The sequence below is a fragment of the Scardinius erythrophthalmus genome (assembly GCF_964197995.2).
Source record: "Scardinius erythrophthalmus genome assembly, chromosome: 19".
Lineage (NCBI taxonomy): Eukaryota > Metazoa > Chordata > Actinopteri > Cypriniformes > Leuciscidae > Scardinius > Scardinius erythrophthalmus.
In genome coordinates, this window is record NC_138239.1 from 7915342 (window position 1) to 8043433 (window position 128092).

Here is a 128092-nt window from a genome sequence, read left to right on the forward strand (position 1 = left end):
GAGTGGTAAAGAAGTAAGAGGGCTTAGTGATGTCAGCGGAAAAGGAAGTTGTTTCAGAGTAAGCCGTTACATTCTGATAAGGTTTTTTTTTTTTTTTTTTTGGAAAATGCTGATGAATTGCTCCTAATAAGAACAGGAATGTGTATTAATAAAATAAAGATTTCATGCTGACTTTAAAGAAAATTATTACAAGAATTGAAGGAAAGAGAGACCAAAAGAGTCATTCATTTCCCATAGTAAAGTGCATTGGCTATCTCTGCCTCTACCGCTGAGGACATTCAAGGTCATGAGAAACGAGACAAACTCATCTGTATGTGCGCGTTTGTGTTCATATATTTATGCGTCATGGCACGTTAATACCTCAGACATCATCAATTTCCTCCCCAGACACAACTTGTCCGAGGCAAGCCGATTAAATCAAATTCAAATCAAATTATCTCCACCCCCAAAATGATCAAGTGCGTGAAAGTCCAAGCACTGAGTCAGCCGCTTCCCAGAGCTCCGGACAGGAAGACTTTGATCCAGCGCTTTCACACAGTCTAAGAGAAAAACCAGAGCAAACAATCTCTCTGAAATCAGACAATGACTGCTAATGCATTTAGGGAAACAAGCAAGGAAAGTCATGAGGATATTTAAATTCGTATTTAAAATGCAGCAGCTCCAGATAGATGGAGCTATGTGAATGAAGTTAAGAGGATTACAGGTTGTTTGGTGGAACTCGAGGCTGGCGAGGAGAGATAAAGCAAGAGAAGAGTGGACACAGGTGTTGCTGTTTGGCTCACCGCTCGGAAATCTGCTCATCCAGCACGGAATTTCACTTTACACTATGGTTATGGATTAGAAGTTTATTCTTTTTATCACTGTGAATTTTTTTTTTCATTCTGTCAGGTTAAGTTACAGAATGTTATTCAGAATAATATGTGTGGCGAGCAGGACGAGGCTGAGGCCCTTGGGAGAACGGCGCGAGGCCGGTGCCGTGATTACTGATGAGCGTTCTCCCACGGCCCTCAGCCTCGTCCTGCTCGCCACACGTATGTTATATAGAATGTTATGTTTCTAAGCATCCATTAAGACATCCAACCATTTGTCCATTAATTTGGTCATCCACATTTACATTTAGTCATTTAGCAGACGCTTTTATCCAAAGCGACTTAGAAATGAGGAATACAACAAGCGATTCATCGTAAAGAGACAGTAAACGAGAAGTTCTGGCAGTACAAAAGTTTCAGGAATAGTTTAGAATAGTACAAGCTAGAGCAGGGTTTGTCAGGGATTCTGCATTCCGGATAGGGTTGGGAAGATCATTCCTCCAGTAAGGAACAGTGAACAAAAACATTCTGGAAAGTGATTGTGTACCTCTCTGTAAAGGTGCCACGAGGCGTTGCTTACTGACCTCAGGCTTCTAGAGGAGACGAAGACTTGTTAGAGCGAGTTAGGAGTGTGCAGAGCCCGTGGATATTCTATATGCAAGCATCTAACCATTGATCCATCCATTTGTTCATTCTAGCTATCCATTCGTTTGTTCATTTATTCATCTAACCTCCATCTTCCAATTAATTCCAATCCTTCTATCCAATCATCCATCAATTCAACCATCCATATACACTTATTCCCTCCAGCTTCAGTTTAATCACTCACTCAAAGAATCAATCCAATCATCCATCCATCTAACTATCCATTCATATTCATTTATAAAATCACCTAAGTTTCATTCATTCATTCATTCATTCATTCAACTATCCATTTGTTTGTTTGTTTGCTTGTTTATTCATTCATTTATTCATCTACCCTCCAGCTATTCAGTCAGCTATTCAAAAAATCCATCTTCCAATTAATCAACCACTCAAAATCCATCCATCCATCCATCCATCCATCCATCCATCCATCCAGTGTGTCTGTGTGTGTGTGGTGTTTCTCCAATACTAACACTAGTGAGATGGGAATATGTGGCATCTTATTCCCTGGAAGCGAGATTGATTGATCTATTATTGATTTATTTACATGATTGATCTATTATCTAATTATTATGATTAGCATTCGTATGACATGATGTGAAACTGTATATGCTAATATTCACACTAGACATTGATCAAGATGTTACTGTGCAAAAATCAGGGAAAATATGTTGACATTTGGATAAAAAGTTTAATCTGCACAAAAAGTAAATACAAACTATTAAATGGACATAACAATATATATATATATATATATATATATATATATATATATATATATATATATATATATATATATATATATATATATACAATCTTGCTAACTTGCAGCTAAATGTCTCAAACAATACTTTTAGTATTATATTATATTATATTATATTATATTATATTATATTATATTATATTATATTATATTATATTATATTATATTATATTATATTATATTATATTATATTATATTATATTATAATCCAGAAAATGGTTCTAACACCAGTGGCGTGACTGAAATGTAGGAGTCTGATGCCTGTGGATCTTGTCTTGATGGTTAGATGGTTGTCTCCCCCTTGTGGTTCTCAGTATACAAGGGAAGCATATTTAGGATAATTGCAAAATATTTGAAGAATATCCTCTATTTTGACAGAGTTCAAAAATCCCTTAATTATGTTCTCTGTTTCTTCAGTCAGTGTCTGTTCTCTTATCACAAAATTTCCTCATTAATTTCAACTCATCTGTCTTGCCTTCTTACACAAATGTTCTTTCTCTCTCTTTCTCTCTCCAAGTTTGTCCTTTTTCTTCAAAGCTGCTGATGTACGCATAATGAATAACATTCATCAAAGTCATAATCGTTTTCATTTGAGTTCATTCACAGTGCCACACAGTCTCTCTTCCACCAAACTAGAAGACAGGGACGTACAGATCAAATCCAAACCCACCATGACCATACATTACTTCATTTTCACAAAGCAAAAGAACAAGTATTTCTGTCTGAGAGTATGTGGATACATTTGTATGATTTTAAAATAAATAGCATGTATTGTTTCAGAAATAGGACATAACATTTTATTTTATATATAGACTGAATGGAATATAGAATATTTGAATAATAATGGATATGTAATTTATAAAAACCTGTTTCCATCACAACCTATAAATAAATATATATATATATATATATATATATATATATATATATATATATATATATTTTTTTTTTTTTTTTTTTTTTTTTTTTTATAGGTTGTGTTAACACAAATATTTTTCGCCTTCCTGCCTGATTAAGTGTTCCCAGTTCCGGTTGACCTTATTTATGCAGCCTAACAATCTTTAAACGGATGTGAATTATAGAAAAGTGATAATGTGTTATGTGTATGCCAGGTTAAAGAGATGTGTTTTTAGTCTAGATTTAAACTGACAGAGTGTGTCTGCTTCCCAAACAATAGGAAGACTATAGGTTAGTGAGAAATAAAGTCCTTTATTTATTTGTTTGTTTGTTTGTTTAATATGTGAAAATGGGCTTCAACAGAAATTTATGAAAGTGTTCAACTAAAGCCTTATATTATCTCTGTTATTTATTTAGTTTGCTGTCAGAAGGAAGTATTTGAAGAGATTGTTTCACAACAATTTCACACCTATGGGTTTTTACCCGGGGCCTTCACTCCATTGTGCAAATTCATTTGTATACCACCGTTTTTAAATAGACATATTTTTCAGTTTCATTGATCTGACGCAAGAGAGTGGTGCTGAGACAGCACACAATTGCTTCATTTCCATGCATTATGTTATAAATGTAATATGGGAGTTGTAGACCATGATATGGTTTATCACACAATAACCATTTTGCAATTGTTGCCTGACCCGGCCTCATTCTTCGGATCTGTTTCGTCATTGGTGGAATCGAGCGCACTCAATAAAAAAATCTCCGCCATCTCAGCACAAAGCTTGGAAGACAATTCGGCAAACATGAATTTTTAATCAAGAGGAGTTCCTTCTCCCAGTTTCTGACCTTCAGCCTGAGCAAATTCTTTTCAATAATTCATAATTTTCAGTATCCCACCCTCAACTGAATACATAGGCACGCTTACACACATTCCGTTTTGGGATAATATAAACTGGGATAATATGTGTGTTGTTTCATGATTGGCAATTATATTTCTGGCTATTTACACCAACATGGTCATTTTTGCTTTGATCATTTTATACAGTGGATTGACTAAGTATTGCAACTTTTTAAAACTAAAACTAAAGTTATAGTATTTTTTACTTGATTTGCCTTCTACTATAATTGTGCATTAAACATATACAGTTGTCTAAGTAACCAAAATGCCACGCTGTACCTGGTGCTTATAACTGCATGTCTGTTTCATCTTCAATTTCACACCTGAGTGGATTCTTACCCGGGCACAGGAAAACGCTCTCTCTACCCATGCTGCATCTGTGTATTCTGCCTTTTTACAGATCTACAGAACCCCTTGAATGCTGTGAGCAAAAATAAAAGCTGTTCTTTAGTGTGTTTACTTATAAAAAGTCTGATGAGTCACTAAGGTCGAATAAATTTACTTCATTTTCTTTTGTAAGGTTTGCACACAGTTTTTTAAACCAGTTCAATGCATATACAAAAATAAGTCAAATCGGCTTATTTTAAGTTAAATAATCAAGAAGTATGAGTAAATGTAACATGTAAAAAGTAATTGTTATACTGATAATTTTACCAATTTTCCTCATTTTATGAGGATTGATTTCTTAGTGATAGAATGATATTCAGGTTGGTCCCTAAATGTAAGTGTCGTCCAACAATAATCATAAATCTGATTTGAAAAGTAAGAGCACAATTTCGCCTAACAAGGTGTGCGATTTGACATGTCATTTATATGCAGTATGAGCAAGAGTAACCTCTAATAACAGAGATTACATCTTCGATTCATAACCTAGACGATCAGAAAAACCTAACCCAGGAGGCTTCCCGGATCTCTGGATTAATGGCTCAGACATTGATAATGTCTCTGCATGCTGTGCCGTGTCAAATCTTCTCAGTCCTCACGGGGATCTGCTGTTTTTGCTCTTTGTTTGTTTAACTCATCTTAATGTGAAGCAAATGAATAATGTACTTTCCTTCAGAGTTCCAATGAATGACAAATGAACCCTTTTATAAAAGTTTTCCGCATTTAAGTCCCTTTTACCTTTACCTTATTCAAGGGGGAAAAGGTGGTTAGATGATGGAGATTTTTAAAATTGCATACAAGCCAATGTCAGACTGTTGTTGAGTGTCTGTCAGCCTGTTTTTTGTGCGGTGTGTTCTGCTCCATTGGCACTAGTCAGTCCCCCATCGGCGGCTTTTCGGCATATTGAGCATGTTGAATCGGCGGTGAAGCCCGTCCGTGAGAGAGACCCCTATGATTAGTGAACTAGTTCACGTCGAGAAGAAAAACTGTTATGAAAGAAAGCTACAAAGCGAGGAGGTAAGCAAATACTGCTTCGTTTAAAGTATGTATACAGTAGTTGCGTCCCAAATGACGCACAATACACTATGCAGTATGTACTTATGTACTCATACGTGTAGTGTATGAATTTTATAAGGTTATTTTGTAATTCAACATCTCAGTCTGATATCCCCTCTGATAAGTGCATCATCCAGATATTTAAAGTGTACTTTTTAATTTAGAATTTTCAGTGAACACACTACTTGCACTTTCTATACAACTAAACGTCATTGGATAGTGCATAAGTACGCAAATTGGGATGCACTGATCTTCCAGTTTCACTTTTTGAATGACAAATGCAGACTTCTACCACCTGCTGGTATGGAGAGTTATTTCCTCAACCATTCAGGTGCAAAACGTACATGCTAGTTAGCCGTTGACTGTGAGCAAGTCAAAGACTTGTTGTGTTCAAGCGCAACTTTTTTGCCCAGACACAGGGTAAACCACAGTTGGCTCTCGTTGCTGCTAATTCTTTGATGTCGGTTTGGTGTGTCTGGGCCTTAAAGGTACAATATGTAAGAATTTATATCAGAATATCCAAAAGCCACTTACACAGTGTTATATATTTCTTTCAATTGTGTACTTCCATTATCTTAAATGTTTGCAAGAATTTGTAAATTCAGAGAAATTCACAATTTTAAAAAGTACCCGTCCCTGTTCACTTGTCGCCTGTCAATGATGTAATATCCGCGTTATCCCTGGTTTCACTTGTACTGCCGTTGTAACCATGGTGACAGATGTGGACAACTGCGTAGTGCGTAACGTCTAGCGGCACGCTGTTGTTGTTTCGTTCAAACATTATGGACCATGGCAAGCAGACTTTGGGACAAAAGGAGAATTAAAACGAGGATCAATATCAGCGTGGCGTTTTCGAGATGCCGAGAGATTAACTTGGACTTGACAGAGCTTCACAAGTCACGACTTGACAGGGACTCCGCTCTTGCATGTACTTTATTAGACAGGTGAGTAAATGTACATAAAACTAATCAATGTTATATTGTTCAACATGATGAAATGTTAGAATATGATCTGTATGTTATTCTAATGTTGATCTAGCTTACTGCTAGTCTCATATAGCAAACAAACTAACACATAGAATAACATTATAACTTTCACACACCTCAAATGCTGTTTAGTATGATAGTGTAACGTTAGACCAAATGAAACAGCGCTGCGTTACCTCAGAATATGAATTCGTCAAATAAACTGACCTGTGTGAGTAGTAGTTCAGCACTTGAGGGTAGTGAGGTAGAATTAAATGTCCTCATTCCTTTATATCCGCGGGACTCGCGTGTGGCGCTGATGTCTGTCTCTCATTAGCAATCGCGCCCTGCTTCATACCACAGTCATGTTAAAAAACATCAATGTTTTCACTCATTCATAAACATTATTAGTTCCATCAGCATGACAGCAAGTCTCATCATTCCGCTTATCACTGCATCATCAACCTACGCCTTTGTTATTGTAAGAGGTTAGCGACCGCTAGCGGCGAAAATAAATTACATATTGTAGCTTTAAAGGTTGTATCAGCGATTGTGGGTGACGTTACTTCTGTTTGTGTTTGAAGCGAGATCCCAAACAAACCAAGTTAGCTCGCCCCTCCCTCCCGTTTCGTGCATCATGAAAAAAACGATTACACAGGTAGTTTTGCTGCTGCTTCACTGGAAGCAGCAGTATGATAAATCGTACCAGAATCAGCCATATAGCTACAGATCTATGGGGAAAACTCATGGTAACAACAGCTATCACTAGGCTAACGTTAGTCCTAAACATAGGCTAGTGTTTTTGCTAATAGCACAATGTGTTGGCTAGACATATCAAAGTAGGCCTATCTATGAAAGACGTCACGTCCGTCACCCCTTTCAGTTCAACTTCATACAAAACTACAGAACTACATGATCAACGAATTCCAATTCGTCAGAATCAGCTCGCTCACTAGCATGCCAATTGTGAGTTAGCGCCAGTTAACAAACGCAACTCACACACTAAATCCCTACAATCTGATATTCACTCTGTTCAGCATAATGTCGCCTATGTTAGCTAGAGCTACCCAAGTTTAGTTGAGCTTCGCTCATATTTTTTCAAGAAGGATATTTTCACACACAGTTCACATCCAAACAAGTCAGCACTAGCAGCTACTCACCTGTCCAGAAGAAACAGTGCAACCTCTGTGTCCGATTTAAAATTTTCCAGTTCTTTAAGTTCTCTCCACCTTTCAAAAGCCTTCCCGATAACTATTCGTGTCTTGGAATAAACACGATGGTATTCCCTCGCCCTAATTCTCCTCCTCCTCTTGGGGATTGACTCAGCCATGTTAAATTTCTCTTGTTCGTTGATAGACGCTGGCTTCTTCTTCAGCTCGCAGAGACAATAATACTGCCAGCAACGCACACACCAATGTACTCTTCACACAATCCATTATGAAGCAGCTTAGAAGCAGATACTTCTGATTTCCACTGATGGAACCCCTCATTTGTGATCTTTTCCAATGCTTTTTGTCACATAAGACCACTTGGCACTGGTTCCATTGAATGTGTTCAAAGATGCTTTACATCGATGAGTATTATGTATGCTCTTGTTATTGATGGGAAACAAGATCTTTCAATGGATCTAGCATAATCGCCTCTAAGAACATTTTGTGAATTGAAACAAAAGACTTGGCACACTTGTCTAAAGCAGGCTTATCCGTGAGCAAGATTCAGATTCAGGTCTGGATTTGTGAGGTTCATTAATATTGATAAAGAGCTATCAAACTCATGATTTCTCTTTGAGCAAAGGTTGTGCTCTATAAAATATAGTCTGTCAGTTATATTTACCTGGTATGTGGTTTATCCACTAAAGCACATTCATGTCACATGTATCTTGTGCTTGGGAAGACCTCAGGAGCAGTGGTGTGAATAGAATAGTATGGGCCCCAAAAATAAAAAATACATTTAAAAAAACGTGATGTTCCCACAGATCCTTGGCCGATGTCTACCTATAGTAGCTGACATTTGTAAAATGTATCATAAATGTATTCCTATTGCAAACTAATGCAAATTATGCTACCTTCTGTGATACTTAATTTGATTAAATTCTAAGTTGTGCACAATATTTTCTTCAAAATGATGGACAAAAAAAGGGAAATGTCCATTTTAATTGTCTCAGTCTAAGTAAAAACTATTAGCTTTTTCACTCAGTATTAATGTGTGCTGTGTATTAGCCAATTTGTGCTTATTGGAGTATTGGGCCGTTAGCTTAGCAACATGCTAATGTCAGTATTTATTTTAAAAGTGATTCCAATGGTATTGTTCCTCTGTGTCATTATTGTCATAGTTGTCGTGTGGACGTCACTATTCTCATAGAATTAGAACAATTATTAATAGTCATCATTTATATTTATAGATATCATTATTGTTAAAATCCTTGGTATGAATGGCCCTTTAGTCAAGTGTCTCGTGTGCTGTTTGTGTGGTGTGCGTTACACTGATGAGATTTTGTTTCCGTTAGGATTTTTTCTTAGAAAGTGGACAATAGCCTGAATTAATTAGAAACGACTTCAAGAGGCTTAATATATGTATTTCACATATACATGTATTTTATAAAAGGCCAAATATCAGAAATTACAAGCAATTTTAACATATATTTTAACTATTTTGATATTTATATTAGTATAATGCTTTCTGTGTCTTTGAGCTTTTGTCTTTTTTATCCTCTGCTCCTGTTTTCTGTTTTATGGTCCTGGTTGTTTTCACCTGTTTCTTGTTAGTCTGTTACCATGTGTGTGTGTTTAAAGCTAGGGTAGGCAATGTTTTTCATAAACCTTTTTTTTTTTCTTAAACATTTTTTGTTATACTGGTCAATAATAAGTGTAAACACTATATATACATAGTAATATGATGTAGAATAGATGTAGAATAGGGCTTGATTGGAATTGATTTTATTGAATTGATTGGATTGTCCCGCCCTCCAGTAATCACGTCATCAGAGGTGAGATGAGCTGCAAGATGGAAATGCAAATGCAAAGTCATTTAGATTAAAGATAATAAAAGCACATGAATTAAAAAAATAAATAATGATATGCACAGATAAATCATTTATCTTGAGCTCTGCACTATTCCATAAAAGATGGGAATTGTACAATTGTACATACATTGATTTCATGGTGACTTTAATGGATGTCATGCATAATGGTGTACGGCTTGTAAACTGATACTGTGTATACACTAGTGCTTTTATATTGTGTACCACGGTACAGCAGGACCACCGTTACAACTCTCTCCTTTAAGACTCGCTCCACACATCACTGTTCAACCATCTAAATCAAATCATTACGGAAATCTGTACCAGTGGGCAGGATGGCACTGAATAATTTAACAGGAGTGTTTTCATACACAAACACACAAGGGGATGTTGAACAGAGACAGAGGATGATGTCATCTCCCTCTCACCCGCCAAACAATATTGTCGTATCTGAAAGCCACCTCGATGCACACACACACTCTTCACAACCGTGGCCTCATTAGTGCTATCACAGGCTCTACTGACCAAAGAATAGAAATACTTCTAGGGAGAAAAAAAAATGCTGAATTAAATGTTACACGACACAATGTTATCTAAAATGAAGTGTGAGAATGTGTGGCAGAGATGAGTGAATACTCTTGAGAAGGAGGTAATGCCAATGGGAGAGCCCGAGATGGAGTTTGCCGCATTAGATAAATGACTGGTTCTAATAATGTCTTTTCTTTATCAGAGGCAGGCAGACAGGGGGTGGCACCATGCCATTTCTGTTACTTTGTCCTTGTCATTGGTGCTCAGAGGGCACAGGCCTCCAGGGAACGATACTGATAGTTTAGCACAATGAGGACACCAGACTGTAAACCTCCTCTTTTGTGCAAGAAGTGACACAGGGAAGGAGTGTAGGGACGTTCATGTGTTTTTAAATGAAAGCATTTGAATTAAATCTTAACATTCAAAACGTATGTGCAGACTTTTTGTCTTGGGTGGCCCAAGCTCAGATCATATTACATGTTATTATTTAATAATTAGTTTAAAAGTTTGGGGGGTGGTCCTTCCACTATCCCAGTTACACCACTGTTCCTATATATATTATTTAGTTTATTAAATAATTATTGAAATAGTTTGATGGGTTGATAATAATTTCCTCTGTGATGACTGGTCATCTGTCCAGAATATTTACCTATTTTTTCTTTTGAATTTGTGTGCTTGGAAAAACTAATTTTTCCCTTCATCAGGTACATACTACTTCTATGACATTTACAGTTATTTATTTGTTTATTTGTTAATTATGTTTTAATTTAATAATTAAATCATATAAGCATTAGTGCGAGGTGTAACAAAAAAGTAATTACATACAGAATTTTTGTCTCTTGATTTTTCCTCACTGCTGTCATCATTGTTAAAAACTTGTATATGGAAAGTAAAATAAAAAATAAAAAAAAAGGTCAAAATTCAAAGTTCATTTTTTTTTTGGTTCTTTTAAACATTTCAGTTTTGAGATGATATTGATAGCATCTTAGAACATTAATTAATGAGAATTTGACACACTTATTATCATCACTAGTGTTACAACCTTTTCTTTATTAATAAAATAAAATGAAAAAGTAAATTAACAATATAGCAAATGTCAACAGACTGATCATATGTGTAGTATTTTGTGCCACTGCTTAAGATAAAAAAAGGAAATTAAAAATATAAGTAAAATAAAATGCATGAATAAATTATGATGCAAAAGGTAATTTGAAAGACACAATTTTAACAAAAAAATGCAATGTTTATATGAAAAATTGAAAAGATAATAATATTTGATGATAACCCTGATATCAGTGTTATATATTCAATAAAACTTTCCTTCTTTAATAATATAGAAAGAAATCCAATGTGATTTCATTCCCAATATTGAATTGACAAAATAAGTAAATCAGTTTTAAAAGACAACTTAGACATTTAACATCCTTATTAAAATCTAAATATGTATAGCCTATGTGTGTGTTTCTCATCAACCAGATGTTTTTTTTTTTTTTTTTTTTTTTACTTTTAATCCAAAATAAAGAAATTTAAGGCCTGTTCACACAAAGGGCAATTAGCTATAATGAAAACGGTAAAGATATAGTTCTAAAAATCGTTGTAAATATAGATGAATAGTAGAGTCCACACCACAACTATAAAGAAAACAGTGGAACAATATTGTTGAAAGTGATCCCAAGTTGGGATCACTTTCAGAATGATTTTTTTTTTTTTCTAGCTGATGAACGATAAAAACTTTGAATGCCCAAGATCTTAAAGCAGGATGAAAAAGATCCTCTCCTTTACCTTTACCTTACCAGTATTAGTGATGTTTGGCTGCCTCAACCTTTACCTCACCCTCGCGGTGGTCTCCTAATCCTCAAATGAACACCCCCTTAAAACAACATACACCATTACGCTTACCCTGTGTCCCGTCATATCACAGAGGAGCAGACAGTGAGCATTCATCATCATCCTTGAGCTGATTCAAGCTGACAGGCCAACACTTACAGTAGCTTAAATATTCAGGCCAGCTTGCCATTAGTTGTGTCCAGAGACAAAGGGAAGCTCCCATCCAAGTCTGGCACATGTTCAAGGACTCTGCCCTATACTGGGTTGAGGTGACATCATCACACAGTTCACCTTGGTTTGGATAGAAGAACATACACAAATGCCCTGAGACCACACATCTCCTCTCCTAATGCATTCGGTGGAACTCGGGTTGAGTTTTGTAAGGATGCTTCAGTGGTGATGAAAACAGATGAAGAGAAATAATCAGTGAAGATCTGTTGCTTTCTTCATCTGATTGATGGAATTCCATTACTGGTGAAAGTACTTCCGTCGCACAGCCATTAGTGTTAGACCCAAAATGACTTTCTGCACAAGTGGTTTACTTGAAATAACCCTTTGGTCACTTACAACGAATGAGGCCGTGGTCATTTAAAACAAGGGCTCAGAGGAAAGGCACTTTAACATGTAATTCCCCTGTCGGTTCTTGAGGTTACCACGTCTGTCCTGATTATTTTCACTTGGCTGGTAATAGCTCACGGTTCCCCCACCTTTTCTTGATCGCCCATCGCCCTTAGGATCTTCTTCTCACAGCCTCTTTGTCACTCTCACTTGACTGGCTCTGACAGGACCCTCCACGTCTTGTTCGGCTGTCCCATAATGCTAAAAAAAATTCTGGCCGTTATCTCTAAGGTTCATGTGTGACTGGCCATCATTATTAAGCTCTTGAACTTATTAAATGTACTCATTTATGAAAATTTATTAAATGATTACAATCTATCAATACTTATTTAGCTCAAATAAAGGTTCCAAATGTTTTTTTTGTTTTTTTTTTGCATTGATGCCATATAAGAACCATTTTTGGTTTCCCCAAAGAACCTTTCAGTGGACATTTTCTAAAAGAACTATCTGTATGTAAAGAACATTTTAACTTTGTTCAGTATAAAAAAATAATAATTAAATGTTCAATGGATGTTAAAGGTTCTTCATGGAACCATATGCCAATAAAGAACCTTTATTTTTAGGAGTGAAAAAGTAATTGTAAAGAAAGTGACTGTAGCTATATTTAATATATAATAAATTAAGTATAATTTAGCTTCCTTTGTGACATTGAATAATGTCAATTTGCATTCCTAAAATGTACTTTACTATCATCAAATAAACTGTAAAGTAATCAAAGTTTGATCTCTCATTGTTTGTGTGGGGGAATAAGCAGTGCTAAATGGAACAATGTGTGCGCTTTATATATACAGTAGTGTTACTGTATATATTAATGCAATAGATGTTCGTAATTGCACAATTTTATCAGATTTTTGTTCAGTTAAAGAAAATAATTTCAAACTAAGGAAAATAGGATAGATTATCTTATTTTAAATGAGTTCTTACATTTATGACAATAGCTTTTTGAGCAATTTCTCATCTCATTTTCCAATCCTGTTTATTTATTTATTTTTCAGTTTGGTTTGTTTTTTTAATAATTCTTTTCTTCACAACTGCTCCCTATCCATACCATCAGGCATTTTTAATTAATGTTTATATTCTCATATGGAGTTACATACCTTTCTGAGTCCCTTCATGACAAGTGAATGAAACAGTGGCTAAAACAGACACTGTATCTCAAGTTCAAGGCAAAAAAAAAAAAACTTTTCATAATCTGCCCACAGATTGTCATGCTGTCATAGTGCCTCTGAGGTGATTTGCTATTTTATTAGAGAAAGTGTAGCTGGTATGATTTTTTAATGAGAGGGTTACTTTACTCAGGCAATGAGAGTCATTGAGCATCTGCGCTTGACTCTAGGGAGGGCTAATGGCCCACGGCTAAAGGTTAAATGCACGGAGAACAAGTTGTTTTATTGCTGTTTGTTTATTAAGATGCTCGCTTAGAAATTAAAACAGCAGTGTTAATTTTTATGGCTGCAATAAACCGTGAATTCATTTTGATTTCCTGGTGGTCTAGATTCCGATTGCTTTAAAGACGTGTTGTATGCTAATAAGTTCAACCAATTCCAGCTGTATTTCAGTTAGGACTATGCTGACATGTTTGAGATACTGCCATGTCTTTTTGAGAGAGTGTTGCAATACAACATAAAGGAGACACTGGCTCAGTCCCACAATTCTCTGATGTTGTTCTCCTTCGCTTCCACAGGGGCCAAATGCACGTTTCATTAATTCATGATGTTTGTGCAGGGAAAGAAATCCGAAAAATGTGTGTGCATGTTTGGCAGTCGCATGGATAGTGTCCTTCTCACATTAGATATTCTGCTACTGGATGAGAAAATAACATAAGTTGGACAGATAGGAGAGTTCATCAAACCATATGCTTATTTCTGACTGTGTAGCACCTGCTGCTCTGCATTAAAGCATCTCAGAGAATGGCTGAAAGTGATTTTTAACAATGTCAATGTTTTCTTATTCTGTCCCAATGTAATGCAGAGAGGCTGTTATTAAAAGATTGGGCAGTTAAAACTACTAGAACTACTAGGTTCTGAAAGGTGGAAAATGGTTAAAAAAAAATCAAATACAGTATGACCCCTTTAAATTCACTATCAATTTGTACTCTATGGGAAATGTACAATGTTTCATGAAGATGCTATTCTGACGATTTGTCTCTTAATAATAAATGTAGGATTTAATGACATATTGACTGGCTAAAGGTTAATGTGATGCATTCGTTGGTGAAAAGGTTAATGTATGATCTGAATATTTTGTTTGCAGGACAAGATGCGCAGGTTCGATTATCCGCAGCATACGCCTGTGACAAATTGCATGTCATTATTTACCGCAAAATCATGTGCACAGTTTTACCCCCAACTGGAAAATTAAATTTCCCTGTCTCGCATTTGTGTAAGTAATGTGATTATGTAAATATTCTCTTGCTAACTCCCACACAACTAGTGTCAGCATTTACCAATGTGAATATCATATTACTACAATAACCTTTTTGAACCATTGCTTTAACAGAAGAATATTTCACGTGGATGATGTCACCCTTATTCATCCCTTTCTTGCCAGTGTGTTCCTCATGTAGGGTTTGCGGAGACGAAGCACCCTGCGTGACAGGCCGGTGACATGAATAAGAAATGGCGAGCGTGGAGTGGAGTTTTGGCCCATCAAACGGTGATCACTCCTGGTTATGGACAGTGGGTAGAGCGTGAGGAGGTGTCAGAGCAATTGACATCTTCAACCCCCACCCTGCTCATGTGGGCTGTTTCTCCAATGCTCTATCAGAGTCGGTTTCTTCTCCTTCAGAGTTAGATGATCACTTATAAATATGATCTCTCAGCAACAGTTCAATCAGTTTCTCTGTCTCCATGTCATTTTTCTGCGCAGTGATCTTCTGCATGTCCAATCGTCTGTTGCTCCCTCTCTCCCTTAAAGGGGATGTTTAATGCTATTTCATGCATTCTGACCTGTTTACACTGTTAAAGAGTTGGATTCTCATGCTAAACATTGCCAAAGTTTCAAAAAAATGAGTTGGACGTATGAGAGAGTATTTCTGTGCCAAATACACTCCTTCAGAGAACATATAAATTTCGGAATGTTTTTTTCGAGTATGGCCCTGAATGATGTCATAAAGGGCGAGAGCAAGAGCAACGCCCATCAACGTGCTTCGTTCGGGTTACGGAAATTTTGTTTTTAGACCACGAAATCAACAATGTCACAAATAATAATAATAATAATTCATTACATTTATATAGCGCTTTTCTCGACACTCAAAGCGCTTTACATAGAAGGGGGAATCTCCTCAACCACCACCAATGTGCAGCATCCACCTGGATGATGCGACGGCAGCCATATTGCGCCAGAACGCCCACCACACACCAGCTTACTGGTGGAGAGGAGACAGTGATGAAGCCAATCAGTATATATGGGGAGGATTAGGAGGCCATGATGGACAGAGGCCACTGGGCAAATTTGGCCAGGATGCCGGGGTTACACCCCTACTCTTTCGAAAGACATCCTGGGATTTTTAATGACCACAGAGAGTCAGGACCTCGGTTTAACGTCTCATCCGAAGACGTTTTCTTCACAAAAGAAGTGAGTTTTTGGTTGTAAGGGAAAGAGAACCTTGTTCAGCTTCCCAAAGAACCTAGCGTTAAGGGAACAGTGGATGCAGTTTGTTTTCCATGTGCAAGTGTGTTTCTTGTTCCCGGCATTTCTGTGACGAATGTTTTATAAACAAGGCCCAGTTCGCTGGATTTGCAGATCGTTTGAAACTGAAAGATGGAGCGGTCCCAGCGATAAAAGATCCTGGTCATGAGTCGGAACCGCAAACAGCAAGTAAAACTGCATCAGATGTCTGTGTTTTGTTGGAATAAGTGCACATAATGTAAACAATGCGAACGTATAGTGAATCAAATCAATAATGAGATGACGTATTGTGTGTGTTTAGACCGTCTCGCAGCACTGTGAGGAATAATAATAATGGAAAATGTCCCTCAGAAGTGCGGGTATTTGTCCCTCAGAAGTGCGGGTAAAAAGACAGTTTAAATTTAAATCGCGTGTGTGAATGAATGATGATGTTTTAGCAAACTGTATTGCTATACTGAGATGGGTAAAAATCGACTGAAATATGTTGTAGGCTATTTGTAAAAGCAAATGTTTGAAATAAAATGTAGGCTATTTGTAAAAGCAACGTATTAAACTGCAAATTAACATTTTATATATGCCCTAATATTTCATAAAAACAATGTTACTATGGAAGTAAAATAATGTCAAATGTTTTTGAAACAAAAAGCCTGTTGAATTGCACTACTTGAAAAAAAAAATAGGCATTGCATTAACCATGCTTGCATTTTAATGCATTGTATTTTTAGGGCTTGCATTTTTATGGGCTGAAATTCAACATGGTTGAATATTTAAGCTGTGAATATTTCAATTAAAAACATTTCAAACACATTTTCATTATTAAAAATTCAATAATCCATGTTCACCTTTCATATTTTACTTCCAAAATATTCAAACTGTTTAAAAATACAACCTATAATATTCAACAGGCAATTTTCGTTCCATTTTATTTCACTTTGCAAAATTCGCTTCCACAAATTCAGTGGTTCAAATTCGACAGTAAATTCAACGGAACTGCAGGAAAAGCAATAGATTACCGAGATACTCTCCATCTGCTGTAGTCAACCTCACCAGCAGGAGGTGCAAAAGCGCTTGTTGTTTGACGAAGACAGAGCAACAGTTAGAGCAAGCCATTCATTCATAAAACTCATTTAACAGCAGTGCAAGTGTATTTGTGATTATTATGACGGCGGTTTTATGTTAAATTCAGTGTCTTCACGGTTACTCTCCCTGTGTAGCCTACAAGCATCTTTCTCTACCGTGAACAAGATTATAATGTTATTCCCCGATGCGGATATACAGATCCAATATTACATTTTTGAGGTTGACATATATTTCTCTTGGTTGTTTAGTTGCCTTAACTTTATATTGTGGCGATGTGCAGCATGCAAGCTATTAGGGTTTCCCTCAATACTTAAGGATTCCCCAGCTGGACATATAAAAACGCTTAACGTATAGCTTAATGGACTAATTACAGTGATATAAAAGACCAAACTCGCAGGCAAGCAGATTGACTCAGAATAACGCGCAAAGTTTAATGCTGAGCGTTTCCCCAGTGATAGACTGGCATTGACGTTGGACATTCGCACATTTAGGGACCGTCTCTAAAGTGTATACTACTTTGGTATACACGTTTCTAACTTCAATAGCATTTGAATAGAACGACTTACAGTCATAAAACCAGCTGTAAAGTGTTCATGTAGTGTCAGGCATAATGCGCACCCTTTGGTTTTTTTGCTATTTATTCAAATAAATTAAAGTTTGCTATTGAAGTTAGAAACGTAGGCTATGCAATGTTTTATGCAACTTTTGAGACGGTCCCTAAATGTGCGACTGTCCAATGTCAAGCCAATTTTACATTTTATTAGGCTACATTTAGTCATTTATTTATTTAGCAGACGCTTTTATCCAAAGCGATTTACAGTTAAACTAACAATAGGAGGACAACAATATGCAAGTGCTATGACTCTTCCCAGTTTAAGCTAATGCAATACACGTAGGCATAGCCTATACTATATATATATATATATATATATATATATATATATATATATATATATATATATATATACTGTAGAGAGAGAGAGAGATAAAAGAGAAGAGAAAGTGTTAGTATTGATCAAGTGTTGATTTTATGCCAGTATCACGAAACGCTCAGCATGAAACTTTGCGCGTTACGTTCATATTCTTAGTCCATCTAGCCTATATAGTAGCCTACAGCCTACATCCCCAATAAGGTGCGAGTTTGGTCTTTTATATCACTGTATTAGTCCATAAACTACGTTAAACGTTTTGTCCCGACAGAAGGGGAATCCTCGAGTGTGAGGTATTGAGGGAAACCGATTATAATCCTGTTCATGTAGAGAGAAAGCTGATGACATGCTACACAGGGAAAGTAACAATGAAGTTATTGAATGAAACATAAACACAGCTTTTGTGTCTTTATCATCTTTTCCGCATATATACTGACACAGCTCATTTTCATTTTATGAATGAATGGCTTGCTCTAACTGTTGCTCTGTCTTCGTCAACAACACGAGCTTTTGCACCCCCTGCTGGTGAGGTTGACTAACAGCAGATGGAGAGTATCTCGGTAATCTATTGCTTTTCCTGCAGTTCCGTTGAATTTACTGTCGAATTTGAACCACTGAATTTGTGGAAGCGAATTTTGCAAAGCGAAATAAAATGGACCGAAAATTGCCTGTTGAATATTATAGGTTGTATTTTTAAACAGTTTGAATATTTTGGAAGTGAAATATGAAAGGTGAATATGGATTATTGAATTTTTAATAATGAAAATGTGTTTGAAATGTTTTTAATTGAAATATTCACAGCTTAAATATTCAACCATGTTGAATTTCAGCCCATAAAAATGCAAGCCCTAAAAATACAATGCATTAAAATGCAAGCATGGTTAATGCAATGCCTATTTTTTTCAAGTAGTGCAATTCAACAGGCTTTTTGTTTCAAAAACATTTGACATTATTTTACTTCCATACGTTACAGTCAGGCGAAATATGAAAGACAACATTTTGTTGACTAGATTTGGGTACAGTTTTTACTGTAGAATATACTGCCACATCAAATAAGCTTTTGTTTAGCAATTTCTGCTCATATGTTCTATATATATATATATATATATATATATATATATATATATATATATATATATATATATATATATATATATTTCACGCGACACGCAAGCGTCTTGGAAGCGTTTCCATGCAAAATTGAATAGGAAAATCTGTTTATATGTAAAGATTACACTTGAATTGTTGTTGTAATTGTAACCTTTTTAATAAAAAATATATATTTACAAGGTAGATGTAAACAAACTATTAAAAGGTAAATATATTTTTTTTCTTTAAATAAGTTGTATTGTGTTTTATTGGTGACAAATTTCGGGAGAGGATAAATATTCCAAAACTGAAAATACAGTATGAGAATTAACTGCACAATTACTAGACATGTTTACCTTGGATATTATACAATTTGCAAGCACAATTTGTGGAAAAATAAAAAAATTATGATGCTTCCAACTGTGAACCAATTTGGTAGTGTGTGTGTATATATATATGTATGCCATCTGAAAATGACATCTGAAATTTTCTTCTAGAATGATCATTTTTATGAAGCTTGTATATTTAAGTTAGCTATAGGTGACACACCTGAATGAATGGCTCATTAAGTATGCAGGGACATTGTCTCATCAGGTGTGAACTACTAAATATGCATGATGCTGTTGGATCGTTTACGCCCCATCCGCATATTGGCTTTCCAAACTAAAAGTGTTTCACAAAACTTAAATCAATGTATCGTTTTATGTGAATCATTAGGCAGGATGATTTTCACATCATTTTGAAGAACTCTAGGTGACGACATCCATTAGTCAAAAGTCTTATTTACACATATTTAGTATGTGTTTTGTGGCCTTATTTCAGAAACTTTCATTTTTAGTTTTTTCAATAACCATGCATAAACATTATTCTCTCAAAAATGAAAACACATACATACATGTGGCTCACATATTATGGTAGTCCTGTTTGTGCTAAATAGAGTGAATTTACACCTTTGCCATTAATATGTTTATAAGCAACTGAAAAAAGCACAAATGTCAGGGCATGTCAGAACATCTCAAGGACCCCAAAAACACCCCAGACCCCAGAGGGTTAAATACACTTGTTTAGCTGACCACCATAAGTGTCCATTTGTTTATTCTAAAAACACTCGGTGCTCGTGCTCGCTCCGCCCACGGCACGCCTCCAGGAGCTCGACTGTTTTCGGAAAGAATCGGTACAACTGTATTTGTCTTTTATAAACCTGATAAAACTAAAGACTCTTTGGAGATATGAAGGATGCAATACTACAGGTACTCAAAATAGAAACTGTGTGTGTTATGTACCCTTTAAGAACAACAGAGTCCTCAGTTTGACATGGCCAGGGTCCACAAAGATTAGATTTGAATTTATGAAGATTGCTTCACCTAGGTCGGTGCTGTAATCTATGCTGTTGTAGTATTTCACGTGTGGCCCCCTCCTCACCAAGCCACCCAAGGGCCCCATATTTCACCATGACAACGTAATCACAGCTCCGCATTAAAAAGTCATTATTGTTTAGAATGGGGGCCTCATCCAGAAAACACTAGCTATAAAATCTCTTAGCCTTTGTGTCTCGGGCAGCACACATGTTTACTCTAGAACACAAGCTCAGGTGATTTAAATGACCAACTCAGAACTCCATTGATCTCACAGAGGTTTTTGCCTTCACAGAAATACACACTTGCCATTGCAGAGCCATATGCTTCACAATTTATTCATACACTAACAAAATAATGTTTTATTGCAAATATGCAGATTATTCATTTCTTGCTGCACTGATAGCACTTCTCTAAAATGATTTGCCGATATTCAGTCCACAATACAAATTTAAGGGTCATAACAATTAAATATATATTTGCAGCGTAGCCTATTCTAGGAATTTGAATAAACCTCAGTACTTGTACAATTTGTGTTATAGGCATCAACAATAGCTCAATCATAAGCTTGTTGAGGTAAGGTGGGCTGTTATTTTACTAAAGGATCAGACGTTCGTCTGCCAGACGATAAATTGGATGAAAAAATGTCAGTCCATTTATCTTACACTGAAGAAGGGACTCAAGCCAGTGTCATTTTAGTATTATTTATGCAGTATCATAGTATTTATTAATATTTTGAATGAGCTTTTATTTTTATATATAGTTTAAATTTCAATCTCTTTAAAAAACGTTTGTATTTTTTTTTTTATTCTACTTAGCTTTAATTTACTTTTATTTAAATTTGAGTAATTTATCACTTCAACTTCAACTTATTTTATTTCAGTTAATTGCCTAGGCAACATTTTTTCATTTTAATTAAAATCTTTAAATTTTATTTTTAAAATTAAAAAATATATATATTATTATTTTCATGTAATTTTATATTTTATTTTATTTCAGCTTTTTTTTTTTTTTTATAGTTTTACTTTCAGCTAACAGTAACAACACTGTTTCCAACAGTCTGGTTCCAGAAGTAAAAACTTCTTTGTATACTTCTTTCTCCTTAGGGAAATGTGTTTTAAATGCTAACTTACAAACCTTTAAAGACAGTCCTGCTGTGAGAGGCTGTTAATGGATAGTATTTGCTTCTGTTGAAGCCGTCAGCCGGTGTTATTTATTTTTCTAATTATTTTTATTTTATTTTTCAAAAAATCCACCAATCAGAGTTTCGACAAGCAAAATGTGTCAAAAGAGCTATTTAGCTCTGCCCTCTTCCGCCCTGCGAATGAGCAATCGAGTCTCTCTACACTCTCAAAATACTGTATATGGTCACACTTTAGATTAGGGTGGATAGATTACTATTAACTATCACCTTTGCCTCAATAAACTCCTAATTACTGCTTATTAATAGTTAATAAGGTAGTTGTTGAGTTTAGGTATTGGGTAGGATTTAGAGATGTAGAATATGGTCATGCAAAATAAGGCATTTATATGTGGTTTATTTTACATTAGAGATTGATTCAAAGCAGCTTTACAGAGATTACGGGAAAATAATGCAAAAAGTTTGTTTCAAGAAGAAAATAGAGTCACGGTCTAGCTTAAGTAAGTTCAGTGTTGTTTCATTTTTGTTTTAAAAAAGTTATTAATTTAGTTCATTATATATATATATATATATATATATATATATATATATATATATATATATATATATATATATATATATATAGCCGCTTTGGAGTAAACCATGATGTCATCGTCCAGCTCAGTTCAGTATAGTGTCAGTGCAGGCAGATCAATATTATTGTTGAATATTAAATTAAATGTTAAATTCAATGTCCCCAACTAAGCAAGCCAAGCCAATGGCAACAAAGGTGGGGGCAAGGAACCAAAAAACCTTGGGAGAACCCAGGCTCAGTCGGGGGGCCAGTTCTCCTCTGGCCAATGAATGAACAGTGTATGATTATGATTCAGGCAGCATTATAGGTCAGAAGTCAGACTGGTTTGGAACAATCAGAATATTATCCAGTTCCATCTGGTTTAAGATCAGAGTCATCACGCCGGGAAGGAGACGGGTTTGTTGAGGATCAGTGCTGATGCCTGTCGTGTCGATGAGGCCTTCGATTAGAGTCTAGTTGAAACAATCTCTGCTGACACTTCAGGGATGCGTTGTGGTCGTGTCTAGGTGCAGGTCCTCCATCTGGTCTGGATACGGCCTGGATCCGGTTGACTACATCATGCGTTGTGGTTGTGTCTAGGCGCATGTCCTCCATCTGGTCTGGATACGGCCTGGATCCAGCTGATTACAGTAAACCTCGGAATAAGCAGAAAGACTAACATTAGCGTAGATGCCATTCTTCTTGTGATGTAACGAGTACAATGGGTGTAATAGGAAGTGTTCCTGGTTCTGGCTGACCTAATTTATGCAGCCTAATAATCATTAAATTGATTTGAATAATAGGAATGTATCATTTTCTATGTGTATGCCAGGTTGAAGAGATGTGTTTTTAGTCTAGATTTAAACTGACAGAGTGTGTCTGCTTCCCGGACAATGTTAGGAAGACCGTTCCAAAGTTTAGGTCTTTAAATAGGAGAATAGGATCTACCGCCAGCAGTTGATTTTGATATTCTAGTTATTATTAACTGGCCAGAGTTTTGAGATTGCAAAAGACGTGAAGGACTATAATGTGCTAAGAGCTCGCTCAAGTACTGGGGAGCTAAACCATTTAGTACTTTGTAAGTAATCAGCAATATATTACAGTTTTTCTCGATTGCTTAAACACATTTCTTGAAACTATGCCTCGTATTCTCAAAACTATAAACACAAATCCATAACGTCTCACCCAATTCTCCAAACATCCTATTTTCAGGTCAAAATGAAGCTCTACACTCAAAACAATTCACTCTTGCTGAAAAACCAAACTTTGCCCTCAGACAGGACACACAAGCCCTCAAAATCACACACACTACAACATAGTCTAACACACTGGTGCAATAAATTCAAAACAACATTTCCAAAACTGGTAAGTTATGTTGCTTGTGGTTCCCCCCCTCACAAACCTTTTCACATGATGAACACAAAAGACACAACCAGTGGATACATTGGCACATTTTTATTCATACACAGAAAACACACACACACACACAAAAATATTTTTTTTTTCTGTTTTACTCTTTTTTTTTACTCTTTTTTTTTTACTCTCTCCTCTATTTTTTGTTTTTATATTTACTTACAGTAAGATGTGTGTGACCATCATATGACAGTAAAAGAGCACACACAAACCATATTCTAATATGGAATTCGAATTGTATTGGAATGGTAAAGAGTGTTGGGACGTCACAGAAGGGCCTCCACTCAAGGAGACAATATGATGGACACGTCTAAGAATGTTCCACATATGGTTGAAATACCACAATTTGCCTAGAAAGACAACATTCTGGGAGTCAAGACTATAAAGGAGAAAGGATGCCCTCCCTTCACTGTCACACTCTGCAGCCACACTGTACGACTGCTGGCCTTTTCTTGCAAGAAAATAAACCAGACTATTGGAAATGTCTGTCTCTTATTCAGTGATAGAATTTTGTTTGCCACCACACCTCCCTGAAGGTTCTCGAGGCGACGGTAAAGCAACTCAAATTTGGCCTTACTCGTAGCCCAGCCTCCCTCATAGTCAAACCATTGATAAAGACATGGGCAACTAGAGTGGCTTGAATTTCATCTGAGACTGCTTGTCTTCTTGTCCTTGCCCTTCCTCCTCCTCATTCTTATCCCTCTTCCTTCATGTCTTTCTGGATCCATTGTTCCAAAACGCAATAAACTGATCTGGGCCCTTTTATATATCTATTGAAGTTCTGATTGATGTGTGTTAAATTTTGACTCTTAGTGTTTCCACTTGGGTAATTGTGTGCTAACTGAGCTGAAGCTGTGCTGACTTGAGTGAACAATTTTGAATGCTAGTGCTTTATACATGACAACATGGTCTAAGCAATGAGAAATGAAGTGATTTGTGTGTAGAGTTTTGCAGTGAAAGTTCAACAAATCTGACTCATGTGTCAAAACAGGGAATAGTGTTTATAGTTTAGTGAAATGGGTGTGCTTTTTGATAAATGGCGTTATGGTTTTGAAATTTTAGTTCAAAAGCCTGGTTATAGTGTTTAAGCAATCGAGAAAAACTGTAAAATGTATACAATGTTTAATTGGGAGCCAATGCAGTTTTGACAGAACTGGGCTAATATGGTCATACTTCCTGGTTCTAGTAAGAGCTCTAGCTGCTGCTGCGTTTTGGACCAGCTTTAGTTTGTTTTTTTTATGTGTGCAGGGCAACCACCCAGTAGAGCATTACAATAATCTAGCCTTGACGTTAATGAATGCATGAAATAATTGTTCTGCATTTTTCATTGAAAGCATATGTCATAATTTAGATATATTTTTAAGATGGAAGAATGCGGTGTTACAGATGCTAGAATTGTGGCTTTCAAATGAAAGATTGATATCAAAGAGCACACCCAGGTTCCTAACCGACGACGAAGACTTGACAGAGCAGCCATCAAGTGTTAGACAGTATTCTAGGTTAGTGGTATGTGCGGTGGTTTTTGGTCTAATCATTCGAAAATCTGTTTTTTCAGAATTAAGTAATAGGAAATTACTAGTCTAATTTTTACATCAACTATGCATTCCGTTAATTTCTTGAATTGGTGCGTTTCGTCAGGGCGCGAAGAGATATAGAGCTGAGTATCATCAGCATAACAGTGAAAACTAATCCCATGCTTCCTAATGATATCTCCCAAGGGTAGCATGTACAGAGTGAACAGCAGCGGTCCTAGTACTGAGCCTTGTGGTACGCCATACTGAACTTGTGATCGATGAGACATCTCTTCATTTACTGCTACAAACTGATAACGGTCAGATAAGTATGATTTAAACCATGCTAAAGCATTTCCACTAATGCCAACATTATTTTCGAGTCTATTTAAAAGAATGTTCTGGTCAATGGTATCAAATTCAGCACTAAGATCGAGTAACACTAATAGAGAGACACAACCACGATCGGATGATAAGAGCAAATCATTTGTAACTCTAATGAGGGCAGTCTCAGTACTATGGTACGGTCTAAATCCTGACTGGAAATCCTTGCAGATATCTTTTTTTTTTCTAAAAAGGAACATAGACAAAAAGGGTAGATTTGAGATCGGCCTGTTATTGACTAATTCTCTAGGATCAAGTTGTGTTTTTTTTTTTTTAATTAGAGGTTTAGTAATAGCCAGCTTAAAAGTTCTCGGTACATATCCTAGTGACAAAGATGAATGAATGATATTAAGAAGAGGATCTATGATCTCTGGAAGCATTTCTATCAGTAGCTTAGTCGGTATATAGGGTCTAACATACATGTTGTTGATTTAGATGATTTAACGAGTTTAGACAATTCTTCCTCTCCTATTGCAACAAATGAATGGATTTTTTCCTCAGGGAGACTACAATGCATTCCCTGTTGCGATACTGTAGTAGACGTTTGCATAGTTATAATTTTCTTTCTAATATTATTAATCTTGAAAGTAAATAAGTTCATAAGGTCATTACTGCAATCCTCTTTGGAAACTTCAGAAGTAGAAGCTTTATTTCTTGTTAATTTAGCCACTGTGTCAAATAAATACCTAGGATTGTGTTTGTTTTCTTCTTAGAGTCGAAAAATAAGCAGATCTAGAAGTTTTTAAGGCTTTTCTGTACGCAATCGTGCTCTCTCTCTCCATGAAATTCGAAAAACGTCTGGTTCCCTTTCAAGGGAACTCGCGTTGCGTCGATTGACGCTATGGGAACGCTTTGCGTGATGACGTCTTGAAGCACATGTAAAATCAGTCCAATGGTGTGGCGGGACGTCAGAGGCGGGTGACGTCACGTACCAGGAAGCTATAAAAGCCGGCCTGAAGCAGGAAACAACAGTTTTCTGAGTCTTCAGTAGCGCTCTATGTGAAATCTGTCTTTGTCTATTTATTGTTGTCTGTCACTATATATATACAAATCCAGCGAGCATTTCAATATGTGTGTGTTTCCCTGCCCACGTTATATTACGGGTATGGACACTCACGTTCTGTTGTTTGGGAGAGGAGCATGCCCAGTCAGCACTCGAGGGTGCTGGCTGTGTGCATTGCGAGGCGCTGTCTATGCGCTCGCTCCGATCCCGGCTGAGTTTCTTCCGAGAGGCTCGCGCTCCCCAGGGCTCGGGTCCCGCTGCTGCCGAGGCACGGCGGCGATCTCAGTCCTGGGGTTCGCAAATGAATCTATCAGCGGGGTCTGACACGGGCTCTGCCTTATCTCAGCCTTTATCTGATAGACCCGGTGGCTGTCATCTGGGTTCGGAAGCACGCGATGCGGTTTCTTCCGCCCCGATGACGGCACAAACACTGCAATTGTCCAGTTCTGAGGAACTGGATGTTGTTAGTGTTGAGTCTGTGTCTGAGGTTCCCCACCTCAGTCTCATGCATTTGAAGTGTTGCTGGAAGTAGTGATAAGAGCAGTTGATAGACTATGTATTTAGTGGCCCTGATAAACAGGACGTTCGTTTATAAAGTAAACATGACGAACGTTTTCTGCCCTCACGTGCACACACACACAAAAAAAAAATTAAAAAAAAATAAAAAAATATATATATAAATAAAAAATATATATATATGTTGCTGTTATATATGATATGTATATATATATATATATATATATATATATTCAGTATGGCGAGCAAGCAGCAGTTTAGAGTGTGTTTCCATCCCTGCCCGCGTTATTTAACGGGAGGTGATACTCACACTCTTTGTGTTGTTTGTTTGGGTGAGGAGCATGCCTAGCCAGCACTCGAGGGTGCCGGCTGTGTGCATTGCGAGGCGCTGTCTATGCGCTCGCTCTGATCCCGGCTGAGTTTCTTCCGGGAAACTCGCGTTCCCCAGGGCGTGGGTCCCGCTGCTGCCGAGGCACAGCGGCAATCTCAGTCCTGGGGTTCGCAAATGGATCTATCAGCGGGGTCTGAGACGGGCTCTGCCTTATCTCAGCCTTTATCTGATAGACCCGGTGTCTGTCATCTGGGTTCGGAAGCACGCGATGCGGTTTCTTCCGCCCCGATGACGGCACAAACACTGCAATTGTCCAGTTCTGAGGAACTGGATGCTGTTAGTGTTGACGCTGAGTCTGAGGATTCGCTACCTCAGTCTCATGCGTTTGAGGAATTACTCGATGTCGTCAACGAGAGCTGTTGAGATTATCTATTGAGTGGCCAGAAGATAGGCAGGACGTTCGCTCGAAGAGTAAGCTCGATGAACGCTTCCTACCATCTCGTGTACAGCCTCAGCGCAGTAGCCTTCCGTTTTCCCCCGATCTCCACACCGAGGTGTCGGGATCGTGGGGGGAAACCTGTGTCATACAGTGTGTACAGTGCACAAATATAAACCTACTTCTCATCTTTTCCAATATAAAGAACATGGTTATGGTGAGATGCCGTAGGTAGAGGAGACGCTTGCGAGCTATCTCTCTCCAGCAACGGCATCTTCCCTGAAGGCTCCTGTATATGAGGCTGCTGAGCGGGAGCAGCCTCACTTATCTTAAAAGAGCGCTGAACATCGTGCCACTCAAATACCGAGTGTGTCCTCCCGTGCTCCCCCACAAAAATATCGGGGACACGGAGGACGCTCTCAAACCCAGCAGTCTTCAAGGGGTAGAACGGTTCTGCGGACCGTTATTACCACCAAGAAGGCTGCTGGGAAGAAATCCTGACGTCCGAGGGCTCAGGATTAATGAGGGTAGTCCCCCCCGAAGTAGAGCGGTTAACACCTCTTTTACGGTGCCCGCCTCTCTTCGGTACCCTCAGGGGACCGTTCTGCTAACCCTGCCGCCTCCGGTGTTACAGGGCGCAGCGGTCTCCGGCGAGCACATATCTCAAGGACCACCCGGAAACGTAGTGGCCTCGGGATGCCCGCCCCCTCCGAGGAGGGTGTTAGAGCAGTCTGTTCGATCGTTCCCTGCCGGTGCGCCGTTACAGGGCGACGAATTGACTGCTCAACAACAACAAAATCCAGAAACCAGTCTCGAGAGGCTGGTACCTCTAGTAGAATCTTTGACAGCGTGGAAGCTACTGTCAAATGTTTCTCGTTGGGTCCTGCAGACCGTGGAAAAAGGGTATCAGATTCAGTTCAAAAAACGCCCACCTCGGTTTATGGGGGTTCTGCCCTCTGTGGTGGCCCCCGAGCAGGTTCTGGTTATGGAACAGGAAGTAAACACTCTGTTAGAGAAGGGGGCCATAGAATATGTACCCCCCTCCAACAGGGAAACCGGGTTTTACAGCCGGTACTTCATAGTTCCGGAAAAGGACGGGGGATTGCGTCCCATTTTAGATCTTCGAGTTCTGAACGAGTCCATATTTCCATCCGTCCGTGTCATTGGAAGTTCCTGAGGTTTGCTTTCGGGGGCAAAGCATACCAATATCGTGTTCTTCCATTCGGCCTAGCTTTATCACCCCGCACTTTCACGAAATGCATGGATGCAGCTCTGGCGCCGCTGCGCCTCCAGGGTATTCGCATCATGAACTACATCGACGATTGGTTGATTTTAGCTCAGTCGCATCAGTTGGCGGTTCAACATCGAGATGTTGTTCTCGCCCACATGAAAGAGCTGGGGTTACGGCTGAACGCCAAGAAGAGTGTGCTTTCTCCACTCCAGAGAACCACTTTCTTAGGCGTGGTTTGGGACTCAGTGTCGATGCAGGCGCGCCTGTCACCGCCACGTATAGAGTCCATCCTTGCAGCTGTGAAAAGTGTAAAGCTAGGCCAGCTACTCACTGTCAAACAGTTCCAGAGACTGTTGGGTCTCATGGTGGCAGCTTCCAACGTGATACCTTTTGGACTGCTGCACATGAGGCCCCTGCAGTGGTGGCTCAGGACCAGGGGGTTTTCCCAGAGGGGCAACCCATTTCGCACGATCAAGGTCACGCGGCGATGCTTACGTGCCTTGGTTATGTGGAAGAAACCGTGGTTCCTGTCCCAGGGCCCAGTGTTGGGAGCTTCTTGTCGTCGCAGACTGCTAACGACGGATGCTTCCCTCACGGGTTGGGGAGCGATCCTGGAGGGTCGCTCAGCTCAAGGTCTGTGGGAAGACCATCATCGTTCCTGGCATATCATTCGCCTAGAGATGTTAGCTGTCTTCCGGGCTCTGAGGAGCTTTATCACAGATCTCAGGGCAGACACTCTGTCGAGACAGGGGCTGAGGCCCGGGGAATGGAGGCTCCACCCCGAGGTGGTGGAGCTGATATGGAGGGAGTTTTTGCCAAGCACAACTGGATCTGTTTGCGTCTCGAGAGACGTCTCACTGTCCACTTTGGTTCTCCCTCACGCATCCAGCTCCTCTCGGACTGGATGCTATGGTACAGGCGTGGCCGAGGCTACGTCTGTACGCCTTTCCCCCAGTTGCTCTGCTCCCGGGAGTTCTGGAGAGGGTTCGCAGGGACCGGGTTTGCCTGCTTCTTATAGCCCCGCGCTGGCCGGGCAGAGTATGGTTTCCCGACCTTGTGTCCCTCCTCGACGGGCCTCCTCTGGAGTTACCTGTCAGGAGGGACCTTCTGTCCCAAGCAGGGGGCTCGATACTTCACCCCCGCCCAGAACTGTGGAACTTGTGGGCTTGGCCTCTGAGGGGGCCCAGCTCATAGAGTCAGGTCTCTCAACTGAGGTTGTTGAGACCATTCTACAGTCCAGAGCTCCCTCCACGAGGAAACTTTATGCCCTGAAGTGGAGAGTATTCACTTCTTGGTGTAGTGACCGTCGGTTGGACCCAGTTCACTGCCCAATTGGTACAGTGCTGGAGTTCCTGCAGGACCGGTTCACTGCAGGTCTGACCCCGTCCACTTTAAAGGTTTATGTGGCGGCCATAGGTGCTTACCACATTCCTTTGGGTGGAATGTCTGTGGGGAAGGACCCTCTGGTATCTCGTTTCCTTCGTGGCACTTGGAGGCCTTTTGTCCTCCTCCCTTCCAGAATGCGGACCAGGAGGCTAATAATTTGCTTTGCCCAGTTCGGGCGTTAGACGCCTATGTCCACAGAGCTCCCTGTGGCGTAGAAGTGATCAGTTATTTGTTTGCTTTGGCTCCCCTAACAAGGGAGGTCCGGTGTCTAAGCAAAGAATGAGCAAGTGGGTGGTCGAGGCTATCTCACTTGCTCATGAGGCGGCTGGGCAGCCTTCTCCTTTGGCTGTCCGGTCGCACTCTACAAGGAGTATGGCGGCCTCTAAGGCCCTTATTTCAGGAGTTTCACTACAGGATGTCTGTGATGCGGCAGGCTGGTCCTCACCGCACACTTTCGTCAGGTTTTACTCTTTGGATCTAGACTCTGCTTCAGGGTCTCATGTTTTGTCATCCTAGTGCTGCTCTATTAGATTTCACACAGGACAGACATTTGTAGCTATGGAGGCGTTGGTATAGACGTTCCCATAGCGTCAATCGACGCAACGCGAGTTCCCTTGAAAGGGAACGCCTCGGTTACGACTGTAACCTCGGTTCCCTGAAGAGGGAACGAGCGTTGCGTCACCCTGCCATATCTCCTTCATGCCTGTCAGCACGACTTCAGACTTTACTAAGCTGTTGTTTCCTGCTTCAGGCCGGCTTTTATAGCTTCCTGGTACGTGACGTCACCCGCCTCTGACGTCCCGCCACACCATTGGACTGATTTTACATGTGCTTCAAGACGTCATCACGCAAAGCGTTCCCATAGCGTCAATCGACGCAACGCGAGTTCCCTTGAAAGGGAACCGAGGTTACAGTCGTAACCGAGGCGTTTTGCTTTCTTCCAGTTGCGCTCCATTTTTCTGGCTGCTCCTTTAAGGGCCTGAGTGTGCTCGTTGTACCACAGCGTTGGACTATTTACCATATGTTTACCATGTACATATGTTACCATATATATATAATGTCATTTTGCAGTTTGCATTGATGCCAAAGCAGACAAATCTTTTTGCACAACAACGACCTGTTCATAAATTCCATATTGACACAATCATTCTATAAGCTCCTTCCTTAATCAAAATGTAAAGCTTTTGGATGTTACAAAACTGTCAAAAACCAGGTTGTGCTTTGATCCACTGTTTACCTTGCTGACAGATGTCTGACATCCAGCCTTTGGGAACTCATCCTGACACCTAAGTAATCCTTCAACCAGTTCAATCAGGTATCTCCAGATGCCAGAAGATCTGCTGGGATGAATCACCTCATTGTAAGGCAGCACCATAGATGTTCACCTAGCTGTCATTTATTCTTCTCCAGGCGTCTCAGCTAAGAATTGCAAACTCTCTCCGAGCCCCAAGAGGTTATGGGTATCAGCTTATTGTGTTTTATAGCTTAGCATGATGCTTGGGGTGGCCGTGGAGCTTGACCTCAAAGGTCATTGTCCTTGACTCCCTGGCTTTATTCTAGACCCAACAGGCCCAGAAAATACCACTCTATGGACCCTGCAGTGAATAAAAGTAGATTTATGGGCTGTTTCTGCTGTGTTGACGCACAAGATGTAATTATGCATTAAGGAACGGCTACTGCACCCTGTTGAGGTTTAGCTGGATTGGTTAGAGACAAGCACTGAAATAAGGAGATGAAGTAGGAACATTGGGGAAAATAAGGACTGTGTATAGATGTGTCAATGTGAACAAAATACTGCTCTCCTCGGATTTAGATCTCTCTTTTTCTCTTCCTTTCAGTCTGTTGCTCCATGCACACTGTTTCTAAGTGGATCAATAAAGTCAATTCATGAGTCTGCCACCTTTCATGAATTAGATTTTTCTCCTAAATCAATATGTTCCCATCTGACTGCATCATCACTACTAAGTCTATTCTATCCAGCTTGTCGCAACAACCTTCTTTCTTAGAAAACATAATATAATATGCTATATCCCGTATATGCTATTGATTACAGTATTAGTCTTATTAACCCAGTAAGTTCACTGTCTGTCTGCAAATGGTTCATATCAGCTGCATTAGCAATGTCTTTTTCATATTGTGACTGTCTCAAGTCATAGAAATATTTACAATGGATTCGATTTCATGGGTTTTGAGTCATTCTGTTGATGAATGTCACCATTCAGATGGGGTAAGTTTGCTTTGTGAATTTTATGCTGTGAGATTTACCTTAAAGGGGTCTGTCAGGTGCTTCATATTTACAACATTTAGCATTTATCATGGAATATTTTTGTGGATTTAGTTTTAATTAATTACTTTTGTTTTAATTCATTTTCAATTTTCATTTAAAAAAATTATTAAGCAGCTCGTAAACATACTTATCAATAGAAAACAACGGCATAACCTGTTAAACATAAAAGTATTAGGCTATCATTTAAGGCATTTATCCTTGTATAGAACCTTTTTTGGTTTAAAGTGTTACCTAAGCCCATTGACCATTAAGTGTGCAATGGGTTAGATTTCATAGTCATTCTATACACTGTAAGTCCCAGTTCAAGTTCTTTTTAAGATATGCTTTGTGAATTTTATCTTGTCAGAATCAAACAATTGTGTTCTACATAGTGTACATCAAATATGGCAACACAAACCTTAAATGTAAGTCAACGTCAAACCTCACTGGTTCTCACACGCCATGAGAACCAATAAGGTTTAACGTTTTAAGGTTTGCATCACCAAGTCTGTGTATGTATGCTTTGATCAATTATTTTGAGAATGAATAAAGGCACTTTTTGAAGCTTGAAAGTTTTGGTCCCCCTTGACTTTCACAATGTTGACAAAAACAATTGAAATATTCTTCAAAAAAGCTTTTGTGGTCTTTTGGGATCAAATTAGCCACTTTAGTTCCCATAAAAATATAATGTTAGAATTATGTCACATACTGTATATAAACATTATCAGTACATCAAATCACAGGTGATCTATATGAATAATTGTAACTCAAATATATTTTTAAAAACTCATCCAAATGGCACTGCAGAACAGAAACATCAAACCAACAAGCCTATTTTCTGCTCAAGATGTGAGTTTTTGTTTTTCGGAACAAAGAAATTGTTTCAGTGCCATTAATGTTCACACTGAAATTACTGCCTGGCTTCATCTCCGGTGGGTTTGCTTATGTTATCCTCGCGCTCTAATTCACCGCTATATTTATGGCCTTTCAGGAGGGACCAAACAGGACGAGAAACTGAGCCTGTTTGATCACGGGTTAGATTCTGATTTACCATCCACAGCTTAATTAAGTTACATGGCACCAGCGTGTTGGCCAGCTGCTGGGAGACGGAGCGCTGTGAGCGGTGGAAAGGATATCTGGTTGCACAGCCTTCCCTGAGCGCTCCCTGGGGAGGTTTGCAGTTGGACAGAAGCCTTTCTGGTACCCATAAGGCCAAGCTTGACTGATGCATGTGTAATTCATATCTCTATGTAGACCTGACATGGCTTCCTAAACGTATATGAGGGTGGTGTCAAGTGAACATGAAACTTTAACTTCAGTCTGTCAGGGGAGCCATATATTATAGTGGATGTTTTGCTGTACTATGGATCATTTTCAGCCCTTTTGTAAATTGAGACAGTATGCAGTTTTATACTTTGGAACCCCTTTTCAGGATCACCAAATGATAATAAACAACACTTTACAATAAGGTTTCATGTGTTAGCATTAGTAAACATGAACTAAAAATAACCAATGCTTTTACAGCATTTATTAATCTCAGTTAATGTTAATATCAACATGTACTAATACATGATTGAATCAGAAGTTGTATTTGTTAACTTTAATGTGAACTAACATGAACAAACAAATAATGACTGTATTTTCATTAACTAACATTACCAAAGATTAAAAAATACTGTAACAAATGTGTTTCTCCTTGTTAGTTAATACATTAACTGACGTTAACAAATGAGATCTTATTGTAAAGTGTTATCTAAATAATAAACCATGATAGGCTGTGTGTTACAGTGATTTAAATACATTAAAAAGATGTTAATAACATAATATATGAATGGATTGTGTGAGTGAATGATTCAACGACTCATTCTTTGACAGTCACTTGTTTCATTCCTGAATGAATCAGTGTTTTTGAATGAATAATTTGAAAGGATTGTTCAATGACTCATTCATAAAGACTTTTATTTGGAATGAATCAGCATTTTAAACAATTTAGATGAGTGAATGATTCAGTGGCTCATTCATGAAGGCCTTTATTTGTTTTATTTTGGAATGAATCAGGATTTTTTAACAAATCTTTAGTCAATAATTCAATCTCTCATTAATATAGGCGTTCATGAATGAATCAGCATTATTGAACAAATCTGTTGAGTGAATGATTCAATGGCTCATTTACAAAGACAGTTATGTTTTTGTTAATTAATGAATCAGCATTTTTTAACAAATCTGTTTGAGTGAATGATTCAATGAATTACTCATAAAGAGAGTCACTTGTTGCCACCTACTGGCGTAACAATGTAACCTGCAGAAAAAGTAGGCAAAAAATCCCCACCATTAATGTAAGGACTACTAGATGGTCTGTCTGGAATGCACAGACACAAGCAGAGAGATACCTTCATTGAAAAGTGAAAATTTGATCAAATTTGAGGATTGAAACTAATGGTTAACATATGTCTTTTTAAAATGAACTGACTACATGAAGAAGTTCCGCATTTAAATCTTTAAATTTGTGCTTTGTTTTAATGGTACTAGAGGAATATTTTACTTAAAAATATATTTTGATGTTTATAAATTGCCATTTCAAATTTCATTTGTCTAATGAGGAGGGAATCCCATTTCAACAAGTGTGAAGGTTTATGAACTTTTAAATTAAAGTAGTGATTTATCGTGCAATTGAAATGCAATTTGCATTTAAGGGCTAGTTTATGGCCACTGATGCCCGTCAAGGCCATTAAATCTTGATAATGAGATTTGCATTATAAAATGAGGAGGATCGAATTCATGATGGCTGATCTAGGGAGAGATGTGAAATAAAGACCCTCACTCCTCTCTATCATTCCTAATCACATATTCAAGTTATTACAGGACCATTTCCAAAGTCAAAACTGTACAAAGTTAAGATTAAGGAGTCATTACACCAACAGCTACTCTGTGTATCTGCATGTGAAATTACAAAGATAAAAACATGATTTGTCTTGCTCAGCCATGGATTTTTTTTAATCTCCTGCTGGCATTTTAATACTCATCTATTCCGCTGTCCATTTTGGTTTCCTTTATATCATTTCTGCTCCTGCTTTATGAGAATACTGCATGACAGGCTCATGTTCATGACCTGAACCCATGTCATTTCTGGCCAGAGTGATCAGTGTTCTTTCATTAATGTAATTTCAGTAATGAATTCTGGGGGTGATCTCACAGTCAGAGCCAATCTAATGCAGATGGTTTTCATGTTCTTTCTCCTTCCTAGCTTTTTAAATCAATATTAGGCCTTAATTCCCCATGTCTCGTACTTTTTCCTTCATTAGTAGAATCCCATAGCGTGGATAGAATGAAATGGCCAATGCAAATGTCTCCACTGATAAATTATGTTCAGCATTTAAATATGAAAAACGTTCAACCAAATGCAAAATCAATTAATGGCATTGTAATGTCTGATGAATTTGTTGAATAAGTACCAAATGACATCTTATATATTAGAGAGCGTCACTAATGCCATTTCTCATGCTTAGGGCTGTGGATTTGAACAAACCCTGAAGTCTAAAGGTTTGCTAATAGATGACATATAAAAGTGTCCATGGTAGGAAAAAAGGTATACTTTGTATTCATGCTATTTCATTTGGTTTTGGAAAATGTAATTACTCTAAAAATGTCAGCAAGTATAAAGTATAACATAACTGTCTTTACACCTTGATAACAGTACATTAACGTCCAAACATTATGAGAAATATACCAATAAATTATTATGCTAAACTACTTTTTTTCCCATTATGATAGCAGGACAGTATTATTACCCAGACATTTTTCACTTATGTCTCCCAAAAAATGTCAAATATAAATAAAAAATGTATTCCTAAATTAATAGTTAGTACCAAAAAAAAAAAAATATATATATATATATATATATATATATACATATTCACCATTGGCCAACCAGCATTTGCTTAAAGGGACACTTCACCCATTTGCATTAAGCTTTGCATTGTTAGAAACCCAGTCATACTATTGAATGGTCGTGCAACACTCTCTCATTTTCCCCTGAGACGGGAGAAATCTGTTATTTACCTCTTACACTTCCTCCTACAATGACGCAAAAATCGTCATTTTGCGTCATTGTAGGAGGAAGTGTAAGAGGGGGGGATTTCTGTTAAGACTACAAGCACTCGTTCCTCATCTTTCCCAGGGGGCGGGACCCGCTCACGCTACAGGCCTATTACAGATCAGTGGGTGGGAATTTACGCTCTGAAACAGAAAGCAATATCCTCCATCTTGTTTGAAGCTAAGCTAACAGGCGCTGTGGAGACAGATGTAAAGTTATGACAATAGCGGAGGAGAGTGCTCAATATGATATAGACTAGAGGAAGAGGATTTCGGAAGTCTGATGCTTGAATAAAGTGTTTGTGGCTACCTTTACAAGCCGCATTATAGCGAAGAGCAGCCGAGGCAGAAGACCTGCCTGCCGCGGACGAGAAGCCCGGACTGGCTCGGGTTAGGGCGGACCGGTGGCGCCGGTGATCTCACTATGCAGCTACGAACCGCTACGAACACAGAGATAGAGTCCGTCTGCGGCAAAGAATTTCAACGATGACAATTTCTCCTGGACGAAATCTCTGAATCAGACGAGGACACGGACGTTTGTGTTGTGAACAAGTTTCCTAGTTTCGCACCGCATATGTTCTGACTGAACATCCAGGTACCATGCAATAATTCACCTTTTCGAAAGAAATACAAACGAGGAGTAATACACTAATGAGTTCGCCAACTAACTAGACATTTTGTGTGAATGTGAAATTAATTTCAAGCTCTGGTGGTAGCTAGACTTGTAGACGGAAAAGTGATTTCTCTTATAGGCAGATATGCGCTTTCTGGATTAGTGGGAGTGGCTTGCGGAGCTGTGCAATGTGGTGCATTGTGGGAGTTGTTGTCTTTCATACAAATGCGTCCTGAAGTTATTTTTTGTCTTTTCTCAGTCACAAAGGCACCAAATTCAAAATTTCTTTTACATTTCGACTACATATATGACCCACTTTAAATAAAAAGCAATGTTCAAATGGGTGAAATGCCCCTTTAAGGCACCATTGATGTTTTAAATGTATTAAATGAATAAAGCTTAGCTTTTGTTTTTGCTTACATATTTGAGGTCAGTTAATCACATTTGAGGTCACATAAAACAAATGCTAACATATTGTATCATCAACTCCTTTCTCTTTAGCCATAAGGTCAGCTGACCAGACTGTTGTATCTCTATATTTTATCCTGTAAATGAGCTGCTTACTGTTAGTCCTACAGAGGCCCAGAACCCTGTGGAGGAAAGGACAAGCTAAGTACTCATTTATAGAGGGGATTGCTTGTGTCCTAGATAATTATTTTTAATGTCACTCATTACAGCGTCGCTGCGGGGGGAGAGCGGTATCAACATTCTTGTTGCTTTGCTTGGACACAATACCATTACAACAATGTCTTTCAATTAACCTTTCCTCTCTTCTATAATCAGCTCTTTCTGCTGGCCAGGCAAGTGCTGGATTAGAGGAGAGTGAGTCGGCATTAATGGACTCTGACATGGAGACAGAAAGATGGTAAGACAGAGACGGAGATGGAGAGACAACACTTGCTGGCTGAGATGGCAAGATTCTCTTGTTCCAGGCTTGGCGCCGTCCAAAAACCTTATCCTCTATATCAACCAATTACAGATATCTTGTAGAATCATTTTAAAGAGGGCATAGGAATCTTAAAAACAATACAGTAAAGACACACCAATGATGCCAATACTTCTAACATTTTTACTTTCTGATATGAAAAGCCTATTAGAACGTGATAATTCCCCCTTTGCATAGAGCAATTGCTTACTTCCTCAGAAAATAGTGGTTTGGTGCAAACAATTCCATTTCATTTCAAAGCATTTTGCGATAAAATCCAAAAGTGTCCTTGGAGGGATATGAAACGAAAAGCGAGTGAAACAACGTTCTCCCAAATCAGACTAGTGCTGAATCTACTAAATCTGGGAGGGGTATTATTCATGGGATGGTTATGAGAATCATGGCTAGCACTGATGCGGTGACTGCCATAATCAATGCTTCAGAGTATGTCTCAGTTTTGTTTGCCTTGAATCCTGCCAGCGTTACAAACAATCACAGAGAACAGATGTCCAAAATGTGTCCACAAATAGTGGCACTGAATTTTAACTCAACTCGTGTTCTCTGGCAAACCTACGAATGTGCATGACTATACATTTTCTATACCAGTTAGATTGCCTGAATGACTAATCGAACTTAAGGGGATAGTTTACCTTTGTTTTTGTTTTTGCAAAAATTTTTTGTGAATTTTTATACAATGTCTATACAATGGAAGTCAATGGACATCAATACTGTTTGGTCACCAAAATTCTTCAAAATATCTCCTTTTGCTTTCCACAGAAGAAAGAAAGTACATGTTGACTATTAAAGTTGAAAATAACACTAAAGGAAAAGACAAAGAGTATCACTATATAAACTGACTGCTGCAAACCAGGCTCATTGCAAATATGTGACTCTTTTCTACATTTCTGCAAAATCTGAAATGCGTTGCTCAGATCCAGTTCACAAAAATGAGTTTTTACGTGCATATGATACACAGTTTTCATGTGCATATTTATGCCGTGTAATACGCACATACCCCACACCAATCCTACCCAAGGGGTTTACAGTGAGTATCATATGCACGTAAAAACTAATTTTCACATATAAATTGCACAATAAATACAATGCGTGCTATAGAGACGCATTTCATGAGATCGGGTCTTAATGACATTAATTAGGCGTCGTTTAAAAGGTGGAGATCTGAAACCATTCAGCTGCGCACAATTGCAAGATCATTTGCGATTTATACATTTTACATCTGGAAGAGAGGCGTATGCACTTTTTTTGTGCATATGTTCAATCTCTGAATCACATGTAGCCTTGCAAAAAATATGTATAGACTACTTCAAGTTTGTACTTTTGTACTAAACGTATTCTATTATGTTCCTATTTAGGTATTACTTTTTTCTATACTTGAAACAAACCTTAACTTTACTTTAACTCTTTCCATTAAAAAATACCTTGAATGTGGGCAAGTTTCATTTAAAAAACATTTTTGTCAAAGACTATGTCCGGATCGGATTCCAAACAATGATCAAAACATAGAATAGATCGAGTCCATCAACATTCGTTAACCCTTCCTGGGTCGACATTTCATTCTGTAACGTTAGGCAGTTTTACACTTATATGATGTTTAATGTTTGATGATCTTGCTATTTTACATTTGCATGAACAATCTTTTATCACTTGTTTCTGATTCTTCTTCACCTGTGTTTTGATCCGGAGATTCTGTACTATTTCAGAAGATGCGTAATAGCGCCCCCTACCGTATAACAGTTAAAACATGGATGCCGGGAAAAATCTGTCAATGGCAGGGAAAGAGTAAAGTAGATTTGAAGTGAATTCCTATGTACACTACCAGTGGACTAGACACAAAAGATACTTAGATACTATACATAAAGTATATTTCTGAGAAGTACATAAAAAGTAGACTGAAAGTATTATTTTAAAAGAAGTAATACTAAGAGTACACTTGAATAAACTTATTTTTAGTAAGGGTAAGCATTATTAGATGCATCAAAATCTATTCATTTACAAATCATGCATTTTGGTAAAAGTGTTTTGAGGTCATAACATAGTATTGTGTGAGGAACCACACAAAAAACAAGTCTTTCTTAATCGATAATCTGCCCTCTTGTTTGAAAAGGAACAACAGATGTGGTGTTTTACTGCCTCTAGTGTTCATCTCAGTTAGAAATTGCAGTCAAATGTATGTACAAGTATGTTTTTGCAGAATGTAGCCAGTCTCAAGTGAGTCTGGGTTGTAACAAGAGTAAAGTAATGGGATGTCTTATGTTACTTTACCCAACTGCAGTGAGCAGACTAAAGAAGATGTCCTTCCCACAGAGAGAAGTAGTCATAGATTTTCAAAAGTTTGCTGGTGTCCTTTTCCTAATCTGATCAGCATGACTCCAGGTCACGAAGGCAAAGACAGCTGGAATCAAATTATAGTCAGTTCCTATTACACAATGGCCCATCAACCTACTGCCTGTCACTCACACACACATACACAGAGAGAGAGAGAGAGATGCCCTCTCAAGCACCTAGCTGCCAACCAAGTATCGTACTTTAACTAGTTGGGCCTTCAATAATAATAATACTCCAGAACACTGTGTTGTTACAAGAGAAAATGACACAGAGGTGGTAGGCTGACAAGTCAGTTTTGTTTAAAATACCATATTGAACATGTGTGCATCTGAGCGAACGGTCACCGTGATTTTGCCAAGAAAGTTGTCCCTCAAATCTGATTGGCTGATTGGAATGTTTACAGTTTATGTCAAGTTTAGGCATACAGCCAGGGTTAGGTGCTTCCACATCAGTGTTATTCACCTATAAGCTATGGGTAGGGTTATGTTTAGGCGCAGGGATTTGGTTAGGACTAAATTTTCGGCCCAGAAAGTTGCTCCAGGTTTTACTCTGCATTTGCATCTGCATTTACACTGCATTGTATAGCTCAAACATTTTTCTTGAAACCTTAATATTTCTATGAGAAAAATTGTAAGTAATTGTTTTTTCCATCAACAGTGTAGCTCTAAGCTTAAATCCCACATTAAAGTGATGCAGATAAATTCAGCTGTTTACACTTTAGATTAGGGGATGTTCAACAGTTGTTCAGTGCAGATAAAGAAAACAAATGACAATTGTGGTAGTTTAACATTTTTTTGTTGTGTGTCAGGGAAAGTGGTTGAATAATCATCCCACGTTCTTTTCCTGGCCACTGTAATGTTGAGCCTGTTTTCTCCCAAGGTTTTTGTTGTTGTTGTTTCATTTCTGTCACCTGATGAGAGCACTTTTGCCTTTGGCTTACTCAGTTGGGGTTTAAAAGACCATTAATATTCAGTAATATTATCAACAAAACTTGAACTGAATTGAGCTGGATGTTGCAGAGCTGATCATAACTGATGAATTTTGCAACATCTGCACTGTTATTGAACTGAATCAACATTGAATGGACTCTATAGCTGAATTATGAGCATTGTCTTCTGTAGAGCCGCTTCTGAATTGATCTCATTTCATAATTGATGAACTTTACACATTTATTGAACTGAACTGAATCAACACTGATTTGAGCTCAATAATTACTCTATTGTCTTCTCTAGCAAGATTCTAGTTAACCTGAACTGAAACCATTGAAAAAAAAAAATTGAGAATGTACACTTTATGACAAAACAAAAGTTGGTTGTATTAATGTGAACATTGTCAGAAATCAACAAAATGATTGTCTGTTTTTGTGTGCATGGGTATGTGTGGGTTTGTCGAGGAGTTAATGATCAACCCGAGTCATCTACCTAATCTGTATTTGGCAACACTGGACAGCTGCCAGACTCTTATTAGCAAACTTCTAACAGAGCTGTCTTGTAAAACTGCTGTCTTATTTAGGCATGTAAAGCAATGGTTTATAAAGAATTGATTTCACGATTGGCTTCTGGCTGCATCTGTTGTTTGTGCTCATATGGCTCAGTCTCTGAGAGCCTGCTGAGACTCCAAAAGCATGTGTGTATCTGATGCAGACTGACACCCACTGACCTCCAGACCAGGGTTTAAAGCCTATCATTCTTATCTAAACTGGCCTGGATTAGTTTGGTTTAGAATAAATGAGCTTGGACAATCAGCAGCTTTGAAGTGTGATACTTTAATAAAGGCCTTTTACCAGATCTGTATCATGTTTAACACATCATAGGAGTTTTTCTCTCTGGACATATGTGTTTGGACACTTAATATACTCTTAAATGTAATAATATCACTTAAATATTCACGTGCAGTATGTTCTACTATTTGTGGAGTTATTTTGGCAAGTGCATTGTTTCAATTAGTGATAGGGAACATCAGATCATTTTCCTGACTTGGATCTTTTAATCGTGTTAACAAGTTATAAGAAATTAATGATTAATTCAAAACTTAACTTATCATCTTGTACAACCTGTCCTGTCCGCAAGGGCTCTGATAAGGACAAATCAATATATATATAATAGCTGACCTCCCTAGTCTGGGAACTTGTCTCAAAGCAGGACCTAAAATAGTTACCATTAGTATCATTTCATAGTCAGTCTCAATTCAGAAAAAAAAAAAATGTTGTTGCACTTTTGCACTTTATTTGTGGCCTCTGTTTAATTAAAGTGCACTATGTACGATTTTTTGCAGTAAAATATCCAAACACCACTATTTGTAAATCGTGAGAAAAATGCGATTTTAACCAAGGAACCGGGCCGTGTGAGCAGGTGTGAGGGAGTCGCCAGTCAATGGCGTCATATCCGCGTTACCCTCGGTTCCCCTCGTACTGCCATAGTAACCATGGCGACAGATGTGGACAACTGGGTTACGCCTAGCGGCACGCTCACGCTATTGTTGTTTTGTTCAAACATTATGGACCATGGCAAGCAGACTTTGGGACAAAAGGAGAACTAAACCGAGGATCAATATCAGCATGGCGTTTTCGAGATGCCGAGAGCTCCACGTCCGCAACCTACTTCGACTCGCGTCTCTGTCAAGAGTGTTGCATGTACTTTATTAGACAGGTTAGCAAATGTACATAAAACTAATCAATGTTATATAGTTTAACATGATGAAATGTTAGAATATGATCTGTATGTTATTCTAATCTTGATCTAGCTTACTGCTAGTCTCATACAGCCAACAAACTAACACATAGAATAACATTCAACACACTCAAATGCAGTTTAGTGTGATAGTGTAACTGTTTGACCAAGTGAAACAGCGCTGCATCACCTCACAAGTTTAATTCGTCTAATAAACTGACCTGTGTGAGTAGTAATAAAGCACTTGCGTGTAGTTCGGTAGAATTAAATGTCCTCATTCCTTTATATCCGCAGGACTTGCGGGTGGCGCTGATATCGATCTCTCATTAGCAATCGCGCCCTGCTTCATACCACAGTCATGTTAAAAACATCAATGTATTCACTCAGTCATAAACATTATTAGATCCATCAGCTTAACGACAAGATCCATAATTCCGCTTATTGCTAAATGCGTCATCAAACTACGCCTTTGTTATTGTAAGAGGTTAGCGCCCCCTAGCAGTGAAAAAATTACATACTGTAGCTTTAAATCTTGGGAGCTTTTTGGTCAATTTTCGTGAGCTGATCTTTTTTCTGATTTTTTTGTTTTTTGGATCTACGCACCGCAAGAAGTTATTTCATTCATCTGTTTGGGACTGGTGTTTGGCGCTACGTCTTTCCATCCCCTTGATAGTCAGTCACAATAAAATATCATTACCATTCGAATAATTTTCATCTGCTTTTAATACAATTCAACCCTGTATGTTGGTCTTTATTTTAAAAGAGTTGTTTGGATTCTTGACTTCTTAATAGAGAGAACGCAGAGAGTAGAGTGAGCGGGCGTTTGTCTGAGATGTCATCATCCGCAGGGTCTGGGTTTTCTCATCATTTCTTTACATTCTTTATACTGGCGATTGCTGTAGACAGCTTGACAACAGATATATTTTACATTTTGCTGATGACTCGGCTATTTTCCGTGTCCTCCACTGATGAAAATGATCACAGTCCTATCACTGATGACTTTGCATGCTGGTGTGACAGAGCATTCCTGCAACTAAATGTGGCAAATACAAAAGAAACAGATTTTAGACACAAGCCCTCTGTTCCTCAGAGTACTATTATCAAGGGGCAGGTGGTTGAAGTTGTGGAATCCAGTAAGAACCTTGGTAGCCTGATTGACAAAAAGTTTAAACTAACCTCTAATACTAAGATGATCTGTAAAAAAAATAAACCTTGATATTAACTGTAAACTTGTCCCTTAAATATGATTGGTTGATTGGAATGTTGTTCCAGGATCAACAAAGATGTTATCCAGGAACACACTTGGTGAAATCAGGTAGTGTGTCAGTAATGTGGTTTGTGGTATTTCTGTATTTTTCTGGTTTTGTATGTTGTAATTTCTGTATTTTATGGTCTGTCAATCCGAATGTCTTGCCGCAAAAACAATTGCCTCTTGGGGGACAAAAGCTGTAAGTTGAAATTGATTTCTCTTTGGTGAACTAATAACTACTGTTTCCTGTTGCGCATGAGTGGAACAAAAACAATGAACAAATCACTTTCTGAGACAACCTTTTTGACATTTTGAGTCATTCAAAATGAATAGTTCATGAGCAACCCATCACTAGTTTTAATTAAAGATTTATTTATTTTAAAAGGACCTTCATACCTGATAATTGTATCCCCTCCTGAATGGGACGCTTCTCCCTTGATTATTTTGTTACCTCATTTGTTTTGATCCTGCTTCTCCTTGAAATTGGTTTATCTGCATTTAGATTTTATTTGGATTGTTCTGTGACCCTACACTCAGTTCTGCACCTTTTGTTCAGTTGCGTCCCTTTTCTCTGTCCTATCATTATTTGTTATCTTATTTTGCAATCTGTTTTTGATAAAACAGAACAGTTTAAGGGCACTAGCTGAAAATTTCATTTTGAAAGCATCATAAAACGTGCAAGAAGCAATGTAATGTCATTTTGCAGATTTCCTATTTCCAATGAGAATGAAAGATTTTTTTTTTTTTTTTTGAGTTTTAAAAATAGTTTGAAGAACAATAGACATACTACAGCATTCAATATTATTTTCAATGTTATAAGCAGGACTTTATCCCCCATAGATATTTCGGTGGATGCATCCCCTAATCATGAATATCTGGTTTCTTCGAATATAAGCTTCAGAAGTGGTGATTTTTCTCAAGCCATTCTAGATGTAACAAAAAATTACATATAAAACAAAGCAAGGGAATATTGGTGAGGTTAGTGTGGTGTAAATCTTAAAGACTCTGCCTGTCCACAAGGGGTGAACACGTTGTTCATCCATCATTCCAAAATACATCCAAGGAAATAATTTTCTCATGGGAAAAACCTCAAACACAGAAGAGAGCACGTATCATCTTAAAATGAGTTTCTGTAGCACCTGCTATTTACAATTACTACATAAGCACATAAGGCACATACAATTCAAAGACTGCACAAGACCAAATGCTGATTTGGATACAATGCATTTTGATATTTTGCATTGCATTTTATTACAAATGTTTTTATTTATGCCAACACATGAACTTCAGGATGCTTGATGCATCATCTTCAACAATTATGCTGGCATGCATTCAAAAGGCCAAATGAGGGCATCAGTCAGAGGGTCATAACAAGGCATTAAAAAATAACCCTTGAACACCCACAAATACCTGGAAAGATCCACATGTGCATGTTGTGAAACAGCTGTCTGTGGATATGGGAGGGACTCGGAGTTAAGGAGGGTAATCATGCAATATAAAACAGGTGTTGCCATTCATTTTCTCTAAATTTGCCTTCTGAACTTCATACAGAAAGTGAACCCTACACATATACAGCCATGAAGACTGTCGAATTGAAAATATTGTCCGTTCTTTTCTTCACGGTTTTTGCCTATGGTCAAGTTGTGCCCATGACTGACTTCAACCTCGGAAAGGTTAAAACATTTATCTTGTGATCTTATTGCAAAATACTATAAATTAAATTATCTCTATGTTATCAGAGACAGTGAGTTATAGATGTGTTATATTCGTGTTTTCTAATTCCATTCTCTGCAGATGGCAGGAAAGTGGTATCTTGTTGGCTTTGCTACAAATGCAAAACATTTTGTCAAAAGTTACAAGGCTGACATGAAGATGGGAACTGCAATGCTGGTGCCTACTGAAGATGGAGACCTTGATCTCAGTTACACTCATCTAAAGTAAGCTAAAGTTAGCTTTGTTGCAGTGTTAAAGCATGACACCACATGTGAATAGGGTAAAACAATTGATAATAGATTAACAAAATATTTCTGAAATGTTGTTTAACTAATACAGTTTTCCTCAATCGCTTTGGCTCAATTCTCGAATTAGATTATTTTATTTATTTTTAGATCTCTGAACAATTAGTTTCTTGTTGACATCAGATTTTAATTTCTTATTGATTTAATTGACCTGATTTAATTGATCTTATTGTGTTTTGGCACATGTGTGCAATTGTCTACAATTTGCACAATAACTAAGTGCACATGGCTTGTTTATCAAAAGTCACGGGTTGATTCTCAGAGAAACTTTCAAACTCTTCACAACTTCTCGACATTGTTTCATCTTGTGAGCCAGAACAATCACTACTATTTTTGAACATGTAGGAAAATCATAACTCTAAACAGCAGTGGCTACAGCAGGACTGTATACAGTACATACATTTGTAATCATACAGTACTTTCATTTTTGTAATGAATGTACATTACATTACACATTACAAATGTGTTGCCCAAAAGCTGAAAATTCAGTTGATTGCCATGGAAGAGCAATAGGAAGATATAAAAGACTGTGAGGTGGTGTTAGGGGAAGACAGTGTGTAAAAATAAACAAGCAACTGTGAATTTTTAGTTTACATAAAACATTTCTACAAAAATGTACTGCATGAATACAAATGTTCATTTTTGTTTTGTGTTCTACAGTATTGACTTTTCCTAGTCAATTTTTACCAATCTGTTGAAATCTGTATCTAAAAATCTCAGTGTGATACACAAGAGCATTCAGCTAGACAAAACTGACTTTCTTGTATAGTATAGAAAATCAACACATTATCAACAAATTGTCAACAAAAAATAGAAGAAAAAAACTAAACAAAATTTGCATATAACAAATATTTCCATAGTGAAAAATCATCTGTACATTTTGACCAGTGTGACTCACACGATGAAAAAAACATTTTTTATTCTGGTGGCATTGGCCAATTTACTGACACAGTTTTGAAGCATGAATCAAATGTTTTGGTTTGTTACTATGTTTTGGTGTTCCAGCAAACAGTTGTGACAATTGAACTTACAGTTTAGAGAATTGTAAGACTGTTTCGAAAAATGTGGCAAAGTGATTAAGATAAACTGTAATAATTAATTAAATATGCACTAATATGCACTAAAGCTATGTTCAAAATTCTTGTCAGCAAGGAAAGTATTATATACAGTAAATCAGGAGAAGGATGGATGGAATCTCGCCTTAAATAATAATAGTCTGGATTATTGTTCTCATGCTTACAAAATAAATAATTGTAAATGTTTAAAACTTGTTTCTTAGGAGTGATGGCTCCTGCTTCAGGCTGAAAACTCTTGCCGAGAAAACTGAGATTCCTGGACGCTTTGTCTTCTATAACAAGCGTTAGTCATCCTGCTTTTGCTCTTTAGCTAATAGTCAGATTGTTCTTTATCATCATACTTTTGTATCTTTGGCCTTAATGTGTCTGATATTATCAGGTTGGGGAAATGACAATGACATGCGTGTGGTTGATGCCAAATTTGATGAGTATGCTATCGTTCACACTATAAAGACCAAGGAAGGGAAATCCGAGGTTCTCAACAAACTCCACAGTATGCTCACTTCATCTAAATTTCACAATATAGCTGAAATGTTTTTGTGAAAAGATGCTAAACAGACTCTGAATGTGTCACGGTTACAGGCCGTACCACAGAAATAACTGATGACTTGAAGGAAAAGTTCAGGCAGTTTTGCCTGGACACCGGCATCCTTGAGGAAAACATTGCCATACTGACAAAGAACGGTACATTGTCTGAATCCTTTTGGTCACTGATACTGTACAATAATAGTTTTTTTTTAAAACTAACTTTTAACTACTGTTTTGCAGGTGAATGCTAAATTGCTCAAGTGTCTCTTCAACCACAGAAAGACAAAAAACAGTTGGTCTGATCATCTCAATGAAAAATAAAGATCTTTCTTCTTCTGGTCTCTTTGTATGGAAACATTAGTTCCTCTATGTGCCTTAAACACATTTCTGTCATGACAACTCTCGATGTGATTGGCATGGTAATGTAGCCTGGAAATCCAGACCTAAATCTGAAAGATTAATAGTCTGGCATCAACTGAAAATCGGCCAGCTCGAGGGGCGGCACCAAGCATGCATTTGAAAATCTCACTGCACGCAATTGGATAACACTATGACCAATCACAACAAGCCCCATACGCTTAGCTACCAGCAGAGCTAACTGGTAGATTAGACTCTTACAGCAAAAACGCCCTTATTGCAAAGGAACGATTAGAACGTCTTCTGTTCATCTTTTAGATAAAAAGCCTAGTCTAACTTTCAACAATTGGTGTTCATCCATAGCCATCTTGCAATGTTTACTAATGACTTCGACATCGCAGCGCTGTCGTCATTTGCTTAGCTCGCCTCTTGCTCGCCTATATCAGATAACCCGATGTGATTGGTGCAGCTCGATCTGCAATGCTGCTGCTGTTATTGCTGCTGCTGTTGAGCAAATACAGGACTTGCTACTGCTACTACACGACACTCTGCTGTAAGCAAGACATGCTGCTGCTGTACAATATAGCGTACATGAATTACTCTATACAGGTGGAGCTGGGGACAGCAATGCTAATCAAGTATTTGAGGGTTAAGCATGTGAGCTCATTGCCTACCGTTACAGTAGGAACCAATCAGCTGTTCCCTATAGAGAATGATATGATTGCAAGTGATTGAGTTAAGGACTCATTAGCCTGTGCTATCTAGAGTTTCATTACAGAACTTTGTATTTACATTCTGTTCACATTATGATAAATCAATTTGTTATAGTGCTTCTCAAACAAAATCTCAAACAACATACTAAGAGAATGCAATAATCAATATGTCGCACCTCTAAATACTTTTTTTATTAACAGTGCTTTATTTTTTTCTTTGTTTTCTGACAAACTGTCGATGTGTGTAAAATTCTCCATTTATATTTAATTTCTTCTTCGAAAATAATAATAATAAACCTTTCTGGGTGCAAAATACTGTTAATTATCTCGGTATTTACTTCTGCAAATAAGAGGCTTATTTAAAATGCCCCTACTATGCTTTTTTCAAATACTACCTTTAATGTAGTGTGTCATATAGCTGTTTGTGAATGTAAAAGGTCTGCAAAGTTTCAAAGATTCAAAGTAATAACAAAGAGAGTTGTTGTCTTCCAAAAGAAAGAACCGATATTGAACTGCCTGAAAGAAGTCGTCAGTAATTCCAATCTTACTGCATGAACCTATAGGTTTGTGACAAATTTGTATAATGCCAGCATATGATCTTCATTGGCTCCCTGCGAACAACGTCTGCTTTACTCTTCCCTCAAACACTGTAGTTGGAGCTGAGACTGGAAGAGTTTGGTTCGTGTTGAAGATGTTGAGAAGATGTTGTTTTCTGCAATGCGAAAGCAAATACATTTGCATGCACTTCTAAAGAATGAGGATTTGAGCTGGAATTGATACGGTAAAACCGTCGCTATCGTTACTGTTCGTATCACTGTGTATCAAGCGCTGAGGAAGATCCAGAGCTGAAATTCAGATATTCGTTTCTGACACGCACTGTAAGTAGTAGAAAAATCACAACACACAGGGCAATCTGACCGAATCCTTAATTGAACCATTTCAGACACAGAAGTGATGCTGCAATGTATATTATAAGACACATAGTTTTTATTATAATTATTATTATTATTATTCATGGAGACCTCCAAAAAAATGGGAACCTTTAAAATAGCATAGGGGCACTTTAAACATCTGTTGTAAGTGGCACACTTTCTGCCAGTTGGTGGCACTATGACCACTACTCACAATAGTCACGTGCATGTGATCAGTCACCATACAAAAAATACAGCTCAAGTTTGATCTAAATCACTGAATACACACAGAAAATATGAGACACTTTTTCACCATAAATATTGCGTTGTCATGGCCTAACCGTTGCAGAATCAAAAATCATTTCACAATTTTAAAATCTTCAATATCTTGCCATAATGTTGAGTGAATTTCTGTTTTGCAGAGCTGATGAATGTCAGTTTGAAAGTTTTTGACTTGATGAGTACAGAGTTTCGTCCAGATATGTACATGTGTATGTACAAAATATGCACCAAGATTTTGTACACTGCAAAAAGGTAGCCTGGCTAACGTCAGACCTCTTTCTCATTGAGACGTGGTCTGGGAACCACATGTTCATTTTCTCGTATTTGAGGCGTGGTTTATGAATGCCCAGAGCCGTTTATTGGGCGCTACGAATGTCTATCAAATGCGCCTGTACGTAACTCATAGCCAATCGTTTCAATTATACTAGATGACGTATGTAGAGCGACAGAAATTCGACGAGGAAGAAGACGAAATAAACTTGCGTTCTAAACTACTTAGAACATTATCTAAGGCTGCATCGAAAGGTAACTTCGCATCTGATGCCATGTTGGATCCATAGATATAAACAAACTGCTTCGGTGTGTCGCATAGACGTCGTCATCGTCTTGCTGCTCCCTCCCCGTTCTGTGATTGGTTCCCTTTTTGAGGGGAAAATCTGGTCCATGGTGTCCAGGCTGCCTAGCAGCGTGAATAAAATCGCACTGCGCGCAAGGCAGCATGGGGAAACCCAGGCTAGCAAAAAGGGCTCTAGCCCTGAAAACATTCCTGCTGAAAGTGTTTTATTATAAACAGAAACATTGCCCTTGTCTGCAAATAAAATAGAAGGTTTGCACTGATAAAAGGCCCTTCAGCACATTTGGCTGAGTCTCTCTCTCCTCCAGCCACATTAGTTTAGATTGAATGACCTGTGCCATAATGCAGTGTTTCTCCTTTTATTCTGTCTCTTTTGTTTGTGGTCAGGATTTGTGCAGTTCAATAGAAAAATGGCTTTAAGAGGGAGTGAATGTTTTTACTGTAATAGATTCTTCTAGTGATGAGTGTGAATGTGATCGTGCTGCTGATATCTGCACTGGGTCTTTACTGGCACATTCAGGCTGGCTGGGAAGAAATGAATCAAAAGATGGATGCCATGTAAAGAGACATCATATTTACTTCTCAAGGAAAATGTGGGAGATATGATGGTGCTTCAGTGTAAAGGATAATCATGTAGAGGATTATAGGCAGTTTGTAAGGGGAAGGAGTGATTCCACTGATATGTTTCAGACAATTGCATAAATAATATCTTGCTTCCCCCGTGGTTCAAGGTTAGTACTATGATAGTATTAGAATTGTGTAAATCTTACAAAACCTCTCTTTGGGTACATCTGGGAAGAACCATAAAATGATTAAATGACGAGTCAAATTAATAAATGATGTGACTTTTTTTTTTTTTTTTTGAAAAAAAGGATATATTGTGAGCAGACGATTTTTGTGTAAATCTGGGGTCTTCTCCGGGGTCTCTGTGGCCTTACGGCAAGAGGTTCACCAATTATTTTTAAACTGAAAAAAAGGGGGAGGGGGGGGGGGGTCAACAAAAATTCAATAAAGCCAAATCCAAAGTGCATTAAAATGTAAATGTACTGATTTTCAACCCTCTATCTATTGTTACAATGTTGGTAGTATATGTAAATGAACAATGGACTGAGAAATTTATTTGTCAGCAAATGACTTTTGATAACTCCAGAGCTTTTGTGAAAACTATAGATTATTCACCTTTTTCCTGAATGTGGAAGTCTCACCAAACTCATAGCGGAATTATCCTTTACATTTCCAGTCTCTGGTGTTTCTTGTTAAATTAGTGTAGTTTCCAAGCTGATGATGTAATGTTAAACCTATGAATATGGTTTTAAAAAGCACATGGCTCCATGGTACCATCACTTTACAATGTCGCAATCTCAGACTTTTGTCAGTGCCTCACCCGTCAAAGTTTAGACTATGGCAGTCAACAACAGCACAGCTTAACCCTGCACTCGTTTAAATTTTTAGTAATGTTAAAAAAGATTCTGTTTAATTCAGTTGCTCTTTTTACCCTGTTTTAACAATGGGTTCCTATGGAGACCGGAAAAGCACAGCATCAAAACGGAAGTTAGAATCCATCCTTGTTTCTTCCATGGGTGCTTCTCAATTCTCGTTTCCTTTCCTCGCTTCCTTTCTTCGCATCTCAGCTCCACCTCCTGTAGGAAGCAAGGGAAGGCTGCAAGGAAAGAAAAGTAGGACGGAGGAATCGAAGGAAAGCTTTTTTATATACTGGAATACTTGAACACTTGAGCATTACTTCACAGCGTCATCAGCAGCGCTCAAAGGATCTGCCCTTGTGTTGTTTTAGTTTGGTTATTTAAGAAATTCATAATAAATAATTATAAAGCAAGATACCCTGTTGAAATATGTGAGATGTGTGGTTTATATAAACTGCAAAGGTAAAGTATAAATGAAAATGATTGTGACCGATGTGAAGGGGGAGGAGAATTTATACGTGCGTCACGTTTAGTCGGTAAAACACTTCCGCAAAGGATACACCTGTGTATCCTCGCTCATAACTCCTCAGGAAGCCTCCTCACTCCTCAATCCTCGCCTCCTCGCAGTGCAATTAGAGAATTGAGATGTCCTTCAAGATGGCTGAGCTCCGGGTCATACACCATATCCTTATGCATCGCTTTCTGCCAGGACTTTTACGTGCTTTTCCCAAACCACTGAAGTGACGTCGACGTCCGGGTTAGCAGTAGCATGAGCCGTTTGGCTTGAGGTCATGGTGCAAAGGAACCTAGGTTGGTTTTACTCCGAACCATCCCTTTGAGTAAACATGCTGTTATATCTGTCAATCAGATTCGCGTGAAAGTTGCGTTCATTAGCCTACTATCACAACAGACTCCAGACGCGTTCTTTCTAAATCATGGCAGGTACAGATAAAAAGTTCTCGATTTCGTCACTTTAAAATAACGAGGAACATATAGTTTTTCTAAAATAAAGTGTAGCTAAAAGTCTGATATTATGCTCAATGTAGTGAAGAAAATAATAAGCTTCATACACATACAATAGATAACATGGCAGACACATTAGCCTATTGCAGTGTTTTTTTAGTTTTCATACAACTGCATGACCAATAACAGCTTCTGTGACTATAAGTAGGCTATGCCTTGTCATGTTATTGATAACGATAACGATACATCATTTTAATATCCTTTCTCATACAATGGGGATATGAAATAATCAAAATGTCATAAATCAGTTATCATAATTCATAATTAATTCCTCTACCTGAAGACCTGAAACTCCTGCTGTGGATAATCAACCAATTCAATTTTTTAAATGTTGTGGAGTCGTTCGTACGTTAGCCTAAAGATCAGTTTAAATTACAAAAAACAATCATTTCAGGAATATTGCGAGATATGGCTAATGTTTTTACCCTTCTGTGCATTGTAATGGCTTCCACGCTAATATGACTGAAAGTTTGCTAAGCAGTATTTCCTACTAAAGCAAGGCGGTATTTGACTCTGGTAAGCGTATCAATAGAAGACCGGTGGGAGAGTTTTATCCACCAAGGGATCCTTGACCTCTGGTGACCCCCGATCTAAATGTATTCATTATTCAGAGTACTGTCCTGTTAAGGTTAAGAAAATCTGTCTTTTTAATAAATAGAAAACTTGCACAGTATATCGTCTTTATTAAATGGCCAATATTTTACTACTGTATGTGAAAGAAAAGTGAGAATATATGTTTCTGCATCTTCACATTCCAAGAAATGTCATTTAGGGATTGGTAGAAGGTTATGAGAATGAACAACATCACAGATAATAATAAAAAGGTATATTTCAAAGTCTTGTTTGGTTGTAGTGGATTTTACTTTTGGCATTCACAATATGAACAATCTTGCAATCATGTTGATTACCTGTATGTACTGTATATTAAATTTATATCCATCCATTCATTCATTCTCCAAACTGCTTGTCCTATGTAAGGTCGTGGTAATACTGCAACCAATAGAAGCACATCACAAAGAACATATTTTCTTTTGGTTCCTTTAAAAATAGAAAAAGTATGTCTTTAGACAGAAAAACTATTGGCTGTCCCTACCAGCATAACTGACCCTCCATCATAAAGATAAGACTGTCTTCCGTTTTACTGCACAGCCTTCTATTCAAAACGGGCTTGTGCTTGATTACTCTCAGTTCAAAACTAAACATGAATGATTGGAGCACTTTTATGCCCCATGTCATTTTGACATACAGTCCTATTCCGGCTCATTATTGCTGCCTGCTGGGAATGCTTTTTAGGCTATTCAGAGCTTTACTGGTATGGTGAATTGTCTAGAAGGGACAATAGCTTTCAGGCATGCAAATGGTATGTTTGTCATATGTAGCATAAAATGTCTCTCTTGGAAAGGCTGTATTAGAGCATAAAAGCAACCCTGCAGAAACAGACAAAGACAATTGCAAATTAATGATCTAAAAAAGGTTTCCATTGTTTGTACAAATCTCTTCAATACTGACATAAATCTGATGTTCATGTGGCACAGCACACTTCTTTCTTTCTTCTTTTTTTTTTTTTTTAATATATATTCAACAATATGTTATTGTATAATTTGTTGTATCTCATTTAACAAAGAGTTGACAAGATCAAGCTTAGTTTATTTATATTTTTTATATAAAAGTACTTTTAATAAAAAGAAATGGGATCAGGACATGAAGCATTCCAGAATCTAACCTGCATCACTCAAGAACCAGAGCTCAACATATCTCTGTATATGCGTTAATCAATGTTGCATGGTTCTCAATACAACGTGTTCCTGGATCAACATCTTTGTTGATCCAGGAACAACATTCCAAGTTTAGAATATCAAGTTTAGGCTTAAAACCAGGGTTAGGTGCTTCTAGATCAGTGTTATTCGCCTGTCATTTCCCTCTGATTTTAGGGATAACTTATGGGTAGGGATATGGTTAGGACTACACTTTTGGACAGAAATGTTGTTCCAGGATCAACAAAATACATTGTTGCTCTTGGCAAGATAATGGTGGCCTTCTAATAACATAAAATTGATTGTTTGAACACTAATCCATAGGTGTTCAGAAGTACAAATATTACTTTTAGTTATGTAGGGTTGCATAGTTCATCGATGACACACAGATATAACTACTTTCACACTCACACCGGACAATTTAGTGTATCCAAATCATCTATGCTGCATGTCTGAAGGGATTGTGGGGGAATCAGAGCACCAGCACCGGGAGAACATGCAAACTCCACACAGAAAGGCCTCATGGGACTCAAACGTCCACGTGGAACTGAGTTTTTTCTTCATAATGTTCTTTTTGAGGTTTTGAAATCCAGGCCATTTTCTGAAGGCCACCACTGAGAATATAAATCGCTTGAAACTATATTTTCCATCCTTGGCCACATGCTGTCTCTCAAGGTTCAGACTGCATCATGGCAGGATATGTGCACGTCTTCAAATGAAGCCTCTCCTGCCCTCTTCAGGACTGATGGCAATATTAGAAGTGCTCAAAGAAAATCAATTTCAGCTAAAGGTCCTGCGCTGCCAATCACATTCCATTATACTGGAACTGAGAAGAGCACATGTCCAGTTACATTTCAGAGTGTGAATTATCTGGAACTTGACCACCAGATTTTTACTTCACTTCCATTAAAGGCTTTTTGGATCCACAACTTTGATCTCTCCTGCCAAGTACTAGCAATTACAGTTTTTTTATTTGTCCAATTTTTCCACCAATGCTGCCCATCAACCAGACTCCAGGCCGTTACTGTTCTGTTAAGTAAAAGACTGAAATGAGTTTCTGACATTCTCTGTCTTCACATTTCACAAGAATGGCACCACTCCGGTTATTCCCACAGCAGAGGTGCTGGGTTCACATGGGACCTGAGGCAAATTACATATTTTCCACACTGCCATTACAGTCACATACGGCTGAAAAAGCTGGATAGTTCTCCCACCCGCCTTCTAACTCCATAAGCAAGGTTCAGGTAAATAGTGTGGTTTCTAGTGTGCATGATTTCTCACTGCTGCAAGTCATTTCTATCTATCTGTATTGCCAGAGACCCACATTAATAGTTTAAAAGGTTTTTTTCTATAAAGCACATTCCACCCAGTAGCTGATAGCCTCAGGTGACCTTAGAAGAGGAATGCAATTATAGGGGAGAGGTAACGCTCTATTGTTTCTGAAGGCTCACTCTGTCTCTCATGCTCTGTGTGAGGTTAAGTTTAGCCACAATATACTCTTCCATATTACTGCACTGTACTGATGTAGTGACAACACCCTGTACTTCTACATTTTACACAGGAATAAGTATAAAATATCTATCACTTTTCCTGAATCATAAAGTAGACTGTTTTTTGTCCATGCAAAACCTGCTGCGATACTAACGTTCTGTGCTTGCAATTCACCATCTTGCTGATAGGTTGCTAAGGTGTTATTAGTAATTTAGTTTATTATTGCAAGGACAATGCATATTAACATGACAAGTCAAAATATGCCAGAGTTAGCCAAAAGGCTAGTTTTCATCTGCAGTCCTATGCAAATACAACAATTTAATCAAAACATAACAAAATATAACATAATACAACAAACCCTACAATTTCCAAAAACAACAGAGAAAAAAAATATATATATGAATATTCTGCTTGCTTACAATATATTTTTTTGATATGAAAAAATTAAATTATTTTTTCCTCAGTTTCCCTATGTCCCCTCAGCTTCCTCATGTCTGGTTAGTTAGAGCTGTGAGAGTAAACCTCACTCCCCTGATCCCAAGAGGCACACTAGAGGCACTGTGGCCTTCAGCATCCTTATTAGCACCCACCTCCCATGCCAGAGACGCCAGTTTTAGTCCCGCTCAGAGCGGGTCATGTAGGACCAGAGGGGTTACACTTACATCACTGCAGTTTGTCTGCTTATCTTCCTTAAGTCTTCTCAACTTTATTATGTCTTTTCAGTTTCCTTATGTTCAGCCTCCTAATGTCCCCTATTCATGCTTATGTTCTTTTTGCTTCCTTACTGTATTCAGAATACTGTATACAGAATATTCATATAGCTTTCTTGTCTGCTCAGCTTCCTTAAGTCTCTACAGTATAAACAGTGATGCACTAACTATAACAGAATGTCCCCTTAGTTTCCTCATGTCCTCTTAGCTTCCTAATGTCCTCTTAGCTTCCTCAAGAACCTTCAGCTAATGTCCTTTCAGCTTCATTACGTTAGCTCAGCTCCTCCATGTCCCCTCAACTTCCTTATGTTGTTTCAGCTTCATTACATCTCCACAGCTTCCTAATGTCCCTTACCTCCGCTGTGCCCCTTCAGCTTTCCTCTGATTTTTTAAGTTCCATCAGTTTTTTATGTGCTTTTAGTGTCCTTTCGCTTTCTCGTCAGTGGATAAAAGCTGGTAACATGGAGAGTAAGTAAACAATGTTCATTTACATGTACTATCGACACGTAACAACGTAACGTAACAATACAAAGCGGGCTGAAAATCTGAGATGTTATAGTTTGCTCAACCTCCTCAAGTCCATGCAGCTTCCTTTCAGTCAGCAGTGAGAAAAGATGTTTCAGTGAGGATGCTATTGGTAGGTCCAGTAATTCACTGGAGGAAATTGTTCATTCTAATTAATTGGTTTCGGTTGAAACTGTTTGTTTGAGCCCATCAGCAGCTAAACTCACTCCACTTTGTCTGCTATTTCATGCGTATTCATTCCAGTCGCCATATGTATGTGCTCCCTGAAGACTACAAAGAAGCAGAGCCCTGAAATTAGAACAGCAAACAGTACGAGCTTCCCGGAGTGTCCTCCAGTGCTAAATCTAATATTGCAAGATAATTATCATGGATTTTTTACAGCATGCTGAGCACATTTGTCCTAAAGGGGAATCTGTCAGCGTTTCTGCAGATGGAATTTGTATTTTATTTGCTCATGGTAAAATTGTCATATACAACAGGAGGATTAAAACAATCACCCAGTTTTATAGTTAGAGGAATAGGCCATATAAAAATGAATGCATGAGCAGAGATGCAGATACAGACAGGGAAACAGATTCAGACGGGATTCATAAATGAGCTGATATTTCCTTGTAAGAAATTTTGGATGTAATTCAAAGCAAATTTCCTTTCTAGAGGGATGATAGAAAAGTGATTTACTTTGTCTCTAAGGGAAAATTTACACCTCTGAGGGTTGGAGATTTTGAACAGTACAGATGGCATTTGGTAAATGGCAAAAGATGGTCCAATTCATTTCTCAGATCACATGCATCGCAAATTCAATTTGAATACCAGATTTATGGCAACAGATGTGCGATAGATGCTGTAGATGATCAAAATTCTTTTGCCAGTTGTTTCCACAATGGCATGATCTCTAATTATGGTTATTTTTACAGAATTGACCCATCACATTAGAATTATCCGGTTTCATTTAGAAACATTTAGTCAAGGGTTAAAAAGAAAAAAAAGAATGAAAGGATTGTGAGATGTCAGTTTGGGGCAGGATAACTAAACCCATAGGAGGTCTATAATACCTGGAGAAAACTGTTAGCAAATTCTGAGAAAATGCTGAAGGGAGGTTGAAAGACTTTGTAGAATAAAAGGGACATCTATGGTCAATGCAAGATTTGCAGCAACAAGTTTGTCCCTGTAGCAGTAGAGCATGGCATTAGCAACACCAAGGTCATGGGATTGATTCCCAGATAACCGATAAAATCTATCTTGAATTCATTGTAATATGGTTTGGATAAAAGCATTTACCAAATGTGAAGGATTTGAAAGAAAATGTGTAGGATTTGAAAGGAAGACACTATAGCTGCATTTCCATTACCCTTCAAATTGTGCAAATTGAAATTGCGAATTAAAAATACGTCCAATGGAAGCACATAAATTTCGCAAAAACTCGCATTTATCGCAAAAAAGTTTTTACGCTCGCATGAGGTGGTTTTTCAGGCAATTCGAAAAATAAATATTTTGCAAAACTGCAGTGGAAACAGTTTTTGCGCATTTACAGGTCACCTGAGCTAGATGACATGGTATGTTTGGACAGAATACGAGACAGAGTTCTTTATTAAATTCATATAAGACAAAAGAATTACAGGAATAATGGATTCTAAATCTAAAATAAATGCCACAATCAAGACCTCGAAGTAGATATGAGGGAGAAACACTCAGAAACACCTCATATGGGCCGCTCACAAGTATAATAAGGGTTGCTCCTTATCATTAATGTTTGGAAAACACATAGGCCTACGTCTCCTTCGATTAATGATAATGGCTAGTGCAGTGGCTGGGATTATTACATAAACCTATCAAAGTCTGTTGCCATGGTTTTTGGAATGATTTTACTTAGTTATCGCGAGAGGAAAAAATTAAGTTTTAGTCGCATAACATCGGTTAATGGAAACGGCGTCATTTCGCAATCGTTTTTTGTTGACATTTAGAAAAAATAGCAAAAGTTTTGCGCAAATCTGTAATGGAAACGCGCCTAGATGAACTGCTTGCCCCTGACATTTTGACTTGATCTGAAGGCCCTTCCACACTGAGCACCACGCGATAAAGCTAAGCGAATCGTTGACGAACGAAGCTTTCAACTGAACGCGAAACGTTTGATTGCCTTCAGCTAATTCACGCCTGCACTACTGGTGGCGCTGAACGAGAATAAATTTTTCCTCATGTATGTATCATATGTATCTTTTTTTGACACCAGTATCAAGTTTGTAACATAGCAACAATCTACATTAAGACTGCAGTTTGAATTTATTTGATTTGAACCATAAAAACCTCTCACCTGGAGAGCAAACTGATGCATGATGCATCCAATGCAATTATTAATTATATAAACCGATATAAATTTTATAATTGTATTTATAAAATTTATGTTATATATAAATCTGCAAACTTTACCTGTACATTTAAGGCAACAACTGCAGTAATGCTTTTGTTTGGTTAAAATAATCTATTGCCATGTGACTATTTTCCCAAGTGTATTCATTAAACAGTGTCCTTTAATCAGATCCGACCTGATCTGTGGGCCTAGTTATAGCCTAAATCAAATTTAGTCTTAATTAACAGACCTGCCACATCAACTACCCATTACCTTCCTCCTTAACCGGAGGAAGCTGAGCAGCTGTTGAGGGCCCTGGAAGCTTTTTCACGTAAAACCGAATGACAGAATGAACATAAAGATGGAAGGTATCACCATGAGGTCACTCTAGCCTTTCCGTCGTTTTATTGATAATTGTATACATGCTTAGAAAAGGTCAGTCAAGAGCACGCAAGAAGGAAAAAAATGTGCAATTTAAATTAAAAGGTAGAAATGAAAAATAAGCATACTGCACAATGTAGTGCTAATCTATACCAACAAAATGTCAAACATACTGTCTTCTTACTTGAGTAAACAAATGCATAATGCATATACTGCTTTATCAGCGCAATTTATTGGCCCGATGACTTTTCTATGAAGCGGATCTATAAAGTTCACATCTCATGTGTTCTAAACCATATAAAATGTTGAAGGAAATTAGATGGCAAAGTCTGCAGGATCAATAAAGACATTGTTTGCCACTGTTCACTGATCTGCTGAGAGCTGTCCTGTAGGGCAGGCCGCAGGGCAAAACTGCTCACATGTATAATGAGTCAGACCTTTCTAGGCTGTTAAATCCAGAGGACCCGTTTTTGATAGAGAAAGCACTGACCAAATTTTCTGCTTAATTAAATTTAACATTCATCCTCACATGGGAAAAAAAAAGAAAGAATGAGACATAATGAAAAAGAGACTGGAAAGCAAAAGATGAGAGCTCATGAAAATTTACAGCGTGATACTAAAGCCTATAGAAGCAAATGCTACGCTCCCCTTGTTGAGTTGTTACAAAGGTTTTTAGCGTCAGCAGATTATTTCAGAATGAATAAATATTTTTGTGTAAGTACAATGTTCTTTTTTTCCTGTGGAAAAATGCAACATGGGATGAAATATAATTTTATTGATTCTGATTAATGATAATTGAATAGGCAGGTGGGTCGATTTTATTGAAGTGAGATTGCTTTAGAATGTCATCCAAAGAGAGTCAGAAATTTCCCTCAAGCTAAAGAATCATTATTACAACCCGATTGCAATGAGAGTTAATTCCCGCTGCAATCGCAAGACTTTCTATGCATGAGCTACTTTAGAGAAATTAAGCTGTTTTAGAGTTATATTTAATTTGTCTTCAATTAAGGATTCATCTATCAAGGCAAAACCTCTAAATTAGAGAAAATGTGGGCTGGAGTAATTTAGTTTATTTGATTTAATGCTTTGTACAAGATTTCCCAGTTGAAAACGTGATGCTTTGAAGTGCATACTCCTTCAGTGAACACTGGTTGGCAATATAACCATCCTGAGCATTATTACTTTTTTTATTACCATGTGATGTCTAATTCAGTCATTTAGAGCAAAAAAATTAAATTGAGGCAATGACAAAAAATTATTATTTGACTATAGAAATGGATGGATGGATGGATGAACAAACAAACAAATGATGGATGGATGGATGGATGGATGGATGGATGGATGGATGGATGGATGGATGGATGGATGGATGGACAAACAAACAAATTAGGGATGGATGGATGGATGGATGGATGGATGGATGGATGGATGGATGGATGAACAAACAAACAAATGATGGATGGATGGATGAACAAACAAACAAATGATGGATGGATGGATGGATGGATGGATGGATGGATGGATGGATGGATGGATGGATGGATGGATGGATGGATGGATGGATGGATGGATGGATGGACAAACAAAAAATGATGGATGGATGGATGAACAAACAAACAAATGATGGATGGATGGATGGATGGATGGATGGATGGATGGATGGATGGATGGATGGACGGACGGACAGATGGATGAACAAACAAACAAATGATGGATGGATGGATGGATGGATGGATGGATGGATGGATGGATGGATGGATGGATGGATGGACAAACAAACAAATTAAGGATGGATGGATGGATGGATGGACAAACAAACCAAGACAAACAAACAATTTATAAGGATGGATGGATGGATGGGGTTTGTCACAAAGCAATCCTTAACTAGATCCTGTTTATGGATGGATGGATGGACAAGACGTGTACCTTGAATAAGAATATTCCAAGCAGTTCCAAAACACACTGCAAGAACAATTATGAAACAAAATCCATAAAAGTATGTAAGAAAATGTCAGAGATTTTAAAATAGGAAGCCAACTACAGAAATTGAAGAATAGCATGCACTATTCATAAATCGGACATGAAAGGAAAGGATATAAACCCTTGTTGATAAAGCTCATCACATCTCTGGCAGAGTCAGAAACAGGGTGATGCAGCATTGTGTTTGGAGAAGCTTGTTTACAACAGGGACTGGAAAATTCATTGAGAAAGAAGGAAAAATTGATGGATGCAGAAAAACCTGCAGGAAATAGTGCTGCAGTCCCAAGTGCACATGCACTTGGACAACAATTCATCTTCCAGCAGACCAGCCACACAGAACTGAAGTCACTGTGGAATGGCTTAAATCCAAAAAGGCCCTATAGACTATAGTGGCCCAGTCAAATCCCACAGCTCAATCCATTTCAATTACTTCAGAAATATCGTTCACAAATATTCCCCATCCAACTTGCCAAAAGCAATTTTGGCAAAAAAAAAATTTCAACATCACGGCATGCAATACTGATAGACATATGCTCAAAGAGACATATAGATGCTTCCAAAGGTAGGGTACAACGGGGCTAAAGACGTGACGAGCTAAAAGGTGCAGTGACTTTATTCTCTTTTAAAACACTAGATGGCACCTAAATTCAGCTCAGCACATTTCTCAACATACGGCAATGATGCACGTGGAAATTTGGCTGATTCTTGACGTGATCGCGGACAACACCGCAAAGTTGATCTAATGTTTAACGTTTTTTAAAATGTTGTAGATGTAGCAAATGAGAATCGATCAAAATTATTGACTATATTTTGAGACAACGGTCTTCTTAATGATTTTCAGTTTTTTCAGTCAATAACGGGAGGATATGTAAAAGTACGGTATTTGGGGTAAAAGGCGCCCCAGCTTTTGGGTGGCTGTTGTAAAAATTGTATGATTTTAAATGCATTTTATTGTCCATTGAAGTATATTTTGTAACATATTTTGGCATTGGAAGGTTTAATACAGTATAAGTATCAGACTCCCAAGGTAAATACAAAATATATTTGGAATATATTTAAAATAGTTTTCATTTTCTTTAGTTTAAGTTTTTTTTTTATGTATTTTATTTTATTTCAAGTAACAAAGTTTTTATATATATACAAAATATATATATAGAATAGATTTGAAATAGTTATATTTTGATAGAAGAAATATACACCTTAGCAACTGCTTAGCAACGCCCTGGCAACAATGCACAACACCTTGGCACTGTTTTTGCATGGGAGAAGCATAAAAAAGAAAAGTAAAATTTCTTGTTATGCCAGAAACTTCCATGACTGTCTGTGTGCAACTCTTCATGATGTCCTTAAGGAATGCGCTGATGTCGTGTGATGTCAGCGCGAGCAGGAGTGAGGAGGTATGGAAATACATGTGGACAGGCAGGTAGGACATCGTATTATTGCATTAAGACCGAATGCACTACTTTTCTTTATTTTTTGTTCCTGAGACTTTCACAGAAGATATATGTACATGTTTTTATATTTAGACCACTTCTATTATTGATTGCTATCAGGATAAGAAGAGAGTTTCAACCAGTATAACAAAAAGTATTCATAAAACAAATTGCCTATATTTATCATAGATGTACAGAGGAGTGTTAATGCATTGCATGCAGTGTTATTTTAGTATAATTGATATAGGCCTGCCGTTATAGTTACTTTACTTTAGTTACTTCTTTAACTTATTTATTTTAGCTAGATGCCAGGGCAACATTTCTCAGTTTCTTTAAGTTTTTATATATTTTATTTCAAGTAACAATGGTTTAATTTTATTTTTTCTTAACGAAAGTAACCCTGATTTGATTAACTTTACTTTTTTGCTAGTATTGGGGAATAAATGAATAAAAGTAGCAACTCTACTATAACATACCTGAAAATTGCCATATACTTTTCTATATTATGCCAGTTATATTAAAATTCCATGTAATCATGCAACAATGAGTTGATCCCAACTGTTGCAGTATTACCGTCTCTATTTAGCACCGTCTCTGATCCATGATCTTCTTATACTCTGTTCTTAGACTCTGACTGTAGAAGTTTTGTGCTTTTTTCAGACGAGCAGCTCAACGTCGTGGTAATCGGATTATTTTCCCTGGCAATCCATGCGTGTAGTTCACATAATCAGTCTAATGATTTCATGCAGTTTGGATTGCCTGTTGAAGACACAAAAGACAACTTTTACAAATAGGTGTCAAATAATTATGATGTAGTCTCTTTTTGCACTGCCCTTTTACCACTAAAATATTTTTGCACTGCCCTTTGACCCCTGGAAGTTGATGGTGGCAGTGGTGCAGTGGACACACGTCCTCTTTGTGCTTTGGAAGGGTAAGAGAGACAAAATACTTGAAATATGAAATACTATCCAGTATCCACAATAAGCATTATCATCTGTGACTACGCTAACTGTGTCCTTAGAGGACACCTGTAATAAATATGACAATTTATTGTCTATACAGTATATTTTGCATGGATGATAAGTAGTTAATACTAATTTTAAATGGAAATACTTTCAGTTGAGATCTTTATATTTAGGGTTGCAACAGATTATTCGTGGAAAAAAAAGTAAATAAAAAAATACCATTAGGTTCGAGTTCATTTATGTGCGATTTTTAAACATTTCACCAGAGGGTGCCAGAGTGCAGGAAAAGAGCAACCTTTATTTGAGGGATCTTGACGGAGGTCAGAGCATTTACTTCAAAATTAAGTCAAAGCAAAATATATATTTTTAGAATAATACAAAGAGAACTATAGAAACAAACCCTACCTTGATTAAAACCGTATTTGCTCTAGGAAAGAATTAGACACATAGGATTGTAAGGCGCACTAGAAAATATTCATTTGCTTATTTACAAAGTTAAGATTGGATTATTTACTTTAAAATAATATTTTAAGAATATTATAAAAAAAAACATTTAATAGCAAATATTCAATACATATTAATTCTAAAACAAGTCCAACATGCATGATCAAACAGATTTTAGTGGTTAAAAAGAACAAAGGTTTAGATATAGTGTAGTGTAGTGAAAAACAGAAGTGTATCCAGTGTATCAGGATATGCTATAGGGACATATTCAGTGGCTACTAAATTAATGATTTTGATCAAACAATTAAAGTCACCATGAAATAAAAATGGACAGAATGATTTATCCATGCACATAATTTTTTTTATTTCTTTTTTTTATTCAAGTGCCCTCATGATCTTTAATCAAAATAACTTCCCCTTCCTCTTGCAGTGACATCTCTTCTGTTCTGTGATGACATGTTTACTGGCATGAAGGCGGGACAACCTGTCAATCACATGACATCACACCATCCCACATATCTTCAAAACATATGTAATCTCTGTGTATAGAAATGATGTCAGAATTTTCATTTTTGGGTGATCTATCCCTTTAATTCCAGAGAGGTGTGGCGATTGCCACGGGTAATCATGGTAAAATACAGAGAGAAACGTAAATCAGAGATTGTTTTTTCTTTTTGTTAAATACCAGATGATCCAGGTAATTGAGTTATCTGGGTGATGTCATTGACTGGGCTTGTTTCTGTTAGATAGAAAGCAATTATGGTTTATGGACACAAGATTAATAATCTGCATTAGTTTTAGAGGACATAATGGCTGAAGCTCAACATTTATAACCAGACTGTGAGAGAAGAGTAAACATTTAAAGTCACCCCACCCTGCAAATAAATATTTGCTGTCCTTGTTTAGACAGTAAAGGCACCATCACCCATGTAGGATACACAGTACATTGAGCACACTTTATGTGTTGTGCCTTTTTATCATGCTAGATTTATTTAATGTTTCTCGGTTTTTCATTTTCAAACTCTTTCTATAAAGATTGTATGTAGTATAAACCTTCTAATTAGATGTATGCTGTCATAAACAATTTTAACCAAATATATGATACATTAAAGGTCCCGTTCTTCGTGATCCCATGTTTCAAACTTTAGTTAATGTGTAATGTTGTTGTTAGAGTATAAATAATATCTGTAAAATTATAAAGCTCAAAGTTCAATGCCAAGCGAGATATTTTATTTAACAGAAGTTGACTACATCGAACGGCTCGTTTGGACTACATCCCTCTACTTCCTTCTTTAATGACGTCACTAGAACCGTTTTTTGACTAACCTCCGCCCACAGGAATGCTCCCTCAACTCTACCGAAATTCGTTTATGTACTTGCGCACTTCTAATAACTTCCTGTGTTTCCTCAGCTCTTACGGTGATTTTCTGAAGTAAAACTGACGCTTCATCTTTTGTGTGATGTACAATTAACTTTATTAAACTCATGTTTGATCATCATTCAGACAGCAGACTTGTAGGCTATTAATAAATAATGGATACATACAAGCAGATGACAAATACGTTATAATAACCGTAATTAAACTACTAAACTATACCTGGTTCATCTCTATACAGCACTCTGACTCTGTAGGCATTATTGTCCGACTCGAACTGAACACCGTTACTGAGAGTTTCTGATATTATCATCATTCTGTGAGATGAAATTGTCCTGAGAGACTGAGCGCGAGCTCATGAAGCTCCGCCCCCTGTGTCGTCCAGCAGCAGCTTATTTGCATTTAAAGGGCACACACTAAAACAGCGCGTTTTTCTGAGCCCCAAAAAATGACCATTTAAACATGCTGTAAAAAAATGATCTGTTGGGTATTTTGAGCTGAAACTTCACATACACACTCTGGGGACATGAGAGACTTATTTTACATCTTGTGAAAAGGGGCATAATACGGGACCTTTAAACTGTAATGCTATTTATGGTTAGTATATATTCATATACCATCATTTGATTACCATTCTTTTTTAAATGATCTTCTTTTGTTTAACAGAAGAAAGAAACTTATGCAGGTTTGGAACAACATGATGACAAAATTTTCATTTTTGGGTGAACTGTATCCATTTGATATTTTCCTTCTCTGCCAATGAAAATAGTTCCAAACGAAGCCAGCATCAAGTTTTGCAAGTTGCCAAAGCCCAGCAGCAAACCGAGATAAGTCCGTCTGGATCCACGTGTTTGAGTGACAGCTGTTTTCATTTGCTCAGTTGTGAGAGAAACCCTGAGCTACATGGAGGCCAGAACTGTTCTATAAAACGCATTAAAACAAATGATCAACACAAAACTTCATGTTACAATACTTTTTTTAAAGGAAATTAATACTTTATTCAGTAATGATGCATTTAATTGATCAAAAGCGGACAGTAAAGACATTTATAAATTCACAAAATATTCCTATTTTAAATAAATGTCATTCTTTTGATGTTTCTATTCATCAAAGTCTTCTAAAAATGCATCATGATTTCCACAAAAATGTTAAGTAGCACAAATGTTAATAAACTCTTAAACATTGATAATGATAAGAAATGTTTCTTGAGCTCCAAATCAGCATGTTAGAATGATTTCTGAAGGATCGTGTGACACTGAAGAGTGGAGTAATGGCTATTATGGGAATAAATTATCTATATATTATATTCATTTAAAATATAGTCAAATAGAGAACTGTTATTTTAAATTGTAACAATATTTTACTGTATGATTAATCAAATAAACACAGCCTTTCTGTCTGTCTGTCTGTCTGTCTGTCTGTGTGTGTGGCCTGGTAAACCCTACATTATTGGGACAAAATGTCCCCACAAGGATGGCAATATCCAAAATCCTAGTTCGTGTGGGTCATTTTTTGGTCCCCATGAGGAAAACAGCTTATAACTCATACTACTGTAAGTGATGTTTTTTTGAAAATGTAAAAATGCAGAAAGTTTTCTGTGATAGGTAGGTTTAGGGATAGGGTTAGTGTAAGGGAATAGAATATACAGTTTGTACAGTGTAAAAATTATTATGTCCATGGAAAGTCCCCATAAAACATGAAAACACAACATCCCCATGGGTAAACAAGCTTATAAATCATACAGAATGAGTTTTTTTGGAAATGTAAAAATGCAGAAAGTTTTCTGTGATGGGTAGGTTTAGGGGTAGGGTTAGTGTAAAGGGATAGAATATACAGTGTGTACAGTATAAAAACCATTACGTCTATGGAGAGTCCCCACAAAGATAGTAAACCAGACATGTGTGTGTGTGTGTGTGTGTGTGTGTGTGTGTGTGTTAGGGCTGCACGATTTTGAGAAAAAACCTAATTGCGGTTTTTCTGACAAATATTGCGATTGCGGTGCGATTTTCGATTTTTTTGGTTTTATTTATTTTAAAGCTTAAAACTGTACTTTTTATGTAATTTATGTAATAAATATAACCTTATTGTAAAGTGTTACTGATTAGTTATACACCGATTCAGACGTCTCCTGAGTTCACTGTTGGAAAGATCAGTTGTTTTAACCATTCATTAAAATGAATCGGTTCAAAGGAGTCATTAGTTCGCGAATTGGACGTGTCATGCGCGTTGTGTGATTATCCCAGCAGTTAGGACATGGACATCCAAGATTTCTGTCAACACAGAAAACATTTCATCACTGGATATTTTTTTCGTTTAATTAAAGAGTTTTTTTTTTTTTTGTCAGTTAAATGTCCGGAACGCTTTTCAGTTCAATTTATATAGCACAATTCACACCCAGCGGTAATTCAGGGGGAAAAAAAATCTCCGAATGATCCACATGAAACTTTGGTCTTCCGACCTTTTACCACCGTGTCGATTTATTTTGTGCGAGGGAGAGAGAGCAAGACAGCGCTTAGTTTGGAGACGGTGAAGTCTTGTTTACACTTTCGCCAGGCTCCGAAGAGAGAGAGAGAGAGAGAGAGAATGCGCGCGCGCGCGACCGGCTCTCTCTCTGCTCGTTCTGTTAAACATGCGCCCTGTCACTCACAAGCGCAGCAGTTCATCTACATTACTCACCGATCAAATAATACTTTGACGGGACAAAAATTCACTTTGGCGGGCGCTTAAACAAGTTCAATGCAGAAAATTCATGCGTGAATTTAACTTAGTAGGCTACATGACCATGCACTCGCACAAATGCGACCACATAAAATTTTAACTCGCACATTCTCAAAAAATGGTCGCATATTTCGGCCATTTCTGCGCAGTTACAAGCTTTTTCTATTGGCACAATTCGAGGTACACGTTGTGTGTTAGCTGCTTTGCTGCTGACAGAAATACGGTGCACTGCATACAACCTTGTAACTTTCCATTGCCATTTCTAATTGGCCAGCAAGCCAGGAACGCGAGATTCGACCATTTTGATTGGCTAATAGGTTTGTCACTCAAATGTCAGAGGCGGGGGAAAAAACCTCAGACTCCTGAGGTTAGGTTATTGCGGGAGTTAAAAACCTCAATATCGATGCGATAAAGGTTAATCGTGCAGCCCTAGTGTGTGTGGTTGTGTGTGTGTGTGTGTGTGTGTGTGTGTGTGTGTGTGTGTGTGTGTGTGTGTGTGTGTGTGTGTGTGTGTGTGTGTGTGTGTGTGTGTTAAATGTTAACATCATATCATCCACCTGCTAACGTTACTCGATCTCTAGTCAGTATCAGCACAGGCCATTAAATAGCCATATATTCAACCCCTGAAATGCGTTATACAGGTTCCTGTAGCAAGCTTAATTTTAAGGCTTTAATTTGACATTTTTATGTATCCCATGAACATACAATTTATCTCTCAGAATAAGAGCAAACATCTGCAAAGATTCCTTAATATTGTCACCATAGTATGAAGAGAACGACTTGCTGTTCAACAATAGGCCACGAGCAGCGTCACTCAAGCGACAAATCCTCCAGTCCTGATGCAGTGTAGGCGGTGTGTCTCCTCTCCTCCCCCCACAATCCCTCTCTTCCTGCCTCCCACGCACACACGCCTCCTGCCCTTGACTCTTACGGAGAGCAGAGGAGTGATCTGCTCGTGTTTTGAGATTGCGGTGGCCGTCTGTGTTTCTCCATGCTCGTGCTTCAGCTCAGATGGGACACGGAAGTGCAGCGGCTGTCTGGCACATGAACGCGCGCGGCTGGTCTCTCTGGCGGGACATCCCAGGCACGGGATGCTGAACGGGAGCCGTGAGGGTTTGTTTGAACTGGGCAGGCAGCTCCAGCAGGAAGGAGACTCTCAAGCTGCTCTGCACTGCTTTCTGAGCTGCCTGCTGGGACTCACACATGTGCAGAGCTTCCACTCGCTTCCCAACTGCCTGCATCAGGTGAGCCTTGCAGGATGGAGCTCTGTAATGATGCATTGTGGGATATAGAACCCATTCAAATGGGATTCAAATGTAGGAGATGACAATTTACATGCAAAATTGTTGGTAGGCTATATAGCATGCATGTGCAAATAATGCACAGTTGATTGCACAAAGCTGTAGTTTGCATGTAAAAACATCTCTCATGCATGTAGTTTGTTAATGATTCGATGGCACACTAACCTAAAACTAGCTTTCAGTTAATGCATATTTTAAACTGGCAAATGCATTCTGAAACATTAATGCTGTACACTGACAGCATGAGCCAGCACAGCAAAAACACTCATATGCAAAGATTGTGTGGTCACATTTGTTTGCTGGTGCACACAGGAGACGTGCTTGACGCTTATAGCAAGGGTTGTTTATCATTGTGTTGCAAGCTTGCAATAGCTATTCAGTGGCCATCATGTGTTTACATGAAACATCAGGACAATTTATCGAATAATGTCTGCAGCTTGTATACATAATTCTTTATGTGTTCACTTCCCTTCAGTAATCATGGAACCTGTTCGATGACAGTCCTTTAGATAAAAAACACTCATCCCTGCTTTCTCACTTTGGGTTACTCTGTTAAACTCTGTCAAGGGTCCCAAGCAATGTCCAGAATATAAACAGTGGCTCTTACACAAGAGTACTGGAATGTGTGTTATGACATTTGCCAGACGGAGTTGCTTCTGACCGTACGAAAAAAACATATTTAGAATTTGCTAATATTTATCACTAACATTAACAATAGGTATTTTGACATTTAGAAAGTTAGAATAACTAGAATGTTAAATTTTGAGTGAATCTGACGATCCATTGTGTGTGTCATATTTTAGCCCAAATTCAAAAGGAAGAAAATAACATTTTATTGAAAAAAAGAAAACATTTATTTTAATTATTTCAATTTTAAAAACATTCATATTTTTTGCATTGTGGCATCATTTCCGTGACATTTAAGCACTTATTTAAGCAATTTAAGCACTTAATCCAGATTACTGCCAAAAAATGCCTTACTGTAATGTGAATATATATATAAAAGATACACACACACACACACACACATATATATATAGATCATGACAATTGAAAATAATTTTATTTATAAGAATGGAATACATATTTGTCTTGACAGGCTAGATTTGCTGCTGCTGGCATACAGTAAGTGAAGGCAACTTCCAAAAAATGCACATACATAGAGGGAATAGGATACAAGCTGCTGCAAGGATAGTAGGAAGAACTAGCCGAACTAGGCAGGTGGTGCTGGGGAAGGTGGCGGGCTAGGGAAATTCCCATTGCACACATTTGCAGCCAGTTCAGGACAGAAATCAATAGGTTACGTAGATAGAACAAAAGAATGATTGGTCCATGCAGCCGACTTTAAGAGAAGCTATCAGCTGCCCAAAAAAAAAATATATATATTATTATTTTTTTATTATTGCTTCTCCTAAATCCAGCTGCATAACCAATCAATCTTTATATACTGTAAATTTATTACTGTTTTATATATGTATTTATTTAATATATTTATGTTTATGATGCATTATGGTAATAAGGGATTGAGGGAATATGCTTAATTCTCATGAAAAAAATTATTTCATTCTAAAATGTGTTCTCTCTGGACATGCTTCCTCTCTTTTATTCTGTAAAGGTTTGATTTTTTTTCAGACAATATTCTCTCTTAATTCCTTCATACAGATTGCTGAACTCTACATTGATGAGAAGAATTGTATCCTTTTTGATAAAGTATCAATCCTCGCTCCACATTGTGTACTGAACATAAAGTATTAAATCCTTTTTGATCTGCACAACAAACATACATGTAATGAAACACTGTATGTTTTACCGTACGCTGTATGTTCAAAGCAGTTGTGCGGTTTGGTTAATGCAGGGCCTTTACAACTGTAGCTTCTTCAGTGTGGTCTTTTCCCTAAGAGGATTTGTGGACACTTATCGAATCTCAGCTGAAAGAGCACCACAGCTAATTAACCTGCTTAGACCCAGCATGAGCTCCCCTGTCATTATTCATCCACGGACTGCCATTAACAGCAAGGCTAGTGTTACGTGACATACATTCCCTCTTAAACCCATGGCCTCTCTATTACTAAAGCATAGAGTTTAAACGGGTTCAAGACTGGTAGTTTCAGCTCAAACGGGTCATTTACAAGTCATTAACCAAGATCATTCATACCTCTTTTCCAATTAATTTCCAATTACATGTGAATTGGTCTTAACATATTTTCTATGATCTTGAGCAGTAAATAGTGGTGGGACTTGGTGAAAAATGTGATCTCTGTGTAATTACATAAAAGAGAAATAATTGATGTAGATTTTATCATTTAATTGAATAAGCTATTTAATTACATGCAAAACATTAGTCTGTTCAATCAATGCACAACAAGGGAATTTGGAATTGGTGATTTGAGGAGCTGGGGATGAATTGGGTTACACAGAGATGTTATCTGGAATATTCTGCCATTCTATTATCCTCATATGGACCAGTGCTCATGCAAAGCCTAGGCTATATATCAGTAAAAGGCAGAATGGTGAATTAGGGTGTAAAACACATATACTTGATTGCAATGGCAATTGTTTTTACAAGCAGTATTAAGTCTGGTCCACATTATTTTGACAGAACTGCCCACATACATACAGTCCAGCACAGAAAATTGCTAAATTTTTGTGTCAGTAAGATTTTTTTTTTAAAGAATAAGGATATTAAGCGACAGTGACAGTGTAGACATGTATAATCGGACAAATTATTTATATTTAAAATACATTCTGAATTTATTTTTAAAATTTTCTTTACTTTACTTTTCACCTGAAAAAATGGATTATGGTTGTAATGGAGTAACGGCTGCTGAAAATTCAGGAATAAATTACATTTTAAAATATATTCAAATAGAAAGTTATTTTAAATTGTAATAATATTTCAAAATGTTACTGTTTTTATTGTATTTAATCAAATAAATGCAGCCTTGGTGAGCCTAAGAGACTAAAATAATTCCCAATCTTACCAATCCCCAACGTTTGGTAGTGTAAAAGGAAAGATTTTATGCCACAAACCTTGCAAACGTAAATACATATAGTAAATGTTCTTCTTCCAAAGCACTCATTGTAGCAAACAGTAAATGTAGTTTTTCAGACCTCAACCCCACATAGTTAAAAAGTAAAAAACATATTAAATGACACCATGCTATCATATCTCTTCAGTTACATGTATGCCATCAAATGGCTTGCAGTTCAGGAAGATGAAAGGCGTAACTTTCATCATACTCATTTTCTGACCGGGAGTAGATACAATGGGTGAGATTGACACTCCCAAACCGGCATGATCAACAAGAAAAAGAAAAGTAGAAATTGCTTCCACAGTCATGCTGAGATTGCAGGAAATATACATGCCAAGCAGAAGGACAAAGCTAGTATATTTATGTATTGATAAAGTGCTGCGTATTTCCTCTAAAGCACCAGAGCTGGGATAGTAATAAGTAATGCACATATCTGCCTTGCCAATGCATCTCTTTGCACTCTTTATTTCTCAACTTATTTTTAGATGTGTCATTTTTAAGATATATAACCAGTTTAGATGGAAAGGATCTCAAGCTGACTAGCTGGAGACGTTACTATAGCTATATCCATTAATAGATGGATATTGGCACAGTGCTACAACAACCATAATGAAATGGCCCTTCACAATAGATAATGCTTTACAATGAACTCTGTTAGAGAGCTAAATATGGCAATTTATCGGTTCAATAAAATACTTTACTGACCTGTTGAGTAATAAAAACGGCATCTCCCTGTTGCTTTTACAACATTTCTAATCCTTCATTTCTCGACATCCCCGAAAAGCCAAGCTAATGTTGATTCTTGTTTTATTACGAACTCTGTCGCGTTCTCTTTTCCCCAGCAACTCTCCTCTGTTCTGCCGTTTTTAAACAGGTGATTCCCCGGAGGTTGGAGATTTAGCTGCTCTATGTCAACCTTTCTCTCTCGTTGTGACAACTAACCTATGGCACTCCCACACTAGACACGACAAAGCAGGGGCGCCGCTAAGGGGGAGAAAATTAGGACGACTCTAAGGGCCCACGCACTTTTGGGGCCCCCAGAGATCGATTTTATTAATGGAATGGGTGCGGTAGGGGGCCCAACCTCATATTCTTTTATAGAGCCCAAAGTTTCTAGCGGCTCGCCTGCGACAAAGTACCCGGAGCAACTTTTCGCTATTTATGGATATGATGAGACTTGCACGGGCGAGTGACGTATTTACGCAATTGACCGTTCACAAAGATCCGCCCCATTTAGTTTCTGTTGCTATGTCCGACAAGCCACGCCGCTCTCACGCCACATACCATGTTCTCAGACTGTGAAAAATACATAGAGGACAAAAGAGGACACTAGCCGCGTTTCCATTACCCTTCAAATTGCACAAAATACGCTTAATTAATGGAAACATGTAATTTTCGCAAAAACTCCCATTTATCGCAAAGAAGTTTTTACGCTCGCATGAGGTGGTTTTTCAGGCAATTCGAAAAAGAAATATTTCGCAAAACTGAAATGGAAACAGTTTTGTCGCATTTACAGGTCACCTGACGTAGATGACGCAGTGTGTTTGGACAGAATACGAGACAGAGTTCTTAAGAATTCATATAAGACACAATAATTACAGCAATAATGGATTCTAAACCTCAAATAAATGCCACAATCAAGACCTCGAAGCAGATATGAGGGAGAAACACCCAGAAACACCTCATTTGTGCCGCTCACAAGTATGGGCTTGGAAAACACACATACATCTCCTTCGATTAATAATAATGGCTATTGCAGTGGCTGGGATTAGTACATTTGTAATAGTTTTTTGTCGACATTTAGAAAAAATTGCAAAAGTTTTGCGCAAATCTGTAATGGAAACGCGCCTACTGACAACTCGCTGACAGACCAGGTTACTTTTGATATGAAACAAAGTCTCAACTTTCAAATTTGGTCATTTTTTAAAGAAATTTAAACAATAAATACCATTTTGTGGCTCTTTAATGTGTCGTGACAGATCGCTATAGAGCCTCTTAAAGCTGCTCGTGAACCGATCATCTCTTCCTTCTAGTTCATTTATAGCATCAAAAAAACATGAATAAATGGGACAATGGTTGTCTCCCTCGGTTGCAAGAGCGTAGTTTTGGTTTGAACTTTTGGGGGTTGGAGTATGAACGGGGTCCCAGGGCATGCTCCTTCGTGAGGTTTGTTTATTTATCTGATACACATAAAATTAATTAATTCTATACTCTATGTATCGTGTGGGTAGTCAGAGTACCTGCAACGTGCTGGACCAGCCCACTTCAAAGTGAGTCAGGGTAAGACAAAAACAGGTTTTGGAAGAAGGATTGATGATGTATTGACAAATTATTATTCATTTTGAACAAAAATAAATGTTATACCTTTACCTAAAACTAAAACCATAAAAATGTATATACTGTAATATTATCTCAATGATACTAAAATAACACTAACTGACTATATATTGTATACTAAGCAATATTTCTAAAAATATGAAGCATAAAGACATTGGCCTTTAATCAAATGGAGAGGAAGGCAATGCTAAATGAACGACAAAAATTACTACAAAATCCACACAGAATACATTGCTCCTGGTCTCACCTCCACAGCTATTTCAACGGTTAGCATCACATCCACCACAAATAGATTTATCACTTTCAAACTGATCCCCATGTGGTTAGTCAGCAAATTCAGATGTTCCTCAGCCAGCTGGGATCTAAATATATGTCCGGGACACCTGGGAATATGCTGCCCATTCTTGGAAAAGATCATTTTAAGAGGGACAACATACCTTAGCACTGCTTATAATGAGACACACACATTGTCATCAGTAAATTAAAAAAAAATTCACATTTTATCTAAGTTTATTGCTAGACCATGTAAACTAATGTTTAAAAGTTTTGGGTTGGTAAAATGTTTAAATGTTTTTGAAAGAAGTCTCTTATGCTCACAAATCATGCATTTATTTGATCTATTAAAACAGTAATATTGTGAAATATTACAATTTAAAATAACTGTTTTCTATTTCAAGATATTTTAACATATTTATTTATGTGATGGCAAATCTGCATTTTCAGCATCATTACTCTTGTGTTCAGTGTCACGTGATCCTTTAGAAATCATTCTAATATGCTGATTTGGTGCTTAGAAAACATTTATTTTTTATCAAGTCACCTTTATAGCACTTTATAAAAAACAGATGTTTCAAAGCATCTTTACAATGAAAATAATTCAATTATTTAAACAGAGTTCATATTGGCTGTACAGCAGCTCTAAAAGACAATAGTGTCATTGTTCTGCTGAAGTCAATTCAGTGTTGATTCAGTACCGTTGTAAATATCATCAATTATTACATTAGTTCATTTCATCTATAAAACGGTTCTGCAGAAAAACAGTGATGTCATCATCCAGCTCAGTTCAAGTTCTCATCCAATAGAGTCAGTGCAGTCAAATCAATAATATTGTTGAATATTAAGTGAAGTAATATTCATATTTATATTATCAAAGAAAACAGTTGAGCTGCTTAATATATTTGTGGAAACTGTGATATACAGATATATACATATACTGTATATAGATAGATAGATAGATAGATAGATAGATAGATAGATAGATAGATAGATAGATAGATAGATAGATAGATAGATAGATAGATAGATAGATAGATAGATAGATAGATAGATAGATAGATAGATAGATAGATAGATATCTTTGCTGAAAAATATAAATTTCTTTAAAAAAAACTTACTAACCTTTTGAATGATAGTGTATATACAGTACTTGTTTGACTTTTTTTAGTTTGTTTAATATAATTAATACTGTAGCTAAAGCAAACTTTCACAATTCTAACAAGAGTTTCATCTGTACTTTATGATATCAAATAGACATTAGCAAATCACTACACATACAAATAAGAAATACTGCCAATATCTAGGTCATTCACGGCTATTTTAAGAACATTTTCCTTTCTGGCTGTATTTTTGTAATGACACTTAAGGGCAAATATGTTCTTACAAAGAGATAGTAATGGCATGCCTTTGAAAACATTGAACAAACTCTTTAGTGACTATTTATAGAACTGCTGCAAGCTTTGTGTCTTTCTATAGAGCTAAAATGAGAAGGTGACACAAACACTAACCAATCAAAATATCAAACAGGCCTTGAGCTAGAATAGGGATTGTGTGTTTGACTCTTTTTCTGTTTAGGTAATACATCACATTTTCAGTGAACACCAATGTTCTGTATTGTCTTTGGTGATGCTAGCAGCTGAACAAATCAGGATTTCACTGAGCTGGAGTAATTGGGCGGGTGTGTGTGATCAAGTCTATTTCATGGTGACAAGCATGTCTAATCCTTGACCCGTATAAAATCAGATGGGAAAGCTCTGCAGTTCATTCAGGCGGAGAAGATGTTTTACGAAGTGGCATTGATCGAGCTCACCTCGCTGCAGGCCAGCACAGGCAGGTCCACTTTTTATGGCTTTATATAAATATATTTGTATGATGCTGTTGAGTGGACATGTGTCTCCTTGATCAGTATATTCACAATAGACATTATCATCATAGCTGTGTTCAGGTCAGCAGCATGATTGTGAGAGTGTGCACTACTTTTTTACAACTGTTCAACAAACAAACTTTGTGTATTTTTGCCCCATCTACAAAAATAGTTTCAAACAAAGTCAAAGCTTTCCTTCCAGAATGAATCTGTTTATGAACTAATTGGTTCAGTGAATTATTTAATAGCTTACTTACAAAGATATTACGTGCATTCCGATCGACCGCAAGTGCCCTGTGAAGTACACTTCAATGGGTATTGTGCCATTGTAAGTGAAATTCCAGTTCAATGGAAACATACACTCTTAAAATGAAAGGTTCCATTAGGGAATTTTCAGACTGAATGCTACAGAAGAACCATTTTTGGTCATTTTCTGAAACTTTTTCCACTGTAAAGAACCTTCTGGGAAATGCAAAGGTTCTATGGATGTTAAAGGTCCCGTTTTTCGTATTTTTTTGAAGCTTTGATTGTGTTTACAGTGTGCAATATAACATGTATTCATGTTTCACGTGTAAAAAAACAGTATTTTTCACTCAATTTACTTATCTGTATACCGCTGTTTTCACTGTCCTGCTAAGAACGGGCTGATGACTTCCTTGTTCTATGAAGTCCCTCCTTCAGAAATACGTAACGAGTTCTGATTGTGCCAGCGGTTCCTGTGTTGTGATTCGACAGCAGCTTAGCGCACGTTGCCCGGAAAGGTCACGCCTCTTACCATAACGTGGAGATGCATTCGCTCAGTGTTATTGTAAACGTGATTTGACTCCGGGATGAAAATAACAGTGTCTCGACGACATGGCAACAAACACACTCTACAAACGCAACTCTTCCTCTTCTCCGTGGGAGCGCATCAAGACCACGCCCCTTTTTTTGTGTATTCCTGTGGGCGGAGGTTAGTTAAAAAACTGTTCTAGTGACGTCATTAAAGCAGGAAGTAGAGGGATGTAGTCCAAACCGTCCGTTCGCTGTAGGCTTTGAAAGGGGACTTCTGTTAAATAAAATATCTCGCTTGGCATTGAACTTTGAGCTTTATAATTTTACAGGTATTATTTATGCTCTAACAGTAACATTACACACTAACTAAAGTACAGGGATTAAAGTTCTCCGTCGCTGCGACGGATTTCCGTTAATTGCAGCAAGTCCATGACGGATTTCCGTCATTGCGGGTTCCAGTCTGTCCTTAAAGTCTTAAATTCACTTTTCATAATTTTAAGGCCGTAAATAGGCTTTCATTTCTCAAATAGTGTAATAAATATCTTAATTTTAGTTTGAATAGGTCTTAAATTAAGGAAAGACGAGGTGTATTCACCCTGCTGAGGGGGATGTGATCAAAGCCTGGAGTGGAGCAAAAGCACGTTCCTCTCTCCACTCTAAGCACTCTGTAATCACTCCGCTCATAGTCCACTCCGGGTTTTCAATTACCGCTCACGGAAAGTGCATGTCAGGCTACAGCTGAGCGCTGAGGTAGAACTATATTTCAGTGACACACTTATAATGCAGGTAGGGCTGGGCGATATCGATATAAAAAATATATCGATATATTTTTTAAATGCGATATGGAATTAGACCATATCACATCGATATAGTTCAAATTTGCGCTGTGATCCTTGCTCCCCGCGCCTCCGCTCCTCCTTTTCCACACTGCGTGCGTGTTTAGAGCATGTTATGTTATGAGAGGCGAATCATGACTACTTCAGAAAACCCAGCACAATAGGAACTACCAGGCAGGCAGTGACATAAGTGTACGCTGAAATAAAGTTCCCTTTCGTTGTCACTCCGAGTTACGTCGGATGACGACGAATGGGGTTTCGCTTAGAAATCCTATCATCTTCGAGTATTAAAACACGAGCCAATGGCAATGAAATGCCATGGGTCTGCGGAATTTGCATAGCGTAACTCCGCCCAATGCAGGGGGTATATAAGGAAGTGCGCGAGCAACATGCAGACTATGTTTTCGCTTCGGAGCCAAGTTCAGTACTTCACTCCACAAGCCTTTTGAGTGTCATCTCAAATCTCTTCGAGACGAGCGGCTCTTCAGTGTGTTGGTGTGACGGCGCTTCCAGCGAGATCGCATTTCCTGCTGCTGATTTGTGCAGTAATCTGCCGACAGTGAGTGTGTTTCTCCCTGGGTGCTTCAGCACTCTGCTGAGCTTTTCCACTCTCTAAAAGAGCTGCACGCGGCACGTCTTTTTCAAGACGGTTCGCCCGTGTATTTTCTGGATGTGTGTGCGTCAGTCATCTGCCTAACGGTCGCGAGCGCTGTTTTGCGTGTTGGGCTTAATCACGCTTGGCAGCGCTCGTTGATGAGTCATGTTTTCATTGCGGGAACATGACCATCGCGATGTTTATAGATCAAGACTCAATGATCTCCATGTGAGTAGAGTCCCCTCTGCCACACCCCAATTTATCTCTTCCTCGAGAAGGGATACTTTGGCTGGTGGCCAGGGTGATCTGAGGGTTTGGTGTGGCACAACAACCGACGAGTCAATTCCTCGGGCCACACCCCCCTCCACATCGCAGACCATGCACTCACAGCATCACAAGGCGGGCTTGATTCCTCTGGAAATGAAGTTTCGACTGCGTTGCCTCCCACGGGAGTGCCATCGTTGCCGGGACCGATCCAGAGCTGTCAGCCATGCTTTCCCGGGCAGCTGAAAGCATCGGTTGGAGTGGCCCCGCCCTCCCCCCCGAGCGCTGTAAGCTTCTCCCGGACGTGCATCAGGACACCTGCGCTGCGCGAAACTCCACGTGACTTTCGCGGCCCGCGGGTGTCCTCCGCCTTCGCTGCTTTCGATCGCACGGCGATCATGGTCTGTATGTTCCCTGTCACTATAGTGGCACGGTCATGCAGTGCTGTGTGTCGCCTGCGCCTTCGATGCAGTGCTGTCCCGGGAGTTCTGTCGAACCGGCCGCAGTGGAACGCTAGTCCTTCCCTGGCCAACCCTGGCAGAACGCGGAAATTCTAACCACGCCCCTATGCTGGGACGCTATGCCTCCCATGCCCGGCCTGGTTGTTCCGCCACGCACACTACTGACCTCGCTCTCGGGCGACATCGGTACCTGCGTGATCCTGGGTCAGGTGATGTCCACTATGTGGTCCAGACATGGGCTTAGCCAGGTTGATGTGGCAGGGTCTGAGAATTAATTTTCTCAGCTCCCCCATGTCCCAGGCTGAGCTCTTTGGCGGTGTGGCTTCGACCACCTGAAGCAGACTCGGGTCCGGCACCGATGGTCATCCATCCGTGCGGCCTCCTCAGTCTGCTTCCCGCCAAGCCCCCATCCATGCGGCTGCTCCCCTCTGGCCTGCAAACGGACCTGAGCAGGAGGAAGCCGCAGGAGGGCGGCGCTGCCCGTCTCCGCCCCTTAGACTGCCACGCCAGCCTAAGCAGCACCTTGAGGCGGGCTGCCTGGTCGGCGGGGTGGTTGAGGACTGCGCCCAACAGTCTTCGATCAATCCACAAGCAGACTGAGGCTTCTGCACTGACGGTCATCTGTCGGTGTGGTCTGCTTAGTCTGCTTCCCGCCGACGCCGCCTCCTTGCGGCTCCTCCCCTCGAGCCTTCACTGGCCTGAGCACAAGGGGGTCGCTGGAGGCTGGCACCGCCTGTCTCTGCCCCTTAGCCGGCTAACACCTGGCTGAGCAGCACAAAACCTGAGACAGGCAGCTTGGAGTTAGGGCTCAGTTCTTCAGGAGCTGGTAGCAGGACCACTCCTTCCCCCGCTTGAGGGCTGGGTGAAGATCTCTACAAAAGAACTAATGCTCTTTCTCTGAGCCCCAAGAGGCTGTGGATGACAGCACGCGCCGCCCACGGGCCACGCTCCTCTCATCCCCCTCTGTCGCCAGACCCCTGCCAGAGCACGCCCCCGTGGGACGCTGGTCCTCCCCTGGCCTCCTCTGGCAGGACGCGGTTTATGGCCGTGCCCCCGCACCGGGCCGCTATGCCACCCACGCCTGGGCCGGTCATTCCGCCTCGCTGCACCCCCGACGGTACGTCTGTGGTTCGAATAACCCCGCTGGCGCAGTTTCTGGAGGCCTGGCTAGAGCTTTCCGGACTGTCCCGCCGGGTCGGAGAACCATCAGGCTCGGCTACGTGATTCAGTTCGCGTGGTCTCCTCCCCGCCTCAGGGGAATCCACTCACTATGGCCGGTGGCAATGCCCCTGTCATGAGAGCGGAGGTCGCTACCCTACTGGCGAAGGGTGCGATCGAGACTGTCCCTCCAGCCGAAATGAAGTCTGGGTTTTACAGCCCCTACTTTATTGTACCGAAGAATCCGGTGGGTTACGACCAATCCTGGACCTGCGCGTCTTGAACCGCTCCCTTCAAAAAAGAGGACGCCGTTCAAGTTGCTCACGGCCAAACGCATTTTCGAATGCGTGCGGCCGCAGGATTGGTTTGCAGCGATCGACCTGAAGGACGCCTACTCCCATGTCTCCATTTTTCCTCGACACAGACCGTTTCTACGGTTTGCTTTCGAGGGACAGGCATACAGTACGCGGTTCTCCCTTTCGGGCTAGCCCTGTCTCCTCGCGTCTTCACGAAGGTCGTCGAGGCAGCCCTTGTTCCCCTACGCGAACACGGGGTTCGCATCCTGAACTATCTCGACGACTGGCTGATCCTAGCTCACTCTCGAGACCAGGTTTGCGAACACAGGGACCTTGTGCTCCGGCACCTAGCTCGTCTGGGCCTTCGGGTCAACTGGGAGAAGAGCAAACTCTGCCAGTGCAGAGGATCTCTTTTCTCGGTATGGAAATCGACTCGGTCGCCATGTGTGCGCAGCTTACGAGCGAGCGCGCGCAGTCACTGCTGACTTGTCTTCGTCAGTTCGAGGGCAAGAGTGCGGTCCCACTGAAACTTTTTCAGAGGCTCCTGGGGCATATGGCATCCACAGCCGCAGTAACGCCGCTCGGTTTGCTTCATATGAGACCGCTTCAGCTTTGGCTTCGCGATCGAGTCCCGAGGTGGGCATGGCAACACGGCAGGCTCCGAGTCCCAGTGACTCCGACCTGCCATCAGACCTTCTCCCCGTGGTCGAACCTCAATTTTCTACGGGCCAGAGTTCCCTTAGAACGAGCTTCAAGGTATGTTGTTGTATCAACAGATGCCTCCGCCACGGGTTGGGGTGCCATGTGCAATGGACATGCTGCCGCGGGCTCCTGGACAGGACCCCAGCGCCTTTGGCATGTCAATTGCCTCGAGTTGCTGGCTGTACGCCTTGCCCTGCACCGCTTTCGGGCATTGCTCAGGGGTCAACACGTACTAGTCCGATCAGACAATACCGCCACAGTAGCGTACATCAACCGTCAAGGTGGTCTACGCTCCCGCTGTATGTCGCAACTCGCCCGCCACCTCCTCATATGGAGTCAGAAGCCTCTGAGGTCGCTTCGAGCCATTTATATCCCGGGAGACCTGAACCAGGCGGCCGACGAGCTGTCTCGGCTTCGGCCTCTCGCTGGAAAATGGCGACTCCATCCCCAGACGGTTCAGCTGTTTTGGGATCAGTTCGGGGACGCACAGGTAGACCTGTTTGCCTCCCACGACTCGTCCCACTGCGACCTGTTTTATTCCCTGACCGAGGGCACGCTCGGCACGGATGCACTGGCGCATAGCTGGCCGCGGGGCCTCCGCAAGTATGCGTTTCCCCCAGTGAGCCTTCTTGCGCAGACCTTGCGCAAGATCAGGGAGGACGAGGAGCAGGTAATTTTGGTTGCCCCATACTGGCACAACCGCACCTGGTTCCCAGAACTAGTACTCCTCGCGACAGCACCTCCCTGGCCTATTCCCCTGAGGAAGGACCTGCTTTCTCAGGGACGGGGCACCTTATGGCACCCTCGTCCCGATCTGTGGAACCTCCACGTGTGGCTCCTGGACGGGACGAGGTAGGTTTGAGTACCCTACCACCAGCAGTGGTGGCTACCATCACTTCCGCTAGAGCATCGCGAGACATGTCTATGCGTTGAAGTGGAACCTCTTCGTCAACTGGTGTTCTTCTAAAAATCTTGAACCCACGAAATGCCCCATCAGTGTCGTGCTTTCATTCCTGCAAGAAGGGTGGAGCGAAGGCTGTCTCCCCCCACCCTGAAAGTGTATGTTGCCGCCATTGCCGCTCATCACGACGCAGTTGATGGTAAGTCCTTGAGGAAGCACGACCTGGTCGTCAGGTTCCTGAGGGGAGAGAGGAGATTGAATCCTCCTCGTCCTCCCCTCGTACCCTCTTGGGACCTCTCAGTGGTTTTAACTGCCCTGCAGAGTGCTCCCTTTGAGCCTCTGCAATCAGTGGAGCTTAAGTTCCTGTCAATGAAGAAGACAGCGCTCCTGGTTGCATTGGCCTCCATCAAGAGGGTAGGGGACCTGCAGGCATTTTCGGTTGACGAAGCGTGCCTGGAATTCGGGCCGGCTAACTCTCACGTGATCCTGAGACCCCGGCCTGGATGTGTGCCCAAGGTTCCCACCACACCTTTTCGAGATCAGGTGGTGAACCTGCAAGCGCTGCCTTTGGAGGAGGCAGACCCAGCCTTGGCACTGCTCTGTCCAGTACGCGCCCTCTGTGCTTACGTAGACAGAACGCAGTGTTTCAGGACCTCAGACCAGCTCTTTGTCTGTTATGGTGGGAAGCTGAAGGGAAAGGCTCTCTCCAAGCAAAGGTTGTCTCACTGGATAGTGGACGCCATTGCTTGGCTTACCAGCAGCAAGGTCGACCATGCCCCCTTGGTGTGACGGCCCACTCCACCCGGAGTGTGGCATCCTCTTGGGCTCTAGCGCATGGCGCCTCGCTAACAGACATCTGCAGAGCTGCAGGCTGGGCGACACCTAACACATTCGCGAGATTCTACAATCTCCGAGTGGAGCCAGTTTCTTCTCATGTACTCGCCTCAACTAGCCGGTACTAGATTCTGCTCAGGTGTCTTCGCTTGCTCGCCATTCCTCTCCACGGACGGGATACGTGCGATATTTCCTCAGGTGAGCCTAATAAGCCCTGAGTCTCCTCCAGCACTGACGACGTCAACGCCAGAGTTATGCCACCGGCAGCTTTCGCGTTGGCTAGGTGCCTCCATGTGCATGGTTCCCCTCCGGGCGACCCCCACATGTGTATTCCACTGTAAGCCTCCTTGAGCATGTGTCTTTCCCTTGGCAAGCCACCTTGCCACCCCTGGGGTTGAAATATTCCACCTGCGGCTGGACACCCCAGTGATTCTCCTTATGCAGTTCCTTCGGGTCATATGTGTATTCTTAAGTCCCCCCCTTCGGGCTGGGCATGATTGCATATTTCTACTGGATATGCTTCCCAGTGTACCTTGGTATTCCTGTGTTAAGTAGGAGTCCTTCGTCCGTGCTAGTCTCACGACAGGGAGCTCAGACTTACGCAGGGCACTGGAAGACAGTCGAGAGGTGGCGTGATTACACTGGGAACCCCATTCGTCGTCATCCGACGTAACTCGGAGTGACAACGAAAGGGAACGTCTCGGTTACGTATGTAACCCTCGTTCCCTGAGTAGGGAACGGAGACGTTACGTCTCCCTGCCACTTCCGCTGTACCGCTGGAACGCCTGAGTTCAGTCTCGGCTCCTCAGCGAAGACATAGTCTGCATGTTGCTCGCGCACTTCCTTATATACCCCCTGCATGGGGCGGAGTTACGCTATGCAAATTCCGCAGACCCATGGCATTTCATTGCCATTGGCTCGTGTTTTAATACTCGAAGATGATAGGATTTCTAAGCGAAACCCCATTCGTCGTCATCCGACGTAACATCTCCGTTCCCTACTCAGGGAACGAGGGTTACATACGTAACCGAGACGTTTTTCACCTCAGAAAAACTGACTTTCTTGTCCTGTCAGTCGTTATCCTGTTCTCGTAGCGCACACTCAATTGCACGCGCAAATTCAGCGGCGCGCGCTGTATTGCTTCACTGATCAAGTGCAAAAGAAACTACGAGCATGCAACGCCGTTACGTTGTAAATTACACGAAATAAAAGTAATGCAGGTATGATTCTCATTCTATTCACCAGTTTCCATGTTTCATTAACAGTTATTGTTAATATTGTGTATTCACCATGGTAACTGTCGTTTCCATATAACCCCAAAATGCCACTATTTTTCTTTGTGTTATTTTTTATATTTTTAAATGACTGTAGTGGCTCATACCAACATTGTATTAACAAAAACTAGTTTGGGACTGCTATTTAATAGCTTTAGCCTAGGCCTAATGTTTACAGTGCTATGCATAAGTTTAGACACCCATACTAAAGTTGACTAAAAAGAGGAATAAAAAAATCATCTTTTGGAAACTGAACTTAATGCCTTAATTTGAAAAATTAGGAAAAATCCAACCTTAAAGGACACCAATTTTCTTTGTGAATAAATAATGTATCGTAAATAAATAAATGTTCTTCCTTAAAATACAGGGTGCATAAGTTTGGACACCCCTATGTTAAATTCCCATAGAGGCAGGCAGATTTTTATTTTTAAAGGCCAGTTACTTCATGGATCCAGGATACTATGCATCCTGATAAAGTTCCCTTGGCCTTTGGAATTAAAATCGCCCCACATCATCACATAGCCTTCACCATACCTAGAGATTGGCATGGTTGTATTTCAGTTAGCCTAATAGCTAGTTTGATTTGCATTGAGAGATGATCTTATGGAAAGTACTCCATGCCAATCTCTAGGTATGGTGAATGCTATGTGATGATGTGGGGCTATTTTAATTCCAAAGGCCAAGGGAACTTTATCAGGATTCATAGTATCCTAAAAAATAAATAAAAAAAAATACTTAAAAATAAAAATCTGCCTGCCTCTATGGGAATTTAACATAGGGGTGAAGAACATTTATTTATTTAAGATACATTATTCATTCACAAAGAAAATTGGTGTCCTTAAGGTTGGATTTTTCCTAATTTTTTAAATTAAGGCATTAAAGGTATAGCGGAGGATCTTTTTACTTCCGGGTGGATACCCTATACTATTGGTCCTCCTAATTGTCAATCATTCTGGTGAATCAATCAAACTTTTCAAAAAGTGGAGAGGGCGGGACTTATCTAAAATTCGGAAAGATCCTCCGCTATACCTTGAGGTTGAATTTCCAAAAGATGATTTTTTATTCCTCTTTTTAGTCAACTTTAGCATGGGTGTCTAAACTTATGCATAGCACTGTATTTATTAGTACTAGTCTTTACTATTAGTCATATTCTTACAATTTATGTTAAGTAAAGGGGAAAAGTAACTTACTTGTGTGTTAACAAATTTTGTGTAAACGTGTTATAATTTGCATATATATATATATATGCAAATTATTAATTATATTAGTATGTTCCATGCCTGGTTTTCATAGATTAAAATATAGCTTTTAAAATACGCCTACTGGCAATATTAAAGCGGTTTAAAACGTCTCCCCTTAAAACGCTATTGGTCTCGACTATTTAAAAAGTTAAAGGAATATGACTTGGCCTAAAAAAAAAATTTCAGTCAGAAGAATTTTTTTCACTTTAATCCCTGAAAGTATGAAAAATGGGATCATGAAGAACAGGACCTTTAAAGGTTATTCATGAAATCATCAATGGCAATCAATAACCTTTATTTTTAAGAGTGTACATGTTCATTTCAAAGGGCACTGCAAACGGCATAAAATGGCTATGGCGTTATTATTGAGTTTAATTTGTCAGGTTTGGTTTTTACACGTTTGTTCACCGGTAAAAAGTGCACAAGATGTGACGGTTACAAGTTATCATTATTAAGGGTTATATAAGATAAGACACATTTTATATAACCAAATTACATTTTTCATATTTTGCTTGTTTCATTCCTGAATGAATCAGTATTTTGACTAAATGATCCATTAGCTATACATTTACATACACCCAAATAATAGGATTGATGGATCAAGCGGACTGAAAAGACTGAAAAGCTTGATCTGAATTATATTTTGTTCGTAATAGCCTACATGTAATGCACATGTAAGTGAATATGTGAATCGGAGTGCAACGTTTAGGGTTGTTATAAACTAAATCTGGAATCGGACTGGGTTCATTCGTTTTGGCGAAAACTAGTGTAATGTATACAAACATACCTATTTACCACCTATGTACATTCAATAAATTTCAGAAAATAATCATCTCTGTCCTTTTCAAACTTTCTTCTGGCAAACATTGCCATAAATTTGCCACAGATTAAACACAAATCTGCAGCAAATAAATCGCAAGGGTTCAAGTCTGCTTTCACAAAACACTGAAAATTGACCCAACAACCAAACCTGTCCCCAAGGTCCTGTCAGAGAGCAGTAATATATTTAACAGAGGAGGTTCAACTTTATTTGTCGTGAGATGAACCAGTATTTATGGATGAAGGAGACCCATTGATCTCCTCCCATGGTGGACGTCTGCCTTTCCTCTGGCTCTCTGCTTGCTGCTGAGACAGCATAGAGTTCTAGCAGGAGCCTAGAGAGATTTATGACCACGCTATACATTACCTCATTAAAGAGCTGTTGAGTACCATGGAGACGCTGCCTGAGTCAGCACTTTGTGTGATTTCTACCCTCTGGCCTTACTCAGTTCCCATCATGCAGTCTGGATACACCAAAAGATTTCTATGTATAGCGATATTGTGTCTGCAACATTTAATAGGTGTATTGATCCAGTAAAATTAGGTTTGAATACAGAAGTGCATTTCTTAGGGGCTGTTCACTTTTGCACTCCACTGCGGTGGTTTTTCATTGTTTTATATGTAAACATGCGCTAGATAGATGTGTTTGACCGCTGTTGCGCTCACATCTCATGCCTTTTGCAGCGTCGTAGACATGAAGCCCAAAGGATACTTAATTTTTTACGCGTACACTAGGGTATCTGTACTCCATGGATTTCACTTAAGTCTAAAGCGCAACTTATGCGAGTAATGCGACGTACTTCTGATATTTACGCTAGGCTATATGACGAACTACAGTACTTCCGACTAGGGCTGTCACTTTTGTGAAAAAATCCTGTTCGATTTTTGAGACATAAGTGTTCATTGAATCGATCGTAAAATCGATTTTCCATGTCTAAAGACGTTTCCATTTTAAACGCCAAATATGGGCAAATCCACGGACAACTAACAGGCATTAGGACGAACGTAAAGAGGGCGCTTGAGACGCGCACAAGTCAGCAACTATTCCTGATGATTTATTGGCGTGAAGTTTCGTACACAGTGACAAACAGGAGTGCAACATCCTCGAAAAACAATAAGCAGAGTGGACTGCCATAACATAAATGAAAAACATTACCTCAGTCTTCAACATGGCTGTGTTTACGATTAGAAATGTCAAACAAATTTCGCCTATGTAGGCGATTGTAGACGCGTAGCCCGAACCTGTATCTGTATGCATGAGACTGTCTGCTTACCGGCAGAATTCACAGTTTTGAAGTAAAAAGAGACGCATTATGAAGAAAGATAATTTACTGTTATGCGTGTTTGTCAGAGCCTGCAGTTGCTGTATGACGCACGTTCGCTGCGGGCGTATCGTGACGCGCTCCGAGAAAAGACCGTTAAAATCGATTCCCATTTTCGTTTTCGAAACTTGCGTTGGTTGGTCCGATCAATTGTGCAATCGATTTTCGAACGTAAAGTGACAGCCCTACTTCCGACGTCACAAGTTGCGCTTTAGGCGCAAGTAGACTGCGTATGGCCGGAAGCAAAAATTTTACTTTGTAACGTGTTAAAAATGTATATTTTTCTTACACGAACACATCGCTTCGCTTCAGAAGGCCTTTATTAACCCCCCGGAGCCGTGTGGATCACTTTTATGATGGATAGATGCACTTTGATGGTCTTCAAAATAGAAACAACAATTCACTGCCATAAAGTTTGGAAGGGCCAGGACAATTTTTATTATCACTCTGATTGTGTTTGTCTGAAAGAAGAATGTCATATACACCTAGGATGGCTTGAGGGTGAGTAAATCATGGGCTAATTTTCATTTTTGGGTGAACTATCCCTTTAAACTGTCAGCTTGAGATTTGAATCCGTGGTGGAAGGAAGTTTTTAAAGACACTCTGTTGCTGTTTCTTGTTGATTTACACACTTGTGCCTTCAAACTGTTGTATGAAAGCAATATCACATGAGTAGGAGTGTGATATGGCTCTGTATCAGCGCGTCTGTGATCGCCTCCTGGACTCGGCCTGTGGCCTTGTGTCTATGGCCCAATCACAGCCGTGCTGAGATAGAGCCATATCCCACTCCTACTCGTGTGATATTGCTCATGTATTGCCAGAACATTAAGCTTACAATCAGGTCTTCATTTCAATATTGATACTCAGGCAGAAAATATAATTTAGTCATTTTCTTGGAATTGCCAGTTCTAGTTGGTCTCTCTAAGCTTCTGTTTTTCATATGTTTCATATCCTTGTAAGAGCATTTGAATCTGTGGGTGTGGTGGAAGTGATCGGCCGTCTCTCTCTCTCTCTCTCTCTCTCACCCTCCCTCCCTCCCTCTCTCCCTCCCTCTCTGTCTTTTTCAGTCTTGTCACTGTCTTGTTGTCTCTGTACATGCGAGTGTCTCTGTGAGTGTTTTTGCATTGTCTGTGAGGTTTCTGACAGGCTTTGTTTGAATCAGGGTCTCAGGAAGACGGGACATTGGGAAGCTCAGGATGTCTGTCTCAAGAGGAGTTATCAGAACAGGCTTCTCAGGCCCAGGATCTTGAGAGACTGGCTCAGCTCTGCATCATGAGCAAGAGGTAGGACAGTGAACTGAAAATGATACTGCATACCTCTACATTCAGCATGATTGTTTTTTTTTTACCAGTCTAATTTTGACATTAAATGCCATGCCAAATACAAGTCAATGTGTATTGATAGAGGGCATTTAATGGTCTCGATACATGATTTAGGAAGATGCATTCAATCATTCTTACATAATTTGGCCCAGTTTTGCACAAGGTCATTTTATTTGTGCTATCTGTCCACACTACATGCCTTGTTTATGTCTCATCCAAGAAATACTTGACTGCTGCTCTAGTAATATAAACAAATATGAAGAGTGAACTGTTTCATATGGTAACATTCAGCTTAAATGGTTTTATTAAAGAGGAAATGTAAATTATTTAAAATATAAAAAAGGATGGTCAGCATTTATACCTGATTTATAACTGCATGTTTTACAGTCTTCTGATTTGGTTCACATTCCGGGAGTGCAGTTAATATTCTGGGATGTACACAAGTTTTTATTTATGCTGCATTAGGAATCCCTTACTATATTGGCTCAAGTGTGCGCTCGTACGGAGAGAGGAAGAGAAAGGTGACTTGTGTTATGTGAGTCTCAAGGTTTCAGATGTTACTAGGACACTCTGAGAGAGGTGTCCGCTTTCCTCCAGGGGCTTAAAATGATGAGGCGGTCTTTTGTAAGCCACTACCACATACACTTCAGGACATTTATGACCACCAGTTGGCCATTGTTGGGGACTTAAAGCATTTAACCTGATTGTCCCAGGGAAGGAGACAGGTAGGTTGTTGATGCCACAGGAGAGAGAATGGCATTAAACTTGAATGAGAACGAGATTGTTTTATTGCTGCTCCAATGAGATAATGTTTCACAGGACAAAGAAATGTGGGGGTATCCACACCATTTGTATGTAATGCGTTAAACACTTTGGCTCAGGTAACTCTTGAAAACCTAAACAGGATAGATCTTCAAGATCTGTTGGTAAACTAGGACAGCAGTCGTGGCTGAAGTTGTTGTTATTCAGCTTAAAAAATCCCTGAACAAATGTGACCTTGTTATTTCTCCTTTTAATAATATCAGTTTAAGGGTCAATGTCAGGACACTCATTTTTTTCCTTATAATTTATTTAAAAAAATCATATGTTTTTTATACAAACACACAATTACTTAACAATGGCTGCGTCCGAAAGCTTTGGCAGCTGACGTGTTGCCTCGCTGCCTGTCTTATCAGGCAATGACTTCACAGGCAGCGTTTGCACACAAAGTATAACGGTTTAATGATCTACAGCAAAATAGATAATAAAGAAATAAAACTCATTTATAGAATGAAGTAATTTGGCTTAATATAATATTTCTTCAAATATTTTTTTTAGAAAGTCATAACACATGCACAAAAACATAATAATAACAACAGACAAGGCAAGTTCAAGATGTAAATTGTCGTGGTGTGTGAAAAAAAAAAATATATATATACATTTATATACGATTTTCTTCCTTTTCTTAACCATAGACAGTGGACGTTCTTTTATTATCGACCCACAAATCAATGTTTCATGTCCATTTATTTATTTGACACCCCACTGATACCCCAGAAATGTGCTTGTATTACTTTTTCAGGTAACAAATAAGTTTACTTGAATGTCTGATAGTTTTGACACAAAATGTAGCTCAAGCCTTATTGAGTGAATAGGAAGTGGTTCTGCCTCTTGAATCTTTCAGTGTTGGGGCAGGAAGTGCTCTTGTAGCTGAGAGCTTTGCCATGTTGTGTCCGATCAAATGTCCTTTGAGGACAATCCAAAACAGTGCAAACCAACACCTAGTCATTATTAATTAAGCAGGACCATAATAACCACACTGACATATGTATTGGGTTTTAAAAACATTCTGTACTTAGAAGAGAGAAGTACAGAAGAGTATTAAAAAATGTTACATTCAATGCACATGTGAAGGACTCAATATTGAATTCCTGACCTACAGTATATGCAAAAAAGCTAATTAAAGTCATTTTACAAAACAATAGTGCTGCAATATGGACTGCGAAATGACCACATGAAGAAAAAGTTCCATGTGAAATCCCTCGGGACATTCTCATTATACTATCCAAATAGCACCATTCTTCACACACATGCCAAGAGTTCCATTTAAAAAGAATAGAGTGCCATATCTCTGGCACGGGCCGCACATTTCCACTACCTCCTTTAGCAATCATAGCACACGTGTGCCCAGATTTGTTGTGACGGGTGCTGTAATGGATCCGCATGCCTCACCGAGCCTGACTGAGGTGGGCTATTGCTGTGGTATTCTGAAACTGTCTGTATCTGTGCTTAAATTAAGCAAAGGTGCCAGGCCTGTGGGATCAAATACAGCTTTTATGCCTATGTGCTCTACTTTTTTTTTTTTTAACAACCGCTTCCCAATAGTATATGTAAATATAGACAGAACAGAATCTATATAGATAAAATATGGTATACAGTATATACTGTATGAGTCACAGAGGATTTAGATAAAGGATGCACATTGTTATCTTTGGTGCCATCATAGTTCATCATGCATGTCTTTGTAATTTAAAACTCTTCTGTATTTGCTTTTTACATAGCCTAAGGCTCCTTTAACAAATGTTCAAGTGTACCAAACCTTATGAATCATCTTTACCATCCGAATAGCGTACTGCCGCATTACTCATGCTATTTATACAGGATGTACTGTGCACGATACGTGACTTTTCTGGATGCATAACCCTCTGGAAAAAAAAGGACACTTTATACTTTTAAAAAGTGTATTTATACAGGAATAAAGAATTAAATGTGCAACTTTAATGAAAATGTATTATAGTTTAAACAGCTTAAGTTTAAAGTGCTTTTTGACACACTTAAAATATATTTACTTGTAATATTGTAATTTAATAATGCACTACAGTACTACAATTATTACCAAGTACTTGTTATATGTTAGTCAACACATCAAAATAAGTGTACTTCTTTAAAGCATACAAATATAATAAAAAAACTATAAAGTGAAAACTTTAACTTGACAATTACAAAGTGCATGTTTTAAAAGTGTACTTGAGTGTGTTAAGAAACATAAAAGTGTGCTCTGTCTTTTCATTTGAAGTATATTACTATTATATTATTTGCCATACTGTTTAATATAAATGTGTGTGTGTGTGTGTGTGTGTGTGTATGTATATATGTATATATATATATATATATATATATATATATATATATATATATATATATATATATATATATATATACAGTGCTATGCATACTGTAAGTTTAGACACCCATACTAAAGTTGACTAAAAAGAGGAATAAAAAATCATCTTTTGGAAACTGAACTTAATGCCTTAATTTAAAAAAATTAGGAAAAATCCAACCTTTAAGGACACCAATTTTCTTTGTGAATGAATAATGTATCGTAAATAAATAAATGTTCTTCCTTAAAATACAGGGTGCATAAGTTTGGACACCCCAATGTTAAATTCCCATAGAGGCAGGCAGATTTTTATTTTTAAAGGCCAGTTACTTCATGGAGCCAGGATACTATGCATCCTGATAAAGTTCCCTTGGCCTCTGGAATTAAAATAGCCCCACATCATCACATAGCCTTCACCATACCTAGAGATTGGCATGGTTGTATTTCAGTTAGCCTAATAGCTGGTTTGATTTGCATTGAGAGATGATCTTATGGAAAGTACTCCATGCCAATCTCTAGGTATGGTGAAGGCTATGTGATGATGTGGGGCTATTTTAATTCCAAAGGCCAAGGGAACTTTATCAGGATGCATAGTATCCTAAAAAATAAAAAATAAAAAAATACTTAAAAATAAAAATCTGCCTGCCTCTATGGGAATTTAACATAGGGGTGTCCAAACTTATGCACCCTGTATTTTAAGGAAGAACATTTATTTATTTACGATACATTATTCATTCACAAAGAAAATTGGTGTCCTTAAAGGTTGGATTTTTCCTAATTTTTTAAATTAAGGCATTAAGTTCAATTTCCAAAAGATGATTTTTTATTCCTCTTTTTAGTCAACTTTAGCATGGGTGTCTAAACTTATGCATAGCACTGTATATATATATTTGAGATTTGAAGTACCCTACAAGTCCACATTCTTTACAATTAAGTGCACTTCTTTTCACAAGGGTAGTGCGCTACATTAGACAAATTGTAAAGTATAGAACCAGGGTACACTGCATCCCAAAATGCAATGTACACAACAACTTGACCTTTCATTTTATTTTTTTTAGAACAGTAGGCAGTATTTAATATATACTGCACAGTAAGCAGTGTGCTATTCCATGAGGTGACAATGTTCTCTGTCAAGAGTTTCTCCAGTATCAAGAGAGTAGTTATAGAAGGTTTTATAGAGGGCGAGAGATCCAGCGAGTGTCAAGTGTTTGCCTGACAGTCTCACTTCATTCACACTTTCCTTTATGATTATAAATATACTGACCTGCTGTGATACGTTTTAGATAAGCAAATAAAATTGAGACCAAGCAAGTTATAAGATACCAAGCATATATATATAAGTATACCCATATATACTTGTACAGCAAGTATTATGGGTTATGTTATTATGTATTCCATTAGATGGATTGTTCTTGCTGTTGCGCAAAACATATCAATATTAATGTTCCATCTAGTATAATATGTTGAAATATGTGATATTATATTGGACCCTCTCTGTAAATACTCTGTTACTCTCTCCCTCTTTATGGCTGAGGTAACAGAAAAGGGTCAACCCAGTCCCCAACGTGTAATCAATTCTATAGATTTGCTGATCGATAATATACAACATGTGCATGCATCTCTCTCACACGTGCAGTAAATAGGCAGACACATGTTCGGTGATGTTTAGACTGCATATTTCCATACTATTTACAGTATAGTATTTTTTATGCAGTATGTACTGTACACTGCAGTGTTGGGGGTAACACATTACCGTATATTACAGTAATCAGGTTACTTTTTCAAGTAAAGTAATACTTTACTTTTAAATTTACAACAAAATATTTTATAAAAACTTTTTCTTTATGCAAGTTATTTGTTTTCCCATTCATTAACTGGCAGCTCTCCTGTCCCCATGTTGAGAGAAATCAGCTATTGTAATTGTAACACACTATTGTAATGCCTTACTTTACTTAAGTAACTTTCCCCAACACTTTTACACTGTACATTTTGTATGCATGGACACCCTGAAAATACTGTATCTCACAATGCAATGCATTTAACCATTCTTTTCTAATGTGAAAAAAGTACTAGAAATAACATCAGTTGTAATTTTCCTTTTTTTTTTTTAAAAGCATTTTTCTTGAATTTGATTTCAATAACTATTTTACACACTCACACACACACATTTTGGACCATAATTTCTAACTTTTTTGTCACTCTTCATTGTTTTCAGACCCCATCTTGCTTTAGAATACAGTGGCAAGGTACGTACATTGTGTTTTAGTATACATGCAAAATGACAGAAGGCTTTTAAAGAGGAGAAATCTAAGGAAATGTTGAAGTAATTGTAATTTCTTCATCTTTTTCCATGTAGGCCACTAAAATCCACCAGCGGGCTTTTGGTAATGACCACCCCATCACAGCCCGGAGTCTGGAGCTGCTAGCCACTGTCTATGCTGAGATTGGCAAAACAGAATATACAAGTAACTTCAAGTCCTCTTGATTCCACATGAAGTTATGTCTTCAGTTTCCATTCAGCCATGCCACTAAAACATTGTCAACATTACGTAAATAATTAGAAAGTTAATTGTCCTTACAAAAATATATTTTTTAATATTGACAGTGGCGGCTATAACCAACTTTCCTGGATAGTTTGCTATATGTTAAATTTGTATAAACCTTCAATTAATCACATCTGCTTTGCAATTTTGGTCCATTACATTCCTGTACATTCTAGTCCCATACAAGCCAGCAATCTCTCATATTCTTAGCAAAGTGTTCTGATTGTCATATCACAATATCCACAGTAGCTTTCAATGAAATCTCTTTTAAGAACTTTATGCATTTAGGGCCATTTACTATTTCCACTCAGTGAGGAAGCAAGGAAATTGCACTGCATCTAAGTCTACTGTACATACTGTACGATTAAAAAACTGCGGAGGTAAATCAATTGAATGAGTAAACATGTATTCCAAGCCTGCACTTTCTGTCAGTGGCTGATGGCGTTGTAGATCTCTGGCTGAAAAGCTGGGTCATGTCTTTGACAGTTTGAGGCCAGGGCATTTTTGTAAGCAGAAATGCTTTGCTAGTTTTCTGGAGGGACGGGTCGTTCTGTGTCTTCCCCATTGCCTTTTTCCTGGACGATGAAAAATGTATTGTATAGGGCAGCAATGTGTCACGTACGTCAAACTCAGATGCCAAGTCAGCTTATTGAGAGAAAATGCTTTCCCCACAACATATCACCTGTGTGGCACTATGTCATAGTTTCAATGCTAAATGATTCTCTTCTAAATTAATTTGACCATGCAGACTGTAGAAACAAATGTGTGTTGCTTATTTTGCTGATTAAATGGCAAATATGTTGTTTTGCAGTTTGTAAAGTGCTCTTTGTGTTGATTTTTACAGATTCATTGGGAGAGTGTGTGTCAACTCTTTCCAAGAGGTTCTCAGCCAGCGAGTCATTTAGCGACGCTCTGAGTGGCATTTCTCATAGCCATAAGGACAGACACTCTGAGTTACGACACAGAAAACAGCCATATATACAACAGGAAACTCTTAAAACTAAGGTAATCCAATGGTCATTGACAAGTGTCCATGATAAAGAAACTGATCATTCAAAATTATTCATTAAATTGTCTGATATGATCAGATTCTTCTTTATTCCTCTTCTTCTTCATTATGGTATCAGATCTGTTTCAATGTTTTTCACTTTATGCCAAATGAAAAACATCATGCCATATGCCATACTCATCATAGAGGTGTATTACATTTTTATAATAGATTCATCACATTATTGATCCATATCTAGGGTTGGGGATCGAGAACAAATTCCAAATTTCCAAGAACAGTGGACTTGGCAAGCACATTTCTATTACGCTTATTGATTTAATGTGCTTTTAAACCATTCAAGCGCTAGAAGATGCGAAAGAGAACTCAATTCATCACTGGCACGCAGTTTTTTATGCTGCACACGCATCCAAAGCTCACACACACAAAAAAACTATCTGTAAAATGAGACTTTTGCGGTAATTCTATATCATAGCAAGCAAAGCTGAAAAAAAGCTGCACTGCCCAAACGCTCTCAAGCGTTTTCGCCTAGCGCTTTGGTGGACACACGACCACAGTGCATTTTACTGAATTGAGCACTCTTTCACGTCTTATGCTTGAACGGACCAATAGACATACAATTTTTTTGACAAAATATTCTCGTAAACATAGTCGTTTTATCTGAAAGTAAACAGTTGAGAAAGAAAACACGTGTACCAGTATATTGGATCCGTACATTAGGTCTTAAAGCGACAGCAGGCTAAACTTTCTGCTGCTGTCTGTGTCATTAATCTTAATCAAAAAACAAAAGACAAAGAAAATCACTCACTAATCCTGACTAAATAACTTTTGTAACTTTAAAAGGCTTAATCTATGTTTTATGAGGTATTATTTTGCAGTGTTATTTTACATTTGATTACATTTGATTTCAATGTAAATTGTATTTATTTGTGCTTTTGTTAGTTGTTTTTGTTGTGGAACTTTTGTTAAAACCATAGGCAAAAGTTCTGTAGGCTGCTGATTTTTGTTCATGGTATTCAGCTGCAACATAATGTTTTGCAAAAAGACAAAGAATAATTTTTTTACCTTATTGGAATCTAAACTGGGAACCGGAATCGCTAAAATTCATACGATACCCAATTATACCCACATCTCATCTTAATGTGATTTACTCACATGATATAGCAAATGTTTTTGGACCAACATCATTTCTTGTGTCAATCACATTAGACTACTTTGTGCTTTTAAAAATGTCATGATGTCATACTGCATTTTGCAGTATGTCACATGGAAAGTGTGTTAATGTCAAAAGGTCTTAGAAACGACTTCGTATTATGTCTATCAAACATTCTAGAAGTCAATAGTTTTGTCTTTTCTGATTTCAGGTCATAAATGAAAAACTGCCCACCTCTATCCTGAAAAAGTCCAACTTGAGCAATGTAGATTCTGACTCTTCGCGCAGGAGAAAAAACGAGAGACGGGTTCGCTTCAGAGAGCCGGAGCTCACTGTTCATGGTAAGAGTTCAAATAAACCTGCTCTAGCAGGCCCTAAAATCTCCAGAGTCTTTTTCAACTGTTCTTTTTCAAGTGAAAAATTGTAAAATAGTCAAATAAAAGTAGGTTAGTAAAAGATTTTTCTTACTTAGAGCTGAGGTAAATGAATAAGAAGGGATGCACAAACATGCCCAAGTGAATTACTTTCTCATTTGCATGCAAATTAGGCAGTGTGCGTCTGTGCCAACAAGACTGTTAAGTTAATGAAACAAAGAATTTCATTTAAAGAATTACACTTTAGTGCTGTTTGTCTGTCTCTCAAGAGCTCTAGTCTTGTCGAAAGGCCTTGTTGAAAAATTAAGGCAATGTGCTTCCTGTTGTTCATATGCTAGAGTCAAGTCAAGTCATCTTTATTTATAGTCAGTTCAGTGTTGATTCAGTTCCGTTATAAAGATCATCAATTATTACATTAGTTAATTTCATCTATAAAGCGGTTCTGCAGAAAAACAGTGATGTCATCATCCAGCTCCAGGGGCGTAGTTTGTGGGGGGGTTGGGGGGGAGATAACCCCCCCAATATTTAAATCTATGCATTACAACCCCCCCGATATTTATACCATGATCACATGAAAAATATGCAGACCCAAACTTCAACCCCCCCAATGTTCAAACCAAATCTACGCCCTTGTCCAGCTCAGTTCAGTTCTCATCCAATAGTGTCAGTGCAGTCAGATCAATAATATTGTTGAATATTAAGTATCCCCAACTAAGCAAGCCAGAGGTGACAGTGGCGAGGAACCCAAACTCCATCAGGTGACAGAATAGAGAGAAAAACCTTGGGAGAAACCAGACTCAGTCGAGGTGCCAGTTCTCCTGATTATGATTCAGGCTGCATCATAAGTCAGAAATGAACAAGTAGAATTAAGGTGCAGTCACATTACCAAAATTTCACGAGCAAATATCCAATGTCTATTCAGTCAACAGCAATGTATGAAGCACAGCTCATACAGACATCACTATCAAAACAAGCAGCTTTCTGTTGGTCAATGCCGCAAATTTCAAGTTACTATTGAAATGACTGGAATTCGTCCGCAGAACAATGATAAATGTGACTGCACCTTTAGTTATATGAATGTTTATGAGCTTTACAAAGACCTTGACTAACTTGAACTCAAACCTAAAACTCATTATTACTTTTTGTGTTGGCTTTCCAGACATTCCGTACTATGACTGTTTAGGAGGTAAGAATACTAGATAAGAAATGTGTTGAACAGTGTCGTTGATCTCAAAAATGCATGAAAACGTGCATGACATTTTCTTGCATGCAATCTGGGACTCAGAACAGCCTGAAAGTTTATTAGTAACTCTTTGCTGTGGTTTAAGAATTCACATGAACTGTACTACAATTTGTTTGCCTGTGCCAAAAATGTGACATTTGTGCATGTAAAACCCAAAGAAAGAGACCTTTTTCTTAATTTACTTTGGTTAAAAGAGTGCTGTTAGCCAGTGAATAATGCTGCCCACATGCTTTCAGAAAATTCCTACTTCCCACTTCTGAAATCATAATTACGTGTTACTAATCATGGAGGACACTAGGTTCATTCTTGCCTATTTCTTGGAAAAAAATCGTATTAAAGCCAAAATGGAATGAAGATATTTTGTCAATATCCAGCATATTTTAAATAAAATGTAGTGCCCCATTCGCAGACAACCATACAAACATTACCTGTGCTGTACATTCACAGTCAGCTTGCTGAAGATTCTGGAATTTCAGTCAAATAAGTGCTGTTTTTGTAGTGTATTGATTACAATAGTAATCAAATGGTTATTTCTAAACGTAAATATACACTGATCAGGCACAACATTAAAAACACCTGTAGGTCTCAGATACCAAAACAGGTATCTGGCACCAAGACATTGGCAGCAAGTCCTGCAAGTTGTGAGGTTGGGCCTCCATGGATCAGATTTGTTGGTCCCGTACATCCCATAGATGCTCAATCGGATCGCGATCTGGGGAATTTGGAGGCCAAGGAAACACCTTGAACTATTTGTCATGTTATTTAAACCATTCCTGAACAATATTTTCAGTGTGGTGTAACTGGTCCTACTAGACCCGCTCTGAGCGGGATTCGAACCGGCGTCTCTGGCCTTTACACTCTAGGTTTACTCTCACAGCTCTTTACTATCTGGCCTCTGTTACACTCACCCCCCTAAACCTCACTCCCATCCGGGTCACGGCACCAAATGTAACCCCTCCAGTCCCACTCGCCCCGCTCTGAGCGGGACTCGAACTGGCGTCTCCAGCATGGTAGGCGGGTGTGCTAACAAGGATGCTAAAGACCACAGTCTCTAGTGAGGTTTCCCTGCACAGCTCTTCCTAGCTGGCTTCCGTTACAGTAGTAGAGTGTATTATCCTGCTGAAAGTGGCCAATGCCATCAAGGAACACCACTGTCATGAAGGGGTGGTCTGCACCAATCTTTAGGTAAGTGGTACATGTCAAAGTAACATCCACTTGAAGGTTTCACAGCAGAACGTTGTCCAGAGCATGCCTCTGCCGGCCTGCCTTCTTCCCATAATGCATCCTGCTGCCATCTCATCAATGTTACTCACTTCACCTGTCAGTGATTTTAATGTTGTGGCTGATCAGTGACTGTAACGGAAAGAGAAAGGAATGGAGATGTTGTGGGAAAACGAATAAAACTTAACATTCACTACAGCAATAGTTCTCTCCTCTGCTATGTTTAAAGTTTATGGCCCGCCAACTAGTAAATTAGGGTATCAAAATTATCTTGTATTTCTTAGCTGTACAGTATATTTGACTTAAGAGGTTATTCACGTCTAATTTCTTGCTAAAAAACTTGAATTTAAAGGTCCCGTTCTTCGTGATCCCATGTTTCAAACTTTAGTTAGTGTGTAATGTTGTTGTTAGAGTATAAATAATATCTGTAAAATTATAAAGCTCAAAGTACAATGGCAAGCGAGATATTTTATTTAACAGAAGTTGACTACATCGAACGGCCCATTTGGATTACATCCCTCTACTTCCTTTTTTAATGACGTCATTAAAACCGTTTTTTGACTAACCTCCGCCCACAGGAATGCTCCCTCAACTCTACCGAAATTCGTTTATGTACTTGCACACTTCTAATAACTTACTGTGTTTACTCAGCTCTTACGGTGATTTTCTGAAGTAAAACTGACGCTTCATCTTTTGTGTGATGTACAATAAACTTTATTAAACTCATCAGTATGTTTGATCATCATTCAGACAGCAGACTTGTAGGCTATTAATAAATAATGGATACATACAAGCAGATGACAAATTCGTTATAATAACCGTACTAAACTACTAAACTACACCTGTTTCATCTCTATACAGCACTCTGACTCTGTAGGCATTATTGTCCGACTCGAACTGAACACCGTTACTGAGAGTTTCTGATATTATCATCATTCCGTGAGATGAAATTGTCCTGAGAGACTGAGCGTGAGCTCATGAAGCTCCGCCCCCTGTGTCGTCCAGCAGCAGCTTATTTGCATTTAAAGGGCACACACTAAAACAGCGCGTTTTTCTGAGCCCCAAAAAATGACAATTTAAACATGCTGTAAAAAATGATCTGTTGGGTATTTTGAGCTGAAACTTCACATACACACTCTGGGGACATCAGAGACTTACTTTGCATTTTCAGGCCCCCAAAATGCCGTTGTCATGTAAACAAACGGCCAAAGCGCATGTGTCGTGTAAACAGCCCCTTAAGAAACGTTAGCAAAATAGCTCTAAGACAAGCTAACAGCTAACTACCTAAAAAAAAAAAAAAATGTTCACAGCACCTTTAAAGAATGACTGTTTTAAGCAGTTGCGCAGCCAACAAATTTAGCATTTCACACCAAATCTTTTTTGATTTTTGTTCTCCAGTGTACGACAGCCCCCAGAGCCATTTGCACCTGGCCTTGCTCACCTGCCTGTTCCTGCTGCTGTCTGCGCTGGGTGTAGCACTGTACTGCACGGACCGCCGAAGACCCCAGCGTGCCTGCGAGGAGCTGCAGACGGCACTGGCTGTGTACCTGCTTCAATTTAAACAAATTGTTTGGGCCTGCTGGATCTGGCTGACCATGCAATGACCATAACCGACCACAGAGGGCAGCAACGAGCAGAAAAAAAAAACACGAAAGGTCAGAATGGTTTTAAAGGACTGTGGAGGAAATAAAAGGGTCCTTGTTTTTTTATTGCTTTATTTTCACTGTTATATATTCAGACTGGTCACCAGTTAAAGTTTTTGAGGATGTTCAACATCCGCCTCTTTTATTTTGTAGTTGATTGAAGGCCACGCCATTAAGTGATGGTGTGCTTTTTTGCCCTTTATGGTGGCATATCCATTGCCACAACCTCATTATACTGAGTCCTATATAATCAGAAATCTGTAGCTATTTGTCCTTGTATAGCTTTTCTGGGCGATTATGTTTTAAAGCATCTGTTAGTCCTTTTCCAAATAATACTTGTGCAGCAATAGTAATTAAACCCTTTATCAATCAGAATTATACAGGACTGTCAAAACATAACACGAATTAATGAATTCCGTCTATAACACTTAGAGCCCGACTGATATATTGGTACTGTAGGTCAATATTATCATGCGAGATATACTGAGAACCTGTATTTGACTTTAATAAGCAATATTGCAAAGAACGACATGTAAAGGTGAGTAGGCCTACATGCATAATGCCATGTTTACCGTCACAAATAGTTATATTTTAACCCTTAAATGCATGAATGTTTCACCAATCTTTATTACCGGGTCTTTAGCAACCCGAAACTATATCTTACACGGATAGATCTCCAACTGCTGCAATCGTATAAAACTCTCCTGATAATTCCAAAATAATAAAATAAAGCCTATTTCATTACTTTTTGGAGCTTTAAGGGGTTTCAATTTGAGCAGATGCTTTTTACCATCATCACTGTTATCGTCAGAGCTCATTTCCCGAGTACATTCAGCATCTGTCTTTTTCACGAACATATTCTCAAAACTATCTTTTTCAACGTCTTCAAAATCAATATTTTGATTGCTGACAACTTCTTCCACCATCAAGTGAGACTAATATTTGATTGCGTTCAGTACTTGCTCTACAGTAAATCGCTGAGCCATATCAAGTTGCTGATGACACTTGTATATTCTTTTATGCCCGTGGTAATTACGAGTGAAACATCACAACATCATTGCGTATCAGACATTGTCCCCTTGAGGAATAAAAATGAATTGCACTTATTGAGTCATAAGAGATTTAATTATTGTTGCGCAGAAAAACAATTCTACACTATTACATACCTCGGGTCACTAGCGACCCTATAAACTTTTACAAAAAAATAATTAGAAAAGACATTTTTTATAATGTTTTTTCTTGTTATATTGTTTATAATTAATAGATTGAGGAACTCTAAGGTTGATGTCTACCTTTAAAGAAACGAATGAGGGGAAGGGTAGTGAATGATGTCCCGGGTCGATAAAAACCCGAGGTGCATTTAAGGGTTAATTCCGATGACACTTTTAGACACACGCATATCGCATGTGCTTAAAGAATGTTTAAATGCATGGCTGGATTAATTCCTGCTAGTGTTGTACTTTGCATTCTTAGCTTAAAATATTTACCTCACTATTTTGTCATAAGATACAAATATCAATATAAGGGCTCTCTGATTCAAAGGGTGAATATAGGAACCCGTTGCACTTAATTTCTTGTATTAGACGAATAAAGACAGGATTATATTGTAGATCTATTTATGCTCCAACCTATTCAAGAATGGATTTATTTTCATGTCAGCTTCAAAAACATCTTAATGTTTTGGTGTCATTTTATTTTAATTAAATATTAGATCAATGACAGTATCTAGTCATTTTTTGTGCAAATGCAATTAAAACATATTAAAATATTTAATATACATTACATATTGACTTGAATATACATTTTGTTATTGGTTAAGTTTGTACAATGTCATGTAGTGCAACTCCCCGAAACCTTAATGATATTTACTGAATGAATGCTTCATTGGAATTAAAAAAACTATATTTAAATGATTTTTTTAAGTAATGATTAAAATGTTGAACACTCATCTGAGGAAAATGTGTTGTTACTTTTTACGTGATGGTTACACCACATGACAATTTTAAAGTCAGTCAATCAATATAAACTTTTCTTGTAAATGTTATAAGTTATATTTCCAAACCATATGAAACCAACAGGAAAACAAAGAGTACATTTCTAGATTATTTTTTCAAACATGTTTACTTTTCTTTATCATGAACACTCTTATGCCATTGGATCAGACCCAAAATCAGTCGGGCTCTACAGAATGTGCACACTGTGTTCTCTATGAATCAATGTATCACAGCTTTTTAATGTCAGAAATGATTTCATTTATTTAATCCTTTTATTTTTAATGCACTTGCTGTACATAATGTGGTTGAATGTGTGTGGAATGCAAGACAATGCTATTTATTTTACTAATAATCAAATATGTTTAGAGTACAAATATGCGTTTTATGCATTATCAACATGTATTAACAGAATGACACTAATCATTGTTAAAGAATATATTATATATAATGTACATGTGAAAAGAGAAGAACTGGCACAATGACGACACCTAGCATTTATCTACCTTGCTAGTTGAAACGAAGGGTAAAGTTGTTAAGCACAAACGTTTCCATCTGCCACAAATTCTCCCCGAAAAGACTGTTCAGGATGAGTTGGCCATATTTTGTCTCATGCACTGCCAGATTTAACTGGCAAATGAAGGAATGCCATTTTAGAGAGTTGAATGCTTTATGACGCCCGCAACATTTGAGTTTATATTTTACATGAACCTGTACCAGCATCTTGGCCTAAGCCTATATGGTGCATTTATTTGTTTTACTCTGTTTTGTACAAGAATTTTCTTTTTCTGTCTTTTTTTTACTATTCCACTTAAGTTTCACACTGTTAGTCTTTTAATATTCCATTATAGCAGCAGCTGTTCAGTCTCTATTTTGTAGTTTTTGGGTGAGCATTTGAAAAAAAAAAAAAATCGAATTACAATAGTCTTTGGATTCTGGTGTCACAAATAAGTTGTCATACTTAATATTTTCTCCATTAGCAACCAATTTGGCATGTATTGCTATAGTAAATAAGGCGATATTAGGCAGAATGACAGCCTTAGTTACACACACACACACACACACTCACACACACACAACCATTCAAAAGTTTGGGGTCAGTAAGATTTTTAAATACTTTTTTCACAATGGGTGCAACAAATTGATCAAAAGTGACACTAAGGATGGTTTCCACAGATATATTAAGCAGCTTACTTATTACTTAATAATAAGTAATGTTACGTAAGCATCAAATCAGCATATTAGAATGATTTCTGAAGGATCATGTGACACTAAAGACTGGAATAATGGAATAATTCAGCTTTGCATCACAGGAATAAATTACATTCTAAAATATATTAAAATAAGAAAGTGAATTTAAATTGTAATATTATTTGTAATAATTATTCACAATATTACTGTTTTATGGTATTTCTGATCAAATGAATACATCTTTGGTGCATATGAGAACATTCAAAAACATTAAAAAAGCTTACCAAACCAAAATATTAAATTTTTTATCATATTGATTGAAAATATAATTGGATTAAATTCATCAGTGCACGTGACGAAGAGAAACAAGTTAAAGGTGTACAAATCATCTGTGACCTGCATCAAATCACTGTGAGTTACTTTGATAGAAGCGCCTGATATTGTCAGACACAGAACAAATATTATATGGGTGTCATTTACATTATGTATTATATGCTATTTATATGTGCATTGTGCACTGATTATTAAATGTATGCAACAGACAGTTAATTGGCACACTTGCTTAATGTACCCGTTTGAGGGGTATTCAGACGACAAAAGGGAAATCAACTAAATATGTTGTACTGTTGGGCCAGCCAATCACTGAAGCAATTAAATTGCCCCAGGTCCAGTACATGCTCCTTTTCTGTAATGTGTATTTCAATAGAGGTGCTTTTTGGCAGTATATTCACTGCTTTTCTTTTTCCTTTCTTTTGTTTCAAAAATGTAAATATTAAAAACCAAACAGAGCTTTAAATGGTCATTAGTTTAAAGACTGAATTTTATTTTCATGATCAGAAAAATCACTAATTGCTTTGTATTTTCATCATCATTGCTGTTTATACTGCTATCACTGCTTTTATTAAATAAAAGCCCTAAAACAAATATAGGCCTATAATGTCGAAGAGATGTGTTCACACTATGACACAATAAATAAAAATGATGCACAAAACACTGTCTGCATAATTTTTTGTGGGCCTGAGTGTGTTACAGAATTACAGCGAATCACGACTCATGCTCACACACCATTAACTAGCAAAACTAAAATATAATCCTATAAATCCTATAAATAAAAGGCATACAGCAAAATTTATTCCAGCATGCGCAATAATACTTCAAAACATAGTGAACTATATGGAGTGTTATGGCATAAACTTTGTAGATTCTAGGAAAGTAAGTGAACTGAATGAAGCAAATCATTAAATAGTCCCTCCAAATCTCACATATTTCATCAGAGTGATGTCATGTCCCGAAGACAGTCACTTCAATATCTTTATAGAGCCTTCCTCTTCACCTGTGTATTTTTATAGCATATATGTACATGCAAGCATGTTTTAAATCCCTTTACATAGGAAAGATACTATCACAGTCATATACATGATTATATATGTCTTACACATGGAGGCTGTACTGGAAGGGAATGATCTTTAAGTAAAGAAAACCTGAAATGGATCACACACACTTTAAATAGTGTTAAATCTAGTATTGCCTGAGCTACAATGTATGTACTAAATCCAACTCCTCAGCTAACGCTGATGGAATAGAGACTGACTGGAAGCTGTCGCTCATATCTAGAACTGATTTAAGGAAAGCATTTGGTTGTCAGTAAGACTTTGATTGTATGTCACACAGGATTTATAAGAACATTTATTTAAGCACACTTCCTTAAAGGGATAGTTCATCCAAATAAAAGAAAAGAAAATTGTCATAATTTGCTTACCCTCATGTCATTCTAAACCCATATCACTTTTGTTAATTTTGAAACACAAATGAAGAGATTTATGTCCCTCCATTGAAAAGTTAATAAAGACACCATACAAGTAATCCATATAATTGCTTTATATGATTAATTGATTTAATTTAGGCTTTTATTTACATAGAAATTGAACAGTGCACATACATAAATCGTGTGACGTGTGAGAACCAATGAGGTTTGCTTCTATTGATCATTTTTGATGTGCTATGTGCATTGATCAGAGTTTATAAAGTGATTATGTCTCTTTAAGAGACTTGGATTAATCTCTTAATTCATATGGATTACTTTTTATACTGTTGTCATTAACTTTCTGAAGCTTTCGCTGGAGAGACAGGTTTTCGCTGGATTTAACATCTTTTGGAAAGGCTTATGGATTTGGCACAACATGACGGCAAGTAAATGATGACAGATTTTTCATTTTTGAGTGAACTATCCTTTTACATTATTCATGCTCACTGTTAATTTTGTTCAGGGTCTTGTGTTTTAAGCTCAACATCAAAAAATGTTGTGGGTAAATGATCTGTGACCTCAGTCCAAACAATCGAGTGCACATGAATTTCTATTCTCAGTCATCGTCCAATGTCAAATAAAATGTTCTTCAGAAGCATTTGGCTCAATTAAGCTCAACTGAGGTCAATCAAAAGTTGAGATAGACCAACCAATGAGCCATATTTAGAAGCTTATGAATACATTTTACTTGACAGTACATTAATGGAAATGTTCTATAATAGTTGCGTTGCAAAACGTTGAGTTTATCATATCATGCCACTTTTCTCATCTACCACATCTGAGCACCGGCGTGATGAGCGTCCGAGTAGGAACTCTTTCTCGTGGATCAAGCTGTCGACCAGGTCCTCTTGACGGTAGTTATGGTAGACCTTCAGAAAGGCCATGACTGTGATGCCCAGCCAAGTCAGCCAGGCCGCCCACAACCCAAACTAGAGGAAAGCAGAGGAGGCCTGAGGGTTATATTCATGATAAAAATTGGTAATAAGCAGTGTGAAAAGCAAAATTTATCAAAACAAACTTTGCAAGTTGCCTTATCTGGAAGTCTACAACAGTTTGAAGGTTAATAGAGAAACTTTCAGGTCCATCATCCTAAAGTCAATGGGTTTTTTGAATGGGATTTTGGTTAAACACCTGAAATAAGGTCTGTGGTTAAAACACCCTCAAGGTATTTTCATGTTTTATTTTAAGACTTTAAAAAAGGGGTCTTTTTCCCAGCCATTGACGGAATTTTTCGCTTTCCGTGTTTTCACTGTTATACGGTAAGAATCATAAAATTTTGTTAGCCACAGAGCTTATTTTCTTCAATACTCCAAAAGCCAATGGAAAAATCCGACTGGATGTTTGTCAAGAGGAGCCAGAATGATGCAAAAAAATAATAATAATAAAAAAACACTGCCCTTCAATACCTCATCACTGTGGTTTGGTCTGTTTAAGGATAGGCCTTATAGTTAAAATATTTGAACAGTTTGATTTTTGAAAGAATGTCAGTGTTGTCAGTGTTCAATGTTTTATAGGAGGTTGCAAAAGTGTCTTAATTTGTTACTAGGTTGTTGTGAAAATGTTCTAGTGTTTGCAGATATCTGACTACGGGTTCGTTTACACGACAACGATGAACTAAAAACGAAAAAGTTTTTCCTTTGCATTATTCGCGTACAGACGACATTGTTGTCAAAACGATCCCGTTCACATGGATCCACGAAAACGATTAAAGACGCTGTATTATTCATTCCAGGCCAGTAGATGGCGATGTCACTTTGTAAAGAAACACTACGCACCTATAAACTGAACACGTAATACACATGCGCATGACGTCACCATTCCACAAATTCACGTCTTTGTAGTTTACATAGAGACGATAATGGTATCGTCTTCAAAAACTTGCACTTTGAAACCCGTTTACAAAAGTTTGCGTTTTCAGACAACCAAAACGCCATTGTCGTGTAAATGAACGGCCAAAAGTTTTACGTTTTTAGTACATACATTTGTTAAAAGTTTGTTTCACAAAAAAATAACATTCTGTCTTATTTACTCTCATTTCATTCTAAATTTGTATGACTTTATTTCTGTGGAACACAAAACAAGTATATTTTGAGAAATCAGTGTATCTCAAGTTCCACCTACAATGGAAATCAGTTTTCAAAATATCTTATTTTGTGCTCCGCAGAAGAACAAAAATCACACAAGTGAATAACTAATTGTGAGTAAGAGTGAGTAAAATGTGAGTAAATTTTTAGATGAACAATCCCCTTAAGACAACATAATGAACCCTGTTGATATACAGTAAAGCACTCATGTAGTCATTTTACATTTTAGTTTGTATTCTTAACTGACCAACCTGTGCTATGGCAAACTGGTCATAAAAAGCAGAGTTGTCCAATCCTAGTTCAAGATCAGTGTCCTGGAGATCCTCACAGCTAGAAATGAACCGTAGTCATTGTTAGAAAAGATTCACAGATTCTTGAAGAATCAACATTTATTGAGAGGATTCTGTTCATAAAAACTTGAAGAGCAAAGGCGCTTGTTATACAAACTCAGGGTTTATATTCAAATACTGTAGCAGTTTATGGACACTGAAACGTGACTGAACTTTAACAGTCACTGAAGTGAACTGAGGCAAAAAGCCCCTGGCTAATTTCAATGTCACTAAACCCTCCTCTGACAGAGAAAAAAGGCCCAAACAATTAATTGAGGCTCTTTCCACGCTATAAAGGCAGTCTGAAAACATAAATCTCACATTTTTTTAGTGTTTTTTTTATCTACATACAGTACATACAGGCTTGACTGAACATCATGCTTACCTGCTGGGCATACTGCCTCCTTCTGTGATGGCATCACACCATAGGTTGAAACCCACACTTACTATTGTGCTGGACAGGAATACAGCAAACACTACGAATGTGCTGATGAGCAGGTTTAGGAAGGCATTGAAGATTGAGCTATATAAATAGAAGAGAGATAGTTTACAAAAGTCATTGTTTACACACTCCTGCCATTCTAAACATGTACTATTTTTTCCTTCTGTAGAAGACAAAAGAGGATATTTTGCAGAATGTTGAGTTGCTCTTTTCCATAAAATGAAAGGACAGTGATTCACACTGTTTAACTCCAAAATGCACAAAAAAAGCTGCAAGCACCCACCCCATACAACTTCTATTCCAAGTGTCCTGAAGATATATATATATATATATATATATATATATATATATATATATATATATATATATATATATATATATATATATATATATTGGAAAGACTGAAATCTCAATTAAGCTTGCTTGTCCAATTAGCCATCCTAGACAGCAACATGAGTCGGCCCACAGTCTGGTCCACACATGGATTCCACACGGCCCGAATGTGGGCCAGATCTGGGCCGACACTGTGTTGCTGTCTGGGATGAGATGTGCAAGAACAAATGATGTTTGACACCATTGGCACAAAGCATCTTGATGTATATTTTGGCCTTTTCCTCACATAAAAGACCTGGGGTACATGGACAACTTCTATGGTACTTTTACCATAAATCCCCATATACTTGTACTTTTCCATTACATGGAAAAAAGCAGCTCTGACATTCTACCAAATGTCTCTTGTTGTGTTACATGTAGGAAACAAATATGGGTTTAGAATATGTTAATAGGTGGTTTACAAAAAAAAAAATCCATTGTTATTTTTTATGAAAAAAGTTGTTTATGAAAACCTCTGTAGACAGTTTTTTATGTAAAGGACTTGGGACGTTTTTGCTGGGAAAATCAAAAGGATGTGGCGTTTACACACATTTTTATAAGAAAAATATCCAAATATATATATCTTTATTAAAGTTATACGGCCGTACATTAGTCTAGTTCCGGCGGAAGAGTGACCTCTGACCCGACGCATGACGTATTGACGCAGAGGCTAGATCAAAACGAATCACCAGTCATGAATTAGAAGTCTTAAATGAGAATTTTTAAAGATAAATGTAAGAGGAGGTTGAGTTTGTTGCCCAGAACTATCTGTTTGAACCGCGAGAGGCGTCTACTCTAGTCAGGTCCGAATCTTCAAGATTGTGTAACCCTGTAGGCATTTTTGAGGAAAAGTTGTTATACCACATTTTTAGAAAGTTCAATGTCTCCTGAATAAGGATCCACCGTATAACATTGAAATAAGGGTCCCATTTTCTTGTAATTGTCATTGAAACAATAGGTGCATTATTCACAGCCAAAACACTACAGGTGGATAGGGTAAAAAATTTAAGTTATAGATATCACCATAAAACCTTTCCAGTTTTTCACTTACATAGAGACAGACATTTTTTGTATTACAAGTTTTCTGAAATGTCATGTTTACATATGCAAATGAGGCATACCAGTATATATATATATATATATATATATATATATATATATATATATATATAATTCGAGGGGCAGGCATACCAGTGCGCGGTTCTCCCTTTCGGGCTAGCCCTGTCTCTTCGCGTCTTCACAAAGGTTGTCGAGGCAGCCCTTGTTCCTCTCGACGACTGGCTGATCCTAGCTCACTCTCGAGACAAGGTTTGCGAACACAGGGACCTAGTGCTGCGGCACCTAGCTTGTCTGGGCCTTCGGGTCAACTGGGAGAAGAGCAAACTCTGCTCCGTGCAGAGGATCTCTTTTCTCGGTATGGAAATCGACTCGGTCGCCATGTGCGTGCAGCTTATGAGCGTGCGCGCGCAGTCACTGCTAATTTGCCTTCGTCAGTTCGAGGGCAAGAGTGCGGTTCCACTGAAACTATTTCAGAGGCTCCTGGGGCATATGGCATCCGCAGCCGCAGTAACGTCGCTCGGCTTGCTTCATATGAGACCGCTTCAGCTTTGGCTTCGCGATCAAGTCCCGAGGTGGGCATGGCAACACGGCACGCTCCGAGTCCCAGTGACTGCCTTCAGACCTTCACCCCGTGGACGAACCTCAGTTTTCTATGGGCTGGAGTGCCCATAGAACGAGTTTCCTGGCATGTTGTTGTATCAACAGATGCCTCCATAATGGGCTAGGGCGCCATGTGCAATGGACATGCTGCCGCAGGCTCCTGGACAAGACCCCAGCGCCTTTGGCATGTCAATTGCCTCGAGTTGCTGGCTGTACGTCTCACCCTGCACCGCTTCTGTGCGTTGCTCAGGGGTCAGCACGTATTAGTCCAATCAGACAATACCGCCACAGTAGCGTACATCAACCGACAAGGTGGTCTGCGCTCCCGCCGTATGTCGCAACTCGCCTGCCACCTCCTCATATTGAGTCAGAAGCATCTGAGGTCGCTTCCAGCCATTTATATCCCGGGAGACCTGAACCGTGCAGCTGATATGTCTCGGTTTCGGCCTCTCGCTGGAGAATGGGGACTCCATCCCCAGTCGGTTCATCTGATTTGGGATCAGTTCGGGGACGCACAGGTAGATCTGTTTGCCTCCCACGACTCTTGCCACTGTGACCTGTTTTATTCTCTGACCGAGGGCACGCTCGGCACGGATGCACTGGCGCACAGCTGGCCGCGGGGCCTCCGCAAGTATGAGTTTTCCCCCAGTGAGCCTTCTTACGTAGACTTTGCGCAAGATCAGGGAGGACGAGGAGCAGGTAATTTTGGTTGCCCCGTATTGGCTCAACCGCACCTGGTTCCAAGAACTAGTACTCTTCGCGACAGCACCTCCCTGGCCAATTCCTCTGAGAAAGAACCTGCTTTCTCAGGGACGGGGCACCCTATGGCACCCTCGTCCCGATCTTTGAAACCTCCATGTGTGGTTCCTGGACGGGACGAGGCAGGTTTGAGTACCCTACCACCAGCGGTGGTGGCTACCATCACTTCCGCTAGACTAGAGCATCGTCCACGAGACATGCCTATGCGTTGAAGTGGAACCTCTTTGTCAACTGGTGTTCTTCTAAACTTAAAGAACCCACGAAAGGCCCGATCAGTGTCGTGCTTTCCTTCTTGCAAGAAGGGTTGGAGCGAAGGTTGTCTCCCTCCACCCTGAAAGTGTATGGTGCCGCTATTGCCACACATCATGATGCAGTTGATGGTAAGTGCATTGGAAAGCACGACCTGATCATCAGTTTCCTGAGAGGAGCGAGGAGACTGAATCCTCCTCGCCCTCCTCTCGTTCCCTCTTGGGACCTCTCTGTGGTTTTAACTGCTCTGCAGAGTGCTCCCTTTGAGCCTTTGCAATCAGTGGAGCTTAAGTTCCTGTCAATGAAGACAGTGCTCCTGGTTGCATTGGCCTCCATCAAGAGGGTAGGGGACCTGCAGGCATTTTCGGGTGACGAAGCGTGCCTGGAATTTGGACCGGCTAACTCTTACGTGATCCTGAGACCCCGGCCTGGATATGTGCCCAAGGTTCCCACCACACCCTTTCGAGACCAGGTGGTGAACCTGCAAGCGCTGCCCTTGGAGGATGCAGACCCAGCCTTGGCACTGCTCTGTCCAGTACGCACCCTCCATGCTTACGTAGACAGGATGCATTGTTTCAGGACTTCAGACCAGCTCTTTGTCTGTCATGGTGGGAAGCTGAAGGGAAAGGCTCTCTCCAAGCAAAGGTTGTCTCACTGGATAGTGGACGCCATTGCTTTGGCTTATCAGCAGCAAGGTCGACCATGCCCCCTTGATGTGACAGCCTGCTCCACCCGGAGTGTGGCATCCTCTTGGGCTCTAGCGCATGGCGCCTCGCTAACAGACACATGTAGATCTGCAGGCTGGGCGACACCTAACACGGCCTCTGGGCGACCCCCACGTGTGTAGTCCACTGTAAGCCTCTCTGAGCATGTGTCTTTCCCTCGGCAAGCTACCTTGCCACCCCTGGGTTTGAAATATTCCACCTGCAGCTGGACACCCCAGTGATTCTCAATATGCAGCCCCCTGGGGTCATGTGTATTCCAAGTCCCCCCCCTTCGGGCTGGGCATAATTGCATATTTCCACTGATATATGCTTCCTAGTGTTCCTTGGCATAATTCCAGCAGCCATTAAAAACTATCCCTTTCATGTTAATGTTGTTTTTTCATTGTTTACATGTTTAAATATTCTGAGAATGCATAGTTTTAGTTCTAATGTTTAATGTTTAAACTGTAATAAATGCATTAAAACTTTTTTTTTTGGCAGCCATTTTGTTTTTATTGTTTATGACAAAACAGTGATGTTTACAACTTGTTATACGGCAGAAATGGATTCAGCACCTAAAAATCATATAGAAACAACACTTGAAGTACTTTTCCTCAAAAATGCCTACTGCATCTTATCCAGGGCTATTTATCTATTTTGGGACCTGACTACTCTCACCTAAGCTAAAGCTACTCGGTACTCAACTCTCTCGTGAACGCGAGGACGGCCGTTACTGGAATCTAGCGATTAAAATTTATAAAGTTAGAATTATGGATGTTTTGGATGCATTTTCTTACAAAAACGCATCGCTTCACTTCAGAAGACCTTTATTAACGCCCGGAGCTGTGTGGATTACTTTTATAATGGATGGCTGCACTCTTTTGGGCTTCAAAAAAATGGTACCATTCACTCCCATTATAAAGCTTGGAAGAGCCAGGATATTTTTTTAATATAACTCCGATTGTGTTTGGCTGAAAGAAGAATCATTTTTGGGGTTAACTAACCCTTTAAGTATACTGCAATTTAGTTATATCCTACTATTAAACGAGTAGGATATTTAGCATGTCTATTAAAAGTAAACCACATGGCCTTTGATGCCAGGCTAGAGACTAAAATCAGACAGCAATAATTAATCAATATAATCTCAATCAGTATGCAAATTCATTCAATGGCTTTTTAACTTTTCTGTGACTAAATCATTCAAATGTTTTATCACTACCAGCTCAATTAGACTTTATTAGGCCATAAAACCGTATAATAAAACCATCCATAATCACAGATAGTATCAGTTTGTTATGATATTAAACAATTGTCCCATATAATAAAATATTAAACTAAAGTAATATGCTATATGACATCACAACTGCATCCATGCTTCCCAATCACCGCACTGGCACGGGTTTAATACTAACGTTAGCTTACACGCGAGTGACGCGAGACATCAAATTCACAAGTTAAACGATGAAATGAAGAATCACTCACTCATCGTGGCCTTTGCAGATGAAGAGCAGCAGCCTCCAGGCTTGCACGGAGGCCAGGATGAGGGACGCGATGGCGACAGCGGTGATGAAGCTGCAGGAGGACTGAGGTCCCCATTCCTCAATGATGAAGCGCTGCTTAGACACAGTGATGTTCTCATTCTGCCACATACCCCGGGTAAAAAGCAAACATTTTCCACGAAAATCCTCCGTGTTTTCCGACAGAGGTACTATCGCTATAAAGCCAAAGACGAAGGCTAAGAAATAAAGGATGCATTGCGCAAATATTAAATTATCCATTGGCATTTTGTCCGAGCTGTGTTGTCGGTGCGGCTCGAGCTCTCTCTCGCGCTGCTGCGGCTGCGCAGTCGGACTCTGCAGCACAGGCGAGCAGAGAGATACAGCTGAGGGCATTTTTGGAGATAAAAGAATCAGAACCCCACAACACTTATTAGTAGTAGTTTTTATGGAAGGCTAATCAATACAAAATCGGGTAACACGTTTAATACACTTATTACTGTACATTATTAAGTTAACAAATCATTAGGCCTACCTAAGCTAAGTCAGACAGTTGTAGGCTATTAGTGTGGGGCTTTTAATAGTAGTAGGCCTACTTATTGTTTCAAGAATAGGCAGCTTTACAGTAGTTTAAAAACAAAATTCGACTTATTTTTAAATAACACTGAAAGGTTAAGTCAAATGTCAGCCTTTTTGTGACTATTTATTATGGTAATCATCTAGACACAGACACTAAAATAAACATTAATTCAAATATTCATTAAATATATCATATTACATTGTTCAAAAATTGCACATAAAAATACAAAACCAGTTTACAAAGCATGACAGAGCAAAAATCAAGCTATATGAATCAAGCTTTTGACAAATATGACCTCCATTAACACAGTCTTCTGGCTTCCGGCTTCAAGAATACTACACAATAATAATTCAATGAAAGGTCCGTAAATAAAAAAAAATAGTTCATTTTAGAAATATGGTGGATGCATGAATCTTTGTGTTCCACACAAGGTAAAAAGAATAAATGCCGAATAGCTGTCAAAAATGAAAGGATGCACCAGGACCTGATTTTATCATATTAGTTCATTAATATTAATATTAATTAATTAAAACAGTGTTTACTCAACTCAATTACACAATTCTCCAGCTGTGATCCTTGGACAGCCTTTGGTAATCTATAAGTTTAAGTGCCTGAGCTTGACCAGAGTATATTTCTGAGTCTGCTGCTATAGAAATACTTCTTTAAATTTACAAACATATTTATTTATTACCTCAAATGGTGCTGCGTAACAGGAAAGACCCATGTACAGGCTTAGTCAGAATTATTGGCACCCTTGGTAAATATTTATCAAAGATGCCTGTGAAAAGAAATCTGCATCGTTTATCCTTTTGATCTTTCATTCATAAAATTAGCAGAAATATAACCTTTCATTGAAATAAAATAATTGAAAGTGGGGGGAAACCCTTATGGTTATGAAGCTTACATTTTTTTCAAAAGACAAATAAAAAACATTTCAATTAGAAAAAGGAAAACACGTTTGATTTATTTCTAAATACATTTTATTTTATTTTTCATTTTTTGTTAGAAGTTAACAGAAAGAATAAGTATAAAATAAAAATATGATTGTACTAGCCTATGTACAATAGTTAATATTTTATCCAAGACATGAAAATGTACTGCATAACAGTACATCCATAAAGCTTTCTTAAGGCGCAGAAGGAAGTCCAGTGAGGTGCTTGCTCAGCATTTGAGAGTCACTCGGCACTGTACTGTACTGTACACGCTTCAGCTGTTTTATACAAAGTGGATTTGTGAGGCGCAGAGCAGCCAAGAAACCATTCTTGCAGAACGGCAACAAGCAGAGGAAATTACTGTATGTGGGTCCATTTACCTTTGAGTAACAGCCAGTGCCAGAAAGTCCATTGAAGCAATGAGTGCAAATAAGTGAAACGGTTGGTTACAAAGAGGCCTTCTGTAAAGTGCAGTGAAAGCTCTGTCACTGCCTGTACAGTAAGAGCATCATAACATAAACAATATTGTGTTATCACTTGGACAGGACAATAAGAAACCATTTTATATAGTGTTTTTACACTGTTAAAAAAAATGACTGAACTTTTTAAGTATAATCAACGTGGTTGTAATTTAAACATAATTTTTTATTGAATCTCATAAAACTTACTGTATATTTAAAAAAAAAATTAAAAGAGTTGTTACAAGAGATAATCTAAAAACATAAGTTGCCATGACTGATTAATAATTTACAGTGTACAAATAATATTAGCAGTAAAAGTTCCTTTGGTGTCCAAACACCTTTGCATAATATTGTGTAAATACTGTGCCTTGAAAAAGCATTCTCTCATTTAAAGGTGGTATCAGTGATTTCAGGCCCAAAAATATTTTTATCACATTCATCTAATCTTTCCTAACGATCCGCTAGCTGCCCGCCCCATAAGCATGCCGTCAAAAAAACGCGTCTCTGTAGGCAGCCTAGGCTCTGAGATCTGCACACAAAAACAAATGGTTTAGCCAAACACTCAAAACCAAAACAAATAGTGTTCCAACCAATCACCGACAGGGGGAGGGTGTTGTGAGGTTTTGTGCTCGTGCACGGCTGCACGCAAAGTCAGAGCTGAAGAAAAAGCTGGCTCAAAACCTCACAACACCCTCCCCCTGTCGGTGATTGGTTGGAACACTATTTGTTTTGGTTTTGAGTGTTTGGCTAAACCATTTGTTTTTGTGTGCAGATCTCAGAGCCTAGGCTGCCTACAGAGACGCGTTTTTTTGACGGCATGCTTATGGGGCGGGCAGCTAGCGGATCGTTAGGAAAGATTAGATGAATGTGATCATTTATTTTTGGGCCTGAAATCACTGATACCACCTTTAACTTCATTAAAAATGCATAGAATCTCAAATTGTAACTTTTTAAATATGATGTGGTTGTAAAAAACTTTACAAGAATTTATTTTGATCCCTATAACTAATTTCTAATTGGTTAACTGATGATGTTACAACTCGCCATATTACAACACCCATCGTCTCCTACATGTGCAAACAGCAAACGTTTTTCTCTGTTAAGCTCGTTTGATTCGTTTACTTGTCTTTCCTCGCCGGCCTCGATGTGAAGTTGATCCGTGATCCATCTGATTAATGGTCATTTTAAAAGATCCTCTCCGACCTGTTAATTCACCTTTCACTGCCTGAAAGCACAAAATCAAATCAAATAGTGTAGCTGTTTTTCAAAATAAAAGTGTTTCTCATCATTTCCTGTGAATGTGTGTGGATGGCATGAGAGAACCAATATCCTGGTGCCATTAATCAGTGCAGAAATCATATAAAAGAATACAGCTGATAAAGGCCATGATTAAATGTCTTTGATAGAGGTTTTTTGGCATTCTCATTTGTCACAACAGGAAATAATCCAGTTGAAAGAAAAAAGGTGATAGATTGTTTGCCATAACCTTCATATATGCATTCTGTTACCAACTCCTAGAAGAACAATCATCACAGTCCATGAATAAACCAGATGATTTGCTTGGCCACGATTAATGATGGAATCATTGAATAGTAACTGAAATACTGATGTCAAAACATTGAATAAAAAAGCCCCATTGGGGTTAATTTACATAGAATAATATATCAGCTTTGCAGGGCCTGAAATAAACATCCAAAAGGCAAGTTACATGATAACCATAGAGCATAGTATATTAATTATGCATTATCACCAATTAAGTAGATAAGATGAGATGAGATTGTGAGACTGATTAGTTCAACTCTCACCAACTCTCACTCTTTGTACAGAAGCAAACAATTTAGACCAACAATTTACATGCAAAGCCTCCATGTGTTCATTTTTAGCAGTCTAATTACAAGGACAGGCTTTCAGTAATCAAGTGATTATGTTGAAGGAAAATGATTATGCAATGCACAGCTGCAATGCAAAAATCAGCCCACTTTACTGATGCAATACTGCCACTATGTGGGCACAAGTCTGTTCTAGGAGGTTTCTGCAAATGCCTCTTACACAAATCAGAGGTAAATGAGCAATCATACCTGTTGGACTTCTCGTTTTTCCACTTGTGGATTGGATGGAAAGTCTAAGAAGCTTCCGAGCCCATGAGGTGGGGGACGTCGTGGGTCAGGAGATGTCTGCTTTTCTATAGAGGAGCCTAAGAAGATTGGTTATTAAATTAGTGTCCCAGAGAATAAGGACAGTGAGTAAAATAAAATTGTCAATTTAAAGGTACACTATGTAACTTTTTTGTTCAAAATGAACAAAATCAGAGTCAATACATCATCAGTCTTTCTTCCAAAACGTGTTTTTGTTTTACCCTGATTCACTATGGTAAGTCTATTATAACTGTTCATATTTTAGACCGAGCGGGATGGTTGATGGTGTGGGAGTGGGAGTGGCAGAGGTTAGTTGGCATGATCAAGAAAGGTTGACGTGGAGCATTTAAATCTCTAACCTCCGGGTAATCACTCGTTTAAAAAAGACAGAACAGAAGAGAGTCTGCTGGGGAAAAGGGAACGCGACAGAGTTCGTAATAAAACAAGAATAAACATTAGCTTGGCTTTTCAGAGATGGCGAGAACTGAGGGATTTGAAATGTTGTAAAAGTGACACGGAGATGGCGTTTGGTGAGTAAGGTATTTTATTGAACAGATAATAGAGTTGATTGTAAAGCATTATCTATTGTGACGGGTCATTTCATTATGGTTGTTGTAGCGCTGTGCTGGAATTCATTTTCAAGAAAGTCCCGTGTCTATTAATGGATATAGCTATAGTAATGTCTTTAGCTAGTCAGCTTGAGATCCTTTCCATCTAAACTGGTTATGAATGTTTTATGAGCAGCAGGATAATCTGCTGCTCATAATCTATATTTTTTATATATTTTATATATATATTTCCAATAAATAGGCTAAATATATAAAATAAATAAATAATAATAAAATAACAAATGTATGTATGTACTGAAATTGACCCAAATCCACATTTATTGATGAGGCAATACATGGTCAGATTTTTATGAATACTAATTTATGATATATTTTTAGAATATTTTCATATTTTAAGATATTGTAATAAAAGAAATTAATAAATAAAAAGAACCATTTCATGAAAGCTGCTTATATATATATATATATATATATATATATATATATATATATATATATATATATATATATATGTAAATATAAATTAATATTGCATGAATGAATGCATGAATTAATAAATGAATTAATAAAATTATTTAATTTATTATTATTTTATTTTTTTATCTTACCCGGATCACACTTATTGATGCTGCAAATAAACAGCCTTTTTTTTTAACAAATAATATTTTTCTGAATATTTAAAGAACACTAACAAAGCTGATGTTCATATTAAACAAACAAACTAACATAAAAACAAATTATTTTTACGAACCCAATCCAAATCACATTAAATGATGTTGCAATACATGGTCACATTTTTTTTTAGAAAATTTTAATGATATTTATAAATGAATGAATGAATGAATAAATGAATGAATGAATGAATGCATGCATGAATGAATGAATGAATGAATGAATGAATGAATGAATGAAATGATCCAAATCACATTTATTGGTGCTACATTACATGGTCAGAATTTTTATTTAATAACATTTTTTTTACACATTTTTAAGAAGACTATCAATGCATACATTTGTATTTTACTCATGTACACATGTGAGTTGATTTACACTTTAAATAAAAGCTGCGATATAGTCATTAACATGTCACTCACCCCTAAAGGCTTCAGCTCCAGAAAGCTGGAGGTTCCTGACGCCTCAACACTGTCAGAATCCTGCAGATATTCATACTCTGTTTTCGGCTCTCTTGGTGAAATAATCCACTCTTCAGTCTCAGTCCGATTCTTGGGCTTGATGCTAACGGCATCATCCACAGTTTCATGGTAAATGAACTTCTCTGTGGAAAGAGTGTGATAATGCTCACTCTGAGGCACAAGCAATCCTCAAGAACAACTGTTTTGCTTAAAGGTTGTTCTTTTCATACTGTAGCTCAGTTACTGTATATGTTTCAGAAGCATCAATATATTTTATTTGTCTAAGATATTTCACCCCAAATAAATAAATAAATAAAACCAAAAAAACTGCTATTTTTTGCATGAAAAAATATAATGAATGAAATATAAAAATTAAGTAAATAAACTATATAAAATAGAAAGTGTGCAGCATAGCTCAGATTATTTAGACTTGAGATGTTGAGAGTTTTATTTAAATTCATATTCATATCTCTGAGTGTGTGACATTAAGATATCCTCTGAAACTCTATCAATGTGAGTCTTTTTCTCAAGAGACAAATTCTGCACATCACAAGCAAAAGTCTCCACTTGCTCTTCATTTAATCTTACTACTGTCTAGGGGTGAGATTAATAATTGAGATATTACAGACATGATCTCTTCTGTGATTATTCTGTCGTGAGGAATGAGTCGACCGCTTTCTAAATTATGAGGAAAAATTCAATTGATTAAAAAACTACCAGTCATTAATGTCAATGACTCACCATGATTGGGTGATAAAAGGTTATGACTCTCCGTCGGGATCTCAGGAATTGAGTGATTGGAAAAGTACTGATTGTCCTCATTACTGTGGGAGTTAGGGTGGAGGTTAAGTGTGCTCAGGAGCCTACAACAGCAAATAACACAGCATCATCATCCACGTGGAATCAGTTCATAGTAAAAGCTGTAAAGCCTTTTGCTCGATTGAATAACAATGACAAAATGGAAAGTTTAAAAAATGTCACACTGCTAGAAATTTTCATAATCTTTTGTCAGTTGGATATCATATAGCAACATAACAGAATGACCAAATTAATTCAAATTCACATGAAACTGATTAGTCTTTTCTTCCTTATTGTGACGTATATCCGAGTGAAATGGCTTCTCAAACAAGAAAACATGCAGAGACTAGATTTTGTCCATCTGTAATTTCCCAGCTAAAAACACAAACAAAAATGTTCTAAATTGTTCTGCTAACATTATAAAAAATATCAGTTTCCATAAAAAATACTAAGCAGCACAACTGTTTCCAACATTGATAATAATAATTGTGTCTGGATGTTTATGAAGGATCACGTGACACTGAAGACTGCTGAAAATGAACAAAATCAATGAGTGGAGATTTTTTTTTACAGTGCTTGTTTCTTACCTTCTTTTCTTTGGTAGTGGACATATTTCAGAAATAGATTGTCTGAGAATCCTGACAAAATCTCCAGGGGTCAGTTGGTCATCCGTTTGGTACAGCCATGCAGACAGTGGACGGGGAGTGTGTCCTTGAAACCCCATCATTTACACAGAATAAGAGGACTACATCTAACATCTTACAGTATATTTGAGATGAATACTTTAGCATAGTTTACCTGGTTCAGGTCTTACTGGACGTTGACCTATTGTTTCCTGATTCCGTATTTGTGCTTCATTGGACTGCATATTTTGGCTTTCCGTCAAATGGAGATGAGCCATACCCTGCCATGAAAATTAGATGGTTGTCAAAGAACAGATTTGTTTACCAAATACCCCAGGGAGAAAATCATTTGATTGTAAATTTACAGTAAATTGCAGGTTACCAGTTGCATGACTTTCACAGTAAGTTACTGTATCATTTTACAGTAAATAATTGTGAAATGACAGCTGTATACTGTGACTTCACAGTAATTATGCCGTCGTATTACTGTGATTTAGCAGTAAGCTGCTGTAGTCTAAAGTCTAAATACGGTATTATATTGTGAAATATCACAGTTAAAGCCTGTGAAGTGGTAATAATGTAATTAACTGTGAAATATTACAGTTATATCTTGAGAAATCCTGGAAATATTTTACAGTGTGTGTATCACCTCGCATAGTGTGGCCAACGTATGACTACAAATCCCACAATTCTCACAGACGTGCATGAAGTGTTTGAACAAATGAACATCTTCAGTGTGAAGTCCTCTGAGCAGAGCCCAGGCTGCAGAGATACATCTGAAAAATAATCATAACCCATAATTATTCGCAATATAGGGGTCACCGTGATTTTGCTAAGTAAGACCTGTTCCTGGATCAGCATATTTTGTTGAACTTGGAACAACATCCCCTATCCCCTAAACACCTAACCCTACCCATTAGGTATCCCTAAAATCAGAGGGAAATGGCAGGTGAATAACACTGATGTTGAAGCACATAACCCTGCTTGTAAGACTAAACTTTAAACTTCAAATCTTATTGGTTGATTGGAATGTCGTTCCAGGATCAACACAGATGTTGATCCAGGAACATGTACTTGGCAAAATTATGCTCACCACAACATAGGACGATTTTGCAGAATAAGAATCATTGTGATTTACTTGTTCTGTATTAATACATCCACACAGAGTTTGATATCATGAATGTTCTCCATGGCTGGTGTGATGCTGTATAGATACTTCAGTGCTGCTTGATTCTCTCCTGTCCTCAATAAGGTCCTCAGAACAGCACAGTGGTGCCATGACAGTGCTGGAGGACAAGCTCTTGGGCTCAATAAGACATCCATTGAATCCTAGGAATAAAAAGCGCCATATGTTCAGCAAACAAGGAGTTTAGACCCATGCAATATGATGCCAGGACAATTTTTGATAACACTGAATGATGGTGTTAAAAAGCGTCTCACTGTTACTAATCCGTGATCTAGAAGCCAAAATCCAAAAATCTGTTGGGATAATGCAGATGGGATACTGAAAACATGGCAGAATGACTGCAGGAGATCATCCTTACACTGCAGGAAGTTAGACACATCCAGGACAAAGTACATTACCTGGAGCCTTATTAAAGAAAGTCGCCATTAGAGTACTGGTAGACTGTATAGGGTTTGGGTTAGTAGAATAAGTTGACATACACTTGCAAAGTGACTCAGTATAATGTCTGTTGGGGAGCATCAAAATAAAGTGTTGCGCAGACAGTTTAATACTCTAATGAGAGTTAGTTGACATGTAGGTGCAACGTTACTTATAGTCATATACTTATAGTGTTTCCAATATAAGATAGTCTCTTATGCTCGCCAAGGCTGCATTTATTTGATCAAAAATACACTAAAATCAGTAATGTTGAGAAATATTATTGGAATTTAAAATAATTGTCTTCTATGTTTTCCTGTGATGGCAAAACTTAATTTTCAGCATCATTACTCCAGTCTTCAGTGTCACATGATCCTTCAGAAATCATTCAAATCATTTTGATTTGCTGCTCAATAAATGTTTCTTATAATTGAAAAAAGTTGTGCTGCTTAATAGTTTTGTGGAAACCATGCTGCATTTCTTTTCAGGATTCTTTGATTAATAGAAAGTTCAGTTCAAACAGCATTTATTTGAAATATATATTTTTTGTATCATTATACATGTCTTTACTGTCGCTTTTGATCAATTTAATGCAGCCCTAGTGAAAAAAAGTATTATTATTATTTTTTTCTGAATATGAAATGCTATCTAAAGTATATACATTCTATTAATAGCTAAATATAAACAGTAAAACATTTATGAACTAAAAATGGAAGAGATATACAAACATATATTATGGGTAACAGAATTTTGAATTAATGAATAACATAACATTTCAACTTCAAAATATTAAAATAAAAACAAGCAGGATACAATGGCTTGGACAGACACCATGTCAATGTTAGGCAGCAGCACTAGCTTTAGTAAAGCTTCTAGAGATGGTGGTGGGTACGTCTGGTAGGCACAGTCTTCTGAAACCCATATAGGCCCGTACTGTTTGTCCATATGAGCTACCATACCCTGAATAAGAGAACTCCATCGGTACTTATCCTCAGCATAACTGCTGATGAGAGACAGAGCATGAGAATGTTAGTTAGTATTTAATAATTAATGAACTCATGAATTAGTGTTAAATGCTAAATAACCATGATTTTGTCAGAGTGGAAAAGTACTGTAGTTACCTCAACTGCAGACATGTTCTCCTTTGTTTGTGGTCCATCTCACGCCACATCTGAGATATCCTCTTCAGCTCATGGGCTTCTAAAAAAAGACAAAGCAAAGAGAAATAAAAATGGCTGAAAAGCTATTAAATAGCCTATAATACAATTTAATATAAAGGGATAGTTCCCCCAAAAATGAAGATATTTTGAACAATGTCGACAACCAGACTGTTGATGGTAGCCATTGACTTCCATAATATTTTTTCCCTACTATCTCAACTTTTACTTTTTTTCCAACAAAAGAAAGAATCTCATACAGGTTTGGAACAACTTGAGGGTGAGTAAATTATTACATAATTTTCATTTTTTTGGTAAACTATCCCTTTAATGGTCTATGCTCTTTATTGGCTGCCAGTGAACAACGTCTACTTTGACCAGCCCTCAAACACTAGTGACTGGAAGAGCTGTGGAAATCCACTTTGCTTCCAAAGGATGAGGACTCATCGAACTGATACGGTAAAACCGACGCCATCCTTACTGTTTACTGTATAACTGTGCATTCAAATGCTGAGGAAGCCTTTGGAGCTGAAATTCAAATATGGTAATAGGCGTTTCATTTCCAATCAACCTCTAAGCGGTAGACCAATCAACCAACTGGGCCATCTGACCAATCAGAGCAGAGTAGGCTCTCAGAAAGGAGGAGTTTAGAGAGACTGAATCCTTTATCAAACTGTTTCAGGCACTGTGAGCAAAAAGGTAATGCTGCAATGTATATTATGAGAAATGTTTTGACCTTGGATACATGTAAACCTATTACAGGAGCCCTCCAAAACAAAATTAAGATAGCATAGTAGGGGCACTTTAAATAAATGGATACTTTAGAGCAGGGCTGCATTAAATTGATCAAAGTGACGGTAAAGACATTTGTAAAGACACCAACTTCATTTACATAAACAAAGTCCCCTATCCAGAATATCACCTGGGTACTTGGGCAGAAGTCCAGTGATGCTCCAGCACTGCACCAGGCGGCCCAGCAGGATGTGTTGCCTCATGGCATGATGCTCTTGTTTCCAACAACCCCATATATATGAAGCCCTGCTTCCTAGTGTACACACCCCACATGGGACACCCGTGAACAAGATTGAAAGCCTTGGTGAGCATAAGCGACTATTTTCATAAACAGAAAAAATATTACTGACCCCAAACCTTTGAATGTTGTATATTTTACTGGTGACTTTGCTTGTGGGTTTGTCAAATAAAGTGAACAGAGACTCCAAGACTGACCTTGTTTCGAGTGTAGAGGCTCACTTTGTTTCTTCACTAGGTGGACCAGAGAAAGCAGGTTCTTCAACTTGAGGACCAGTTTATGGACTAGAGCGACAGAGTTTTCATCTACAAACATCCACAAGCCTTTACATCGACCGAAACCTATAATCAGAGAAGAGCCAAGTGAGGTTTATCTGAACACCCTAAACAAAAGCGGTAAACCTCAACGTTTAATAAGATTTCAGCTACTCACAGAGCATTAACAGCTCCTTCTTGGCCAGTTCTGCTGAACTCTGAAGCC

General features: G+C 38.4%; 2 protein-coding genes across 2 annotated transcripts; one reads left to right on the forward strand and one right to left on the reverse strand.

The window, feature by feature from the left end:
- Positions 1-28072: 28072 nt before the first annotated feature.
- Positions 28073-105450, forward strand: cUnh14orf180 (chromosome Un C14orf180 homolog; the record flags this gene model as incomplete). Its single annotated transcript, XM_081394315.1, has 16 exons — positions 28073-28219; positions 46349-46491; positions 47852-47931; positions 48028-48141; positions 48231-48332; positions 64703-64755; positions 70375-70821; positions 72541-72571; positions 78267-78353; positions 91027-91147; positions 96544-96574; positions 96685-96793; positions 97716-97876; positions 99242-99371; positions 100564-100590; positions 103267-105450. 16 exons carry the CDS (start codon positions 28073-28075, stop codon positions 103470-103472), a joined length of 1989 nt encoding a protein of 662 aa, XP_081250441.1. The 3' UTR covers positions 103473-105450.
- A 2047-nt stretch (positions 105451-107497) lies between these two features.
- Positions 107498-117008, reverse strand: tmem179ab (transmembrane protein 179a-B). The gene is made up of 4 exons (XM_081348071.1): positions 116578-117008; positions 111296-111433; positions 110833-110911; positions 107498-109426 (listed from the first exon to the last, which is right to left on the reverse strand). The coding sequence occupies exons 1-4, from the start codon at positions 116985-116987 to the stop codon at positions 109244-109246; spliced, it is 810 nt and encodes a 269-aa protein (XP_081204197.1). The 5' UTR covers positions 116988-117008; the 3' UTR covers positions 107498-109243.
- Positions 117009-128092: the final 11084 nt, after the last annotated feature.

What these genes read in the sequence shown, in the direction of transcription:
- tmem179ab (XM_081348071.1), bottom strand. Translation starts at nt 116,987, where the DNA reads ATGCCCTCAGCTGTATCTCTCTGCTCGCCTGTGCTGCAGAGTCCGACT. An exon ending in ATCTGCAAAGGCCACGATGA is followed by an intron (nt 111,434 to 116,577) that starts GTGAGTGATTCT and finishes CTATTTATATAG; the next exon opens with CTCAATCTTCAATGCCTTCC. An exon ending in GGAGGCAGTATGCCCAGCAG is followed by an intron (nt 110,912 to 111,295) that starts GTAAGCATGATG and finishes GTTCATTTCTAG; the next exon opens with CTGTGAGGATCTCCAGGACA.